This window comes from Lygodium microphyllum, chromosome 30 (genome assembly GCF_053477565.2).
Source record: "Lygodium microphyllum isolate KBCC chromosome 30, Lygodium_microphyllum_v1.1.10, whole genome shotgun sequence".
Lineage (NCBI taxonomy): Eukaryota > Viridiplantae > Streptophyta > Polypodiopsida > Schizaeales > Lygodiaceae > Lygodium > Lygodium microphyllum.
Genome location: NC_141164.1, coordinates 44,574,149 through 44,718,327, shown reverse-complemented (window position 1 = coordinate 44,718,327; position 144,179 = coordinate 44,574,149).

Here is a 144,179-nt window from a genome sequence, read left to right as displayed (position 1 = left end):
ATGTATAGTATAAGCTGCTGTTTAGCCCAAATTTGGGAGGAAAAGTGGTATCACCCGATAGCTTTTGCTAGTCAGAAATTGGGCATTTCAGAGATCAACTATACCTACATGGAGAAGTTGTGTCTTGTGATGGTCTTTGGGACTAAGAAATTCAGGCACTACATCCTCTATGAAAAGGTGGTATTCTATACGAAGGCGGAAGGACTTAGATTGCTTATGAACAAGCTGCAGCCGCCTGATCATTTAGCAAAGTGGTTAATCACTTTGCAGGAGTTTGATTATGAGATTAAGAGTAAGCCACCAAGGTTGCAGGGTATTGTGGAATGCCTTGTGGATTTCGGGGAGCCGAAAGAGACTTTGGCTGAAGGAAGTGATATTGAGGAAATTTTTAAAATTGATACAGCTTCTATTCCATCTTGGTATGCTGCTATTACGCATTATCTATCAACAGGAGAGACGGGAGCTGGTTTGTCAAAGTTTGAAAAGAGGAAAATCAAACAACAGTCATTGAAGTTTTCCTTGATCGCAGGGACACTATATCGGCAGGGTGTTGATGATATTTACCGCTGATGTGTGATGCCTGACGAGGTTCCTTTTATCTTGGAGAAGTACCATGACTCTGCATGTGGAGGGCACTTTGCAGGACGGTTGACGGCACAGAAAGTGTTAAGAGCTGGATATTGGTGGCCGTCTATCTTCCAAGATTCTTTTGAGTATGTTAAGAGATGTGATACTTGTCAATCCATTTACGCCTATTATGGCTATTCTTCCGTTTGAGAAGTGGGGCATTGATATTGTGGGTCCCATTACACCGTCGTCTACTACCCAAAAGAGGTATATTATAGTGGCCACTGATTATTTTACAAAATGGTCAGAAGTGCGGGTGACGAGGCAGGACAATGCAAAAGAGACTGCAAGTCTCCTGTTAGAGCAGATTATCTGCCGCTTTGGTCCACCAAAAGAATTAGTGTCGGGCTATGGAACCCATTTTCTGAACAAAGTGATCAAAAGCTTGATAGAGGCTTGGCAAATCAAGCACAATAAAACGAATCCTTATAATCCGCAAGCAAATGGCCAAGTTGAAAGTACTAATAAATAGCTTGTGGGTATCTTGTCTAAGATAGTCTCTGAGAAGAAACGAGACTGGGACAAGAAGCTATATGTGGCAGTATGGGCGTATAATACCACGTTCAAGTGAGCTACCGGCCATACTCCATTCAAATTGGTTCATGGGGAAGAGTGTGTGTTACCCCTTGAGATTGAATTGCCGACCATACGGTTTGCAATTAACCATGGGAGATGAGGATTCATTTTTTGAACATTTCATGACTATAGCCCACCTGGATGAGCTGAACTTGCAGAGCTTATTACACCAGGAGGTTGCTAAGCATCGGATGAAGCAGTTACATGACCTTAGAGCATCGGATGAAGCAGTTATTTTTAAGTCTGCTAATACAAAGAAAATGCATTGCAGGTCCATGCTAGGAATGATTTGAACCTGAAAAAGAGCTTAAAAGCCGGTTGATGGGTCAGTTAATCCCTTATTTGGAGCACCCATATCTGGAGCAAAGATACCATCAGGGAAAACTTATCTGGTGGAGCAAAGGATACAAAGTGATTGAGCAAGAAGACGGAATCTTTGTGTGGGAGATCAATGTCTTCTGCCATCACTGTTTACGACTGTTGACGAGTATCCCTGTTGAGTTCAATGAAGAAGGTGGGATGGAGCCGTCAGTTCATCCTCTCAACATGCTAAACTTTGATTACCATAATTACGAATAGAGGAGTTCCTGATGGCAGGCTGTGTAAACCCATTGTGGACGTATACATTATATTTTGACGGAGCGTCTAGGGGCCCTAATAAAAAAGGAAGTGTTGGAGTAGTAATCCGAGATGGCGGAGTATAAAGCCTTGATTATGGGACTGCATATTGCCAAACAAGGTGGTATTCGTCGATTGTTAGTAAAAGAGGATTCCCAGTTGATCCTGAATCAGCTAGATGGGACATACACAGTACGGAATCCCATTCTCTGTATGTATCAGCGGACTGCGATGACCCTACTTGAGGAGTTTGAGAGAGTGTCTCTTCAGCTGATTCCACGTTATTGGAATCAGTTTGCGGATTCTTTGGCAAATCTTGCTTATGAAGAAGACCTATTATTTAATTGTGGTCCTAGTTTGGATATTGTGATCAATGATGAAACAGGACCTGGTCGCTTGTGGGGAATGTTATCAGAGCATGCAATATATGGCAGACGATGGTTGATATGGGTGATGCAAAGAGTAGCCGAGACCAATCTACCGTTATTATCCTGGACCCATAGGTTAATTAGACAACATGTTATGCGTACGCCTCTTGCTATATATGTAGGAACGATGGGTCATAATCTTATGCATTTAGTTTAGGGCTACGAGCTTGTTTTTCCTCCTTGGGAGGGAACCTATTATTGTATATCTGTGCTATTCTAGGGAAGGATGTGTAGGTGCTACTTTGTTTTATTTCATTAGGCCAAGAGGGCAGATTAAGTTTTGTAGTGAAGTGCTTTATTTCATTAGGCCAAGAGGGCCCATTGTCTGTTTAGTGTAGGTGCAGTTAATGGTTTCTTGTTTTAGTTTTGTGCTAGACAGGTTCGAAGAAGAGCTTGGAAGGAGCCTTTTGTTGTGTGGAAGCTTCTCGTGGCCCTATCCAGGTGATATCTTTCCTTTATGAGTACTGTGGTTTTTATGCTATATGTGTCTGTGTACTTGTTAAGGGGGGTTCTTCGTTTCTTGTTGGGGACCGGCGTCCAAGGCATGCAGTCCCGAGGTTTAGGTTCAGTATGTTTGAGGGAGGTCTGAGTAGTCGTTGCCTCCTGTAAAGACATTGTCAAGCATTGAAAGATCTGTTTTAGACGGAAGTCCTAGTGACCCTGTTCTGCTAGCCTCCTAGACAACCATTCTAGGAGTTCTTGTTAGTTGTGAGGCCGTTAGGGAAACCTGTAGAAGGAAAATAAAGATGGTAAGGGAAATAAAACCCTGAATATCTGAAAAGACAATAAATAAATACAAAGGTGTGTAAAAAGGGATTCTAACCCCTATCAAAGAAAAGAAAATGAAAAAATTTATGAGCAGTTGATCATTGCCTTGCAAAGGCCTGGTAGGTTCCTGGGGACGAGTCAGACCTGGGACCGATGCCTTGTCTTCCTAGGGGTGGCATCTTGCTAGAAAAAAAAATTTAAGGCAGGTTGGAGCGAAAAAAAAAAGTAAGCGTTAGAAAAGGATTAAGTGTTGCCTTGCGAGGGCTTAGTAGGTTCTTGGGTACCGAGACAGGTCCTGAGGCCGATGCCTTGTTCTCCTTGGGTCACTACGCTCAGCTCCCTCCTTTTTACATGCCCAAGTATGTCAATAAAATAAAAACTCTAAAAGAAGAAATGTGCTGAAAGAAAATACTTCTTGATCAGGCTATAGGAGTCCTTGCCTAATAGGAGCTCCTAGTCGTGTTGTCCTTAGGTAGGTAGGTAGTTCAGACCACCATTTAGGGCAACCTCTTTGATAGTTCTTTTTAGTTTGGCCGTGTTGGAGCAGTTGGTTAGTGACTAGCTTCGGATCTTCTTTCAGATTATGCTAGGCCTACTCCTTGTGGATGTCATGCCTTGGTTCTCTCAGGGGGTAGGGTGAGCATTGTGCTGTTTTTAATATGTATCTATTTTGTATCAGCTTGATGCTTCCTTTGGTTGTTTTGTGCAGATCTATTGTGGGATTCGACAGGCTGAGTCGCCCTATCCCATGGTCGCCAATGAGAGCGGAATTTTGATGCCAAGAAGTGCTTAAAAATAGCTAAAAATTACGAATATCAAGGGAAAAATATTCAACGTCAAAGGCGGCAGCTTGATCTAGGACGATTTTAAGCGTCAAAGTGCTTTAAAGGCGCCTGAGCGACACTTGTTGATTTTTCATAAATTTTTAGACTGTCGTGTGGGTTGACAAGAGTTACCAGCCAATGTGGGATGTTAAGCCGGACGCCTAGGATTTTTCAGAGCTCAATTCGGAGTTCGGACGGGAAAATGACCAAGAAACCAGGCAAGATGCGAAGAGGTGGACAAAAGTTTGGCCAAATGGGCAAGTGATCCTTGGGAGCCCAAAATTAAAATGTAGCATGAAACTTTTGATGAGAGAGAGAGCAAAAAACGTGGAGGAGGGCGTGAGCAGGAAGGCGCCGATTTTCACGCTTGATGCATGAAGATGCATCATGCAACCTCAATACAGCCCCTGCAAATGATCATTGCCCCTCATTCCCCTCTGCCTGCTGGTCATATCGTCGTGCTTCCCTCCTCCAATGGCGGTCTCTATGAAGATCTCTGATTTCAGTATTTCTCTCTCCTCCCCCTCTCTCTTCTAAGGGCAGATTCATGTGGTGAAGAAGAAGAAGAAGAATGTATGACGGATGCTTGTCCAATGAAGACCGAATTGCTCCGTGGTTCAAGAGGAATGAAGATTGCTGATTGTGGACTTTCATGGACATTAATGGTTGTTGGAAATCAGTCCCGAGATATGGCAAATAAAAACCCGCAACCTGCAAAGAACGGTAATTTTATTTTTACAAAGGAAATTGATGTTTTATGCAAGATGCTTCATGAATATTTGTTCCCATGGAATGATTCTGCATTATGATGTTGTTTGCTATGAGTTTGATGGGGTTTATGCTCAGAAAATCAGAAAATCATAAGTGTTGTGATTGAAATTAATGGTGTAAAACCCGTAAAACACGCGAAATATGGGAAAATTGGGTGTTTTTGAGATATAAATGAAAAATATAACAAGACACACCAACTAAATTTGTGTTTTTGCTGCAAATGAACCTAAGGGCCACATCCCACAACTCATTTTGTATTTTTAGTTATTTAATATTACAAAAAATACAAAATAATAGAGAAAATGGGAAAAAAAAGAGAAAAATGGATTTTGAGTGCCGAAAATTAAGGAAAAATAAGAACCATGTTTGTGGATGTATGGGGGGTTTGAAGTATGAGGTTTAGCCTCAGTTTAGCCCTACCTTTATGTTCTAGTGAGTTTTTATTGCTTTTCATACAATAAAAATATGGAAATGAACCCTAAACCGGTCAATAATGCACAACCTAAACGGGTGAGGGGGTAGAGTGTATAAAATGTGTTTAAATGTTGAATGAAATGATGAAAATCTTGCTGGTTTTTATGCATACCATTTAGGTTGGTCGATAATTAAAGATTAAGAACGTAGTAGCACGAGGGTTTCTCAGTGCTAGGTTCATGCAACGCCATATACGAGCGATAGTCAAATTCATTGAAAGAATGCTTTTGCACCAGCACAAATGCTGATTTTTCTTTGTTTGAGCACATGGGCATTCACAATTTGCATGAAGCATAAAATGATAAAAGGTATAAGACAATACCTCCTGGATGCATGGCAATTGCTTTCTAGAGGAACATGACCAACGTTGAGTGAGAGACAGGATATCCCAAGCTGTAGGCTAGGCGTTGGGTCTAAGGGGAAAGTAAAGTGAGGTATGGTACATTCTTGGATACGATCAATTGGTACCTTGAGTGGAAATATTTGTGAAGTGTTATATATGTTTAGCGGCGCATCGAGGGGCCAATCCCGAAGGTGTAGGAGAGTCGTAGTGAGGTAGCGGCAGTCAGCCGTGGGAGGACCTCCTATGTTTGTACTTTGTGCCATTTGGCAATGTGTTGAGACTCCCTCTAAGGAGTGTTAATTAGGTTAGAGTTGGACTACGAGACGTGATACAAATGCAAAATGTTTAGGAGGATGATGTATGTGTCATCCACTCTCTTGGCTGTGAGGCCGTGGGGTTGTTGAGCGCATGATAGAGGTCCGGCTAGTGCATGAGCCAGTGCCAGCCCATTTTAGGTCCCATCACTTTACATCGACAATTTGAAGGTATTTTCCATACTTTGGAGTCTTTCCAACTGTTATAACCAATCTCAAATTGGTTTTACTGAAGAAAAAAGAAGTGATGAAGTTATCATCAAGGTAGAAGATCAATTGCATATTCAAGAAGATGATGTTGTCATGGATGAAAAGCATGAGGATTATGGTTTTCTTAATGAAGATGCTATTATGGACGATTTTCTTGGTTCTCTTATTGGTTTTGAGGAAGATTATGCAGCAAGGGAGTTAGATTTCATTGAAGAGGCTTTACAAGCACTTGAAATGCCACTACCTATAGTGCAAAATCCATCATTTTTGGATGTATTTTTTCAACATACCTATATTTCCAGCATGCTGAATACTATTCCAGCGAGGTCATTTCATTGTTCAATCTAAAGAAATTCAACCAGTTTTTATTGCTATAAATTTTCAAGCTTATTGCTTGTATGAGGAGTTTTTAGGACAACAAGCTTTATGACATCAACAGATAAGTTTTCAACTAGTTTTAGGATGAAAAATGAATAGTTTTCAGCAAGGTATAGATTTACAACAGCAGGTTGAAAGTCAGGAATTGCAGAAATCAGTCCATTCGTGTGGTTTTCATGAAGATTTGTATGAGTTATGTCCTATGACTCAATCTTCAACTGAGATGATTCAATGTCTTATGAATGCAGCTAAAATTGCAGTAGTTGAAGCTTTATCTGTCATTAATCGGCTTCAAGAAGATAAATCATGGCTTCAACAAGAGGGTTTTCATGTCAGGACTACAATGGATTTGAAAGTTTCTTATTATTATGAGGTCATTAAAGCTCTTGAGGAAGTTTTTTTCAAAAGGATAATGTAATTACTTATTTGCATACTCAGTTGGCTTGTTCTCATTTTCCAAATCAAGATATTATTCTTGAGGATATATATGCACAAAAAATTGATATGGTAGATGAAATAGATGGTGATGTGGAAGAATTATTTCTTCAAGAAAATGCTTCAATGCTACCAGTGTTCAAAATAGATGTGGAGAGTATCATTCAAGGGTATCATGAGTAGCCTATCAGTGCTAGAAATGCAGTTTTGGAACAGCAAACCGTTCAATCTACAAGCCAAAATATATCAAGACATCATTTAAGTAGTTTTCCTGAAGATCAGGAGCAGTCTAAATTTCAGGAGAGGTTAAGGAATGAGGAGAATAAATTAAATCAGGACTCAAGAAGATGCAACAAGCTAAAAAAAAACAAGTACAACAACGACATGAAGATCAAGAGTTTTTGAAACCTGAAAATAGACTAGAAAGTCAGTAGATACATGTTTTATCAGTTTGGATTGATGCAAAGAAATATTTTTTAGGTGGTATAGTGCAGATTGAAGCTATGGATGAGTATGATGCAGATGTAGATGCCGTTTTTAATTGTTTTCGTTTATAGGTTTTCTTGGATTACCTTGCATATTTCTTTGGAGATGTAGTTTCATGTTGGAGATTTAAGTGGTATGGTATTTTACCATATATTTCTTATGATGCAGATGCTGGAGCGTCATCGACATGTTTCCTTATCAAAGTTTCTACTCTTTCTTATTGGAGTAGTGATTTATTGATTCAGTCATGGTTCTATATTCTTGTTGTCTATGATATAGTATGGATGTCATTGTACTTGATCGATTTCCAATACTGGCATGCTTCCTTGAAATGGTTACAGTGTATTTCACTTTGCATTAAGGGATTAGTTACTATTTTCACTTTATTGACCTTTAGGGCTGGTTATGCAACTGCACCAGAGAGCTTTGAGTATCCTAGAGGGGCTCTACTTATTTGGTACTCAGAGTGGCTTGTCAAGGGGTGCAAGGCCTCTCGCGAGGTATAACTATGTTCTTTGGGTTAGTTTACATATCATTTAGTTGCATGCTTGTGGGTTCGAGTCATGACTATCCTAGTCATCCATCGGGATGTGCTAGGTGTTAGGGCTTGGATTTTGTCATCTATTTAGTACTATTTCATACCTTAGTACTTGTATGCATTTAAGTTAACGAAATTAGTATGTGTAAAGTGACTTTAGCTTTCATATGACGTTTCACCTGAAAGGCAAGTGCAGGTAAAAAACGTGAAGAAACTATATTCATGGAGATTCTGTATATCAGTAATGAGAGATTCTGTAGGCAGAGCGTGTAGATGATTGATTCTGTCTACTTGTGTCTATAGCCTGAATATTAATGCTATCTACCTCAAGTTATTTCATTAGGAATGGTCGTGATGACAGTAAACTGTGCGATATCTTTCTAGACAACAATTCTGCATTCATGAATACGATATATGTTTTATGACTAAGTACGTCTCTTGAATATTCTATGCGTATAATGGATGTAAAATTTTTCAAGAAGTTTCTTGCAGTATTAGGGTTATTTCAGGCAGATTGGTGTGTCTTGTGTTTTTGTTCTGGTCTTGAGAGGCCAAACAACAAAGCCATACACATAGATATTGTGTGCTTTATCCTCGGTTTTATGTTTGCTTTTGTTCGTGGGAGGGCTACTTTCATTTTGGTGCACAGCTGAGGAAGAAGATAATCTCAAGAACTACAACATGAGGGAAATTATATGGTGATGAAAAGTCCTTCTGAAATGGTGCACACCAATAATGCAGAGAAGAAGAATAGAAAATGCTTTCGATTGTTGAAGAAAAGTCCATGTGGGTTGTTTTGAAGAAGACCACTATGATTTTGTTGCAAGAAAACATCAGATTTATCGCTTTAAAAGAGGCAAATTGGCAAAGCATAGAATATAGCAAGGAAATAGGGACAAAGAGTGAATCTATAGCAACAACATGATTTCCCTTGCAATTATAGCTATTGGTGTTGTGACATCAAAGAAGAAGTAGAAGATGAATCTTTTGGTTGGAGAGAAAACAAAAAGAGAGAAAGTGATAGATCTCCTTCAACTACGATTTTGGCCTCCTCCTCCTCTCTACCCCTTTTACCTGGTAGTCACCCTTCTTGCCTATCCTCCTCTAGCAGCCCATTCTTTGCATTTTGTAGCATCTCCCATGATCAACCCTCTCATAAATCCAGAATCAGAATAAGGAATCAAGAAGAAGAAGATGATGATAATCATCAATAGCAACGAATGAGTCAATGCAAATTAGGGATGAATTGATGAGTCAAATTGAGGATAGGATAAGAGGAAGCGAAAGAAGAGAAAAAGAATAAGAAAATCAAATGCCCTTTCCTTACCTTCAACAATCGAACATCCACAATGATTAAATTCTTTTTAATGTTGCATTCAAGATTGGAGCCATTCACTATGGCATCTATAAGGTGCATCCAAATGAAGAAGAAACAGAGAGGATATGGAGAGTACCCTGCTGCCATGTCAAATGAACAAAGGGCACAAGACAAAGAGAGAAAGAGAGACAAAGAGAGATGGTAGTCAATATGTTTGTCATCATAATCATTGTCTTCCCCTCCACAATTAAACTTAAACTTGGCCTCTGTGTGAAAGAGGTAGAGAGCAAAATTAGAAATTAAAGAAGTATAAGAAGAAGAAGTTGCTCCAAGTCGTTTGCTTAGATTGGCTTGGAGGATATCATAATCCATTGTATATTGGAGCACCTCTACCCATGTGGTTTCAAACATGTCAAGTAAGATGATGGTGACCAATCCTACAATCCTTTCTTCAGTCATGTGGAAGAAACCTGACATCACTAGGAGTGAAAGAATTTCCATTAGAATAAATTACGAGATTCTACTAGTAGCCACAAAGGAGGGAGTGAACCACATTTATGTATGGGCATCAGATAGTGATGTAACATATTCCCTCTCTCTCTCTCTTTCACTCCTAGTGATGTCAATTAGGGAATGAAAGACAACTCCCTTTAGAATCTCACCTCCATCAATAATGGAATCCCTTTCACATCTCCTATTTGCATGTCTCTCAACAAAGGATCAGAGATGGACTTTGAAGATAGTAGCATGAAGAAGAAGAAGAAGACATGTTTTTATGAAGAAGGAGAAGAAGAAGATGACTCAGGTCTTTTTGTGAAGATGAAGAAGAAGCAGGAGGAGGACGCAAGCTTCTTGTGAAAAGGAAGAAGAAGAAGACACGACAAGAGGAAGAGGATATGTGGCATCAGTACAGGGTTTTGCTCCTAATTATACATGTTCATCTACTTCCACCCCCTTTCCCTTTGCCACGGCGGAGGAGAGAAGCTCTGTGCTAGTGCCATTTGGCCCTACGAAAGAAGAAGAAGGAGAAGCGATGATGTAAGAGCAGTATTGGTTGATGTTGACATTGAGTGTATCCACTTCCTCACATCCGGATTCAGTATGCCCTCTACATAGGGATTTTGAAAGCGAGAAGCAAACACAAGCCTTGCAAAAATTGTCCAAAGCTAAGAAAGCCTCAACCCTCCTCTACTATTTGTATCTCCCTTTATTCTTTTATGCAAGGCTTGTTCTATGCAAATTGACTTTTGATTGCATTTTCCCATCACATAATGGCTTCCTCCTACCAAAGGCCAAGTTGGCCCTCTCATGCCACCTACTTCTCCATCGTCCCATACTCTACCACCTCTAATGGCCTCATCAAAAACCTAATCCAAATCATCTACCCTTCCTATGATTATTAGAAATACCCACAATAGGTGCACCCTAGTTAATCACGTTTTTTAAAACATTTAAAACACAGAAAAAAACCTTAAAAGGACAATAAAGTCTTTTAGCAAAGGCTTGTTCCTACATTGATCATTCCTTCTCCTCATATGTTCCCTCTTCTCATTCCTTCTCCTCATATGTTCCCTCTTCTCACAACCCTTTTTATTTGTCTTCACTCACCTCCTCCGTTGGAAACCCTCTCATGTTGTACCCTCATCCCCCTTCCATTACCCCTTCGTCTTCTAATCCCATTACCCTCCTTCATTTCCACCTTTCACTTACCTTATCTCACACCACTATATGTAGGTTTAAGAAAACAAACAAATTCAAAACATAATATCTAAAAGATAAATGTTTTTCTTGGAAACATAACATTAAAATCATACCATTAAGAGGGAATGTTTCCATACTTTCTACTTTCCCCTACCAAATTTTCAAAACATTCTCATCTTAATAAAGTGCCTTTTACAAGATGGAGTCTTACTTCTTCCTCCATCCCAATGGAGGAGTTGTGCTTGTGATTCCTTGTGGAAGATTAAACCCTATCCTTTGAAGAGGATGCAAGTTTTTCAATGTAGGAGTATATTTAAGGCAGGAGTTCCCTTACTCTAGTGGTCATGGATTTGGAGTCCCTATACCCTACCATGGCTAGGCCTCATAATCGAAGTAGTTTCACTAACAAATTTGGAAGTGTTTTTTGTTAGACAGTGGTTCTTTTTTGACAAGGTTCGCGAGGACGCTTCATGTCTCAGTGTGGGAGGAAATGATGACACCAAAAGAAGTATAAAAACAAGGCACAACAATGTTTATACATACACCATATTTTCATCCTTTGTATTTAAGGGAATAATATTCACTTTGTTAAAAAAATTCACTAAAAAGAGATACCACATGAGGGGGCCACATCTACATCCATCATTAATAAATGGTATACACAAAAGTAAACGTGCATGTATTTCTAAAAGGTTACAAAGAATTAAAATGTGAAGGCTAAAGTCTTACGAATACAAATGTATAAAAAAATCAAAGAAATAATAAAATTATGAAGGGTTGTGTATCTTTTGGGGAAAAGGTGGGGTTGAGTGCATGGCTAATTATGTGCCTCTTTCTTCCAAGATTCCCACATTCTCCCTTGATGGTGCCAATCTTTCTCTTTCTTCTCTCCTCTATCTTTTCTGCAAAAAGTCCTCTTTCCCTTTGCTCCTTTTGTGCATAATGGTTGAAGCTATGGATGAAGATAACCAATTTGTTTATTATTAAGAGATAAATTTATGGTTTCTTTTCAAATTTGAGATTAATGGCAGAGCCATACGCATAGATTTTGTGTGCCTTGTCCTTGATTTTGTGTTTGTTTCTGTTCATGGGAGGGTGCATTGGAGGGTTACTTTCAAAGGTGTTAAGTAAACTAGACCTTTAAACCATACAAGACCATTATGCCACTTATAATTTGGGAATTATCCATCATCTCCTTGCTCTAATTTTTGTATAATTGTGGCTACATGCTGGTCCAATGAATACTCTTCTTAGATGTCATTTATTCTATCTTTATAGATAGTGGAGATGGTTGATAGTGAGCATGCCCATGTGCATGAGTGTGCATTAGGCACACCATTATCCTTTCCAACCATGTAAGAAATCTCAAAATCATAATTTTGAAGTGTGGCTAACCATTTTCTTTGCTTTTGAGAGAGTGTGGGATGTGATAGAAAGTATTTCAATACCCAATGATCACTTTTCACATTGAAATGGCTACCATAAAGATAATGGTGCCATTTCTTGATGGCATGGAGTATTGCTAACATTTCCTACTCATAAAGATATAGGCTTCTCTCCTTCTCATCCGGATTTTGGCTTTCATAAGTAGTTACTCCATGATCCTAAACTAAAATAACCCCAATGCCACAACCAATTGCATTAGCACATATGGTAAACTCTTTAGAAAAGTCTAAACAAATCAAAATAGGTGCTAAAATGAGTAAGATTTTTCAGTTCATTAAAGCTCTTCTTGATATAGAATCCAGAAAAAGAATACTTCTTTCTTTAATTTGTTAGTAAGAGGTACTGCCACATGTGCATAGTTCTTAATAAACCAATGGTAGAAAGAAGAGAGTCTAAGAAATCCCCTCAATGAAGCAATGTTTCTTGGATTAGGCCAATCCTTTATGCTCAAAACTTTCTTGGGATCCATTCTAATACCCTATTCACTCACAACATGGCATACATAGTGTAGGAGATTAATAGCCAAAAGGCACAAGATGTGAATCAAGCTAAAGAGATGAATGCTAATCATGCTTCATTCAAGTCTAACAATTACCAACAAATGTATAATGACATTAAGGGCCTAAAGGGCATCATTCTCTACTGAACCATGAACCTTGATACCAAGTTGGACAAGTTGTTTGAATTCTAATCTCAATACAACATGGGTCTTAATACCAAATTTGACAACGATATTGTAATATTTCCACACAATAAAAGTTAGTTGGTTAGTTTGAAAGTTAGTTAGTCAATTAATAAGTTAGTAAGATTACTAACTAAAGACTAACTAAGGTAAAAACTAACTAACATTAATTACTAATAAGTTTTATTTAATTAAAAATATTTTATTTAGAAAAATCGAGAGTCGCAAATCTGATATTTTTCTCGGATTGACAAGGACTGTAGCCACCCTTCACGTAAGCTACAACGTGATCGAGACTTATGAGCTATATTAATCACTAGTATTAATGTCCAAAAATATTAGATTTTGGACAAAACTAGTTTATTTTATATATTTTAGATATTATCCTAAAAAAGATATGGAGATTTTTAAAATTGAATGCTATTTAAAAGAAAAGGCAAGTGATGTTTTAGTTAGTTTGGAGATTTTATAAAAAGAAAAAAATAAAGAGAGGATTTGCGAAATCGTGTGCGCCACGATTACAGTCTACAGGCAATAGACAACACTTCGAACAGAGAAAAGGAGTGAATTGAGAGCTTTTTAAACAAGTGTCTTGGAGTTTAACTCCCCTTTCGGAGCCAATGGAACCATCAGATTTATGATCTGAGCATCAGATAACTGATCTTTCCAGATACTTCTGTTGGACAGAAGGGATACATAATTTCTCCTGTATGGGCGGGAGACAAATATTAACTTGAAGATAAGTTAAGAAACTTGTTTGAACTTGTTTGTTAATAGATTGGTTGCTCTGTTTTCGTGTCTATGCTATAAGTTATGTGAACGAACCACGTTCCCTAAAAGGCTTAATTAATGAATCTGACTTTAAGTGTCACACATAAATGTGGTAGGACCTAATTAGAAAACTAAAGCTATTAAGGGAAGTGGGTGGACGGAATCCCCAACGGGTCCGTCCTACGGCAGGGTGGTTGCAGAAAGCTGGGAGGCTTCTCACAAGGTTTACCGTATTTGACCCTAGGAATTGTTTGGATAGAACCTCGATTCATGTCGTTTTAGGGGACCAGAATGGGACTTTGCCCTACGGGCAGAGAGGTTAAGCAGTGCATTCCTCTCGTTTCCCATTCTCTTTGAACTAAGTGCGATATGGGTCTGCTTCGGATTGGGTATCTCTGCGTAAAGTAGGATTTCCAAAACCCGACGCTAGAATGCTATCAGGAGACCTTGATAACTAAGAACCCAAATTTCAGGTTGATCCTAGTGGGTTCGGCCATGAACGTTCCATTGCGAGGCGGATTCGGAAAACCCTAGGCGACAAAGCTCGGAGCATTCCATGGGAGTGCCGAGCAGCAACACTTAGATTCGTTTCTCGATAGACCACTAAAAGCATGCCTGGATAGCCGATGGGCGGGCACCTCACAATTGGTATCAAAGCAAAACTCCGTAATGATATGTGATTGATTAATGTATGGTTCATAGGCATATCCTAAATAGAATAACCCAAATGGTATGGCTTGATTGTTAGGCACCTTCTACACCCACAAATGCTGATGTGCAAGAGAAGAAATCCTTTCTCAAGCAAATTAAGGCACCCGAGTTTGATGGAGAAGGGATAGACATCGCAGCAGAGGCATAAATATGGATTGAGTCGATGGATGACTATTTCTTTGCTTCAAGAACTGCCTCTACCAATCAAGCAATGATAGCCAAACTTAAGTTAGTTGGTCAGGCTCGATTATGGTGGAAGCAATGGTGTAAAGATCAAGGTATTTTTGAAGCCGCTGTCACTCGGGCTCAGTGCTGAAAGATGTTGTACGTGGATGATACCTTCCGCCAACCTACCAGACTTTGAAGATGAATGAATTCTTCAAGCTCAAGCAACTGGAATTAACCCTAGAAGCTTATTACTCAAAGTTTGTAGCCCTACTAAAATATGCACTACCTATGGATATTGCGGAGCAAGTATCCAAGTTTTTCCATGTCCTAAACACTCCTCTGAACCATCATCTTGAATATTGGAATAAACTTTACTCTTGTAACTACAGTTAACCTAAGTAATATGAGTTGCATCTATTTTGAGCCTAGAACTTGCAAATGATTAGAGATACTCTGGCAAGGAATGACAGTTATAAGGTGCAATGAATTTCTCTTAAGTCATTTCTTCTCAACCAATATAGATTGGGTCTTACCAGAATGTCGAAGCTTGAAAGTATTCTTTAATATTACAAGCAAACCCAATTGTCCATGGAGCTCAGTCCCAAACTAAGAAGAGGACAATCTCAGAACGTAGTTTCCAAGATAAAGAACCACTCCAATCTACTAAAAGAATCCTAGGACACTTTGATCTAAAGAAGAAAATCCTGCCAAGGACAACCAAGAAACTTATGACCACAAGTGATAAAGCTCCGCACTGTTTCTATTGCAGGGAGTTAGGCCATTTCAAAAGGGAATGTCCAAAGCACCCTAAACACCGATGCTTTGAGTGCCACAACATTGGACATAACTACATCAATTGTCCCAATAGAACTCGAAGAGAAATTGAGTTTACAAGAAACAAAGTTGGACGAGCTCCAGTGATCCAGAATATACTAGGTGCCTAGGAAAAACCTAGAAGATATCCATGAGATGCAACTACAATAAATTTTCTATTGTAACCAAGACTCGGATATATCAAATACCATAGGTTGTTGTTTCAAAATACTGCATGCATGTGAGTGATCAGAGCAGCGCAGCGAAAGCATGGTGGGTCCATAACCCATAGGTTCCAAAGTGATACCCCCCATTTCTCTCGAGATGAGAACATCTCGATTTCTCTAAGGGGATGAGGATGTAATATTTCCACACAATAAAAGTTAGTTGGTTAGTTTGAAAGTTAGTTAGTCAATTAATAAGTTAGTAAGATTACTAACTAAAGACTAATTAAGGTAAAAAATAACATTAATTACTAATAATTTTTATTTAATTAAAAATATTTTATTTAAAAAAATTGAGAGTCGCAAATTCAATATTTTTCTCGGATTAACAAGGACCGTAGCCACCCTTCACGTAAGCTACAACGTGAACGAGACTTATGAGCTATATTAATCACTAGTATTAATGCATATAGTTTGGGATGGTCCAAAAATATTAGATTTTGGGCAAAACTAGTTTATTTAAGATATTTTAGATATTATCCTAAAAAAGATATGGAGATTTCTAGAACTGAATGTTATTTAAAAGAAAAGGCAAGTGATGTTTTAGTTAGTTTGGAGATTTTATGAAAAGAAAAAAATAAAGAGAGAATTTGCGAAATCGTGCGTGCCACGATCACAGTCTACAGGCAGTAGACAGCACTTCGAACAGAGAAAAGAAGAAGGAGTGAACTGAGAGATTTCTAAGCAAGTGTCTTGGAGTTTTACCCCCCCTTTCAGAGCCAATGGAACCATCAGATTTATGATCTGAGCATCAAATCAATGATCTTTCCAAGATCCCCCTCCATAAAGAGCTCCACTTCTTAGCCACAAGCCCACTTCTCTAATTCACTATAAATATGAGGCATGGGGAGGCACAAAAAAGCATAAGGAGACCCCGAGAGGCTGTGAGAGAGAGGTAGAGAGAAGGATACCCCTCTAGAGAGAGAGAGAGAGAGAGAGAGAGAGAGAGAGAGAGAGAGAGAGAGAGAGAGAGAGAGAGAGAGAGAGAGACAGAGAGAGAGAGAAGGAGACCCAAGAGGCTACAAGGAAGAGAGTTAGCTCAATTCCCTCTATTTGGATCCTCGACTCACCCAACTTCTCTTACACTCTCCCATCTCAAATCTATTCCACCTTCTTAGTCTCTTGAGTCTACTTGTGGATGATGGCCCCTAAGCGAAGAATGTTGCATGCGGATGGTAATCCCACAACCATAAATGAAGCTTCAGGCAAAGGCATCACTGTTAATCCAACTGCGGTTCCAGTCGCAAGTAATGTATTTTCAAATTGATAGATGCTTGCTTTGATTCTCATATGAGATACGTTAGGCCCCATACTATGATGGATAACTATAGGTCATTGGAAATTATAAATTTCATCTCACTTACTCGAAAGATGGAGTTTGTGAAGTGCATATATCAAGGGAAGATAATTGCACCCAGTTACATATGACTCATTTGTTGGTAGAGCAATTACAAGGAGAAATTAGTCAAGGGTTATGAATCGCACAGTTGTCAAAAGAACGACATTAAAAGATTGTGCATACAAGTGCTAGATTAAAACATAGTCAAGGGGTACAAATAGCATAATTACTAAAAGAATATGATATTGAGAATCATGAATAGAAAGTACTAGTTTAAAGTTTAAATACTTCAAAAGTACTTTGCCTAAGAGCCCAAATATTAAGAAGAACTAGATTCTAGCTCAATGCAAGGCCTGTTGGAGTCTAATTGCTTGAGATCATCTCACACTTATCTTATTAAGTATTTACACGTTATGCCTTTAACATGTTTGATATATGAGGATAATTTTCTAGTTGCCTCATGACTTGTCTAAGAGCTAGTACAAGAAATTAATCATCAGGGTTAAAACTAAGATGTCTCGAGATCTGTCAGATAATGATGACTTTTGCCAATCTGAATTCAGGGTTGGGTTGCCAATCAAGGTAAGTGACCTATAGAACTTACATCATGAATAGTGTTTGAACCCTTAACATATGCCCTAGCCGAAGGAAAGAAGTGTTAAGAAACATTTTTGCATAGTATTGCTCTTAGATCCCAAGGGGAAGAGCAAATATGCAATGGAAATATTATATTGTCTATTCTTGCATTGTTTGGAAAGAATAAAATAGGTTCTTTTGTTGGTTGATCGAACAATATCGAAAATGCTTTTACTTTCAACTGGTTGTTGGTTTGTTATTTAGATGATTATTCCAAGTGCTTGTGATTTATGGTAAATGCATGGCAAGGGTTTATGATGACAAGTTGCCATGGGAATAAAGGAATGTTTACTTGGAAAATGATATTAGGGCTGAATGCCTTGTTTGTGCTTGATTCTTAAAGGATTTAATTAAGGAAGGATATATTGTACGGGTGGATCACCTCCATGATCGCACCATGGATGAACCCAAAGAGGGCACTGCTCGATTCATGGGCCAAAGGTTGAGTGGTGAAAAGGCCAACCATGGGAATGATGTTTCGCTCCTAGACAGCTTGCGGGTCAATTGGAGCTCTGGACACCCCTTGCTAGGTCTAGAATGGAGTTGAAGACCTCTGTGGCCCCCAACATGTGGGTATGTTGGGAGATCCTATTCTGGATAAAGGATTGAGTTTGTGGTGCCATGAGATTTGGACCAGTTACTTTTGCAGGGCAGAAGAGATACTTCTGTTGGACAAAAGGAATACATAATTTCTCTTGTATGGGCGTGAGACAAAGATTGACTTGGAACTTGTTTAAACTTGTTTGTCAATAGATGACTTGCTCTGTTTTCGTGGTAGATGACTTGATCTGTTTTCGTGGCTATGCTATAAGACTTTAAGTGTCACACATAAATGTGGTAGGACCTAATTAGAAAACTAAAGCTATTAAGGGAAGCGGGTGGATGGAACCCATGATGGGTCCGTCCTACGAGAGGGTGGTCCCAGAAAGATGGGAGGCTTCTCACAAGGTTTATCGTCTTCGACCCTAGAAATTGTTAGGGTAGAACTTCGATTCATGGCATTTTAGGGGACCGGAATGGGACACATGCTAAAGTACATTCTCACAATAAACCTCAAGATCAAGGAAATACGTTTAACCATTTTGGTCAACCACCTACACCACCTACTCATTTTTGGTGGCATCAAGCTTATTTTGGAATGAACAGTTCAATGGGAAAACCACCAAATGCTCATGGATCTTGGAGCAATGACATGAATAGACCACCTCATATAGGAATGTATAACAATGCACAAATAGTCATACATGGATAACCACACCATTATGGCAAGGAGTACAAGGACAAGATAAATATTCTTAACTTCAAATATGACAACCCATCACCAAATTAACGTGAGGAGTGGTTTGACAAGCTAGAGATGTACTTTATATCCATTGAGCAAGTCAAAGCATGTTATGCAGCCCTTCATTTGGAGGGATATGCCCATACATGATGGTGGTATATAGCCAAAATAGGGCAAGCATTTTTGACTTGGGAAGCATTGAAAATATCCAAGATTAAAGTTTTTATCTTGCCATTGGAAAAGGAGAAATTGGGAGGGATTGGTACTCTTTACAACAAAGGGAACAATTAGTTAGAGACTTCTCCAACCAATTTCTCACTTTATCAATGTATGTAGAATGAATTACATGTCAAGATTGTGGGAGAGAAGGAAGGAGTCTCGCTTGAAGCTTTCTTGCTTGCACAATGGGGGAAGACACACAAGGGTGGAGGCTGAAAACAGTTTTCCTCTTCTTAGTTGTGTAAGCCAAAAGAACTCAAGTACAAAGAAATAGAAGAACCCTCTATATGGGTCTCAAACCAAACTCAACCAACTAAGGTGGCATACTAACTGAGCCACGAACTAGAGTAGATAAGGATAGCTATCATGTAGCTATTATTCAGGGGCGGTGTACCAACCGCATCTGCAACTGACAAGTCGGTGACATAAATACACAACGGTCACCCTGGCGTATCACGAGTGGAGCTCGATATCTCAACACTCCCCCTCGAGCTCAATCCCAATTCCTGCACACCAAGCAGGTCTCTGAACTTGCGCAGCTTCTCTGCGCCCAATGCCTTCGTGAATATGTCAGCTACCTGATCCTCTGTGCTGACATAAACTAGATCAATAAGACCTAGTAAAACCCTCTCTCGCACATAGTGATAATGCACCTCAATGTGCTTTGTTCTAGCATGATAGACTGGGTTATTTGCCAAGTGTATACTACTCATGTTGTCACAATAAATGACAACTGGCCCATCTGTAGACTGATGCATATCATAAAGTAGCTTATGCAACCAAGCTACCTCACATGCAGCCATTGCAGCACCCCTGTACTCAGCCTCTGTGCTCGACAAGGCAACTGTAGGCTGTTTCTTGCTGCTCCAAGTGACTGCAGTACTCCCAAAAGAGAACACATATCCACTGGTAGATCGTCTATCAGAAATACTACCAGCCCAATCAGCATCAGTGTATCCATGCAACTGTATCTGAACCCCAGTCTCATAAAATAGTCCATACTGCAATGTGGACTTCACATACCTGAGTATGCGTCTAGCCGCATCCAAATGTGGTTTCCTTGGAGCCTGCATAAACTGACTTACCAATCCAACAGCATAGCTCAAATCTGGCCTGGTAATAGTCATATAAATCAAACTTCCTACTATGCGTCTGTACATAGTAGGGTCTTCCAGAAGCTCACCTGCATCTGCGCTCAGCTTCACATTCTGCTCCAAAGGAACTGAAATAGGCTTACAGCCTGTCATCCCATATTTGGACAGCATGTCCAATCCATACTGCCTCTGCAAGAGCTGTATCCCACTTGGTGATCTAATCACCTCAATGCCCAAGAAATAACGCAGCTCTCCCAAATCCTTCATCTCAAACTTCTGCTTCAATAGCATTTTCACATGAAGGATATCTTCATCACTGTCACCTGTCATAATCAAATCATCAACATAAATGACAAGTAGCAAAATACCTTTATCTGTTTTTCTCACATAAAGTGAGAAATCTGCCTTGGAAATCTGAAAGCCAATAGTGACAAGATACTGTCCTATCTTGTCAGACCATGCTCTAGGTGCTTGCTTCAAGCCATACAAGGCTTTCTTCAACCTGCAAACAAACTCAGGATGAACAGCATGCACATAACCTGGTGGCTGCTCCATGTAGACCTCTTCTTGCAAATCACCATGCAAGAAGGCATTCTTTACATCCATCTGATGTAAAGACCATCCCTTTGATGCAGCCATAGCAATGACTTCTCTTACGGTTGCCATCCTTGCAACCGGACTGAATGTTTCTTCATAGTCAATGCCATATGTTTGTGCATACCCCTTGACCACTAATCTTGCCTTGTATCTGTTCACAGAACCATCTGCATTGTGCTTCACCTTATAAACCCACTTACAGCCAATTGCATTCTTACCTTTAGGCAAAGGTACCAATTCCCATGTAGCATTTGCTTCCAAGGCATCCATTTCTTCATCCATGGCTTTCTCCCATTTTTCTTTTCCCATGGCTTGCTCAAAAGAAGTGGGTTCTGGTTCCTGTATCACTTTGACCATATATGCATAGTGAATGGCTGTAAATCCATCATATTTCAGCCTATCCACAGGATACCTAACTCTGGTAGACCTGCGCAAAGTGGGTTCACTCCCAGGTGCTCTCAAAACATCCCTGGTCTTCCTTACTCCAGGTGTAACAATAGAAGGAATACCCAACTCATCATCAATGCTCTGTTCTGAGCCACTGGATTCACCATCCACATAAGAGTGACCTGCATTCACATCAAACATGGGCTGATCAACCTTCTCTTTTCCTTTTCGTGATACCTGCATACCACTATCTACATTGCTTTGAGAAGATTCTCCTGATCTCAATCTGCCTGTCCATGGCACCACTGCTAGAGGACGCTCCAGGTCCACTAATATTTTGTGACTGCTGCTGTGAATTCTGTGTAGCATTACCATTTTGTGCATCTACATCATCAATCACATTTACTGGTTTATACCAGCTACTCAACTCATCAAAAACAACATCTCTGCTCACTGTAAACTTACGAGTAGAAGGGTTATAGCATCTATACCCTTTTTGCTGCAGAGAGTAACCAATAAAGATGCACTTCTCAGCTTTTGGATCCAACTTGGATCTCAGCTCATCTGGCACATGTACATAGGCAATGCAACCAAAAATTTTCAAATGAGAAATATCTGGTTTCCTACCAGTATACCTCTCCTCTGGAGTCATTCCATGTATTGCTGCAGTGGGAGTCCTGTTCATTATGTAGACTGCTGTAGCAACTGCTTCAGCCCAATAAAAATCTGGCAGGTCTTTTTCATTGAGCATGGCACGAGACACCTCTCCAATATGTCTGTTTTTTCTTTCTGCAATTCCATTTTGCTGTGGGGTATGACTGCATGAATATTGCTGCTTTATGCCATGCTCCTGCAAGAACCTTGCAAACTCATTTGAGAGGTACTCTCCCCCTCCATCTGACCTTAGGCATTTTATCTGCAGACCTGTTTCTTTTTCAACCATAGCTTTAAGAGTTTTGAAATGCCCAAAAACTTCACTTTTCTTTTTCATAAAATACACCCAAACTTTTCTGCTATAGTCATCAATAAAACTGACAAAATAATGACAGCCTCCAAGAGATGCAGCTTTAGTAGTCCACACATCAGAGTGGATTAATTCCAATGGCTTCTGACTCTCTTGAACATGTCTAGGAAATGGTTTCCTTGCCTGTTTTCCAAACTGACAGGCTTCACATACCTTATGCATTTCTGCAACCTTGAACTTAGGCAATCCTGCAACAATATTTTGGGCCTGCATTGATTTAAGTCGCTGTACATTAACATGACCAATGCGTTTATGCCAGATATCAATATCTGCAACTACACCGGTCCCATGTGCAAACATTGCTGCACTCAATTCAGGCATGTCTGCATCCAATGTAAACATTCTGCCCTTCTTCTTTCCTTTTGCTATCAAGCGACCTTTATTTTTCATATCCTCAACAAAGCATCCATGAGGATTAAATCTGACCTGCAAGCCCTGCTCAACCATTTGACCAACAGAAACCAGATTCTTGGTGATATTCGGGACATGAAATACATCGGATAGGTATTTCTTTTTCCCATCCTGCATAGACAAGGGAATTTTTCCAATCTGCACAATAGGATGTGCAGTATCATCACCAGTCTCCACAAATCCTGGTTTTTCCATTTTCCTTGCATCCTCCATCCATTCTGCATGACCTGTCATATGGTTTGATGCACCTGAGTCAACATACCATACATCGTTGCTTTCTTCTCCACTTGTCACAGAATTGTTCATGTGCTGCACCATGAATAAATGCTCATTTCTGTCATCACCCTGTCTACTAGAAGATGCATAATTCCCTTGTTGCAGTTTTCCATTCATGATGTCATTCTGCTTTTTATAGCAGTCTTTAGCCATATGACCCATTTTACCACAGTAGTAGCATTCAACATTACTGTTTGTATTTTGGCCTCTTTGCCATCCACCATGACCTCTTTGGCTCCCCCTGCCTCTAGAGTTACCACGTCCTCCTCCGCAGGACTGGTTTTCTTGAGTTTGCTGCATATTTTGATTTCTACCACGGCCTCCAAATCGGCCTCCTCTACCTCTGCCTCTACCTCTTCTAGCATTTGAGTAGAAGACAGCTTCTTTTGAAGTTCCTCCTGAAGAAGATGCACCACCATTTCTCTGTTCCTCAGGAATTAGAAGAGCAATCAACTCCTCAAAATCAGGAAATCTTTCACGAACTGAAATGGATGTCCGAAACTGTGCATAATCCTTTCCTAGACCATTCAAGGTCACAGAAACTAAATCATCATCTTCCACTGGCGACCCAATGGAAGCAAGTGCATCTGCAATCTTCTTCACCTTCATGTGGTAGTCGTTGATGCTCATATTTTCTCTTTGCACATTATGCAACTCTTGCTTGAGCTGCATTTTCCTGGCTTGAGTATTTGTGCTGTACATTTTTGACAAAGTATCCCATGCCTCCTTTGGCGTACTTGCATCCTGAATATGCACAATCATAGAGTCTGAAATGCTGATAGACAGCCAATACATAACTTTCCTGGCTCTCTCATGCCATGCTTTGAATGCCTGCATTTGCTGTTGATTGGGAACATCAGGAAGAACTGGTTCTTCTTCATTTCCTGCAACAAATTCCCAATATCCTTTTCCCATAAGGAAATTCGTCATTCTAAACTTCCATGCCTGGAAGTTGTTCTTGTCAAGCTTTTCAGTGACAATCTGTGAGAGAGAATCAGACGCCATTACAGAACACTGCGAAAAATTCTGTCACTGCAAAAACTCAGCTTCACCCTCACAAGGGCAAATCTGCAAAACTGGCAAAAGTGGTATTTAACCACACAGTCACTTCCTAGTGACGATTTTGCATCAACAAGCAACAGGGATGATTCTGTAACTCCCAATGTCTCTGCGCACAAGCATACGATGCGATTTCTACAGTAACTTTTCACTGACCTGTAGAACAGTGGTTGCACAGCATAAAACTGGGCCTTTTTCTGAGTGCGTGCAGAGAACTTCCGCCTCCAAAACAGGCCCGAAATGGCCTCAAATAAAAAAAACAAGGTCGCCGAGAGCTAAAGCTCTCACCCGCAGCTTATACTGCCCTCTTGCTTCACCGCGAAGGGCGTCTCAACCTGAGACAATGCACTCCTGCACTTTCTGGCTGTGCTACCTGCAGAGATCTGCTCCCAAAACAGGAAATGAAAGCAACACTGCTCCTCTTACCAGACCACCGCGAGCTTGGCTTGCTTTCTTGAGCTCCTTACCACGAACAAGGCTCTGATACCATGTCAAGATTGTGGGAGAGAAGGAAGGAGTCTCGCTTGAAGCTTTCTTGCTTGCACAATGGGGGAAGACACACAAGGGTGGAGGCTGAAAATAGTTTTCCTCTTCTTAGTTGTGTAAGCCAAAAGAACTCAAGTACAAAGAAATAGAAGAACCCTCTATATGGGTCTCAAACCAAACTCAACTAACTAAGGTGGCATACTAACTGAGCCACGAACTAGAGTAGATAAGGATAGCTATCATGTAGCTATTATTCAGGGGCGGTGTACCAACCGCATCTGCAACTGACAAGTCGGTGACATAAATACACAACGGTCACCCTGGCGTATCACGAGTGGAGCTCGATATCTCAACATTACAAATGGACCAAAGTTGAATTATTATATATTTCGCCTTGATCTAGCCTTATCATCTAAAGTTGAAGTTATGAAGTCCACCTTTGTACATGAAGCTATCATTTAAAGTTGAAGCTATGAATTCTACCTTCATACATGAAGCTATCATTCAAAGTTGAAGCTATGAAGTCCACCTTTGTACATGTTGCCTTTCAATATGCAGAAATGTACATCTAGAAATATAGGAGTTTCCAACCCAAAATAGGAGGTATAAATTAGTCTAAGAAACCTAAAAGAGGTGCACAATCATTTGGATAACAAAAGATGGAGTTAGGACTATTGGAAGGCCATTAAATACCTACAGCACAATACTTGCATTTCCTACACCACATGCATCAAAATAGGGCCAGAATTTTAGACCTATTTTTGATGGAAAAGTTGAACAAAATAGGATTGATTTTAGTGCTTAAGATTCAACCAATAATGCCCAAGGAAGACATGTTACAAATGATACATTGAAGCATCAATGATATCTTGATTTATCGCAAGCAACAAGGAGGATCACTCATAGCATGTCAAAGAAGTGTTTGAGCTCTTGAGGCAATAGAGATTATTTGCAAAAGAGTCCAAATGTACTTCTATGGAGAATGAGTTAGATCATATTGTTAGTGATAAGGTATTACAATGGATCCCAGGAAATTTAAGTGCATAAGCCAACCAACACCACTTTATTGAGGAGTTTTCTTGGATTCTCATCAATTTATTAAGAACTAGGCACATGTGGTAGCACTTCTTATTGAGAGGTTAAAGAAAGAAGCATTCTTTGGGTGCTATAGCAAAGAGGAGCTTCAATGAGCTGGAAAGCTTACTCATTTTAGCACCTATTTTGGTTTGTCTAGATTTTTCTAAAGACTTTACCATGTGCTAATGCAATTGGTGGTGGCATTGGGGTTGTCTTAGTTTAGGAGAATGGTTGAAAGCTGGATGAGAAGAAGAGAAGCCCACATGTTTATGAGCAAGAAATGTTAGCAATAATCCATGCCATCAAGAAATGGCACCATTATCTTTATGATAGCCATTTCAAAGTGAAAAGTGATAATTGGGTTTTGAAATACTTTCTATCACATCCCACACTCTCTCCAAAGCAAAGAAGATGGTTGGCCAAAGTTCAAAATTATGATGTTGATATCTCTTAAATGTTGGAAGGGATAATGTTGTGACTGATGTGCTCTCATGCATGTAGGCATGCTCATTATAACCATCTCCACTATATATCAAGATTGGATAAATGACATCCAAGAAGAGTATTGGTTAGATCAACATGCAGCCATGATTATGCAGAAATCACAACAAGGAGATGATAGAGAATTCCTAACTTACAAGTGACATAATGTTCTTTTGTGGTTCAAAGGTGGAGTTTACTTGTGACACCTTTGTCTAACTTCAAGAAAAATATTCTTCAAGGAATGCATTCTTCTCTAATGGTAGGGCATTTGGGCTTTTTGAAGACATTTGATAAGGTTCATAAGAGTTTTTAATGGAAAGGACTTTGGATTGATGTGAAGGATTTTGTTTTGTAGTGCTTACAATGTCAATAGAACAATGATTCTCCTCCTTTACCAAATGGATTATTATAGCCATTTCCCATTCTTACTAACAGATGGACTGATATATCCATGGGTCTCATAATAGGACTTCCAACTACTTTCAATATTCAACTAAACATGTGGCAGAGCAATTTACAAAGGGGGTTTTAAGTTGCATGGTATGTCCATGAATATTGTTTGTGATAGGGAGTTAATGGGTAGCTTTTGGAAGAGTTTATTTAACTCTTTGGGCATAATTCTCACTCCTAGCACTACATACCATCCTCAAGTCAATGAGAATAGACAAAGAGAGTGAATAAATGATTTGAATTTTGTTTATAGACACTATTGCAATGATATGAGGTCTAGTTGGGATGATAGGATTTATCTTGTTGAATTATGCTATAATAATACTCACCTAACTAAGCATATCGTGGACTCTTTCTTGAATAGTCCTATTCATGCGCTATATGATACTAATCTAGGATGGGGTGTATAGGGTGGTCAACTAATGCTCAATATTCCTCTCATCACAAAACTACTCAAATGCATTAAAGACATTCAACTCCATTGTTAGATCATAAGCATTTCATCTTGTGCTTAGACTAGTTCTCAACTATACCAAGAAAAAGCATTGAAATGTAGCTAGCATCTCTTACTTCTACTTAATAATATAGACCCAAAATTTATGTAAGTATTCATCAATGAATGTTGCAAAGTACTTAACACCACCTAGTAATTGATGGGGCATGGGACGATAAGAATTTGAATGAATAAGAGCTAAAGGCTCACCCGAGAGCATAGAGCCAAACCTTTTATGAGAGTTACATGTCTACTTGCCGTATAAACAATGATCATAAGAGTTAAAACATGAGTAGTCAAGAGGCACTAAATACTACAAAAAAGTGAGTGTCAAGAAAACTTGAGTGTATGGAGTCAGTTATGAAGAAATGTTAAGAAAATATTCAAAAGGCCCAATGAATAATGAAGTCTTATGTGGATAATGAGAGAAGGCATGTGGAGTTCCAAGTGGGGGATTGGGTATTTTAAAAGTACTTAAGTTTCATGATGCATCACTCAAAGGAGGTCACAACAAGTTAGCCCACCTCCATACCAAGTGCTTCAAAGAGTTGGAGATCTTGCTTAAAGGCTTACTACCCTCTACTAATTGTATACATGATATCTTTTATGTTTATCAATTGAAGCCTGAAATTCAAGTGCTTGAGTTGCCACCCATTGATGAACAACATGTTGATCATTTATGAATCTGAAAAGATTATTGGTCAATGTGAGAAGGTTCTTTGAAACTATTGTCTTGTGGAATATCTCATTAAATGTTAGGCTTTACCATCAAAAGAGTCTAAGTTAGCCATGGCTTAATGCATGATCTTTACCCTTAGCATAGTCTATTACCTTACTCTTACTATTTCCATAGTCGTTAGATGCCTTAGGAAGTTAGGTACCTCATGAAGTGTAGTTATGTAGGCTATTTTCAAGTGTAACTTGAAGAGGTATTATTTGTGTCTCTCATGTTTTTGCTCATTCTTGATGTTCAAAACTTGATGTATGATGGAATTTTTTTTATCATCAATGAGATTTGATAGTTGGCACCATGTTTCTCTATATTTCTAATCTATTTCTAGCATGTTCTCTTATTTATGTATTTGATTTTCTATTATTAGTGTTGTAGGATGTATATTCTCATGCTTTAATGTCATTATTTTTGGGTTTTTCTATTAGTTTCCTAATACAATATGCTATTTGCTGCCCTGCCTAATAGTGTGCCATGTTCATGTATGAGGTATTGTAGTCCTATTATGCATTCCGCATAGGTTAGGGGCTCTAATACTTTGGCGATCTTGCCATTCTAATCCTAAACTTCTAGTTTGAAGCTTTATTAAAAATGACTTTGTTTTGTGGAAGAAAATTGAGTTTTCGCAATGTAATGTAAATGGTTTTCTATATGTATATCCTATCATTGCTTTTCTTTTGTATCTATCGTTTGAAGCACCAACAAAAGTTGCAATGTTTGATGGCAAAAATTCAAATTTCTAGTAGTGATGCATTTCCTGTAGCAAGATGATGCAATTCCATCATTCCTACCCTATATCTTTGGTTTCAAAGCCTAACTAGAAATATCTTTTTTTAGTGGTAGAAATTGAAAATTTTTGTCAAAAGTTGAAGCAAGATGGTGTATTCTAAAGATATCATTTTACATATTTGCATATATGTGAGACAATTATTCTTATCCATCAAATTTCATCCTGACTCATAGAAGAATTAAGAGAGTTATTGGCACGACAATAACAAGGAATACCACATAATGATGATTGTAACGTGCCCGCCTATCGGCTGTCCAAGCACATTTAGCGGTCCATCGAGAAACGATTCTAGGTGTCACCACCCGGTACTCCCATGGAATGTTTCAGGGTTTTTTGCCTAGGGTTTCCCGAGTCTGCCTCACAACGGAATGTCCACAGCCAAACCCACTAGGATCGACCTGAAATTTGGGTTCCTAGTAGATAAATTCTCCTGTCAGCATCCTAGCATTGGGTTTTGGACATCCTACTTTATGCAGAGATACCCAATCCAAAGCAGATCCATACCACACTTGGTTCAAAGAGAATGGGAAATGAGAGGGATGTGCCTCTCAACCTCCCTTACCGTAGGTCATAGTTCCATTCCGATCCCCTAAAACGGCATGAATTGGGTTCTAATTTAACAATACCTAAAGTCATCGTCGATAAGACCTTGTGAGAAGCCTCTCAGTTCTCTGGGACCACCCAACCGTAGGACGGACCCGTCGGGGATTCCGCCCACCCGCTTCCCTTGATAGCTTTAGTTTTCTAATTAGGTCCTATCACATTTATGTGTGACATTTAAAATTAGCTTCATTAATTAAGCCTTTTAGGGAACATGGTTTGCTCATGTAATTTACAGCATAGACACGAAAATAGAGTAAGCAAACCTTTTGACAAACAAGTTCATTAATTTATCTTCAAGTTAATCTTTGTTTCCTACCCATACGGGAGAATTATGTATCCCTTCTGTCCAACAGAAGTACCTGGTCCAATTCACATGGCACCAAAATTTCCATCCTTTATCTAGAATAGGATCTTCCAATGCCCTAGACATTGGGCTCACGGAGATCTCCAACTCCATTCTAGACAAGCAAGGGGTGTCCAAAGCTCCACCTGATCCACAAGCGGTTTAGGAGTGAGATGCCATTTCCGTGGTTGGCCTCTTCACCACTCGACTATTGGCCTGTGAATCGAGCATCACCCTCTTGGGGTAATCCGTAGTGCAATATTGGAGATGAACCATGCGTGCAAAATATCCTTCCTTAATTAATCCAATTAAGAATCAAGCATAATCAAGGCAATCAATGCTAATATCATCTTCTAGGAAAGCATTCATTTATTATCCATGGCTACTTGTCATTACTGACCCTTGCCATGCTTTTGTCATCTGATATAAGCACTTGGAATATTTATCCAAATCACAATACAACAATCGGTTGATTGTAAAAAGCATTTAGGGTGTTGTTCAATCAATCCAATAGACTAATTGTATTTTTCCCAAACAATACAAGAATGGACACGATAATAATTCCATCACATATTTGCTCTCCCCCTTGGGGTGAAAGAGCGATTCTATGCAAAACTTACTTAATACTTGCATGCACAATTCTTAATGTTATTCTTTTTACGATTATGCTATTCATAACCCCTGATTGATTGCCCTATCAACAAATAAGCCATACACAACTAGTGCAATTAACTTCCCTTGATACATGCACTTTGCAAACTCCATCTTCTGAATATGTGAGAAGAGATTTATCCCTTCCCAGGACCTATTCGCATATGTCATAGCATGGGCCTAATGTATCTCATGTGAGAATCAAAGCAAGCATCTAATAATTTAGAAAATACATTACTTACGATCGGAACTACAGTTGGATTGATAGTGATGCCTTCGCCCAAAGCTTCATTGTCGGTTGTAGGATTGCCATCCACACGTGACATTCTTCGCTTGGAGGCCATCGTCTACAAATAGACTCAAGAGATAAGGTGGAATAGATTTGAGATGGGAGAGCGTAAGAGAAAATGGCTAAGTTGAGGATTGAGATAGAGGGAACTGTGCAGCCTTTAGGGGTAACTCTTCTCTCTCTCTCTCTCTCTCTCTCTCACACACACACACACACACACACACAATCTCTTGGAGGGGTATCCTTCTCTCTACCTCTCTCTCACAGCCTCTCGGGGTCTCCTTATGCTCCCTTGTGCCTCCCCATGCCTCATATTAATAATGAATTAGAGAGGAGGGGATAAGGCTGAGAACAAGAGTGGAGGGGATCTTGGAAGACTCAGTGATCTGATGCTCAGATCATAAATCTGATGGTTGCATTGGCTCTAAAAAGGGGATAAAACATCAAGACACTTAGTTAGAAATCTCTCAGTTCACTCCTTTTCTCTGTTCTAAGTGATGCCTACTACCTGTAGACCACGATCGTGATGCACACGATTTTGCTTGTCACTTTTCTTTATTTTTTCTTTTTATAAAATCTCAAAACTAACTAAAACATCACTTGTCTTTTCTTTTAAATGACTTTCAGTTCTATCTTTTTAGGATAATATCTAAAATATACTAGTTTTTTTGTCGATAAATCTAATATTTTTGGACCATCCAAACTATACACATTAATACTAGTGACTAATATGGCTCATAAGTTTTATTCACGTTGTAACTTTTGTGAAGGGTGGCTATGGTCCTTGTCAATCCGAGAAAAATGTCGGATCATGACTCTCAATTTATTTTAAAATATATTTTTAATTAAATAAAAATTATTAGTTATTAATGATCATTATTTTTTACCTTAGTTAGTTTTTAGTTAGTAATCTTACTAACTTATTAATTGACTAACTAACTTTCAAACTAACCAACTAACTTTTATTGCATGGAAATATTACAATGATGGTGAAGTAGGTGGAATTGGCACCCTAGACGAAGAGGAATTTATAGCATATAGAGAGGAGTACTAGGGTACTAGTACCTTTGTAGGTACCTCTACTATGTTTCATTCCCCTACTACATCCATAGAATCTCCTCTAAGTTCTCTTGCCAAAAAGGATGAAGTGCCTATTTTTGAAGATCGATCAACTCCTCCCAATTGTGTGGTGGCAAGATTGCAGCATCTGGTAATTAGAAAGTACAATGTTGTTAGGAAGTAGATTAGTCACTATAAAGAAGTCTCTTGATTTTGATCCTCTACATCCATTGAAGAAGAAAAAGAAAAAATCAATGAATCCTAACCCACCATTTAACCCCAAGGTTAGAGCCTCTAAGTTCTTTGGCAAGAAGAAAGAGGACCTAGACTACCATGTCATGCAGTTCTAGACAAGGCAGATGGCTAGCAGTTTCAACAATATGTTCGGGAACGAGGTCAAGCTACAATAGTTCTGTGAGGTGCCCGCCCATTAGCTTTCCAGGCACTCTTTTAGCGGTCTATCGAGAAACGAATCTAAGCGTCGCTGCCCGGCACTCCCAGGGAATGTTTCGAGTTTTGTCGCGTAGGGTTTTCCGAATCCGCCTCACAACGGAACATTCACAACCGAACCCACTAGGATCGACCTGAAATTTGGATTCCTAGTTGTCAAGGTCTCCTGTTAGCATTCTAGCGTCGAATCTTGGACATCCTACTATACGCAGAGATACCCAATCCGAAGCAGATCCATGCCGCACTTGGTTCAAAGAGAATGGGAAACAAGAGGGATGCGCTGCTCAACCTCTTTGCCCATAGGGCATAGTCCCATTCCGGTCCCCTAAAACGGCATGAATCGGGTTCTAACCTATCAATATCTAAAGGTCGAATGACGATAAAAACTTGTGAGAAGCCTCCCAGTTCTCTGGGACCACCCTGCCATAGGACGGACCCGTCGGGGGTTCTGCCCACCCGCTTCCCTTAATAGCTTTAGTTTTCTAATTAGGTCCTACCACATTTATGTGCGACACTTAAAATCAGCTTCATTAATTAAGCCTTTTAGGGAACAAGGTTCGTTCACGTAAATTATAGCACAGACACGAAAACAGAGCAAAGCAATCTATTGACAAACAAGATCAAACAAGTTCCTTAACTTATCTTCAAGTTAATCTTTGTCTCCCGCCCATACAGGAGAAATTATGTTTCGCTTCTGTCCAACAGAAGTATCCCTTCTGCCCTGCAGAAGTAACTGGTCCAATTCACATGGCACCAAAACTCAATCCTTTATCTAGAATAGGATCTCCCAACATGCCCAGATGTTGGGGGCCACGGAGGTCTTCAACTCCATTCTTGACCTAGCAAGGGGTGTCCAGAGCTCCAACTGACCCACAAGCTGTCTAGGAGCGAAACATCATTCCCGTGGTTGGCCTTTTCACCACTCGACCTTCGGCCCATGAATTGAGCAGTGCCCTCTCGGGTTACTACGTGGTGCGACCATGGAGGTGATCCACTCGTACAATATATCCTTCCTTAATTAAATCCTTTAAGAATCAAGCACAAACAAGGCATTCAGCCTAATATCATTTTCCAAGAAAACATTACTTTATTCCCATGGCGACTTGTCATCACAGACCCTTGCCATGCATTTACCATAAATCACAAGCACTTGGAATAATCATCCAAACAACAACTAACAACCAATTGAATGTAAAAGCATTTAGGATATTGTTTGATCAACCAACAAAACCAATTGCATTCTTTCCAAAACAATGCAAGAGTAGATGAAATAATATTTCCCATTGCATAATTTGCTCTTCCCCTTGGGATCTAAGAGCAATATTATGCAAAAATGTTCTTAACACTTCCTTCCTTCGGCTAGGGTATATGTTAAGGGTTCAAACACTATTCATGATGTAAGTTCTATAGGTCACTTACCTTGATTGATAACCCAACCCTGAGTTTGGATTAGCAAAAGTCATCGTTATCCGACGGATCTCAAGATATCTTAGTTTTAACCCTTATGATTAATTTCTTGTACTAGCTCTTAGTCAAGTCATGAGGCAAATAGAAATTTATCCTCATATATCAAACATGCTATAGGCATAACATATAAATACTTGATAAGATAAGTGCGAGATGATATCAAGTAATTAGACTCCAATAGGCCTCGCATTGACCTAGAATCTAGTTTTTCTTAGTATTTGGCCTGTAAGGCAAAGTACTTTTGAAGTATCTAATCTTTAAACTAGTACTTCTCCATTCATGATTCTTAATGTCATATTCTTTTAGCAATTATGCTATCTATAACCCTTGACTATACTTTAATCTAGCATTTGTATGCCCAATCTTTTAATGTCGTTCTTTTGACGACTATGCCATTCATAACGCTTGACTAATTCTTCCTTGTAATTGCTCTACTAGCAAATAAGTCATATGTACCTAGGTGCAATTATCTTCCCTTGATATATGCACTTCACAAACTCCATCTTCCGAATAGGTGAGATGAAAATTATCCTTTCCCATTACCTATACTCGTGCAATAGTATGGAGCCTAACGAATCTCTTACGAGAATCAAAGCAAGCATCTATCAATTTGAAAATACATTACTTACAATCGGAACCGCAGTTGGATTGATACTGATGCCTTTGCCCGAAGCCTTGTTGCTAGTTGCAAGATTGTCATCCGCACGTGACATTCTTCGCTTGGAGGCCATCGTCCACAAGTAGACTCAAGAGATTAAGAAGGTGGAATAGATTCAAGATGGGAGAGCGTAAGAGAAGATAGTTAAGTCGAGGATCGAGATAGAAGGAATTGAGCTAATTCTCTTCCTTGCAGCCTCTCAAGGTGACTCCTCTCTCTCTCTCTCTCAAGCTCTCTTTCAAGCTCTTCCTCACAATCTCTTGGAGGAGTATCCTCCTCTCTACCTCTCTCTCGCAGCCTCTCGGGGTCTCCTTATGCTACTATATGCCTCTCCCATGCCTCATATTTATAGTGAATTAGAGAAGATGGCTTGTGGTTGAGAAGTAGAGCTCTTTATGGAGGGGGATCTTGGAAAGATCAGTGATCTGATGCTCAGATCATAAATCTGATGGTTCCATTGGCTCCGAAAGGGGGGTAAAAATCCAAGACACTTGGTTAGAAAGCTCTCAGTTCACTCCTTCTTCCTTTCTCTATTCGAAGTGCTGTCTACTGCCTGTAAACTGCGATCGCGGCGCGCGCGATTTCGCCAGTCACTTTTCTTTATTTTTCTTTTTATAAAATCTTCAAACTAACTAAAATATCTCTTATCTTTTCTTTTAAATGGCATCTAGTTCCATATCGTTTTTTAAGGATAATATCTAAAATATCTAAAATATACTAGCTTTGCCCAAAATCTAATGTTTTTGGACCTTCCAAACTATACACATGAACTTAGTGATTAATATAACTCATAAGTATCGTTCACGTTGTAATTTACGTGAAGGGTAGCTAGGGTCTTTGCCAATTCGAGAAAAATATCAAATTTACGACTCTTGATTTTTCTAAATAAAATATATTAAATAATAATTATCAATAATTGATGTTAGTTAGTTTTTACCTTAGTTAGTCTTTAGTTAGTAATCTTACTAACTTATTAATTGACTAACTAACTTACGAACCAACCAACTAACTTTTATTGTGCGGAGATATTACAAGTTCATACTAACCTTTAAAGGTAAGGCCATGGATTGGTATAGTACCGATGACATTCAAATTTTTAATATATTTGAAAAATTTAAGATTGCTTTCCTAAGTAGATTTAAGAAGCATAAGACACTATAGATGTCTTAAAGAAGTTGAAGCAGTTTTGATAAAGTCAATGTTGGTGCAAGACTACCCCCAAAAATTTAAGAATTTATTGAATAGGATAAGTTCATATGATAGGCCTTCCATAGATATGCAATGCTCATACTTTTAAAGGGATTGGACAAAACTATTGCTGGGGAAATTGCCAATGTTGAAGTATATGGAAATACCACTATAGATGTGTTGGTTGAAGCGGCACAAAGGGTGGAGGAAATAATTGGCAAAGCAAGTCCAAGAATAAGAGTAGTAAGGATTCCTCAGATTCTGATTCTATTGACTCAGACTTAGATGATAGTAGTGATGAGGATGATTCCCCATTATGTTCTGATTCAGATATTAGATCAAGTGACTGATATGATGACATGAGTAGATGAAGATAGAAGCGGCATAAAAATAAATCCAATAAGGATAAGGGTTCTTCTAAACATGAGAAGGGAGATGAAGATAGAAGTGGCATAAAAATAAATCCAATAAGGATAAGGGTTCTTCTAAATATGAGAAGGGAAAGGAAAAGAAAAAGAGAATAAAAGGGCTTTGAAAAAATGGTTAGAGAAGAAAATAAAGAAACAATTGTTGAAGATGGGAGTTATTAATACCTTAAGGAATGTGAAGTTATGCAATATATGTTAGAAGATGGGTGATGAGGCTAAAGAATGATGGTACAACCCAATGGCACCAAATGCAAGAGCACAACCAACATCGCCAATGGCATTGGTAAATCAAATTGCACACGATATTGCACAACAACGTGGATTTAGAGGTTTTGGTAGGAAGGATCAAGCACCTAAACAATGGGGCAATGACCAGCCAAGGTAGTGGAATAATTCTTAGTAGAGGCAGCAAGGGCCTTGCTACTTCTATGATAAACAAGGATATATATTAGGATTCAAGTGCAAGTTATGGGTATGCCATAGGGTTGAAATGGTAATGTAGATCGAGAATCAATAAGAAATGCAACTCGCAAGAGCACCCCGTGGAAAACAACCATCCACACCCATATAAGTGGTCATAGTTGAAATGCGTGCAGAGGTCATAGAGGGCTAGGTAGTAGGCTAGCAGCTACAACAAAAAATTAAAGAAGTTCTATAGATAGATGTGCCAAGTAAGGGTGTTTTAAATGTAAGTCAATATGGGCTAGAGCTACATGTTAGTTGTGATTGTCCAAACTATATAATTGTGGAAGATTGTCTAGATGAGATGATAGTCTTAGCCATAACATCTGGGACAAAGTCAAGCATAAGTTGAATTGGAATGATTAGGAGAAGGCTAGAAAATTAGCCTCTAAAGAAATTTAGAAGTTATAGAGGAAAAAGGAGTCAAAACAACTCAATTTTGCAAATATGTTATATATGAAGTGTAGGAGAGTTAACTACAATAGGCCAAAAAAAGGAGGATTTGCCATTAACATGGCTACAATTTAGTACCAAACAACAAAGTCTACATCTCTACAAACATTCCCAAGGTTCACATGAGTTATTTGCTGCATTATCTAGATCTTCATTATATCTAACTTTAGTATAGATCCTTGATTTGATTCTAGGATTCAAGGAAAATCTTTTTGCAAAGATTATGTTGAATCAAGGAAAAAATTGAAAATGGTATGCTGCAAACTATAATGACATTTTAGAGTGTCAAGCTATCATCCCCACACAATTTGAAGTGGCAGATTATAAAGGGCCAACCATATAAGTGGAATACTTGAGCATTAAATTTGATGATGTATTATTAGATGGAGGCTTAGGAGTAAAAATTATACTACCTGAAGGGCTGTATTTTGTAAACAAATTACAAAGAATTATACCAACACTATTTCAAGTCAAGATGGTTGACCAACACAGGCTTTAGCCTTTGGGGATATAGAAGAATCAATGCATTCAAGTTGTAGGGATGAAGTTTACGGTAAGCTTCATTTTTGTTTGCATGGAAGGTCTAGGAGATTCATATCACATGCTCTTAGGAAGGCCTTGGTTTAGACTATCCAAATTGAAGCATGATTTAGGTGCATATATGGTAATCATTCCCCATGTTGGTAAGGAGGTAAAGTTATCTCTACAAACAATCAAGTAGTATTGAAACCTAAATATTATCCATTGGTTGTTTAGACAATAATTGTTGCACCTAAAAATTGAAGACAATGAAGAAGAACTCTTTTTACAAGCTAATCCTACCATTGTACCGGTTTTTGAGGTTGATATGAAAAAAATTATCTAAATATAATGTGTTTGCATCAATATCACTACAAGCAGAAGGTTTACCACTGTAGACAGTAGCTTCACCGCTGCACAGACAAAAACTTCACCTAAAGGAAAATAGGGACTTGATATAGGAAAATAATGATTTGATACAATGGGATACTAAATTGGGTGGAGAAAGTAATGATTTTCCTAATGGAAGTAAAGCAGCTAATATGGAAACTTCAAAGAGAAACATAGTGCTTCATTGGAGATAGAAGAGGCTTTAGATAAGGCTGGTTAGTAAGCTATAATTGATGTAGTCCCCTTATATACTCTTAAGAAAATACTCTAAATCACTCTTCACTTTTCAAATGATTATCTTCTTTTCCCTCAAATAATCTTTATTAGAGCATTTTTCCTTCATTGCATTTTAATGTTAAATTGGCCATTTAAAAATGTGCAGGATTTTTCATATTTTAATATCACATGTAAAAACTTACCAATTATGCTTGGATTTAACAATGTGTGAATGTGATGATTCAAGAATTCACATTGCATTGATGAAATCATTACTTTTTTCATATATTAATGAACTTTTTTTGAAATCCACATTATTTTATTGAGTTGAACCTTGTAATGGGAACATTACATCTTTCTCCCCTTAGAGCAATCGAGATGTCCTCATCTCGAGAGAAACTGGGGGTGCTCTCTTATAATAGTTGCCTCATCAACCGAAGTGGCATCTTTCTCATGGTAATCCTTCCATTGTAGAAGGTGTTTTGTTAGGATTTGGTTCCTTAGAGGCTTCTCTCTTGTCTTCAAGATTTTTTGGGGATGTATCTTAATAATTCCTTGGGCAAACATAACTATTTGCTCATCCTCATCAGGTACATGGTTTAAATTAGGTACATAGGGCTTGAGTAGATTTACATAAAATACATTATGAACTTTGAGATGGGATGGTAGTTTGAGCTTGTAGGCTTGTTTTGTTGAGAGTCAAGCTCATGAACCTTGGTTCAGTTTGTTTACCTTAGCTGAATAAGGTTGGATCACACTAACTCAACTATGGTTACATATAGGTTACCTTACTTTTGCATGATGAGTGTGAGTACATTGTTGACTGTGGAAGATAATGAATTGAATAGGGAGCATGGTTGCTACCCTTATGGCCTGTCACTCACTGACTCACTCACTCACTCACTCACTCACTCACTCACTCACTCACTCACTCACTCACTCACTCACTCACTCACTCACTCACTCACTCACTCACTCACACACACACACACACACACACTCTCTCTCTCTCTATCTCTCTGGTTTTTTACATGGTATCAGAGCCCATATCAATCAATTTCATCAACCCATCTCTCCATCTCCCCCCACAGAGTTGCTGAGTGATTGGAGCACCCCCATACGCAACGACAACTGGACAAAAGCCCAATGATGGAAGAAGCCATTCCGTAAGGTATGGCAATACATAGTCCCTATTGTAATTTGGTTGAGGACATGCACAAGGACCATTCGTGCTGGTGGGGCTACCCTTGTTGGTGGGCCTATGCTCTGAATCGCTTCCACTACCATGCAACAGACTCGTTTGATTGACTGCTATTGCAAATTGAGAGGTCTTTTGCTAAGAAGCACTACAAGGATTTAGCAAGTAAGCCATTAATTCGAGGGCTTGTTGGGCATGTCATCTCAGGTCAAGTTAAGAGAGCAAGGGTGTTGTGGCGACAGGCCCATGACCATCAAAGGAGACTTGGCAATAGTTGTTGGAAGGAATGTTACCCATGGAAGCAACACTGTTGAAAGAGTGCACAAAGAAATCACCTTCTGGTTTCTTAAGGGCATGTAGTTAAAGATTGCTACAAGAAGCAGAACGATCAGAGAGAAAGAGGAAGGAAACATGGTAATTATGCCTCTTCTAGTGGTATGCAGGAGGATGATAGGTTGTTTACTATGCAACATGTGAGAGGTGATGCGTATTTTAGTAGGGCTACAAACTTTGAGTAGTAAGCTTCTAGGGTTAATTCTAGCTACTTGAGCTGAAAAAATTCATTCATCTTCAAAGTATGGTAGGTTGGCGGAAGGTATCGTTCGTGTACAGCATCTTTCAGTTGAGCCCAAGTGACAGTGGCTTCAAAAATACCTTGATCCTTGCTTCCACCCTAACCAAGCCTGGTAAACTAACTTAAGTTTTGGCTATCATTGCTTGATTGGTGGAAGCAGTTTCCAAAGTAGAGAAATAATCATCCATTGACTCAATCCATATCTTCGCCTTAGTTGTAATGTCTATTCCTTCTCCATCAAACTCGGGTGCCTTAATTTGCTTGAGAAGAAATTTCTTCTCTTGCATGTTAGCATTTATGGGTGCAGGAGGTGCCTAACAATCAAGCCATGCCACTTAGATTATTTTGTTTAAGATATACCTATGAACCATACAATAATCAATCACGCATCATTACGAAGTTTGGCTTTGATACCAACTGTGAGGTGCCTGCCCATCAGCTGTCCAGGCATGCTTTTAGCGGTCTATCAAGAAATGAATCTAAGTGTCACTGCTTGGCACTCCCATGGAATGTTTCGAGTTTTGTCGCCTAGGGTTTCCCGAATCTGCCTCGCAACGAAACTTTCACGGTCAAATCCACTAGCATCGACTTGAAATTCGGGTTCCTAGTTGTCAAGGTCTCCTCATAGCATTCTAGTGTCAGGTTTTGGACATCCTACTTTATGCAGAGATACCCAATCCGAAGCAAACCCATGCCGCCCTTGGTTCAAAGAGAATGGAAAATGAGAGGGATGCGCTATTCAACCTCTTTGCCCGTAAGGCATAGTCCCATTCCGGTCCCCTAAAACGGCATGAATCGAGGTTCTATCCTAAAAATTTCTAAGGTCGAAGATGGTAAACCTTGTGAGAAGCCTCCTAGCTTTTTGGGACCACCCTGCCATAGGACGGACCCGTCGGGGGTTCTGTCCACCCGCTTTCCTTAATAGCTTTAGTTTTCTAATTAGATCCTATCACATATATGTGTGACACTTAAACACATTTATGTGTGACACTTAAAGTCAGCTTCCTTAATTAAGCCTTTTAGGAAACAAGGTTCATTCGCATAACTTATAGCATAGACACGAAAACAGAGCAAGCAATCTATTGACAAACAAGTTCAAACAATTTCCTTAACTTATCTTCAAGTTAATCTTTGTCTCCCGCCCATACAGGAGAAATTATGTATCCCTTCTGTCCAATAGAAGTATCCCTTCTGCCTTGCAGAAGTAACTGGTCCAAATCTCATGGCACCACAAACTCAATCCTTTATCTAGAATAGGATCTCCCAACATACCCAGACATTGGGGGCCACGGAGGTCTTCAACTCCATTCTAGACCTAGCAAGGGGTGTCTAGAGCTCCAACTGACCCGCAAGTTGTCTAGGAGCGAAACATCATTCCCATGGTTGGCCTTTTCACCACTCGACCTTCGGCCCATGAATTGAGCAGTGCCCTCTTTGGGTTAATCTGCAGTGTGATCATGGAGGTGATCCACTTGTGCAAAATATCCTTCCTTAATTAAATCCTTTAAGAATCAAGCACAAACTAGGAATTTAGCCCTAATATCATTTTCCAAGAAAACATTTTTTTATTACCATGGAAACTTGTCATCACAAACCCTTGCCATGCATTTACCATAAATCACAAGCACTTGGAATAATCATCCAAACAACAACTAATAGCCAGTTGAATGTAAAATCATTTAGGATGTTGCTCGATCAATTAACACAACCAATTGCATTCTTTCCAAACAATGCAAGAATAGTCGTGATAACATTTCCATCGCATATCTACTCTCCACCCCTTGGGATCAACGAGCGATTCAATATAAAATTTACTTAACACTTGTATGCACAAATTTTTAATGTCATGATTATGCCATTCATAACCCTTGACCGATTCTTGTAATTGCTCTATCAACGAATAAGTCATATGCAACTAGGTGCAATTAGCTTTCCTTAATACATGCACTTTGCAAGCTCAATCTTTTGAATACGTGAGATAAAATTTATCCCTTTGGATGACCTATACTCATGCATCATAGTATGGGGCCTAATGTATCTCATACGAGAATCAAAACAAACATATATCAATTTGGAAATACATTACTTACGGTTGGTACCGCAATTGGATTGACGGTGATGCCTTTGTTTGAAGCTTCATTGTTGGTTATGGGATTGCCATCCGTACGTGACATTCTTCGCTTGGGGGCCATCGTCCGCAAGTAGACTCAAGAGATTAAGAAGGTGGAATAGATTCAAGATGGGAGAGTGTAGGAGAAGATGGCTAAGTTGAGAATCAAGATAGAGGGAATTGTGCAGCCTCTCGGGTAACTCTGCTCTCTCTTCTCTCTCTCTCTCTCTCTCTCTCTCTCTCTCTCTCTCTCTCTCTCTCTCTCTCTCAAGCTCTATCTCAGAATATCTTGGAGGGATATCATTCTCTCTACCTCTCTCTCACAGCCTCTCGGGGTCTCCTTATGCTTTCTTGTGCCTCCCCATGCCTCATATTTATAGTGAATTAGAGAAGAGGGCTTGTGGCTGAGAAGTGGAGCTCTTTATGGAGGGGGATCCTAAAAAGATCAGTGATCTGATGCTCAAATCATAAATTTGATGGTTCCATTGGCTTCGAAAGGGGGGTAAAACCTCAAGACACTTGCTTAGAAAGCTCTTAGTTCACTCCTTTTCTCAGTTCGAAGTGCTGTCTATTGCTTGTAGACTACGATTGCGGCGCGCACGATTTTGCAAATCCTCTCTTTATTTTTTTCTTTTTATAAAATCTCCAAACTAACTAATACATCACTTGCCTTTTCTTTTAAATAACATCCAGTTTTAGAAATCTCCATATCTTTTTTTTGGATAATATCTAAAATATACTAGTTTTGCCCAAAATCTAATATTTTTGGACCATCCAAATTATATACATTAATAATAATGATTAATATAGCTCATAAGTCTCCTTCACGTTGTAACTTACGTGAAGGGTGGCCAACGGTCCTTATCAATTCGAGAAAAATATCAGATTTACGACTCTTGGTTTTTCTAGATAAAATATTTTTAATTAAATAAAAATTATTAGTTATTAATGTTAGTTAGTTTTTACCTTAGTTAGTCTTTAGTTAGTAATATTACTAACTTATTATTTGACTAACTAACTTTCAAACTAACCAACTAACTTTTATTGTGTGGAAATATTACAATTCTAATTTATGGGGACCCTCATAGAATGCATCTCTTGGGGGATCACGCTACTATGTGTCATTCATGGATGACTATAGTAGGTACACATGGTTGTATGTGTTGAAGCACAAGAGTGGTGTCATGGATGCTTTTCAAGACTTCAAGAGACATGTGGAATTGGGTTGCTACATCTCATGCTTGAGATCTGATAGTGGTGGAGAGTATGTCTCTAAAGACTTTCATCACTTCTTGGCAAGCCATGGGATAAAGAGGAAATTGACATGCAGGTACATGCCACAACAAAATGGTGTGGCAGAAAGGAAAAACAAGGTGATCATGGAATCGACTAGAGCCATGTTGAATGAGAAGAACCTACCAAATGCATATTGGGTAGAGGCTGTAATGAATGCTGTGTATGTCATGAATCATACATCAACAACATCGATACATGAGGTGACTCCTCATGAGAGACTTTATGGGATAAAGCTTGACATTAGCCATCTTAAGATATTTGGATGTTTGGCATATGTACATGTTCCAGATGAGAAGAGGAAGAAGCTTGATCCAAAGGTAGAAAAGGCCACCTTTATTGGGCATGCACAAGATAGGAAGGCTTACAAATGCTACAATCCTGCTACTCATGAGACATGGGTCTTAAGAGATGTAGTATTTGATGAGTTGAATTCATGGCATGAGAAGAAGATCATCTTGATGAATGATGATGGTGTTTGTCAGGAGACTTATATACATGCATGTACAAATGAGAGTGTAGAAATTTCTCGGCCTTTTAAAGATGCTAATACATCAGTTAGTCTTTGGATAGGTAGATTGAGGACTTCATCATCTTTATCCAATTGACACGAGTATGTCAGTGAGGGGGAGAAATGTTGATAAAGGCAAATGAAAACTTGATGATGTTACAGGGCCACTCACTTGTGGTTATGATTCAACTAGCACTGACAACTTGGATAGTGAGTTTGGTATTTCATTAGTTATGACTCCTAGTGTGAGACATAGATACATACCACCTCATGAGAGAGGAGAGTCTCATACTGCACCTCAGTTGAGGAGATAAAAAAGAGTCAAGAAGCCTGTGGATAGGCTTACATACAGTGGCTACATAGTGAGGGACTATGCATATATGGCAAAAGTCACTAGCTTCAAGGAACCCACAAAGTTTTCTAAAGCTATTTTTGATGATCATTGGTGTAAGGCAATGGATGAGGAATATTCAGCATTGGCTGAAAATGACACTTGGAATTTGGTGAAATTGCCTAAAAGAAAAATGCCTATTGGTTACAAATAGGTATACAAGGTGAAGTGCAAATTAGATGGCACATTGGAAAGATACAAGGCAAGACTTGTGGAAAAAGGGTATGCACAACAAAATGTTCTTGATTATGAGGAGACATTCAGTCCTATTGCTAAAATGGCAATTGTGAGAATAGCGATTGCATTGGCAGCATCTAGAGGATGGATTATGTATCAGATAGATGTGAAGAATGCTTTTCTCAATGGTGATTTGGTTGAGAAAGTGTACATGGATCAGCCCGAAGGCTTTGTACATCCAAGTTTTCCTACATGTGTGTGTAGATTGAAGAAAGCATTGTATGGGTTGAAGCAAGCACCTAGCGCTTGGAATGCTAAGTTAAGTGCATGCTTACAGAAACTTGGTTTCACTATGGGCATGGATGATCATAACCTATTCACAAAGAAGACAAGGGCTGATTATGTGATATTGGTCATCTATGTGTATGACTTGATCATTAAGATGATGATGTCATGGGAATTAGAGAGATTAGGGAAATGTTACATACTGAATTTCAGGTCAAAGATCTGGGTGAACTGAAGTATTTCCTTGGGATTGATGTTGTCTCTACACCTCATGGTACTTGGTTGTTGCAAAAGCAATATGCACAAGACATGTTAACCAAGTATGCTATGTTAGATTGCAAGTCTTTAAGCACTCCATTGGAGCAAAATGTTAAGCTACTTGCACATGTTGGCATGATATTGATAATGTCGCTATGTATAGACAAATGGTGGATAGTCTAATTTACCTTACCATTACTAGACCGGACCTTAGCTATTCAGTTGGACTTTTTAGGCAATTCATGTAGAAGCCTATGCAGCCTCACTTGGATGTAGTGAGGAGGATCTTGAGATATGTGAAGGCTACATCAAATTATGGTCTACTCTATGGGCATGGTAAGCCTTTGGAGCTTATAGGATATACAGGTGCTAACTGGGCAAGAAGTGCCTATGATAGGAGAACTACTAGTGGGTATGCATTTTCTCTTGGTAGTAGTATGGTCAGCTCGAGTAGTAAGAAGAAGCCTATAGTTGCACCCTCTAGTACTGAGGCAGATTATAGAGGTGCTGCACTAGTTGCATGGGAGGTAGCATGGCTCATGAAGCTTCTTTGATGATTTGGGCATGCAGGAAGTCAGCAGGCCTATGACACTCTATTGTGACAACATGAGTAGTGTGTGACTTGCTAGCAATTGTGTCTATCATGATAAGACTAAGCACATTGAGGTACACTATCACTTTATTAGAGAAAAGTGATTGCAGGTGACATTGATTTGTTCCATGTGAGCACAGAAGACCAAGTTGTAGATATCTTTACCAAGTCATTGGGTAAAGATAAATTTGTGCATTTCAAAGAGCTACTTGGAGTGAAGTACCACACTTGATCTTGAGAGGGAGTGTTGAGAGTCAAGCTCATGAACCTTCGTTTAGTTTGTTTACCTTAGTTGAATAAGGTTGGGTCACACTAACTCAACTATGGTTACATATAGGTTACCTTACTTTTGTATGATGAGTGTGATTACACTATTTACTGTGGAAGATAATGAATTGAATAGGGAGCATGGATGCTACCCTTATGGCTATGAGAAATGTGCAATCACATCCACCACAACCTCTTTATATGGGACAAACAAGGCAAAGAAACAGACTACAAATAAAGATTTAGACTAGGTCATGTATACACGGTTTATTAAAACCACGGTTGTTGAATACCATGGTCCCTTTCCACCTATCTCAACCTACCAATACCACCTACTGTAAGCCTATAAAGGGCATTCATCCCCACACTCATTCCATCAGACATTATCAGTCAGTTGTACTTGCATTATGCTTGGATAATATTAGTTGTTTTTCTTTATCAATGCTTCTGCCTCATTATGATTTTCTATTTGCTCATCAATGATCCTCCATAGCATGCATTCTTAGTATTTTAACATGGTATTAGAGCGGGTTTTAAGTTAATGAGTCATCAAGCCACTAATTGAGTTAGTTTGAATTTCTAGCTCCCTCCACTTTTCCTTGGATCTCTCACCTACCACTATAGCTACTCACCTTTAGTGGAGGACTTGTAGCTCCCAATCAGGGCCATTGCAACTCATTTTTTCTTCCAGGAAAATCTTCTCTGACTTAGGGCACTCCTCTCTGTCACCTCAAACCACGACATTGTTGACTCCACGCTCCAGCATTGCACCATCATCTAGTCACTGCCATTTCTATGCCATATGATGTTCGTATGATCGATTTCACCTGCATACATCATGATGCTTATGAGCATCATAGGGCTTTGATAGCATGCTTCCTAAGCTTCATTTCTATCAAGAAATTTTTGGAAATGGTAAAGTATTTAGCTCACAGGAGGTGAAAAACCAAGCTGCCCCCTGAAACCCTAATGCAGACTCGATATCTATCAAGCTTCAAGCTCTTGTTTCACTTCCTTCTCTCTCCTGTGGCTCAAATCAAGTCACTGATTCTCTAATATTCTCCAGGACTTAGTCTTCAACAAGCATTTAAGTTATTTACCAGCAAGGAGAGGAGATCTTAACAAGATTCTCAAGCATTTCAAGAAACAGTATCCATTAACACTCATCTAGTGCTTTTAACACTAATGTCAGTTAACACAATCAGCTTTGCCTCTAATCAAAATTGATTTTTTTTGTGACTCTAGCATCAAATCAAGGAGGGGAAGACTTGGACTTGCACCAGATCTTGAATATTCCAACTTCAAGGGCATCATAGTCAGTAAATTGCATAGTATCTCTTGATACTAATCACCTAGTGCTTCTAAGCACTTGTGCTCAACTAAAACTGGAATTGTTTGGAGTTGATTTGCTGCCAATCTTGCAATCTCAAAATGGGCAAGGACTCATCGACATCCCAATTCAATGGTGTTGGATTCCATACATGGCAAACTAGGATCAAATTGATCCCAATGAAGAAAGGCTTGTGGTCAATCACTAGTGGTCAAGAGAAGAAACCAACGGAACCTACACTTTCAATTGTATGGGACAAAAATGATGATAAGGCTCAAGCTATTATCAAGCTCGCGAACTTGATGACAGCTACATTCATCATTCTAATGATTGTAAAACTTCTTAAGCAACATGGGATCGATTAGAAACCTTATTTGGAGCTCACTCCAAATCCTCAAAATATGGTTTACTAATTGATTTTTTTAGGCTCGACACGGAAAGTAATACCTCACTTGCAACTCATTTGAATTATATGGAAAGCTTGTTGACACAACTTGCAGGAATCAACTTGAAGATGGATGAAGACATTTGCATTGGAGTGCTTCTCAAAAGTCTTCCACCTGAGTTTGGCAATGTGTCTACCACATTAATCAACATGCCAAAGCCAAAACTTGTGGACATCAAAGCCTCTCTCTTGGAAGAGGAAAAGAAGATCAAGAACAAAGGAGAAACAAGCATCCCAAGATGAGACCAACAACTCCTCTATGTGAAAGGGAAGAAGAGAGTAGTTTGTGACTTTTGTAAGAAACCTAGGCATATTGAGAAATTCTGCTATGCTAAGAAAAAGTCTCAAAGAGCATATCTTGCTACAGTCAAAGAATAAGAAAAAGTCTCAAAGAGCATATCTTGCTACAGTCAAAGAAGATGAAGACAACATTGAAGAAAAAGGAGAAGAAGAAACCCAAGATCAAAAGGATAAGACTCACCACTCCCTCTTTTGTAACTCATTTTCTGATGATAGACTGTTGTAAAGTTCAACATGTGGATTTACCTTATTTTCCCACCATAAGCTCCTAAAACTCCTCATGTAGCCTTTGTACACTACAGCCTCTACACACTTAGTGAGGCCTTGTATCAGCCTCTAGCTTTGTATGGTCGTTTTTTTTCTTCCATGTCTACACTTAGCAAGGTTCTACTCACAACAACCTTTGTATACTCAGTGTCTTTTCTAGTTGTATTGAGGAGGGGTGTGAGAAATGTGCAATCACATCCACCACAACCTCTTTGTATAGGATAAACAAGGCAAAGAAACAGACTGAAAATAAAGCTTTAGACTAGGTCATGTATGCACGGTTTATTAAAACCACGGTTGTTGAATACCATGGTCCCTTTCTACCTATCTCCACCTACCAATACCACCTATTGTAAGCCTATAAAAGGCACTCATCCCCACATTCATTCCATCAAACATTATCAGGCAGTTGTACTTGCATTATGCTTGGATAATATTAGTTGTTCTTTTTTATCAATGCTTCTGCCTCATTATGATTGTCTATTTGCTCATCAATGATCCTCCATAGCATGCATTCTCAGTATTTTAACAATGGCCCCGTGTCTCTCTCTAGTTTTTTACATTGCTTTGGTTACTTTGTATAGTCCATATTACCTTTGATTAAGCTTTTTGTATTTTCCCAAGGATAGTGAGCTCTTTTGAGTTAGAAAAACCATATCACCTTCTTTGAATGCTTGCATGACTCTTTTAAGGTATATGTAGGATTTTTGCTAATCTTGGGAAACTTTAATATCACATTTAATGGCTTGAATCTATTGGTCCATATCTTCAAGTATAGCTTTGGATGCTTCCACCTTGAGAGTGGGGTCCAAAAAGTTGAAGATTATTTGGCTGCCCATACAAAGGTTGAAAATGGGAAATCTTAATTTTCTATTGGTGGGTGATATTGTAGGTGAGTTCCACAAGGATTAGATGCTTGATCCACCATCTCAATTCTAGGGCATAGTACTACCTTAAGAGATATTCATCAATTGTTTGGTTCACTCTCTTAGTTTGGTAATCAAAATTCTCAATGGCCTAAAATAAGCAAGCCCATAACTTTGAGGTGAACTTAGAGTCTTTGTCATTGATTATACTTTTTGGTAGTTCATAAATTGTAAATATTTCCTTGATGAATACTCAAGCAATATCAGATGATCTATAGGTGACTATTAATAATGTGCCACCAACTATTAATCGTGTGTGACTTCTATAAGCATGCATGAGTGTTGATGATATGGAAGTTGAGGGTAGAAAAAATACTTAAAACCTTTAAAAAGTTAATCAAGCACTCAAACAAAATAAGGAAAGAATGAAATTCCTTTGTAGGTGGTTGATGTTCTCTACTAGATGATGGACGATGGCTCAACTCTCGCTTCTCCTTCTCTTCCTTGGGATAGATAACATTGCTTATAATGATCTTATGCACATGTACCTTCCTCTCTTCTCTTCTCTCTCTCTCTCTCTCTCTCTCTCTCTCTCTCTCTCTCTCTCTCATCCATAGGTATGTATCTCACATTTTAACAACTCAGTCTTCTCTCCATAGGTATGTAGCTCACACTCATATGCTTCTTAGATAAATGAGGAGGATTATAACATGCATGTGCTTCCCCCCCCATAGGAACTCCCCCCCTTAATTAAAAAAAGAAAAAAGAAAATATTACGATTAGTTCAAAAAAAAATTCCCTCTCTCTCTGCTTGCCGACAGCACATCGGGGTGAGAGAGAGAGGGAGTGATGTGGTGGTGCTGGGGGGCATGCAGTCCCGCAAGTGGGAGGGGTGGCCATGCAATCCACCTCCTCCCCCCTCCTATATAAGGGGAGGCTCCTCCCCTCCCTCGTTTACAGAGAGAGTGCCCCCCTTCCCGTGCTTCGTCACCTTCGTCCTGTGACACCCTCCGTGCCTCGTCACCCTCTGCGCAGGAGTGCTGCAGCCCCTGGGGCTTCTGCCAGTACACTTCCCCCCTCCCCCATTGGAAAAAAAACCCCTTATTGGTCCACAGAGGCAGCGAGCTTCTTCCCCCCCCCCCCGTGACAGCAGGCAGCGGCACCCTCCTCTGTTCGTGAACTGTGCCCTAGACGCGTGAAGGAGAAAAAGAAGGTGAGTAAGTGGGAAGAGAGAGAAGAGGAGGAAGAGGGAGAGAAGGAGAAGGAGAGAAGAAGAAGGAGAGGGAGAGAGAAGAGAAGAAGAGGGAGAGATGGAGAAGAGGAAGAGGGGAAGGAGAGAAGAGAAGAGGAAGAGGAGAGGGAGAGAAGAAGAGAAGGAGAGAGAGAAGGGAACGAGGAGAAGGAGAGAAGAAGAAGAAGTGGAAGAAGAAGAGGTAGAAGGAGAGAAGAGAGAAGGAGAAGAGGGAAAGAAGAAGGAGAGGAAGAAAAGAGGGAGAGAAGAAGGGAAGGAGAGAGAGAGAAGGAAGGAGAAGAGGAGGAAAAGAAGAAGGAGAGGAAGAAAAGAGAGAGATAAGAAGGGAAGGAGAGAGAGAGAGAAGGAAGGAGAAGAGGAGGAAAAGAAGAAGGAAAGGAAGAAGAGAGGGAGAGAAGGAGAGAGAGAAGAGAAGAAGAGAAGGTGAGAAGGAGGAGAGAGAGAGAAGGAGAAGAAGAAGTGAAGAAGTAGAAGAGGTAGAAAGAGAGAAGAGAGAAGTAGAAAAAGAAGAAGGAGAGTAAGGAGAGAGAGAAAGAAGGAGAAGAGAAGAGGAAGAAGAGAGGGAGAGAGAGAGAAGGAGAAAGAGAGAGGAAGAGAGTTGGACAGTGAAGACGGTTCGAGGAGCCACACTCAAGCCACCCCTTCATCGGCAAACGATTCCCTTTTTGCAACCTTTCCCTCTCGAACCGGTCATCTTGAAGGTCTCTAAGGCCTGGACTATCCAAACCTCGAGTAGAAATGGCTACCAAGAAAAAAATCACGAGAAGCGTAGGTGCCAAAGTTACCGTTGGTACCGGTAATGTAGGAAAGGCTAGCGGAGCAACCAACGCAATAAACGACCCTACGAACACGAATCAAACCCAGGTTCTTTAAGCATTATAATTAATTATGTATTATTTCTCATGGAAGAGATGAAAGGGTTAGCTACGTGCATGGGAGTCATAGGATTTTTGTTTATTCTAAGCGCTAGGTTGCATGCGTGAAACGGTAGAGTATGGAATTCGCATAAGTTTATATGCATGAAATGATAGCTTTTACACACATAAAATGAAAAGTTTATCACCTTACTTCACATAAAATGATAGCTTTTTAACCAGTTCAGTGCATGAATAGTCATTTAGAATTTTCACAATCCTGATTAAAAGAAACACACGAAATGTTAGTTTCCGTTCATGAGATACACTTGCATTGTTGGACAAAAACCTAGACTTTCATATACGCAAGTCACATGTGATCCGATGCATTAGGAATAAGTACTCGTTGCCAGGAATGAAGAGAGATCAAGGTCGTTTAGGATGTACAACTATACTAAACGCATCATGTGCATGATGGATAAGGTTGATTGGAAAATTCTGCATAGAACTACACTAAGAGAAATGGAAGGAACGCATGCATCTAGACTATAACTTGAAGGCCTAAATGAAGAGTCCTGTGTTGCCAAGTGTATTAACCGAACTTGGTTAGAACTAGAAGAATAAAAGACCTTTGGTTGGGTTGCGAATGAAGGCATGTCCATTGCCTTGATTGTCCTGTTAATGCTTGGCTTAGGTTAAGATACCATAAGGTAAAACCCAAGGGAAAGGGCAAGTCAAAATAAGTTAACTTACCAAGAACATTTGCTTGCGTAATCTTGTTTGAGATTATTGGGATCTCGCCAAGTTAGGAACGATCCAGGATTGGATGCTGGAGCATTCGGGAAAAAGACCCAGGATCGGATGCTGGGAGCATTCGGAAAAGAGGAGTCACATCTTAGCAGTTGGTTGTACAAACAACCTCCGAAATGTTTGTGCTTGTACTTAGGTACATTATTTGATCTCTTTGCTCAAGGAACTAATTCAAGGAAAACACTTAATGCTTCAGGTTGAAAGCCTGGAGGGAGAGGCAGGAATAGTTACCTTTGACTGTCTGCCTGGCCCTATCCAAGGGGGTTGTTAGCCGCGCTGGGTATATGGACCCAACCCGCCGCGAGAGGTCTCTCCGTGGGTGTTGCTTGGAGCGGGAGGATGCTTGGGTACTAGGGGAGGCTCTGGCTATAAATCCCTTGCCTTCGGATCCCCCACAAGAGGCCGACATGACTCGAGATGGGATCTCAAGCCCTATGTAGTAGTCTATGGCGGAACTTGGAGCAGCAATCCTGTAGATTGCTGGGATAGCCTTCGGGCATGATATTGGATGTACTCCAGGATTATGATAAATAAAGAATAGATATTGGGAAAAAAGGAACTTGCTTGACATTGTTTTTGTGTCAGTGCCTAAGTTGCATGAAGGAACCTTGATTAATTAAGGAAGCTGCTTTTGCATGTCAAAACATAATGTGGTAGGTAATTAGATAACTAAAGCAAACTAAGGAAAGTGCAATGGACATGACCTAGGTCCGTCCTATGGAAGGGCGGTCCCAGTTAGCTAGGAACTTTTCTCAAATGATGAGATAATAAGACTACGAAGACCTAGTGTCAGTAGATGTAGAATCCCGATTTATTCTGTTTTAGGGGAAAGGAATGGGACTATGCTGTATGGCAGAGAGGTTGAGCTTTGCATCCCTCTTGTTTCCCATTCTCCATGAACCAAGTGCAACATGAATCCGCTTCGACTTTGTTGTTCCTACGCAAAGTGGTACACCTAGAGCTCGATGCTAGCTTCCTCCTAGAGATTTTACTGATAGGAAAGGAACCCTGACCTCAGGTCGATCCCAAGTGGGAACGGCCGGACACTTCCACTCAGGGTAGACTCGGGAAGACCTAGATCGCAAACCCTGTGTCATTCCTTGCGAGTGCCATGCGGAGCCTTCTAGACCCTCCTCTCGATGGGTTGCTAAGACGTATCCCACAAGCGGATGAGCAGACATGTTACAAGGATACTCCTATGCTGATAAAGATGAGAAGGGAGGCGTGTTATAATGGTTATGGCAATGGGGAGGGGGTAGGTGATGATGGAAGATGAATTGATAGGCTAAGATGGAGATGTTGATGTTGACTTAGCATAGGGATGATGGAGGTGGAGGTGATTGGGGGTGTGGTGGATAGAAGGAAGATGAAGATGAGATTGAGAGAAGTCTAAGGTAGGCGAGGTTAGCCATACTTATGGAGAGTACGATGGTGAGGGAAACAATGTAAATTTTTTGGTCTTGAGGTCAAGCCACAAAAAATGCAAAACACTGTGAATGATGGCAAAACAACAATGGAGATGATAACAATAGTGAAGATGAGGTCGGTGTCATATGATGATGATGGGGGCGGAGTGATGGTGATTGTTGATGAAGGAGATGATGGAGGATATGCCATTACTAATATTTTTCAATTGTCTAATTTTTCAAAGATTAAATATGAGGATTCCAACTTGCCTAAAAAATAAAGGAGTTATGAGATGACATTGAAGAAGGGTTAAGATGGAAAGTACTAAGACAGCATCTAATTTCTCATATTTAAACCTCTCTAAGGCTAAGACTTAGGATATTATCTACTAGGAAAAGAGGCTAACACAAGAGGCTAGGTAGATACTTACAAAGAAAAGCCATAGAGGACCTCTCAAATGGCTAGTATGCTAAAGTAATCACTCAAAATGTTGTTTCTCTTTCTACCTCCCGAATAGAAGGTACTTGATATTAGAAGAATATTTGTGTTGCGAATATTGTTTGATTAAATAACACCTAGAGTTTCTATGCATGTATTGTTAAGGTTAAATTTTTGGAAGACATATTTGTACCTTGACATGGTTGTTTTTCATTCTGATTGAGGAAAATAAGTGCTATGGATTCCATATATGTTTAAAAATCAAGAATTTTAGGCATCACACTCCTAGGGTCTTCACTAAGATTAGGCTCCATCATCCCATGCCAAAAAAATAGTCACCTAGAGTGTTAGGATTGACACCTATCAACCATAGAATGAAGCTTCCCTTCCTATGATGGCATGTGAAATTTGGGGTTCTGGTTGTGCATTAATTCGCATATCTAGTCCTTATATGGAGAAGAAATACTCCATGAGCATGATGTATGGATTTTGGATAGACCTTAAGTCTATATAAGGGGAAGACAAGCTACATAAATCTCACAAAGTTGTTCTAAATAAATATTTGGAAAAGGTTGTTTTCAATTGTCTTTGCGTATGTGTCTAAAGGTCATTCAATGAATCTTATAAAACAAAATAGTTAAGGAAGATGCTTTTATGACTCCATAGTATGATAGGACCCTTAACTAGATAACTAAATATTACATCTACATTGGGTGAAAAGTGGATGGATAGTGGTCCTCATGATGCTATCCAACAAATGGGCTAATCCAATAAGTTGGGTGGATTTCTACATGATTAGTTGGGGCTAGAATTAAACCATGATGATAATTTAAGTGCTAAGATCAAACTTGAGCTAACACTATTCTGGGAGGGTTGACTATACTATGATAGAAGGATTGATACTTAGCTTCTCCTTATTTCACATCCTCCTTGAACCAAGTGTAGTATTAGATACTCTTATATTTGATTACTTGCAAAGGGATCCTTCTTAGATGGGTATTATGTTGCTATTAGGATGATTGTAGTAATATAGGGTCCAATAGCTCGATCGTAATGGATTGCCGCCTTCACATTTTGCTATAAGATAGACTCGAAAAGTGCATGATCAGCTAAGTTCATGAATATAATATGGTTTAGATAATGCTACTTAAGAGATGTATACTAGGAACTACTAAATATTATCTCTCTAGTATTATTATATTTCCATAATGGTGTGTATGAACACACTTAGAGCCATTGTGATACATTTTTTCCTCTTCAGGAGTTTTCCCCCATTCTTGTATATATGCCTATTCACTTCAGGACATACTTAGTCTTATATTGATACCTCTTAATACACTTTTGAGTTATGCTCTCTGAGTGCTCTCTCAAGCTTCTTCTTCTTCAAGCTATGCATATGTATTTCTACAACCCTTATCCAACACAAAATTGGTATTAGATTAGGTTTTGAACTTTTAAGCAGAGTTGTCAATACCCTCTACTTGATTTCATTAGATTGTGATGAGATTTAATGAGTAGTCAATCCCAAAGCAATTATATTAGTTATATTCATTTGCTATGAAAAATCCAAACCCATGCTTGATCCCATCCAATTTGTAAAGATAGCATAGGCTCTTGAGGAAAAATAAAAAAGGATCTATTCTATTATCACAATAGGAAAATTATGCAATAAGAGGTGACTAGTCTTATGGCCACAAAAAGGGTTGGATGGCCAAGGAGGATATGAAAACCCTAACCCTGAAAAGGTGTATTTAAAGGATGAGAAAGAATAGACAAGCTATTTACATGTGGGTAAACTTGGTGTTCTTGCTTTCTTGCTTTTGTAGTGTGTGTGTGTTTGTAGAGAGAGAGAGAGAGAGAGAGAGAGAGAGAGAGAGAGAGAGAGAGAGAGAGAGAGAGAGAGAGAGAGAGAGAGAGAGAGAGAGAGAGAGTTTATTAATTGTGTGAGTGGCTAGGTGAGAGATAGCCTAAGTATTTCATAGGTCAAAGCTCCTGAAATAATAGGAATGTGTCCAATGGTCCCTAATGTTGAGCTTGTGCATCATAATAAACTTTGTTAGATTTTTTATTTGGGTTTTTTGTGGCCTCCCTTTGTACTATTAGGAGTACTACATAGGCTATTTTGTCCTTTGTATAGGAATTTTGATAGCAAACAAATTTCCATGTAAGATTTCTTCAGTCTCCTTTATACTATGCTACATAGCACAAGTTAGTTGTGTGTATATTCTGCTCTACACAATCAACTTTTGCATCAAGTATAGTCAATAGAAATGGCTCGCAACAATGATGTATTCTATATATTGGGTCTACAAGTTTGATAAAACCAACTATCCATTGTGAACTTATATGATGCATCCTGCATTAGTTGCAAAGGGGCTTTGGAGCATTACGCATGGAATTGAAAAATGTCCTAGTGGTGTTTCAAAAGTTACAAGTGCAAAAAAAACAATAGAAACATGCTCTACCTAGGATGCTACATGTTCCAATTCTATCCCAATTAATACTAGAGCATGACCATCACCTACCCTCGAAAAAATTCCTTAGGATGGCAAAGATGCAAAGGCTCATTCTTTGATTGCATTATCGATCAAATGTACCATGATCCCACCCCAATTCCACATATTCACTTCTGTAAGATGGCTAAGGATGGTTGGGATATACTTACATGTTTTTATCAAGGAAGAAATGAGACATACATGCATAAGCAGCTAGAGAGTGAATATATGGGTGGATGTGACTCCATGGACAATTTTTTGACAAAGATAAAAGATATCAAAGAAGAAATGAGGCTTACATGCGTAAGCAACTTAGAGAGTGGATATATGAATGGGGGTGACTTCATGAATAAATTTTGACAAAGATAAAATGTATGAAGGAGTAATCAATTGATGCAGATTAGATTTTGCTAGCTAGTTTACTTGCATAGACTATTCTCAATGGTCTTCCTAATTCTTATCAAAGTTTCACATCCACTCTTCATTTGATAATGAAAGGCCATCCAAATGACTTGTCATTTGATGAGATACTTTTTGTTTTTCCACAAGAAAAACAATCTCAACAAAATAGGTAAAATTTTAGATTGAGTGTAGATTAAGCTTTTGTGGCTAGTAAAAAAAGTAAAGTATGCTTCATCTCTAAAGGATGGTTTAGTGAGGGACGTTCACATACTACAACTTGTTCACATTGATGTTTTGTGCATCAATGCAAACAGCCTCTTCTTGCAACTACTTGTACTTCATGAATTCCACTAATGATTGCATGCATAAATATATGATTTGAAAGCTAAGTCCAAAGTATTTTTATGTTTCAAGTAGTTTTTTATCATGGCTGAATTTTTTTTTGGATGTGAAGCGAGCACTCTCCATTTCAATTGAGAGGAGGGTATATGTCTAAGAAAATTAGTTCATATCTAGCTAAATGTGGGATAAAACACTCTCCATTCTAATTGAGGGTGCACTCTCCATTCTGATTGAGGAGGAGAGTATATGTCTAAGAAATTTAGTATGTATTTAGCTAAATGTAAAATAGAACACCAATGTAGAGTGCCATATACACCACAAAAATGGTGTAGCTAAGTGGAAGAACAAATCTCTCATTGATTGAGATGACACAATGCATGATTAAGAGTCAAGCTTTGCCACATAGTTTTTGTCTTAAGGCTATTTTATGTGTAGCCTATGTACTTAATAGGTGTCACACTAAACCATTGTATTCTATTGCTCCATATAAGGCTTGTCATGGAAAAAAGCCATCTTTTGATCACTTGTGCATTTTTGGCTGCTTGGCATATGTATTGATACCGACAACATAAGAATTTGGATGACAAGGCTATAAAATACATTTTCGTTGGGGTAAATAATGAGAGCAAATATTACAAGTTATATCACCCACAAAGTATGTATATCTTGGTTAGTTGTGATGTTGTCTTTATGGAAGATGCATTTGTGCCTTTATTTTCATGTATGAAAGAGACAAACTTGTGCTCATAGGATATGTAGGTGAACTGCTGGGGGTAAATGTGAATGTTGCCTACATCACTATGAATTTACTTCACATACCACGACTACACACTTGTACATTGTAGTGGACATCCATCATTGTCACTTTATTCTTTTATTCTTTTAGTGATTATTGAATAAGGAAAGGCTAGTCACACGTTGTGACTATTGATGTTCCCATATATGGTTTCTCTCTCTCTTGCTCTCTTGCTCCATCCACCATAGCTCTTGCCTCCGCTTGTGTGCTTCCATTTGGACTCCATCTTCCAACTGGTATTAGAGCCAACCAATTGAGGAGCTTCTTCATTATTTGCTTCATCTTGGATTCAAAGTTTCAACTCAAGGTTTCATGGTAGCCATTGTTTCTTCCTCTTGAGGTATGCATTGAGTCTTTTCGTCTTCTGGCTTATCCTTGCTTGCTCTTGGCTTATCAAGAAGTTTTCTATTCTCTGTTTCACATAGAATAAAACAGTTCTGGTTTGGACAACAAATAGTAAATTCCATAATGCATGTTTTATGGTTCGAGGATGCTATTTTGGTGCCAAATAGTGTGATCCATACTTTTGGGATACTTATTGAATTTTTTAGAGCTTGATTAGCCTAGGTTTGTAGAGGTTTATTGCTGTCATAAGAGTTTGGACAACAACCATACAATAGTGAGCTTCATGCTTTGAATGCCTATTGTGTCTACATGATATTTTGGGTATACTAATGTCTACAGTGATGTCTAGTGTTGATATATGAGCCTAAATATGCATATGACATGCTTTGGCACTTGGACTTGAGCCACATTTAATGTACTTGAGATTTGATCAATTTCTTTGAGATTTTATGATTATTCACTTAGCATATATTGAAGACTTATGCTCTCAAAAATATTTGTGATGCATTTGGGCATCTTGGATGCTTAAATGTATATGTATTGAACTTTACTTGCTCACTTTGCATTCCAAATTTGCTTCTAGTGAGAGATGTTTGTACTTGGCAGAGCTTGGTTCTTTCAGATAGTGGAACTCTTGGTTTATGTATATGCTCTTCTGTATACTATTAGACGCAGTTACTTCTGCTTGTGGATTGATTTGATTTTATGTGATTTGGATACTAGAAACTACCCATGTGATGTAGTTTGTCAGTGATGTATATGCTTATGGGAGGTATGGCTTACTGACAATTTGAGTTCGTAACAATCTTTGGTATTGATAGTCTATGCTTAGTCACCACTAGTTGTACTCTTTGTATCTCGATTGCTACTCGGATATCCTTGGCAGTGGGAGCTTACTTTCTTGGTTATTTACCCATAGTTGGATTGACATATACTGTTGTCTTTATTTTACCATTGTTGTAATTATAATTTTTAGCATTGTCTTAGAGAGAAAAGATTGTACTTTGGCAGTCTATTGCTTGTACTTAGTGGACATCTATATTCTTTGGTCTTTCCTTTTATTTTGCCTTTGTTTTGGCTGAGTTTTGGGGGACTGATTTGCAGTCATTTATGCTTGATGGCACAAACTTTAGCTATTGTAAGATGCAGATATGGCAAGTGTATTGGTTCAAAATAAGTAGGTTAGGCCTTTGAAAACCAAGAGTGTAAAGCTCAAAGGCATTGGTCTCGATACTTTGGATGATTTGGATGAGCTATGTAAATCCACTCTCATAGTGTCATTGTCTAAAGGGTTTATTTCAATGTTGTGGCACTTGAGGATAATACTTGATAGTTATGGGAGAAGAAATGTAATCTTTATGATAAGAAAAGTCTTGCTTAATAGATGTATTGGTTAAAACAACTCATGGATCTTCACATGAAGGAAGGGACTAGTGTGTCCATGCATTTGAATAAGTTTCACTCAATTTTCATCTAATTAGCTTCACAAGGCATTGAGTTCAAGGATAATCTCCCTCGCTTGTTCTTGCTTATGACATTTCACTAGTCATGGGATACTTTTCGTATTGTCATGTGTGTTAATATGCCTAAGGATGGTTTCAAACTCCAAGATATTGAGGGTGCCTTACTCATAGAGGAGATAAACATAAAGAATGTGGATGAAATCCGTACTTCTCATGCATTGACTATTAGGGATAGACATGACGGTAAGAGCGGTAATGACTGCCATGGTAGAGACTCAAGAAAAGCTTCAAGATCCTTGGCATCTTGGGCCCCACAAGAACACAACCACATATTGCTTTAAAAAAAAAGGACCTTGAAATGCTATCATGCTTGTTGTTATATAAAATATGAATAGTTGTTGATCACAAAAAATTGAAGAGCCGAGCATTTTAGTGAAACTGCCGTCTCATATTGAACTTTTACAATCACAAACTCGTCATCATAAAGAAAGTGATGAGATGAAACTACTAGATCAGAAGGCCACAATTATATATATATACAAATAACAAGGATATAACTTATATTTTCAAATCTTTCTCCCTATAACACTCAGTGTCACAGATAGCTCTTGCAATTCACTGGCGGCATGTCCTCCTCAATTGACGTTCCTACCAATCAAATCTCCATCCAATCCACACTTCCATTATAACTCGATTATTCTGAGACATATTCATATTGAAAGGCTAAAAGAACTTGTCCACTATCTTTAGCTAACATCCAAAGAGTAACAACCCTTTGTGCAAGGACCATACTCCTGATAAATACCTTTATTTCCTTGATAGTATAACCATCTACCAGAAAATCACCTTTAGTGCACAATAGATTGCCTTCAATGACATTATGGCATTCCATGGATCATCATCATTTTAAGAAGAAACTAAATCTTGTGTCCTTCTTGCTATCACATGTGTGCTTGCTCCATCTCACAAGATGACATTTCCAACTTGTTTGAGGTAGATTCAACTTTTGTAAAAATACCTAACAATGTGCATGGGTGAGCCTCTACCTCTTGCTTATTCTAATGTATGTGGTCCCATGCCCTGTCAATCACTAGGTAGTGTGAATTACTTTGTGAATTTCATTGATGCTTATTTGGATAAGGTCTAAGCATATCCCATAAATCAGAAATCAAATGTATTGTCTACCTTTTAGCATTGGCTTGCTCTTGTTGAGAACTAGTCTAGGTATAGACTGAAATACCTAAGGTTAAATAATAGGGGTGGACATGTCTCTAAGGCATTTGAGTAGTTTTGCAAGATGAGAGGGGTATTAAGCATCAATTGACAACCCCTTACATCCTGCCCCAAAATGGTGTTATAGAGTACATGCATGATGATTCAATAGAGAGTCTGTAGTATGTAAATCATATGTGAGATTTGGTTTCTTTGCCTAGTGGAAAGGGTGCTTTGCCACGCAAGTGGATGCAGTAGTTAAAGAGTATCCATGGACATCCCAAGCCAATTTTCAAGACCTAAAACGGGCCTGACACTGGCTATAGGCACTAGCCGAGCCTCTATAACACTCACATGACAACCCCACAAGGCCTTGCGGTCAAGAGTGTCTAAGGGACACACTGCCCTAATCGCTACTAAAGATATTGCGTTTGTAATGGGCTGTAGTCTAACAATTGCCCTTCCTTACTCCTTAGAGAGAAATCCTATACATCTTGGTATAATATACCACGTAAAATAAACATAAAGGAGGCAACCTCTTCAGCTGAATGCCGTGGCCCCACTACAACTCTCCTACACCGAGAGGATTGGCCCCCCGATGCACTACTCTAACACAAATAACATAGATGTAACAAGCTCCACTCTTGTTTTAAACGATCTAGGAGATAGAAATTTCCTCGACAATCTCCCAAGAAACCCAAATGTCTAAACCTACAGCTTAGGTGCCTCACAACTCAGCACGGGTCATGTATATCAGAAACTAATTGCAATGCATCCAAGAGTTACCATGTGATATGGGCAATGCAACTGTGAATGCCATAGCACTCAAACATTCTATAAATAAGCTTTGTGTGGTGCAATAAACATGTCTTTCCATGATTTTAGTCTATACGTCATGCTTCGTTGCTAAGGGTTATCCCTGATCCTTCTCATGCAACTTAACCCCCTTTTAACTTAATTTATAAACGTCCTATATGGTATGCACAAACAAATAGACCAACATTTCATACATTTTTAGCAACTAATTAGCATCGAAACCCCTCTTTCCCCTTCTAGCACAAAAACTAAAATTTTTAATTTTTACACTATTTATCTTCATTTATTTCTTCATAAAAATATGATATTTCAAAATTATGAGTTCTCATAGATCAAGGATACTCAACATTATTTTTACATTAATTTTAATCCCAAATGACCCCAAAACACTCAACAAAAACTCTAAATTCCATTATTTTCATAAAAATTACGACTTACGAGTTTTGCGTGTTTTGTAGAAAATCATTATATCATCATATATTCTGGTTTTCTTTCATATTTTAGAGAGAATGTAACATGGAAAATCAAGAACAATCAAAAGCAAGCACTTTCTCCAATCATTTTTCATAAAACACAAGAATCGCTCATGTCACTAAATTGATTGATTATTACTCATTCTCTATTTAATAAATTTATGTCAATAAATTAATGACTCACTTTTCTTTAAGTGTTGATGATGATCTAGCATGGACATGAGACCATTTAGAGACCAGTATTCCTAGTGCATCACTTAATGGGGTGATCAGAGCACTGTGACAGGATATCTGGTACATGCAATACAAGTTATGAAGGGGGAAAGAAGTGTCTGCCAAGTGTAAGAGTGTAGACAAGAACCAAGGAGTTACACATAAATGAAGATGGATTAAGTTCTAAGAAGAGGAAGTGCATTAGCAAGAAGAGAAGCTCTTGAAAGCCTATAAAAGATGAGTCTCTCCTTGGGTGTGTGAGAGAGAAAGGAAGAATCACTTTGCAAGTTCCAAGATGAGAAGAGAAGGTGCAAGTGTTACGGAAGCTCTGCTGAAATCAAGTTCCAAGAGGAGAAGAGAAGGTGCAAGAGCTGCGAAAGCTCTGCTGAAATCAAGGTCCAAGAGGAGAGCCCTACACATATTGTGTAGGAGAGAAGGAGACTTAAGCAAGATCGAAAGATGCCAACTTCCAAGTTGTGCAAGTGTTAGCCGATTGTATACTGTTCAAGGAACCGTGATCTTGTTTCCAAGATCTACAAGTAAGAACTGGTTTATGTGTAATGGAGGAGCTTGCTCCTTCTCAATAATATAACTCCATAAGGGGGGAGACTGGCCCATCTTCCAGTCCCTAGTGTGTTGTCAATCTCTCTCTCTCTCTCTCTCTCTCTCTCTCTACATCTTTCTTTTCTCTCATCTATTCTCTCTCTGCGCTAGCATAATATTCACCATATATATTTTAAGTATATAAGAAAGTTGAGTGTGTATCTCGGATCTTATAACAGCTCACTTACACATAGAAACTCTGATTCCGAGGCTCATATCTCATAGACGAGAGGCCATTGATGCACTCTCTCATCCCGATCTATGTCCTCCATCGCTCTAGCATCATCATTTGGTCCGAATTCGTCATCACAACCCTCCCTCTTCTCTCTTGAATTGATGCATATGAACAACCCGCTAAGAGGAGAGAGGAGAGAGACAGACAAGAAAATTGGATTTTGATTTCCTCCATCATATTCCATAATATTACAATCAAAATCTTACTCTTCTTCCATAGATTAGAGATCCATCATCATCTCTCTTGATTGTGGAGGCATGAAAAGGCACAAAATCTCCCAAATTTTGGGGCACAAATTTAAAAATGCCCCCCACTTGCTCGACATGAAATTTGCATGTTTTTCAATGTTTCATTTGAGTTTTATTTCATTTATAAATTATCAAGCTCTAAACCTCTATGTTCACACTGCAAACCAAGTGGTTTCGGCCCATTTGGAGGGCCAAACTGACTTGGAATTGCAATCTGACTAGACGGCTGACTCTGTGACATCAAAATCTATAAACCTGGCCTTCGTCATGCACGTTTTGGCTCCCGGATCCAGTAGTTGCTTTATAAAGCCAAATCTTGTGGGGATTAAATGGGGGGTCAAACGACCTCTGATTGACAAACCAAGACTTGCATTGGATTTTTGACATCAAAATTCATCTAGTGAAACCCTAGTGTGGCCATTCGCCACCATTTGATTTTTCATGAAAATTTGGTCTTTGGGACTTCCCGAGAACTTCTTACTCCGAAAACGGCCTCAAATGCTTCAAGCACAGCTCAAAAGCGGCTCCTAAAATCCACCTCTCACCAATATATAGGGCCAGATTGATTGCAAAGGGTTTTAAGTAGAAGTGCAGTATTAACTTTGATGATGTCTTCTCTCTTCTGGTCAAGATGACTATCCTACACTTGGTACTAGCTTTGGTTGCTCAGTTAGATTTGGACCTTTATCAGATGGATCTAAAGATGGCTTTCTTTCATGGAGATCTGCATGATGGGTTTTATAAGTAGCAACCTAAGGGTTTTGAGGTAAAAGGCATGGAACACCTAGTGTGCAAGTTGAGAAAGAGCATTTATGGCCTTAAGTAGACACCTAGGGGATGGTACCATAAGTTTGATGCTTTCATGTGCTCATAGGGATATACATATTGTGATATGGATCTATGTCTCTACATGAAGAAGGCTCGTGATGGCAACCTTATTATCTTGGTACTTGATATGGATGATATGTTGATTACTAGGAGAGATGATGATGAGTTGGATGCCTTGAAAAGTTAGCTTGAGAAGAGCTTTGAGATGAAGGCCCATGGGACAAGCCTCACATATTCTTGGTATGCAATGTCATGCTGCTACGCGCACATCATGTAAAAAAACTCTAGAGTGCGGCTTCCTTATAGATGTAGAGATCCAATGCCACCTTAGGCATTAGTGTTAGTGTCCATGGTTCAAAAATATTAGATTTTTGGACAAGTTTTAGCCAATTTTTGATATTTTAGATATTATCTCTTGTAAAAATCCATAAAACTGTAGATAACTTCTAGATTAGGATAACATGTAAAAGAAAGCATGTAGCTTTCAGCTATTTTGAGGATTTTATGCAAAAAGAAAGATTAGCAAAATCGCACGATGTGCAATCGTTGTTTTCAGGCATTGAACAACACTTTGAAGTGGGAGATGAAGAGGGAGTGATCTGGGAGAATTCTGGCCAAGTGTACTGGTATTTTACCCTCCTTTTGGAGCCAATGGAAGCAACAGATTAGCGATCTGAGCAACATAGAGGAAGGTATTATTTTATACCCGTTTTTGTCTACAAGAGTTTTATCTTCTCATAATGCAGAAACAAATTGACAGGCTTCATCTCTGTTAGTATTCTTCTACATTTTCTATTTCTTTCAGTGAGTATTCTTCTACGTCTTCTATTCTTTGAACCCCTTCTCTTCTTGCTACTCCTCTCCTTGAATCTCCCTTCACCCTGCTGTCTCTTATCCCCATGGTAGATTTTTGACACCAAACGCACCGACACCATGTTAGGGGAAGTTTATGCTATCATTAGAGGTGAATTTCGAAAGATATTTGGGCTGATTTGGGGTTGATATCTTTAGCCATATTCAGAGAATTAGCTACAATAATGTTCTTTTAATTCATTTCTTATTTTATAGAAGACATCTTGTCAAAATATGCAAGTATTATGTGCCCCTATGGCAGGGCAATGTTTATAGATTATTCATAGATGCTTTGAGTTGAATTAAGTGGAGTTTTTTCTCTTATTTCTTGGTTGTGGTAACTTATCCTTATTAGGAACTCAATTTGAAGCTCTCTTGAAGCAATGCCCTACAAGCCTTGTGATTGACTCATAAGCTTTTGTCTCTAACAATCTACATTGAATGTAATCATGCAAAGTTGATTCATGCTATGGTATCATGTATGAATTATGGGATGCAGAGTTGTTTATGATACATGACATCATATTGTACTTGATTTTATAAATTTTGATAGCTTTTTTAGTCAAGAAAACAAGCTTAATTTGAGTTAGAACATATGAGATAATACTCTTGTGAACTTTGCTAAGAACATGTAGTTGGAAGCTCTATTAACATCTTCAATGTAATAAAAGCAATCAACCATGGAATGAAATCTAACTGAAATTGAAAATTAACTAAGCTACAACAAAGAATTAACAAATCTATTGCACCAAGACATCCTCATCATGTATTAATGGTTGGAGATTCAAGAATACATGACGGCCATGGCTGAGTGCTTCATAGGCTAGAAAGAAGCTAACTCCAAGAAAATGGTAAAGCTAAGATTATTGAATGATCAAAAGATGTCTTGCCTTTGGCCTCTAGTCCCTTTTATTCTAACCCTCTTCCAAACTTAAGGGCTGTTCACACATGTACATATAGGCTAAAGCTAAATTTACAAAGGCTGGAATTAATCCAAGGTGCAAATATTAATGTTGTATTTTTTCCTTCATGACAAACCATCCCTTCCTGAAGATGGTTTTGTCCTCAAAACCAAGAAGTAAGGGCCTATATCCAAGTCAAGAATAATAGTAATCATGCCCATTCATCTTCCAAATGATAAGAAAGCACTGTCCATGAAAAGAAGACCTTTTGCATACCAAACTGTGAGAAAACTGGCTACTGTCCAAACAGGGCTGATTCACTAAAACTGCCATAACTTTTGATATATTGGTCCAAATATGGCGTACGAGGTGTGGAAACGAAGTATACACTCCCAAGCATCACCCCATAACATCAGAATCAAATTTTGATGAAGTCAGGACAGTTTTATTGTCTGCAGAAATTTCATACAGCAAGCTGTCTCTGCACAGTCACTGCATACTGCATCATATATCATCCTGTAATAGCCAAGGAAAGTTACTGACATAAGTGGATGGTTGCCAAGAAGACTCTTCAATGGGAAAATTCTTCCACTTAATAAGATACTCAATGAGAGTACGATTTCTGAGAACTTTCTCTCTCTTTCCAATAATGCTTTCAGGTTCATATATGATCAGTCCTGCCTCATCCAATGGTGGTAACTCTTCCAATACTTGTACATCGGGCCCAACATACTTCTTCAGCTGTGAAATATGGAATACATCATGTATTCTAGTGGAGGATGGTAGCTGAAGTTTATAAGCAAGCTCTCCAATTTTGTCTAGAATCAAATATGGTCCATAAAACCTATGAGTAAGCTTGTTATTCCCACCCTTTAGTGAAGCATAATGCGTCTTGGGCACTTTGAGAAATACCCAATCTCCAACCTTGAAGTCTAAATGTCTTCTTTTCTCATCAGCATAGACCTTCATTACGTCTTGTGCTTTCCTTATGCTGTCCTTGCATTGCCTCATGAGCAACTCCATTCTTTCCAACTCTTCCTTTGCTTGTGGGTTGATGTCTTCATGAAATAAAACTGATGGAAGTTGAACTTTATACCCATAAAGAGCTTCAAACGGAGACATCCCAATGCTCATGTGATGCGTGTTATTATAGCAAAATTTAGCAAGGTGGATCCAACGATCCCATGAAGCTTGTGTGTCATGACAATAATGCCTAAGGTACACTTCCACCCAATGATTGACTCTCTCCGTTTGCCCATCAGTCTGAGGGTGATAGGCCGTGCTAGGAGTGAGGAAAGTACCCATAGAAGAGAATAGACTTTTCCAAAAGTTGCCCATAAACTTCGAATCACGGTCTGATACTATTCTCATAGGCATACCATGTAGTTTGAACACACCTTCCATAAATTGCTCGGCGACTTGTCTTGCTGAATATTGGACTTTAGTTGGAATAAAGTGGGCTAATTTGGTCAATCTATCAACTACCACATAGATACTATTCCATCCATGACTGGTAGTAGGCAATCCCGTTATGAAATCCATGGAAATATCTGTCCATTTGCCCGTAGGTATAGGTAAAGGCTGAAGTAAACCAGCTGGTAATAGAGTGGAATCCTTATTTTGCTGACACTCCAAGCATTGAGATACATACTCTTTAACATCTTTCCATAGACCTTTCCAATAAAAACTTTGATGAACTCTATCAAACGTCTTGAAAAGGCCCAAGTGACCAGCCATTGGCGATGAATGCATCTCTTGAAGCACCTTCAGCTTGAATTTACTGCTGGGAATCAAGTACACTTTACCTTTAAACCATAAGAGGCCATTATGCACTTTAAAATTTGGAAATTCAGCATCACACCCTTGCTGTAATTTCTATAAAATATGGGCAGCATGCTCATCAAGCACATATTCCTCTTGAATGTCTTCAATCCACTCCTTATAGATGGTGGACATAGTAGATAGACTGCATGCCCACATTCTTGATAACGCATCAGCCACCACATTATCCTTGCCAGCCATGTATGATATTTCAAAATCATATGATTGCAAAGTAGCCAACCATCTCTTTTGCTTGGGAGAAAGATTGGGCTGCGAGAGAAAATATCTCAAGACCCTATGATCGCTTTTGACTTTGAAGTGTGTCCCATAGAGGTAGTGGTGCCATTTCTTGATTGCATGTAAAATAGCAAGCATCTCCTGCTCATAAACATGCATCTCTCTCTCTTTGTCATCAAATTTTCTGCTCTCAAATGCAATGACACCATGCTCCTGTACCAAAACTGCTCCCAAACCTCTACCACTGGCATCTGCATAAATGGTAAAAGTTTTGGAGAAATCAGGGCAAACTAGTATGGGTGCTGAAACAAGCAATTCTTTCAGCTCATTAAAGCTCTTGTCAACGATCTCATCCCAAAAGAAGGCCTCCTTTTTCAGCCGATCGGTAAGAGGAGCTGCAATATGAGCATAGTTTTTCATAAACCGTCGGTAAAAGGATGACAAACCAAGGAACCCTCTTAATGAAGTGGCATTGGTTGGTGTAGGCCATTCTTTGACGCACTGAACCTTCTTAGGATCCACTTTGATTCCATCTTCTCCCACTATATGACCCAAGTACTCCACTTCCTTTGTCATAAAAGAGCATTTAGTGGCCTTGGCAAACAGTTTGTGTATCCTCAATATGTCAAAGACCTCTTTTACATGCTGCAAATGGTCTTCTTTATTCTTGCTATAGATCAAAATGTCATCAAAGAATACCAAAACTGTTTTAAAGAGCAATGGCTGAAGTATCTTATTCATGAGAGACTGGAATGTGGCTGGAGCATTTGATAACCCAAAAGGCATAACCATAAACTGATAAAGACCCCTCTCCGTCCTGAAGGCTGTTTTGAATTCATCCCCTTCCTTCATGCGTATTTGATGATATCCCGATCTCAAGTCAATTTTTGAAAACACCTTGGCATCCTTCAATTCATCTAAGAGATCATCTATTCTAGGTATGGGATACCTATTCTTGATAGTGACCTTGTTGAGATCGCGGTAATCAATGCACATTCGAAAGGAGCCATCTTTCTTCTTCACAAGAAGGACTGGAGAAGCAAAAGGTGATTGGCTTGCCTTAATGAGACCCATTTCCAAAAGCTCTTTGACTTGGCGTTCTACCTCTTCTCTTTCCACTTTGGAGAGGCGATATGGTGGTTTGTTGATGGGGTTTGTATTGGGTAGCAAGTGAATGGGATGATCCACTTCTCTTTTGGGAGGAAGAGAGGTAGGTGGCTGGAAAATATCATCATATTCTTTCAGCAAATTACAAAGACATGGGTCCATATTGTTGGTAGGAGAAGAGGGCTGATCCTCTTCAATCTTGGAAAGAAGAATGGTGAACATACATGCCTTTGCATTTATCTCTTTCTTAACCTTCTTGGGACTGATCATCTCCATTCTTTTCTTTTCAGCTCCATGTAGTGTTACTTGTTGTCCACACCATTTAAACTCCATTTCCATGTTGTTGAGATCCATGGTAAATCTGCCCAAAGATTTCAGCCAGTTGCAGCCAAGTATTATATCAATGGGACCCATTTCTAATGCAATTAGACTCACTGAAGTAGTGCACAATGGAGAAAAGGTGATAGGTACATTTGGACAGCATTGATTGCTCATCTCAAAATTTCCATTTGCCACTTGGATTTTGAGTGACGTAGGCATTTCATGCGTATTCAATTTCAGCCCATTGAGTGACTTAGCATTAATGAACCTATGTGTACTTCCCGTATCTATGAGTATATGAGCGGTCCTTCCCTTGATTTGACCTTTAAGGCGTAGGGTATTATCCCCTCTTGAACCACTCCATGCATCACTTGATATGGCACATAGCGATGGATGTAATCAGTCCATGAATCATCCAAATAATGACCACCCGGGTCGAAAGGAAACCCATCCATCGGATCATAGAACTCTTCATGGCCATTCTCTTCATTTTCATGCGCCTCTTCTTGAGTTGTTGTGACATCAAGCTGAGCCAAGCTTCCTTCAATAGATTCACCATCGGAATCATCCTCGATGATCATGCTAATCTTCATAGTTCTGGCCTTGCATTTGGACTTATGATCGGGTGACCATTTCTCTCCACATTTGTAGCATAGACCTTTAGCATACATATCTTTGAGCTTATCATTCGACACATGTTTGCCTTGAGTAGGGACTGAAGTTTTGGCATTTATATCAGTCCTCTTTCCATCAAATCTATTTTCAGCATTAGGTTTGAAATTACTGCTTTGTTTTGACCCAAACACAGTAGGAAAAGTGGGTATCTTGCTGTAGGTATTGCTGTAAGTATTTGATGGCTTCCCGATATGCTGAAAATCAGTTTTAGCATGCCCATAATGGCCTGATGTCCTTGAGAACTGCGTAGGCTGAAAAGAATGCCCTGTTTTTGGCTGAAAACCCTTGTATTTCTGCCCATAATGTTCAGCCAATTGAATGGCAGCTTGTAGGGATGTAGGATTCATGGCTCCAACTTCAGAAGAAAGAATAGGTTCCAAACCAAATATGTATTTATTCAACTTGGCACTATCGGAGACCCCATGAACATACATCGAGAGGTTCAAAAACTGATTTGAGTACTCTCTAACCGAGAGACCACGTTGCTCAAGAGCATACCACTTTTTCTCTAACCGCTCTTTTTCAATAGGGGAAACAAAGACTTCAATCATAGCATTTTTCAATGCATCCCAAGACAAGAAGTCATGTCCCATCCTCGCCATATATCTCCACCAAGTGTGAGCATAGCCTTCTAGATGAAGGGCTGCAAATTTTACTTTGGCATTCTCGGGCCTTGGGTAAAGAGAAAAATACATCTCTAACTTGTCAAACCACTCCTCCAACTCCGTGGGTGAAGGATTCTCTCCCTTGAAGTTTGAGATAATTATTTCTTCCTTGTACTCTCTCTCGTATTGAGGAGGTTGTCCATTAGGGTGCTGCTGCCCACTATGGTTTTGTGGCCCAAAAGAATTGCCAAAAGGTCCTTGCCTAGGATATTCATTATTTCCATGCCCTTGTGCATAAGGAGTTTGCTGTCCATAATGCATACCATGACTTTGTGGCTGGAAACAATGTCCTTGAGGATGAAAGTATGTGTTGCTCACATTGGGAGGTTGTCCATGCATCAGTGAATTGAAAGGTGGTTGCTGCCCATTATTTTGCTGATTCCAACCATGATTTGACATGGGACTTGGCCTATTGGCCTGCACTTGAGGAGAGAAATTATGTTGTGGCTGTCCAAAAGCATTTGGGGCTGAATTCACATGTCCATGTGGCTGCCCATAAAAGTTTGGGGTTGAATTAATACGGACTTGCTCATAACCACCAACATTTGCTTGAGGGTAAAATTGCTTGTAGAAAGAGTTGCACCCATGGATGTCTTCATCATGCTTTGAGTTTGTTTGCACTCTTTCTTGAAGATCCTGCCCATGTGGCTGAAAGTGACCCTTTTGTTGATGGAATTGTGGCTGAAGTGAAGTAGGATGAGCAAAATCCTTAGCTTTAGATGATTCTCCAACTTCAAATTGACCTACCACCTTAGGAGTAAGTGGTTTAGGTGGTTCTTCAGCCCTATGCGGGTGTGGGATATTAAGACCAGCTGTAGGCAACATTTTCTCACCAAGAAGTGCTACAAGCTTGTCAATACCCAACCTCATACCCTCGAAACCTGATTACATATCCTTTATGTCATTTGACAATTGCTGAAAACTGTTTGAATTCATTGAGATATGAGACGTCTCTATGGGTTGATTGGTAGGGGAGTGAGTGGAGCTTGCATCGACCTCATCGTTCTCATAATGCATTCGATAAATGGCATCTTGAGAAGTGTCATGATGTTCACCCCTTTCCTGTTGATGTTCATCCCTATCCTGCTGATATTCCCTCAATTCTTCATTGATAGTATCCAAAACAGGGTCTCTCTTCTTATTTCTAGCCATGGGTTGATTTCTGTCCTGAATTTCTGTAGTAGAAAAACTTGATTATCTTTACTTCTAGAGCTCCAAATTACAAGGTCTCTGGCTCTGTTCAAAGCTTGAAGAGCCCTCTATCCAATGATCTATCAAATGCAGAAAATGGATGAGTACAGACATTTCTGTAAGGGATTTTCTGTTGCTGTCTGAAAATTCCTGCAGGCAGTGAATACCCTGTTCTAGTCAATTAATGGCTTGTACCATCAATACCCAGCATGTACCAACTTCATAACCTTGTAGGAGAGTCTCATACGTCTGCCCATACTGAAAATGACCTCAGTAACCAGTAAAATGGCTGTCTGACTCAAAGTAGACTGCAATCTTTAATGAGGGTATGTATACATACTCTGTTCCAATCTTTCAGACTGAACCATAGTGTCTTTACCATAGGATGTATACATTTTACTGTAGCCATATGTCTTCATACATTTTCCATACCATACATTTGCCAATATCACAAGAACTCACTATCCATACTCATGCTGTAGGCTGATTTCAAATGCCTTTGAGATTTGTACCTGCACCTAAACTTGAAAATACGTGGGATCCGAGACCCGAGGGGTTTGCAAAGTTCCCTCTCGGGCCGGGTTGCGCTCCCCTTCAGGGTCCTCGTCGGTAGGGGAGGGTCACCTCACTATTGTCCTACCGACTCGCCCGGCATCCACTTTTTCCTCGTGGGCAAGTACATGGCAAGTGAATTCTAGCTCTAAAAATCAGTATGATATGCATGGAATAGGAAGGAAATACAATTGCCTTTCATTTGCCCTTTTTCATGATATGCAAGATTGAAATTGAAAAGGCTGAAATGTAAATGAGAAGTGGAGAGGTATTTACCTCAGCAGTGACTCACTGCTTACAAAGTTTTTCTCACTTACCAATTGGGTAATGATTTTCTTATGATCAAGAGGCAAAATAGGCAATCAATTTCATGTCAGGGTTAGGCAATAAAAGATTGAGTAATGAAGCTCAAGAAATTACTGATTTCAGTGAATGGAAATAGATGGGTAATGCTCATTCATTATGGAAGAGTTGGAGACATTTAGAGATGGCCATTTCAGTAAATTGAAGAGGTTTAGTAAAGACAATGACTGAAATAACCTATAGGCTTCATGTAATGCATTAGGCTATGAATGAAAGCTTCATTTAATCCTCTTATTTCTCTTCAGCAATTGGAAATGAGATCAGCAACAATTGGATGTAAAGAGAAATTAAGAGTGATTAGAGTACCTCATTTGATTGATTGGAGAAGAGCATTGTTGATGGAATGACCTTCAATCCATAATGCTTGACATAGGTGGGCTGAGCTTGATAATCCAACTTCTCTACTTGAAGTAGGTTGCAATAGGTAATAGAGAGGGCTTCAATGTGTCCAAGAGATCCCGAAATTTGAGAGGGAATGCCAAAATTTAATGGCATAAAAGCTTCAGGCTGTCCATTGAACACCTAGACCTCCATTGGCTTCAATCACTTCAATGTCGGTCCAATGTTGATGGATTCTTGAGGGGGAATGGTTAAGGAAGCTTCAGAGATGCTTTGCCCACAAAAGCCCCATGAATTGCTTTAAAAATTTCAGGAATCTTTAATGCTGTCCCAAACTGTTACACAGAGTTTGCAATCTCCATATCCAAGCTCCAACAAAGCTTCAAGCTTCAAGATCAGTCAATGTTGGTACTAGGATGTATGTAGAGGCTTCAGGGAGTATAATAGAACAAAAACCCTTTGATCTTGATGAAGAAATCTGAGAAATTTGAGTGCTGTCCAGAACTGTCATAAAACTCCATAACCAAGGTTTTGAAGAAGAGGGAAAACTCCAAACTGATAAGGATCTTGAAGAAATTGGTGAGATATCTCTTGTCCAAGGTTGGAAGATCAATAACAATGCTCAAGAGGAAGACCAATAGCCTGAATTTCTCACGTAGTATAGGAGTATGTACTGGCGGCGCAAACAGCGTGAGTACATACTCACGTCCTGGAAATCAGCAATGATACTAAGTAGCTACATAAGCTACTCCTCTTGAAGCTCTTGAGGCAGGGAAAGAGCTCATACAACCCATTCTCATGATAGAAGTGAGAAGGAGAAGATCTGATGTGGTCTTGGCCATGGATTCTTGTGGAAAGCTTGAAGAAATGAGGAAAGGGAAGAAGAAACCCTTCCTTCTCAAAAGTAACCACAGTTAAAATGTCCTGTAACCATTTGTTTGTACACTTACCCCAAATTTTGGCTCAATCTTGATCACGTCCTGCTATTTTGGCTGGAGCCTTCCATTTCTTCCATTGGTAATGCCAAGAATCACCATCTTCATCCTTGTTTGTAGTAGACCTTCACATATAACTCCGGTTTGAAATCTTCATGTCCTGTCAAGTCCTGTCACTCAAATTCCTAACTATGGTTTGCTCTCTCTAGCCTAGGAAACTGAATCTAGTACTTGAAAATGACTTCTGCAAGGATCTAAGCTACAGCTCTGATACCAATGTAATGAAAGCAATCAACCATGGAATGAAATCTAACTGAAATTGAAAATTAACTAAGCTACAACAAAGAATTAACAAATCTATTGCACCAAGACATCCTCATCATGTATTAATGGTTGGAGATTCAAGAATACATGACGGCCATGGCTGAGTGCTTCATAGGCTAGAAAGAAGCTAACTCCAAGAAAATGGTAAAGCCAAGATTATTGAATGATCAAAAGATGTCTTGCCTTTGGCCTCTAGTCCCTTTTATTCTAACCCTCTTCCAAACTTAAGGGCTGTTCACACATGTACATATAGGCTAAAGCTAAATTTACAAAGGATGGAATTAATCCAAGGTGCAAATATTAATGTTGTATTTTTTCCTTCATGACATTCAAGAACTTGGCTTGAAATCTTCAACCCTTCTCTTATCTCTACCATCTCTAGATTTTGAGCTCTTGAACCTCCATTCATTCTTCTCTCTCAAACCCTTGTGATTGACTATGAAGTACCTCTTGAACCTTTAAACATTCACTATAATCTACTGAAGATACATCTCTATCTATCTTGTCCAGTTTTCTTGCCAAACACCTATGGTGACTTTCAACCCTATGCATTACGACATTGGTGAACACGATGTGAAAGGTCAATGTAAGAGAACTCCAAGATGGGGGATTCTTCAGGAGATACTCTGCAAAAATTTGGTGTGCATACTGCAGTGTACTCAGCAAAAACAAGATGAAGTGAAGTTTGATTCCATAGCTATCAAGGCCCTGGAGGAAGTTGGGCGAGAATTAAAACAATTTAATGGTCAAAATGTCTCTATTTTCATTCTCTTGTATGTTGAAAAAATGCTCTTCTTTGGTGTACCGCAACATGCATGGAGTCGCTATTTTTCCAGACTAGCCAAGCATGGTCTTCAAGAAAGGATCCATGGTCTTTTTGAGTGAGATGCGGACTGGGCTGTATTCAAAAAATCCCTACGTGAATAATTCTTCTTAGAAGAATCTAGTCTAATGAAGAAGAAAGTTTCACTAATTGGGTTGAGAAACCCAACAAAGGTTTAGCTGTAACAGCTTTATACCATGAGTTTGAAAGTAAATTTGGACAACTTGATGCTGAAGACCAACAAAGTATGGAAGGTCAAAAGATTGAATTATTCCTTAAGGTAGATCCCATTCTTCAAGAGGAGCTTGTTGATCGCCTAGAAGATGCTACCTCCGAATCAGGAGTCAAGATTGCATGGATAGATGTTACTGATGTAGTTAACATGATTGCTTAAAGAGTGTGGATGCGACTAATCAACCAACTCTTTCTTCTTCCACACAGTTTGAGCTTGTTGATTGCCTAGAAGATGCTACCTCCAAATCAGGAGTCAAAACTGCATGGATAGATGTTACTGATGCAGTTAACATGATTACTCAAAATCCCCTATTCCTTTGACTAATCAACCAACTCTTTCTTCTTCTGTTCCTTCTTAAAATGATGTCATGGATGAATTCATTAAAAGCACACATGACCTTCATCTGAATCTTACAGAAATTAGTTCCAAGGTGGAGAAGCTAGATGTCAAAGTTGAAGAACGAGGACAATCAACTCAAAGACCCATGAGAGAAGGCTATAAGAGGTGTTGTATTTGGTGTGACAGCCAACAGCATGACAAGAGGGAGTGTTCTACCTTCCGTGAGACTGAAGCACAAAAGCTTGTCTTTTGGAAAGATGAAAAAATTCATGTAGTTTAAACTGGTCTTCCACTAGAGCCAAATTTTGCAATGGTGGAATGAAGAAAAGATTAGAAGATTTAGCTGTAAAGAATGCCTAATCAACAATTGATGCAGCTACCTATGGACTACAAATTGAGCCAACTAAATCAAATTTGAAAGCATGTAAAACTAGTGTGCAATCTAAAGTATGGATGCAGGCATTAGATCAAATGGAACGCGAAAAAGTAGCCAAATATGATTTGACTAATGCCACTCAGTGCATTCGAGGAATAACTAGTTGGAAAGAATTGGTAGATTCTTTTTCTACCTTTGCACATTTGACTGATGTCAATCATAAAGAAGTCTTGATTGAAGAAAAGAGAAGAAGAGAAGATGAACTAGGGCCTTCCTCTTCTAGCCCTCCAAAATGGGGTAACTAGAAGGATGATTGAACAACCAAATCTTGCTGAAAATATAACCCTAGATCAAGAGATGGAAGATGTGCCACAAACAAAGAAGATCGAAGGAAAGAAGAAAGGCAAGCATCCAAGCTACAAATTGTAGTCTGACATAGAATCTCCAACAGATCTCAAATGATTTCTAGAAGAACAAATTCTAGGAAATAAAATTGAGTTCACCTTAGGTGAAATTCTTGGAATTGTCTAACGTGAATTTCATGATGTAATTATTAATGTAATCAAAAGAAAAAGACAATATGTTGGTGATGATGTTGAAGAAACAGTTTGTGCTTTTTTGCAAGCTCTTTGAGTCTTTGTGCAGGATGAAGAGAAGATGACTGCACAAGGAATTCAACTTGAAGCAGTTAAAGAGTTAATTGCAGCAATTGAAGATGAAGATAAAGAAAGCATGGGTGCAAAAATTAAAGAAGTGAATGCTAAAAATGTAATGGTTAGCTGGTCCAAGCCAGTTGGGTAGCCCACCTCTAAAAAAGAAGGTCGTCTACAGCACATGCATGATGAGGAAAAAGCCTGATTCATTCCAAGCAGTCACTACTCCTGTATACATTGGGAAAGAGCAACAACAAAAAAATCGTCAAAATTGGAGAAAAAGAAACACCACTCTTAGACCATGGTTCTGAGATAAACGTCATGGCAAGGAGTCTCTGTAAAAGTGGCGGATGGCCCATAGATGTTGATCCAGGTTGGTGAATGAGAGATGCAAACAACTCTTCTAGAGAGTTATATGCTGCATGTCCTAATGTGCAAGTAACTATTGAAGACATAAAATACAAATTTCACTTTTTTGTTCAAGACTCTTGTAGTTACCCTATCATTCTTGGGCAACCTTACATTTCACTTTTTTGTTCAAGACTCTTGTAGTTACCCTATCATTCTTGGGCAATCTTACATTTTTGAAACCTGCTTGGAAACAAAAGCTCTTGATGATGGTTCTTCCTATGCTTAAATTTGAAGCAAGGATAATGAACTAGCTGTCCAATTTCTTACTGTATATGTTAACCATCATTGAAACAGAGATCGACTGCGTGATTATCCTGTGCCTCCTAATGCCCAAGAATTCAAGGGTTTTCATGCTGTACTGCTGTAAAAGGAGGCTATGGCAGTGCATCATGTAAAAAATTGAACCTCCTAATGCTTTAGAAACTATGTCTCTAGCAAATCTATATGTATGTACAACCAATAGTATGGGTTGTTATAAGTCTCTTCCAGCCATGTCTAAAGTTGAAAGAAAATATTTATGTCATGTAAAAAGGGTGCTGAAAACTTATGACATGATGGCTAATAATGAATATATTTTGGGCTTTTTTTTTTGGACTGATTACTATTGACACATTGTTTGAAATATATGCAATTGCTCATACAAAAAACAGGCTGAAAACCAGTCCATAAAAGCATGTACATTGGATTTTTATCAAACAATTCAAGAATTTGTTGAGTAGGAAGACATTAGTTTACTCAACAAGGTTGAAGCACAAGTGGAGACAAAATACAAGACGGTGGATAAGAAAGTCAAGCATGTGGCAGTCCCACTACCTCTTGAAAGTGAAGGGCTGGCTGATAGGGTAGCAAATCAGCCAAGTCTTCGTGATCCTTCCAACATTGGTTATAAGTTCACATCTGAAAGTATAAAAGAGCCCAAAATAGGTGAAAATTATTTCCTTTCACCGACTAAAAAATACTCTTTTATGCAAATGCTAATGAAATATGGAAAAGTTTTTGCATTTCAGCCAAGTGAAATAGATTGTGTAGATCCAAATGTTATGGCTCCTTTGGTCATTTTTACGATCCCACATGTGCCTTGGAACCTCAAGCCCATTCCTGTTCCAAGGGTGCATTTGCCCAAATTATTAGAACTTCTAAATGAGAAGATCAGAATGAAGAATTTAGAACCTTCTTCAGCACCTTACTCAAATCGATGGTTTACCATGCCCAAGAAAAATGGATCCTTATGATTCATTCAAGATCTATAGCCTATTAATCGTGTCACAATCCGAAATGTTGGTTCGGGTCCAATAGTTGACGAGTTTGTTGAAGCTTTTGCAAGTAGAGCAATTTATTCTATAGGCGACCTATATTCAAGATATGACCAATTTCAGCTTTCATTAGAAAGTCGAGACATTGCCACAATGAAGATACGTCTTGGTTGGATTGGTCCGCATGTGCACTCTACCACAAGGTGCAACAAACTCCGTAGCCCATATGATGAATGCCATGCACAAAGTCTTAAGGGACCTTATTCCACAATTTACTCTTCCATTTCTTGATGATGTACCACAAGGTGCAACAAACTCCGTAGCCCATATGATGAATGCCATGCACAAAGTCTTAAGGGACTTTATTCCACAATTTACTTTTCCATTTCTTGATGATGTACCACAAGGTGCAACAAACTCTGTAGCCCATATGATGAATGCCATGCACAAAGTCTTAAGGGACTTTATTTCACAATTTACTCTTCCATTTCTTGATGGTTGGATTGGTCTGCATGTACACTCTACCACAAGGTGCAACAAACTCCATAGCCCATATGATGAATGCCATGCACAAAGTCTTAAGGGACTTTATTCCACAATTTACTCTTCCATTTCTTGATTATGTACCTATCAAGGGATGTGAAGTCAATGAAAAGAATGAGGATCTTGATGAAGATGGTTGCAGGACATTTGTAGTTAACCATATTCATGATTGTGATAGGATTTTGACAAGGCTAGAAGAGGTACATCTTACCCTTTCTGGAGCTAGTCGATTTTTGGAGTAGAAGAAGTCCTAGTGGTCGACATCTGTGTGGCCCCTACGGACATAAACCTTCACCAATCAAGATAGATGCCATCAATAGAATGCAAGAAAAATGCACAAATATTTCAGAGTTGAGAAGATTTCTTGGCACATGTGTCTTCTATCTCATATGGATACCACATTTTGCTCATGTAACAAAAAATCTCTATCAATTATTAAGAAAAGTCCAAAGATTCTCTCGGGGAAAAGAGCATACTCTCATTTTATGCAAACTAAAGAAGTTGTTAATTTCAGTCCCCCAGTCTCAAAAGGGCTGATTATTCACATGGTCAACCCGTCATCCTTACTGTGGATACAAGTTCCATTGGGATAGGATGGGCTGTTGGCCAAGAAGACGTTGAAGGTAACATGTATGCAATTTGTTTTGGAGCAAAGGTTCTCAATGAATGTCAAAGAAGGTATGCACAAGTAAAAAAGGAATTGTGGGGAGTTGTAACAGCATTAAAGTGTGATCGTGAATACTTTATAGGTGCTTCCGTAGTGGTAGAAATTGATTGTCTTCCACTCTCGGGCATGATTGCCAACTTCTCTACACCCGACATTGCTATGCTAAGATGAATTGCGTATATTAAATCTCTCAACCCCAAATTAAAGCATATTGCAGGAAAGGCAAATCCAGTTGTTGAGATGCTGTCATGTGCAAGATATGATAATGAAGAAGAGCTGATGGAAGAAGATGAAGTTGAAGAATCTATACTTGCTGAATTTTATTCAATGGCTACTGAAAGTACATTTTCAGTTGCTACATATACAAACCCAAAGATGAATCTTGTAGGTGCAGCTGATCTTTTTAATGGTATAGCATTAAGTATAGTAAGAACATGAAAATGTACTACTGTAAATTAGCATACAATGACAAAGATTAAATATTTATCTATGGAAGAAGGGTGGTCAACTAGAAGCCATCATACTCATTGTATTGCTCAAGTTCTAGTTAATTTCCTTGAAGAAGATTATGAAGAAGATTCACTGAAGATCAGCCAATATTTGAGCACAATGAAGAAGAAAGAGACTTAAACTGATGAAGAGTTCAAGCATATTAAGAGGAAAGCTTATGGCTTCTTTCTTAAAAATGAGCATATATAGAAGTGTAACGTGTCCACCTGTTTGCTTGCAGGACATGTCTTAGCAGCCCATCAGGAAGAGGGTCTAGAAAGCTCCGCCCGGCACTCCCATGGAGTGTTACGAGGTTTGTGATCTAAGTCTTTCCGCGTTTGCCACGTAGCGAAAGTATTCCGACCGTTCGCACTTAGGACCGACCTAAATCAGGGGTTCCTCTAGTGGTCAAATTCCTAGAGAGTGACTAGCATCGAACCCCAGGAGAACTACTTTACGCAAAAAAGTCAGGGTCAAAGTGGATTCATGCTGCACTTGGTTTAAGGAGAATGGGAAATGAGAGGGATGCAAAGCTCGACCTCTGTACCCATAAGGCATAGTCCCATTCTGTTCCCCTAAAACAACATAAATCGGGGTTCTAGTATCCTAGACTCTAGTTCAACGTTCCTTGCTGTTCATTTCCTTCGCGAAAAATTCCCTACTATCGATTTCATTTGAGAAAAGTTCTCGGCCCACCGGGACCACCCATCCGTAGGATGGACCCATGGCCACATCCACCGCACTTTCCTCAGGGTTGCTTTAGTTGTCTAATTACCTACCACATTTAGTTGGACACGCATAAAACAGCTTCCTTTATTAGCCAATTAGTCACTGATTCCTTCACGTAATCTTAGCACTTGACATAGAAAAACAATGTCAAACAAGTTCCTTTGCATCAATTGATCTTATTTATCTTTGGAATTGATGGGACCTTAAATGGGCCGGCACTAGCTATGGCACTAGCTAGGACCTCATGCTCATAACAAACAAATACACCCTCACGGCCTCATGGACCAGGAGCGTCTCTCTGCTACTAAAGGACAAACTACCCTAAAGCCTAATCTATGCATTTATAGTTTTGTAGTTTTGTAGTCCAACGTTTCCCTTTCTATAAACTCCATAGAGGGAGAACCCATACACATTGGCAATAGATACCACGATAATCACATCCATGGGAGGCAACCTCTCGGTAGAAACACCACGGCCCCACTGCAGCTATCCTACATCGCAGGGATTGGCCCCTTGATGCGCTGCTCAACATATAAAACAAACGAAAAAACTCCACTCTTTCATTTCAAACGTATCCAGGAGATACCATGTTTCCTCACCAAATAATTCCCTAAGAATCGAACGTCTATTCTACGGCTTAGGATGCCTCTCCACACTCAAACGTGGGTCATTGTCATTGAAAACACGTGCTATGCTTCCAGGTTTTTATTTGACACCATGGTCGTCATGCACATGCAAAACATCATTTTTCCAATCAGCCACATGTGGTGCACAACCAGGCTTTATAATGCATTTACTAACCCGTTGCGACGATGTAAGGATAGTACCGAGACGACACTCGTGCTGCTATCCTCTTAATTAACATACCACGACCTCTATGACATGATGTGTATCAGAAAATCAGCAACAATCAGCACGTAAATCACACCATTCAAACATCCCAACCCCCTACGTTTAGGTATTGCTTTCGTTGTATAGGTGTAGAGGTTCATTTTGTCATGTTTTAATGTATAAAAAGCAATAAATCACAAACTTTGACAAAGAGATAGGGAAAACTGAGGCCAAACCTCATGCTTTGCCACTACCATGCATCCACAAACAATCATTATATTTTCTTATTTTTCCAAGACGTATTTCTATTTTTCCCTTCATTTTTTCCGTTTTCTTGATTTATTTGGCAATAAAATATACTATTTTCTAAATTTCCTTGTTCCAATCACTTCATCATACTAATATTCAATTTATATTCAAAATTTTCCCCATGGAAACATATTTCACCCACCCGAAACGGAAAAACTACCATTTTACCGCTAAAAAACGGCATTTTGCGTTTACGGGAATTAAAAAGAGCATGTAAATCATTGCAAAATCAGAATTTTCTTATACACAGAAATTATTCATAATGAAAACAACACTCAAACAAATTTTCATCCAATAAGAACATAATTATAATCATAAACTATAAAAAATCCTTCATTTTTCTTCATAAAAATTGTCATACCGTGTTTTTACGTAACCCGAGATGCCTTGGATGCATTCATAACCAGCAGATGGAGCCCCCATTTCTCTCAATCCAATGTCGCTCATCAATCTTCAGCATCTCCATCAATCTCCATCACCATTTCCTTCATTCTCCCTCCCGGATTCCTTCTTCAAGAGAGTACACATGAACAACCCATAGAGAAGAGAGAGAGGGAGGAGAGAGAAAAACTAGAATATGTTCTCTTCATTCAGTCCATCATTCCTCACGCGAAGACCGGTGATATCATCAGCCACGAGGGAGAAGTTGGCCCCCAATGTCAGTTGCATGAGGTACATTCAGCCTGACAATCATGATGAGAGAGAATGCAGCGCATTTTTTGGTTGTTTGCAGACGCCATATCCTCCATGCTTCCTCACGAAAAATGCATGAAATTTTAGGGGGGGGGTTAAAAGGTCCCAAAGGGCACCCCCCCTTTGGTCCAAAGTTTGGCCACCTCTTCATATCTTGCCCATTTTTTGGCCTCTTCTGCGTCCGGACTCCGATTCGAGCTCTGAAAAATCCTACGTGTCCGGCTTGGCATCCCGCACTGACTGGCAACTCCGGACATCCCGTATGTCAGTCATAAAAATTATCAAAATTCCATAAGTGTCGCTTGGGTAGTTTTTAAAAGCTGTCTTTCACTTGGTGCTTAAAATCGTCCTAGCTTCAATCGCCGTCTTCGATGTTAAATATTTTTCCCCTAAATTCTGGATTCTTTGGCAAATTTTAGGCACATCCCGAGCTCAACACTCCACTCTCATTGGCAACCACGGGATAGGGCGACTCAGCCCTCGCTGAATCCCACAACAAATTTGCACAAAACAACCAAAGGAAGCATCAAGCTGATACAAAATAGATGCATATTAAAACACAACACAATGCTCACCCTATCCCCTGACAAAACCAAGGTATGAAATCCACAAGGAGTAGGCCTAGTGCATAATCTGATAGAAGTTCCGAAGCTAGTCACTAACCGACTGCTCCAACACGGCCAAACTAAAAAGAACTATCAAAGAGGTTGCCGTAAGTGGTGGTCTGAACTTCCTACCTAACTAAGGATAACACAACCAGGAGCTCCTACTAGGCGAGGACTCCTATAGCCTGATCAAAAAGTATTTTCTTTTAGCACATTTCTTCTTTTAGATTTTTATTCTTCCATACTCGGGCATGTAAAAAGGAGGGAGCTGAGCGTAGTGACCCAAGGAGAACAGGGCATCGGCCTTAGGTCCTGTCTCGGTATCCAAGAACCTACCAAGCCCTCACAAGGCGACACTTAATCCTTTTCTAACGCTCACTTTTATTTTCGCTCCAACCTTCCTTACTTTCTTGTTTTCCAGCAAGACGCCACCCCTAGGAAGACAAGGCATCGGCCCCGAGTCTGACTCATCCCCAGGAACCTACCAGGCCTTCGCAAGGCGATGCACAACTGCTTATAAATTTTCCTTTTTTTTCTTTTCTATTTTTAGAGGGGTTAGAACCCCTTTTTACACACCTTTGTATATATTTATTTCCTTTTGAGATATTCAGGGTTTCTTTTCCTCTCTATCATCATCTTTTTTCCTCCGGCCGGCTTCTCTAACTGCCTCACAACTAACAAGAACTCCTAGAATGGCTACCTAGCAGGCTAGCAGAACAGGGTCACTAGGACCACTTTCTGAAACAGGTCTTTCGATGCCTGACAATGTCTTTACAGGAGGCAACGACTACTCAGCCCTCCTTCAGACATACCTAACCTAAACCTGGGACTTCATGCCTTGGACGCCGGTCCCCAACAAGAAAAGAAAATTCCCTACAAGTACACAGACACATATAGCATAAAAACCCCGTACCCGTAAAGGAGAGATATCACCTGGATAGGGCCACGAGAAGCTTCCGCGCAACAAAGGCTCCTTCCAAGCTCTTCTTCAAACCTGTCTAGCACAGAACTAAAACAAGAAACCATTAATCGCACCTGTACTAAACAGACGACTGGCCCTCTTGGCCAATGAAATAAAGCATTTAAAACCTCGCAAAACTGGCCCTCTTGGCCTAACGAAATAAAACAAAATAGCACCTATACCTCCCTCCCCCAAATAGTACACATATACAATAATATGCTCCTTTCCAAGGAGGAAAAATAGGGCTCACAGCCCTAAACCAAATGCATAAGATTATGACCCATCCCTCCTGCATATATAGCAAGAGGCGTACGTGTGGATGAGAAGAACAGATTCTAGTCTTTCTCTCTTCTCCCTCTCTCTCTTGTCTATGGGCTGTTCATGTGTACTCTCTTGAAGAAGGAAACCGGGTGGAAGAATGAAGGAAATGGTGATGGAGATTGATGAAGATTGATGGAGATGCTAAAGATTAAAGTGCAGCATTGGATTGAGAGAAATGGAGGCTCTGTCTGCTGATTATGAAGTCATTAAAGGTGTCTTGGGTTACGTAAAAACACAGTATGATCATTTTTATGAAGAAAATAAAGGATTTTTTATAGTTTATGATGATAATTATGTTCTTATTAGATGAAAATTTGTGTGTGCTATCTGCATTATGAGTAATTGCTATTTATAAAAAAATGTTGGTTCTTCAATGATTTACATGCTTTATTTAATTCTCAAAACCTCGAAATGCGGGTTTTAATTGGTAAAATGCTAGTTTTTCCGTTTCGGGTGGACAAAATGTGTTCCCATGGGGGAAATATGGAAGATAAATTGAATGTTAGTATACTAAAGTGATTGAAATAAGAAAAACCAAAAAATAGTATATTTTATTGCCAAATAAATCAAGAAAATGAGAAAAATAAGTGGAAAAATAGAAAACCATCTTGGAAAAATAAAGAAAAATATGATGATTGTTTGTGGATGTATGGTAGTGGCAAAGCATAAGGTTTGGCCTCAGTTTGCCCTATCTCCTTGTCAAAGTTTGTGATTTATCATTTTTTATACATCAAAACATGACAAAATGAACCTCTATACCTATGCAACGAAAGCAATACCTAAACGTAGGGGGTTGGGATGTTTGCATGGTGTGATTTGCGTGCTGATTATTGCTGATTTTTTTATGCATATCATGTCATAGAGTTCGGGGTATGTTAATTAAGAGGATAGTAGCATGAGTGTTGTCTCGGTGCTATTCTTACATCGCCGCAACGGGTTAGTAAATGCATTAAAAAGCCTGGTTGTGCACAAGCACGTTGTTGATTTAAAAATTATGTTTGAGCACTTTAGAATCATTCACTTTGCATGTGCATGGTGATCATGGTATCGGAATATAAACCCGGATACATAGCACCTGTTTTCAATGACAATGTCCCACGTTTGAGTGTGGAAAGGCATCCTAAGCCATAGGATAGATGGTCGGACCGTCAAGCCGAAATAGAAAAAGCAAAACGTGCTGAGAGGGCTAGACGGCGGTTGGAGATTGTAAGTCGCTATTCTCCTCAGAGGAGTAGCCCGGTATGCATAAAAGGCAGTGGTCTTAGTAACCCAACTACACATAGTCCTTTAGGTGCAGGAGGAAGTGTAAGTTCTTCCTCTCTTCCACCAAGTCAACCCACTTCAAGTGGGGGTGTGATCCCATTAGTCCAAACTCCTATTGCCAGTTCGATTGTCGTCATGGCACAACCCATTGCAATTCCTACAGGGACGCCGGATCTACCAGCTTTAGGAGTGCCTTTGCCCATTTTTAATGGGTTAGCCGAAGAAGATGCAGAGTTTCACATTTGTGAATTCCAAAGATTAATGTTTAATTACCTCATCCAAGATGAGGGACATCTATGATGTCCTTTAGCATGACATTAAAAGGAAGGGCTGAAGTATGGTATCATAGCATAGAGACTAGAACCATCACTACAATCGACCAATTTTATATAGCTTTCCGAGGAGAATATGCCCTTGAAAGAGGTGGCCAATACTGGTTGCGTGTTTTGAATGTAACACGCCAAGACCCCCATGAGAATGTGAAAGCCTATGCTAATAAGCTTAAGGAAGTGTTTTGTAAGTTACAAACTTACATTCCTATTCTGCCAGCTGCCCAATTGCAATACTTCTTGCATGGATTGGACTTCAATATTTAGGTACAATTGAGTAGTGTGGCTTTGGCTGATATAGACACCGCTATCACGCGGGCAGAAGGAGTAGAGTCACGATTACAAACGACCTACTCCTCTCAAATAAATCTTAATGCAGGTCTAGTACCTAGAGGCAATTTACGATTGACAAATGGAAGACAAGGGATGTCTATGAATAACCCTAATGGGAGAGGAAGCATGGTTCAAAATGTACCTTTGCTGCCAGCTCCTTCCAATGTGACTATGCCTATGGCTAGTCAGTTGGCTCCACCAAATGTTGGAGGCCAAGTTGCGAACCCTAATGTTGTTCCTGTGAGTCAACAATCAATGGCTAATCAAATTGTTAGGCCAATGGAATGATGGATAGACGATATGAGTCGAGTGCATCTAATGTCCTTGGCGAAGTTAAGGATATGATGAAGCACTACACTGACATGATTTTTGAACAATATCGGCAATAGCTATTGACGTCAATTTCTTGAAGAAGCAGCAGAATCTGATAGGAAGTCGGCGCCCTGAAGAGGGTGGTCCCTCAAGATTCAGTTGTAAGTGGTGTGGCGGACAACATTTCCCTAGAAACTGTCCAAATGTTAAATGTGATATTTGTAGGAAGTTGGGCCATTTAGCCGCTACCTATTGGAGTAAGATTAGTTCCCTCCAACAAAGGAGTAAACATCCAGGTCCAGTTAATCACAGAGCGCTAGGTAGTAACCTCCAGCAAAATGATGGACGAAGACAAATATTGCAAAGGGGAAAGATCACTATAGAAGAGCTACCACAAGGCAATGGAGTTAGCCTTATAGAGGTTGTACGCGTCAATGGCACTGAAACCTCTAACCTAAGAGCCGTGACAAGAGGCCAAAAGGCTAAAGAGGGTGATAAAGATAATGCAAAACCGGTTGAGGGAAAGCCTAAGCAAGGGGATAAGGGGATGCAAGTCCTGAATCCTGGAGTGGAAGGTGGACCTCTAAGGCCGGTTGACAAAAAAGTCGATCCTAAGAAGGATGAGGAAGTGCCAAGAAAGAAGGCAAGAGCTAAAAAAGAAGTATCAAAGCCGGTCCCGAGACCAAAAGAGAATGGTGTGGCGAGAAAAGAGAGCTTTGGCTACCTATCATGATTTTGATTTAGCAAGTTCTCTTTGCGAAGTCAAACCAGATGTAAACCTCTTACAGTTGATTAAATTATCTCCAGGAGTATGCAAGGAATTCAAGAAAATCCTGCGTATTGGGTATATTGTAGAACCTTTGGGCATAGCACGAGTAGGGGAAGATTGGTTTGATCATGCTGAAAAGAATTGCCCTAGGGTTCCAACATACGTGGATGGGATATTAGTAGAGCATGCTATTGTAGACACTGGATCCTCCGTCAATATCATGAGTTCAGAGTTAATGGAGAGGTTGGGTCTAGGCATCCAAAAAGATAGTTCCACCCTTCTTAGAATGGCTGATGATAGCCTAAGGCAACCAGAAGGTTGCATTACTAAAGTCCATGTTACAATTGCAAGTGTAGAATGCTTCTTGGACTTTAGGGTGATAAGATTTGCAGGATGTTCTAGCTATCGAGTCTTGCTAGGTAGGCCTTGGATCTTACGAATAGACTGTCAAGTTGATATACCCATCAGTCGAGTGGTTCTCGATAGAGGTGCTAATCGAGTAATAGTCGATGCTTACCTTGAATCTCCTTAGAGTGAGAGAGCCCCTTTATCCTCTACTGAATTAGAAACAATAGATGATCCATCTGGTAGTGAGACATCATCCAGTGATGAATCCAAAGAGGGGTCCACTACAGAGGATATTTATCAAATAACTTTAAACGAGCCGATAGAGCCTCAAGATAGGATAAGAGACACAGATGTGATTGAGTTGGACCTTAGTGCGCTGAATGATTCGTGGCCAATTAAATTAGGTTCCATGCTCACTTCAGCAGAAAGGGAGGACTATGTGTCCTTGATTTAAGAATTCTGCAATATCTTTGCTTGGAGTTATGACAAGCTGAGAGGTATTCCTCCCAGCCTGGGTCTTCATACTATTCCTGTAAAAGAAGGCAGTCATCCTGTGCGTCAAAAAGTAAGGCGTATGCCTTTTGAATTGAGGGACGGGCTGTTTGAGGAGTTACAGAAGTTAAGGAAAGCTCGTTTAATCTTCCCTGTACAACACACAGAATGGTGTTCACCAGTTGTCATCAGGAAGAAGAAAAACAACCAGATCTGACTATGTGTAGATTTTAGAGAGGTGAATAAGCAGACGGTTAAGGATTACCACCCGTTGCCATTTATTGACCAAATTTTGGATCAATTAGTGGGTAGGGAAATATATTCGCTTATGGATTGCTTTGCGGGATACAACCAGATGGCAATTGCAGAAGAGGACAAGTTAAAAATAACTTTCATTACTGTCTTTGGTACTTTTGCATACCATGTGATGGCCTTTGGTTTGTGCAATGCACCTGGATCATGGCAACGAATAGCAAACAAGACCTTTGGTGACATCTCCCTAGATGAGTTGAAAGTATTTATTGATGACCTGGGGGCAGCCACTGTAAGGGAAAGGATGTTGATTATTTTAAGAAAGTGCTTTGAGCGTTGCAGACAATTTTTTATCGCTCTTAATTCACGGAAGTGTGTCTTTGGAGTGCCTTATGGGCTATTACTAGGCCATGTGGTCAGTTCAGTAGGAATCACAACTGACCTTGAAAAGATCAAGGTTATAGTCGCTATGAGTCCACCACGCACTCCGAAAGAGGTACATAGCTTTCTGTCAATAGGGTACTATCGGATGTTTATAAATGCCTTGGCAGAAAGGACATTGCCATTAACGAACTTATTATCCTTTAGCTGTCTATTTGTATGGAGCGACCCTTGTAAGGTAGCTTTCGAGGATGTGAAACAGGAGCTAGTAAAAGCACCAGTTTTAAAAGTACCCAAAAGAGGCAAGGTATTTTACATATTTTCAGTAGCCACCATGCATAGTATTAGCTACTGTTTAGCCCAAATCTGGGAGGAAAAGTGGTATCATCCGATAGCTTTTGCTAGTTGAAAATTGGGCATATCAGAAGTTAACTACACCTACATGGAGAAGTTGTGCCTTGCGATGGTCTTTGCAACAAAAAAATTCAGGCACTACATCCTCTATGAGAAGGTAGTTTTCTATACGAAGGCGGAAGGGCTTAGATTGCTTATGAACAAGCTACAACCGCCTGATCGTCTGGCAAAGTGGTTAATCACTTTACAGGAGTTCAATTATGAGATTAAGAGTAAGCCACCAAGGTTGCAGGGTATTGTGGAATGCCTTGTGGATTTCAGGGAGCCAAAAGAGACTTTAGCTGAAGGAAGTGATATTGAAGAAATGTTTAAAATTGATACAGCTTCTATCCCATCTTGGTATGCTACTATCACGCATTATCTATCAACAAAAGAGACTGGAGTTGGTTTACCAAAATCAGAAAAGAGGAAAATCAAACAATAGGCTTTGAAGTTTTCTTTGATCGCAAGAACACTATATCGACAGGGTGTTGATGATATCTACCGCCGATGTGTGATGCCTGACGAGGTTCCTTTCATCTTGGAAGAGTGCCATGACTCTGCATGTGGAGGGTACTTTGCTGGACGGTTGATGCGGCACAAAAAACTTTAAGAGCTGGATATTGGTGGCCGTCCATCTTCCAAGATTCCTTTGAGTATGTTAAGAGATGTGATACTTGTCAAAGACATGATAGCAGAGAGAATAGGAAATGCCCACTTATGCCTATTATGGCTATCCTTCCATTTGAGAAGTGGGGCATTGATTTTGTGGGTCCTATCACCTCGTCGTCTACTATCCAGAAGAAGTACATTATAGTAGCAACTGATTATTTTACAAAATGGTCAGAAGCGCGGGTAACGAGGCAGGGCAATGCAAAAGAGACTGCAAGTTTCTTTTAGAGCAGATTATCTGCCGTTTTGGTCCACCGAAGGAACTAGTGTCGGACCATGGAACCCACTTTTTGAATAAAGTGATCAAAAGCCTGACTGAAGCTTGGCAAATCAAGCACAATAAAACGATCCCTTATAATCCACAAGCCAACGGGCAAGTTGAAAGTACTAATAAGCAACTTGTGGGTATCTTGTCTAAAATAGTCTCTGAGAAGAAACGAGACTAGGACATGAAGTTTTATGTAGCAGTATGGGCATACAATACAACGTTCAAGCGAGCTACCAGCCATACTCCATTTAAATTAGTTTATGGGGAAGAGTGTGTGTTACCCCTCAAAATTGAGTTGCCAACCATACGGTTTGCAATTAATCACTCTTTGGGAGATGAGGATGTAGTCTTTGAACGTTTCACGACCATAGCCCCCCTGGATGAACTGAAATTGTAGAGCTTATTACACCAGAAGATAGCCAAACGAAGCATGAAGCAGTTGCACGACCTTAAAGCAAAGAATTATACCTTTAAAAAAGGGCAATTAGTTCTGTATTACGATGCACGTAGGGAGTTTTTTCCAAGGAAGCTAGAACCTAGATGGGATGGGACCTACAAGATTGTTAGGATAGGAAAAAATAGGTCTACGGCTCTACTAGCTGATCTGCAGGGAGTAGAATTTAAAAATAAGGTTAATCTTAATCAGATTAAACTTGATTATTTCTAAGTATGCTAATACGAAAAAATCCATTGCAGGTCCATGCTGGGGCTGATTTGAGACCTGCAAAAGAGCTTAAAGCTAGTTGATGGGGCAGTTAATTCCTTATTTGGAGCACCCATATCTAGAGCAGAGATACCATCAGGGGAAACTTATCTGGTGGAGCAAAGGATACAAAGTGATTGAGAAAGAAGACGGAACCTTTGTGTGGGAGATCAAAGTCTTCTGCCATCACTGCTTACGAATGTTGACAAGTATCCTTGTTGAGTTCAATGAAGAAGGTGGGATGGAGCCGTCAGTTCATCCTCTAAACATGCTAAATTTTGACTGTCATAATTACAAATAGAGGAGTTCGCAATGGAAGGCTGTGTAAACCCATTATGGACGTACACATTATATTTTGACGGAGCATCCAGGGGCCCTAATAAAAAAAGGGAGTGTTGGAGTAGTAATCTGAGATCCCCGACGTAGAGTTACGATGAAGTTAGCTGCTTATCTCGGGGTAGGATTCACTAACAATATGGCAGAGTATAAAGCCTTGATTATGGGACTGTATATTGCCAAGCAAGGCGGTATTCGGCGGTTGTTAGTAAAAGGGGATTCCTAGTTGATCTTGAATTAGCTAGATGGGACATACACAGTGTGGAATCCCATCCTTTGTATGTATCATCGAGCTGCTATGACCCTACTTGAGGAGTTTGAGAGAGTGTCTTTTTAGCTGATTCCATGTTACTGGAATCAGTTTGTGGATTCATTGGAAAATCTTGCTTATCAAGAAGACCTTTTCTTCAATTGTGGTCCTAGTTTGGACATTGCTATCAATAATGAGACATGACCCGGTCGCTTGTGGGGAATGTTATCAGAGCATGCAATATATGGTAGGTGATGGTTGATATGGGTGATGCAAAGAGTAGCCGAGACCGATCTACCATTGTTATCTTGGACCTATAGGTTGATTAGAAAACTTGTTATGCACACGTCTCTTGCTATATATGTAGGAGGGATGGGTCATAACCTTATGCATTTAGTTTAGGGTTGTGAGCCCTGTTTTTCCTCCTCAGAAAGGAGCATATTATTGTATATCTGTACTATTTCGGGGAGGGATGTGTAGGTGCTATTCTGTTTGATTTCGTTAGGCCAAGAGGGCCAATTTTGCTTGTTATTTCATTAGGCCAAGAGGGCCGATCAGTTTGGTAGAGAATTATTTTATTTCATTAGGCCAAGAGGGCCAGTTGTTGTTTAGTACAGGTGCGGTTAATGGGTTTTTGTTTTAGTTATGTGCTAGACAACTTCGTAGAAGAGCTTGGAAGGAGCCTTTGTTGCACGGAAGCTTCTCGTGGCCCTATCCAGGTGATATCTCTCCTTTACGAGTAATGTGTTTTTTATGCTAGATGTGTCTGTGTACTTGTAGGAGATTTTTCTTTCTTGTTGGGAACCGGCAACCAAGGCATGAAGTCCCAGGTTTAGGTTAGGTTTGTCTAAGGGAGGTTTGAGTAGTCATTACCTCCTCTAAAGACATTGCCAGGCATTGAAAGACCTATTTTAGAAAGTAGTCATGGTGACCTTGTTCTGCTAGCCTACTAGGCAACCGTTCTAGGAGTTCTTGTTAGTTGTGAGGTAGTTAGAGAAGCCTGCCAAAGGAAAAAATGATTATGATAGAGAGGAAGAAACCCTGAATATCTCAAAGAAATAAATATATACAAAGATGTGTAAAAAGGGGTTCTAACCCCTCTACAAATAGAAAAGAAAAGAAAGGAAAATTTATAAGCAGTTGATCATCGCCTTGTGAAAGCCTGGTAGGTTCCTGGGGACAAGTCAGACTTGGGGCCAATGCCTTGTCTTCTTAGGGGTGGCGTCTTGCTGGAAAAGAAGGAAGTAAGGAAGGTTGGAGCGAAAATAAAAGTGTGCGTCAGAAAAGGATTAAGTGCCGCCTTGCGAGGACTTGGTAGGTTCTTGGGTATCAAGACAAGACTTGAGGCCGATGCCCTGTTCTCCTTGGGTCACTATGCTCAGCTCCCTCCTTTTTACATGCCCGAGTATGGAAAAATAAAAACCTAAAAGAAGAAATATGCTAAAAGAAAATACTTCTTGATCAGGCTATAGGAGTCCTCGCCTAGTAGGAGATCTTGGTTGTGTTTTCCTTAGTTAGGTAGGTAGTTCAGACCACCACTTAGGGCGACCTCTTTGATAGTTCTTTTTAGTTTGGCCGTGTTGGAGCAGTCAGTTAGTGACTAGCTTCAGACCTTCTATCAGATTATGCTAGGCCTACTCCTTGTGGATGTCATGCCTTGGTTTTGTCAGGGCGTAGGGTGAGCATTGTGCTGTGTTTTAATATGTATCTCTTTTGTATCAGCTTGATGCTTCCTTTGGTTGTTTTTGTGCAGATCTGTTGTTGGATTCGACGGGCTGAGTCACCCTATCCCATGGTCGGCAATGAGAGCGGAGTTTTGAGCCGGGGATGTGCCTAAAATTTGCCAAAAAATCTAGGATTTAGGGAAAAAATATTCAACATCGAAGGCAACGGTTGCAGCTAGGACGATTTTAAGCACCAAGTGAAAGACGGCTTTTAAAAGGCGCCCGAGCGACACTTGTGGATTTTTGATAATTTTTCTAACTGCCGTGCAGGATGTCAGAAGTTGCTACTCAATGCAGGATGTCAAGCCTGATGCCTAGGATTTTTTAGAGCTCAAATTGGAGCCAGGATGACAAAGTGGCCACAAAATGGGCAAGATATGAAGAGGTGGACCAAACCTTGGCCAAAAGGGGGGTGCCCTTTGGAATTTTAACACCCCTCCCCCCCCCCCCCCCCCCAAACTTTATGATCAAAAGGCATAAGAAAAAAAATGTGATTTCATGGCGTGATGGTGTGAAGCAATAGGGCAACCGAAAATTGTGCTCCCTCATCATGATCATGATTATCAGGCTGAAAGCAACCCTTCTGACCCCCGACATTGGGGCTAATCTTCTCCCTATGGGCTGATGCTATCGCCACCCTTCGCGCGTGGAATGGATGTGTGGATGAGGAGAACAGATTCTAGTCTTTCTCTGTCCTCCCTCTCTCTCTTCTCTATGGGTTGTTCATGTGTACTCTCTTGAAGAAGGAAACCGGGTGGAAGAATGAAGGAAATGGTGATGGAGATTGATGAAGATTGATGGAGATGCTGAAGATTGATGGAGATGCTGATGATTGAAGTGCAGCATTGGATTGAGATCAATGGAGGCTCCGTCTGCTGATTATGAAGTCATTAAAGGCGTCTCGGGTTACGTAAAAACATGGTATGACCATTTTTATGAAGAAAATGAAGGATTTTTTATAGTTTATGATGATAATTATGTTCTTATTGGATGAAAATTTGTGTGTGCTATTTGCATTATGAGTAATTGCTGTTTATAAAAAAATCTTGGTTTTTCAATGATTTACATGTTTTTTTAATTCCTGAAATCCCGAAATGTGGGTTTTAAGTGGCAAAATACTAGTTTTTCCGTTTTGGGTGGGCAAAATGTGTTTCCATGGGGGGAATATGGAAGATAAATTGAATGTTAGTATGCTGAAGTAATTGGAATAAGAAAAACCAGAAAATAGTATATTTTATTGCCAAATAAATCAAGAAAATGAGAAAAATAAGTGGAAAATAGAAAAACGTCTTGGAAAAATAAAGAAAAATATGATGATTGTTTGTGGATGTATGGTAGTGACAAAGCATGAGGTTTGGCCTCAGTTTTCCCTATCTCCTTGTCAAAGTTTGTGATTTATCACTTTTTATACATCAAAACATGACAAAATGAACCTCTACACCTATGCAACGAAAGCAATACCTAAACGTAGGGGGTTGGAATGTTTGAATGGTGTGATTTGCGTGTTTATTATTGCTAATTTTCTAATGCATATCATGTCATAGAGTTCGGGGTATGTTAATTAAGAGGATAGTAGCATGAGTGTTGTCTCGGTGCTATCCTTACATCGCCGCAATGGGTTAGTAAATGCATTAAAAAGCCTGGTTGTGCACAAGCACATTGCTAATTTAAAAATTATGTTTGAGCACTTTAGAATCATTAACTTTGCATGTGCATGGTGATCATGGTATCAAAATATAAAACCTAGATGCATAGCACGTGTTTTCAATGACAATGTCCCACGTTTGAGTGTGGAAAGGCATCCTGAGCCGTAGGATAGACGGTCGTTTCTTGGGGAATTATTTGGTGAGGAAACATGGTATATCTCCTGGAGACATTTAAAATAAAGAGTGGAGTTTGTTCGTGTGTTTTATATGTTGAGCAGCGCATCAAGGGGCTAATCCCTGCGATGTAGGAGAGCTGCAATGAGGCTGCGGTGTTTCTACCGAGAGGTTGCCTCCCATGGATGTGATTATCGTGGCATTTATGGCCAATGTGTATGGGTTCTCCCTCTGTGGAGTTTATAGAAAGGGAAACGTTGGATTACAAGACTATAAAACTATAGACACATAGATTAGGCTTTAGGAAAGTTTGTCCTTTAGCAGTAGATAGACGCTCCTAGCCGCGAGGCCGTGAGGGTGTGTTTGTCAGTTATGAGTATGAGGTCCGACTAGTGCCATAGCCAGTGCCAACCCATTTTAGGTCCCATCAGAGGTTTCAGCGCCAGTGACGCGTACAGCCTCGATAAGGCTAGCTCCATTGCCTTGTGGCAACTCTTCTATAGTGGTCTTTCCCCTTTGCAATATTTGTCTTGGTCCATTATTTTGCTGGAGGTAACTAACTTGCGCTCTATGATTAACCGGACCTGGCTATTTATAGGTAGCGGCTAAGTGGCCCGACTTCCCACAAATATCACATTTAACATTTGGACAGTTTCTAGGGAAATGTTGTCCCCCACACCACTTACAGCTGAATTTTGAGGGACCACCCTCTTCAGGGCGTCGACTCCCTATCAGATTCTGCTGCTTCTTCAGGAAATTGACGTCAACAGCTATTTGCCAATATTGTTCAGAAATCATGTCAGTGTAATGCTTCATCATATCCTTAACTTCGCCAAGGACATTAGAGGCACTCGACTCATAGCCTTGATCATCTATCAGTCGTTCCATTGGCCTAACAATTTGATTGGGCATTGGTTGTTGACTCACAAGAACCACATTAGGGTTCAAAGCTTGGCCTCCAACATTTGGTGGAGACAACTAACTAGCCATAGGCATAGTCACACTGGGAGGAGCTAGCAGCAAAGGTACATTTTAAACCATACTTTCTCTCCCATTAGGGTTATTCATAGGCATCCCTTGACTACCATTTGTCAATGGTAAATTTCCTCCAGGTACTAGACCCGCATTAAGATTTATTCGATAGGAGTAGGCCGTTTGTAATCGTGACTCTACTCCTTCTACCCGCGTGATGGCGGTGTCTATATCAGCAAGCCACACTCCTCAATTGTACCTGAATATTGAAATCCAATCCATGCAAGAAGTATTGCAACTGGGCAGCCGACGGAATAGGGATGTAAGTTTGTAACTTACGAAACACTTCCTTCAGCTTCTTGGTATAGGCTTTCACATTCTCATGGGGGTCTTGGCGTGTTACATTCAAAAGACGCAACCAGTATTGGCCACCTCTTTCAGGGGCATATTCTCCTCAGAAAGCTGCATAAAATTGATCGATTGTAGTGATGGTTCAAGTCTCTATGTTATGATACCATACTATAGCCCTTCCTTTTAATGTCATATTAAAGAACATCATAAGATGTCCCTCATCTTGGATGCTGTAATTAAACATTAGTCTTTGGAACTCACAAATGTGAAACTCCGTGTCTTCCTCGGCTAACCCATTAAAAATGGGCAAAGGAACTCCTAAAGCTGGCAGATCCGGCGTCCCTGTAGGAATTGCAATGGGTTGTGCCATGACGACAATCGGATTGACAATAGGAGTTTGGACTGATGCGATCACACCCCCACTTGAAGTGGGTTGACTTTGTGAAAGAGATGAAGAACTTGCACTTCCTCTTGCACCTAAAGGACTATGTGCAGCAGTTGGGTTACTAAGACCACTGCCTCTTATGCGTATGGGGCTACTCCTTTGAGGAGAATAGCGACTTACAATCTCCAACCACTGTCTAGCCCGCTTAGCACATTCTGCTTTTTGTATTTCAACTTGACGGTCCTTGTCAAAGGACATAAACCAACTTTTTGGTCCCTAAGAACCCTAGATTCGAGAACCACCACTTGTTGGTAGCTCTCGGCAGCCAGACACACCATTGATGGAACCTAAAATGGGCCGGCACTGGCTATGGCACTAGCCGGACCTCATGCTCATAACAAGCAAACACACCCTCGTGGCCTCACAGACCAGGAGCGTCAATCTACTCTGCTAAAGGACAAAACTGCCCTAAAGCCTAATCTATGCGTTTATAGTTTTGTAGTTTTGTAGTCCAACGTTTCCCTTTCTATAAACTCCACAAAGGGAGAACCCATACACATTGGCAATAGATACCACGATAATCACATCCATGGAAGGCAACCTCTCGGTAGAAACATCGCGGCCCCACTGCAGCTCTCCTACATCGCAGGGATTGGCCCCATGATGTGCTGCTCAACATATTTAACAAACAAACAAACTCCACTCTTTCATTTCAAATGTCTACAGGAGAAACCATGTTTCCTCACCAAATAATTCCCCAAGAACCGAACGTCTATCCTACGGCTTAGGATGCCTCTCCACACTCAAAGGTGGGTCATTGTCATTGAAAACACGTGCTATGAATCCAGGTTTTTATTCCGATACCATGGTCGTCATGCACATGCAAAAGTGAATGATCCTAAAGTGCTCAAACATCATTTTTCCAATCAGCCACATGTGGTGCAAAACCAAGCTTTATAATGCATTTACTAACCCGTTGCAGCGATGTAAGGATAGCACCGAGACGACACTCGTGCTACTATCCTCTTAAGTAACATACCACGACCTCTATGGTATGATGTGCATCAGAAAATCAGCAACAATCAGCACGCAAATCACACCATTCAAACATCCCAACCCCCTACGTTTAGGATTGCTTTCGTTGCATAGGTATAGAGGTTCATTCTATCATGTTTTAATGTATAAAAAGCAATAAATCACAAACTTTGACAAAGAGATAGGGAAAAATGAGGCCAAACCTCATGCTTTGCCACTACCATGCATCCACAAACAATCATTATATTTTTCCTTATTTTTCCAAGACGTATTTCTATTTTTCCCTTCATTTTCCCCATTTTCTTGATTTATTTGGCAATAAAATATGCTATTTTCTGATTTTCCTTGTTCCAATCACTTTATCATACTAACATTCAATTTATCTTCCATTTTCCCCCCATGGGAACATATTTCACCCACCCGAAACGGAAAAACTACCATTTTAACGCTAAAAAACCACATTTCGGGTTTACGAGAATTAAATAGAGCATGTACATCACTGCAAAATCAGAATTTTCTGATACACAACAATTACTCATAATGTAAACAACACTCAAACAAATTTTCATCCAATAAGAACATAATTATCATCATAAACTATAAAAAATCCTTCATTTTTCTTTATAAAAATGGTCATACCGTGTTTTTACGTAACCCGAGATGCCTTGAATGCATTCATAACCAGTAGACGGAGCCCCCATTGCTCTCAATCCAATTCTTCTCATCAATCTTCAACATCTCCATCAATCTCCATCACCATTTCCTTCATTCTCCCTCCCGGATTCCTTCTTCAAGAGAGTACACATGAACAGCCCATAGAGAAGAGAGAGAGGGAGGAGAGAGAAAGACTAGAATCTGTTCTCTTCATTCAGTCCATCATTCCTTGCACAAAGATTGGCGATATCATCATCCAAGAGGGAGAAGTTGGCCCCCAATGTCAGTTGCATGAGGTACATTCAGCCTCTGACAATCATGATGAGAGAGAATGAAGCGCATTTTTCGGCCATTTGCCAACACCATATCCTCCACACTTCCTCACAAAAAATGCATGAAATTTTAGTGGGGGGGTTAAAAGGTCCCAAAGGGCACCCCCCCTTTGGTCCAAAGTTTGGCCACCTCTTCATATCTTGCCCATTTTCTGGCCTCTTCCGCGTCCGGACTTTGATTCGAGCTCTGAAAAATCCTGCGCATCTGGCTTGGCATCCCGCACTGATTGGCAACTCCAAACATCCCACATGTCAGTCGAAAAAATTATCAAAAATCCACAAGTGTCACTCGGGCGTCTTTTAAAAGCCGTATTTCACTTGGTGCTTAAAATCGTCCTAGCTGCAACCGCCGCCTTCGATGCTAAATATTTTCCTCCTAAATTTTGGATTTTTTGGCAAATTTTAGGCACATCCCGGGCTCAAAACTCCGCTCTCAAGAATACATCCATGTAATCCAGCCCATAGGCTAATCCATAATCTGCCCGAAGGCAATCCATAATCCGCCCGAAGGCGCCCAAAGGCTATCCAACAATCCACAAGGATTGCTAATCCAAGTTTCCACCCATAGACTAGTATGCGGGCCTTGAGATCCAATCTCGAGTCGCATTGGCCTCTTGTGCAAGGCCTGGAAGGCAAGGGATTTACGGCCAGAGCCCCCCCTAGCACCCAAGCGTCCTCCTACTCCAAGTAGCGCCTAACGGAGAGACCTCTCGCGGCGGGTTCGGTCCAGGTTCCTGGTGCGGCTAACAACCCCCTTGGTTAGGGTCAGGCAAACAGTTGAGGATAACTGATGCTGCCTCTCCCTTCAGGCCTTCAACCTGAAGCATTAATTATCTTTCCATCTTTAGTTCCTTGAGCAAACAATGCAAACAATGCTCCTAAACTGTCACAAACACAATCAATCCAGTGGTCGTTTATTTTGCCAACTACTAAGGAGTGAATCTATCTCTCCGAATGCATCCAGCATTCGATCCAGGATCAATTGCAACTTGGCAAGATTCCCAAGGGTTTGTTTGTTTACCCTTTTTGTCCTTGGGTTAGGGTCATACCCTGTCAACCCAAATTAACCAACACCTTAGGTTTCTTTAAGTTAAGACAATGAATCCTAGCGACCATGTCGCTCTAACTTGATTGATCCTTTGCTTACAAGGCAAATACATAACTTCCCTTAACTTGGCAAATCATCCCAAGAAAGGTGATGTAACAGCATGTCTACTCATCATCCTGCAAGTTAAACTTGCGCGCTAGAACTTGCCAACCTCATTCCAAGGAATGGCAAATCTTTCTTGTGATTAAACCACAAAGCCATGCGACGTTGCAACTTGTTGCACAAGTGTCACACCTAACTCATGGGATTATTTCACCCATGGAACGTGGTTTCCTGGTCAATGAATTTTGTTTAGACAAGATGCAGGGTTTATGGCATCTTCTTACCCAACCCAACCCTAATTGTACTAGGCCAACGTTCAGTCCTAGGGTTTCCAAACTCAATCCGAGTTTTTAACATTAAGTCGGTCAATCCTTAGGGTAGAAACCCTAGATCGTTGTTTGCATGGGCGTCCAATTGACCAAACATTCCGTGAATGTGGGTAGGACCTTTAGGATTGAGGGTTTCGACTTGGCGTCCAAGTACGATACTAGGCTGCATTTCTAATGTGCCAAGCCCTAGCTAGTACTTGAGGTGTTTATCGTATCGACTAGTTATGCCCATACGAATCCCTAACGGTTATAATATTACAAGTGATTTAACTAAATTGATCTACTTGTCTTGCGACAAGGACGATCCTTTCCTAGAGATGCTAAACTTGTTCTAAAGGTGTAAATAGCTCCAAGACGTCACAATACATCTAAACATGCGATTCATTACTTCTACGCACCAAAAAGTTTGCAATAACCCTATCTTTTCTTGCTAAAGTCATTATGCATGATAATTTGGAGAATAACTTACATAGGACCTACTAGGATTTACATCAAGGAATTATGCCTGTAACCTTTCCTAAATGCAACTCTTGATGGATGAATTTTTCGCATGACGAATATGTAACATGCAACCCTTTCCTAGGTACAATATCGTTAATGAAGTTCATGCAAGACAAATATGTACCATGCAACCTTAATCCATTCTACAAGCGTCCTTGGATGCAACTGTCCATGGTTTCATTTCCATGCCATGCAACAGACGATTAACAATTTTCTCATGCGAGTCATAACAAGGAAGTTATTAACTAAATGCAAAATACACTTGTTCTTTCACGGCCAATCAAGGATGCACTTAACAATTTCAACCTTTAACTCTATGCGCTTAGGCTTGTTACTTTTGAAGTGCATGAAAAAGCAACATGCAGCTAAGCTCCTAAGACAGACATGTAATTTACATTCATAACATTGGAAATGTAAATATCCCAATTGCATGTCATGCATTAATTCTAGTAAATCGTTTGAGTAGGCAATTTTCCCCAAATGCATTTTAACTAGGGTAGGTGAATTAGAAACATGCATAAGTGCTTCCTTTCCATGAAGGTTATTGTGCTTAATGCATAGGCTATACGTGGAATTAAAATCGTAAAACCTCGGCTTGAGGGCTCATGGGGATGTCCACGTGTATGTTTGGGGAAGAACCTCCTGCGGGTGCGCCTTGCATCTTCTTGGGAGCCATTGTAGACGTAGTGTGTTTGGACTCTGGGTTTGCCTTCATTCTTACGTGATCTGCGAATTTTCTCTCTTGCATGGGATCAGGCCTTTGGAAGCTTGGATCTTGGACCCTGGGGATGAGCTGTATGCACAGGGCCTAAGGAGCTAGGATTTTTTTCCTCTCGGGGACAATCTGTGTGCACAAGGCTTAAGGCCTTGCCTTTAGAAGCTTCTAAAGAGCTTCTGTCTCCCAGTAAATGTGGGGGGAAAGGGTTAATGATTGGGAGGGAAAAGGTCAATGATTGGGAGGGAAAGATTGACGACGAAAGGGGAGATTGATGGCGATATGGCGGCGGTGGTATGGCAGTGGTGCGGCGGACTGGGCGTGGCAAGGTGGCGATTTTTCAGAGGCAGGCAGTAGTCCCAAGTAGCACAGTGGCAGGTGGATAGGCGACCGCCAGCAGCATGTCCTTTACGTCCTCTCTCTCTGATCGTCCTCCTTTTTCTCTCCCTTCTCTAAGGGGTGTTTTTATAGTGCTAAGGGGGGGGGGGGGGGGGGGGGGAAGAGACTCCACACACGTGGAGCCCTCATGCTTCTCCCTTCTCCCCATGCACTCCACCTCCGCACATCCCTCTCCCACTCCCTCTCCTCCAGCCATGCATCGGTTGGGGGAAGGGATAATTAATAAAAGAATTTTCCTAATTTATACCCACTATCCAATTTACCCTTTTTTCCATAAGGGTGTTCTCACGCGGCTTTGCGGTTTTGAACCCTGGCCTCGATTGAACCTCGCGGATGGGGATTTTTATTGTGCGCGCGGGGTAACCACTTGGCCACCGTCATTAGTTGACGCGGGAAGTGATTTTGCATAGTTTTTTTTCGCGGCGTGCGGTAATCAAAGCTCCTTAATATTTCGAGCAAAAATATTACATTCTCTCTCCCTTGGAGGAATCGAGATGTCCTCATCTTGAGAAGAACTAGGGGTATTGTTGGTTGAGAGTACTTTCATCCATCCAAGTGGCATCCTCCTTGGGATAATCTTTCCACTGGACGAGACATTCTCTCAAGGTTCTGGATCTCAATTGTCTTTCCCTAACATCTAAGATCCTGTCAGGCCGTAGCTCAAGGACTCCTTGGCTAGGCATTACAACTTGTTGATCATCAAGTATGTGACTAGGATTAGGTACATACTTCTTTAGTAGGCTGATATGAAATACATTATGAACCTTTAGGTTCTCAGGGAGTTGCAGTTTATAAGCATTGGGTCCTAGGCACTTAAGGATATTGTAGGGTCCACAATACCTTGGACTTAGCTTCTTGCATTCACCTAAGGATAGGGAACTCTTCTTTGGGCATACGCGAATGAAGACCATGTCTCCTTCAGCGAAAGTTCTATCTTGATGTTTCAAATATGCGTATGCCTTCTGTCTATCCTTGGCGGCTTGGATGTCTTGTCTTATTGACTTCATTTGGTCATCCATATCTTCCAGCATCTGCCTTGAAGCTTCAACTCTTAGGGTTGGATCTGAGAAGTTTAAAGGACTTCGACAGTCGTGCCCATAAAATGCTTGAAAAGGGTTCATCTGAATGCTTTGTTGATAAGAAGAATTGTAGACAAACTCAACCAGTGGCAAGTATTGAATCCACCTTTTTGGTTCACGACAGCAGTGTGCCCTTAGCATATCCTCAATGACTTGATTGACTCGCTCCGTTTGACCATCAGTTTGGGGATGGTAAGCTATACTAAAACATAGTTGAGTCCCAATGGCTTTGAAGATAGCTCTCCAGAAGTGTGATGTGAAAAGAGAATCACGATCACTAATGATTCTTCTGGGTAACCCATGCTGTTTGAATATCTCCTTGATGAACAACCTTGCAATGTTAGAGGCTTTATAGTTTGTCTTAACATGAATAAGATGTGCAATCTTGGTGAGCATATCCACCACAACCATAATGGAGTTGTATCCTCCCTGAACTTGGGGTAGGCCAACAACAAAGTCCATACTGATGAATTCCCATTTCATTTGGGGAATGTCAAGTGGTTGCAACTTTCCTGGCATTTTGACATGTTCGGCCCTAATACGTTGATAAGACAAACACTTAGTGACATATTTGAGAGCGTCACCTTTAAGCCTCTCCCAATAGTAGCTCTTTCTGACTGCATTGAGGGTCTTGGCGTAGCCAAGATGTCCTCAAAAAGGGGAATCATGAGCTTCCCAAAGTATCTTTTTCTTGAGTGACTGGCTTGCTGGTATACATAATCTCGTTCTATAGTAGACAAGTCCACTATTGATAGAGAATTCTTGATACTTAGCCTGTAGCTTCGGGTCTCGATCCTTGATAGGGATCTCCCTTAGCATCTTTTGATAGGTTGGATCATGGCATGCTTCTTCTCTAGCTAGCTCAAGTATTGGGTTGTTTGGCATGGATACTTTTATGGCTAGAGATCTAGCTGTTGATGGATTTTGCAAGATTAGAGAATTAAGGAATACCTTCCAACTAAGTGCATCGGCAACTACATTCTCCTTTCCAGGCGGGTATTTGATTTCAAAATCATACTCCTCCAGCACTTCAATCCACCAACATTGCCTCATGTTGAGCTCGTTCTGGGTAAAGATCCATTTGAGACTTTTATGATCCGTCACTAGGGTAAACTTGTTACCTAGCAAGTAATGTCTCCAAAGCTTGAGAGCATGGATGACAGTTAACAGATCTAGATCATGGGTAGCATAATTCTTCTCATGGCTCTTTAGTTTCCTTGAAGAGTGTGCTACAGGATGACCTTCTTGTATAAGCACACATCCTAAGGCAAGTGTGCTAGCATCAATTACTACTTTGAACTCCTTAATGAGGTCTCGAAGTTTCAGGATAGATGCTGATACCAAACTTTGCTTTAGTCTGTCAAAGCTAGACTGTTCAGCAGGTGACCATACAATCGATGTTTTCTTCTTCAATAGATTTATCAGAGGCGCTGCAATCAAAGCATAGTTTTTGATAAAGACCATGTACCATCCTGTCAATCCAAGAAAACTATGTATATCTTTGACAATTGTTGGTATTGGCCATTCCAAACCATCTCCGGTCCACTGAGATTCCTTCCACTGATACGATGAATCCTAGATATTCAATCAAACGTTTGAAGTATGCACACTTCTTCATCTTGGCATAAAGCTTGTGTGCCCTCATCGTCTCAAGGACAATGCAAAGCTGGGGTTCATGATCTTCTTCCTGTTTGGAGTAGACTAAGGTATCGTCGAAGAAGATGAGTACAAAGTCGTTAAGATATGGCCTAAAGATATCCTACATTAACCTGTTGAAGGTGGCAGGTGTCTTTGTCAGTCCGAATGACATGAATAGGAACTCAAAGTGTCCATATCTTGTGTTGAATTCTGTCTTTGGGATATCTTCTTCCTTGATCCTTATCTGATAGTATCCAGTTCTGAGATCAATCTTGGAGAAGATCTTTGCACCTTGAAGACAGTCAAGAAGTTCATCTATTCTTGGAATAGGGTACTTGTTCTTAATGGTTGATTGATTCAACCTTCTATAATCAATACACAGCCAAAGTGTTCCATCTTTCTTTTTCTGGAATAACATTGGAGCTCCCCATGGTGAACTGCTAGGACGGATGTAGCCCTGATCTAAGAGTTGTTTGAGTTGCTCCTTCAACTCAATTGCTTCTGGGATGGACATTCTATAAGGCCTCTTTGCAATTGGCACAGCTTCTGGCACTAGCTTGATCTCATGATCAACTCCCCTTTGAGGTGGAAGTTCTGTCAGCTCTTCGGGACATACGTCTGCGTACTCCTTTAGCTATGAAGGTTCTTCACTAGAGTCCTGATTCTGTTTTAGCTTATTAAGCTTAATCAAGTAGACAGGTAGTCCCTTTCTAACTCCCTTTATTATACGAGATGCTTTGGCCAATTGAATTTTTGGTTTTCCAGTCTCTCCTTGAGTTGTAACCAATTCCCCTCTAGAATCTTGAAAGGAAACTTGGCCCTTTCCACAATGAATGTGGACATCATTAGGTTTAAGCCAATCCATTCCGAGAAAACTCTCATGGATACCTAGGTTCATGACCCTGAATTTGACCGAAGTTGACTTTCCTCCCAAAAAGAATTCCACCTTTAGTAATTTGCCTGGTATAAGTGACCTCATGACCATTTGCCAATTCCACAAGCAAGGTAGGTGATTCTATTGTGGCTATTCCTAATCTTCTTACATAAGCTGGTGAGATAAAGGAATGCGTACTGCCACAATCAATCAAGGTTTTGAAGCCTTTACCTTGATAATCTGATGGTGTCTGAATCACCGAAAACTGGCGATTCGGGCCTTTCTTGTGAAGGGCGGCATGGATTGTTGCCCTCTCAAAGTCTGCTTCCATGGTCGGGTCTTCTTCTTCGTACATTTCCCTATTGGCAACACAGACGGTTCTTCCTCTGCCTCGGGTTGCGGCTCCTTGGCCACGGGCAGCTCCTTGGAATGGTCCTTGACAATGTTCTCTGCCAAGTTTGGGACATTGCCTTTTGAAATGACCGGGCTCGTTGCAATGCAAGCAACGGAGGTTGCGGCCATTACCTTGGATAGGAACAAAGTTATTGACATTATTGGACCTTGCTTTCTTCCTCTGTCCCTAGTTTTGACCTTGGACTCTCTTTGCTTGGGACCTATACACTCCTTTGTTCTGATCATTATAAGACCAAGTCTTGTTATTTCTTGGCCTGCTCTACACCTCCTAAATTATGGGCGCAACTCGAATGAGTCTGTCCTGAAGGTCTGTTGGGCGCATTGATTCGAGGTAGGTGTTTACAAGTGGGTTTAATCCGGCACAAAACTTCGACACCTGTTGTGTCATATCTACTTGTAAAGAGAGACGAACTTTGAGTAGTATGCGTCAAGGGTCAGTCCAAGCTGTTTCAGCTCATAAAACTCATCCATCTTCTGCGTGCGGTATGTAGGTGGTAAGTATCTTCCTTGCACAGCTTTTTTCAGCTTTTCCCAGGTAACGGACCCTTCCGAGATCCCTTGGTCTCTGCACCATTGCTTCCACCAAAGTCTGGCTTTGCTGGTGAGCTTCAGCTTGGCGAGCATTGCTTGGTTGGTGGGTGTAGTACCGGTCGTTTCAAAGTAATCTTCCATGGACTCGATCCAAATCTCAGCATCAGCTTGGACAATACTTCCTTTGCCGTCAAATTCTAGCGGCTTGATCTGCTTGAGAAGAAACTTCTTCTCTTGAATCACGGCCATACTTGGTATAGGGGTCAGACTAGGAATCTGTATCTAGGGTTGTGCCTGAGCATTGAGATTCTTAACATTAACAACTCGCTAAACGTTTCTTACATTACATTTTATGCCCAACTCATCTTTCAGCCAAGAAACCTAATCACTTAAATTTTTATCAATAGTCATAGACAAGACAATTGTTGATAAAAAGAAGTCTTATTTCATTCATGTGGGCATAGCCCTTTCGGAGTACAATATTTCTTGGGATGGTAGAGTAAGTTGATACATTAATTTAGGGAGAATAAGGTTGTGTTACATTCAGCTATGGAAACTGGATAATAATATGGATTTGGGTCATGGATCTTTAGGAATTGATAAGTCATTGGAAGATTAGGGTATCCTTTCCTTTGGTACCCATTCTTCTCGTAGCGTCCCAACACCTTGATCCTGTCGGCAGGGATTATGCGGATCACTTCCTCATACACATATGTGTTCAGCTTGACCTTCCGACCTTCGACATGTAAAGTTGTATTTACGTGAGCCTCAACAAAGATGAACAACTTCACGATCTTTAGGTCCTCCAACCACTTGATTCTCTTTAGGTTGGTTCAAAGGTACGCAAATTGGTGGGCAGCTATGTAATAGATTCCTGAATCACCCATCCATCTTCGTTCCACGTATAGAGGCGATGGATTGTAAATGCAGTCTAGGATGTTCATCATATCGATCCTTCGTCGATAATCCGAGGCATGCATCGCGGTCATAAACATGACCTAGAACACCATGAATCTGTTCCATGCTTCATGACTCTGTAAGTCAACATTGATAAGTAAGAAGACAATCTTATCATCAACATTTGCTCTACTTTTCCTTATTAAGTTTTCTTGAAAAACATTAGTTCCTCATTGGTTCGCTCTTATACCAACTGTAACGTGTCCACCTGTTTGCTTGTAGGACACATCTTAGCAGGCCATCGGGAAGAGGGTCTAGAAAGCTCCGCCCAGCACTCCCATGGAATGTTACGCGGTTTGCGATCTAGGTCTTTCCGTGTCTGCCACGTAGTGGAAGTATTCCAGCCGTTTCCACTTAGGACCGACCTGAATCAGGGGTTCCTCTAGTGGTCAAATTCCTAGAGAGTGACTAGCATCGAACCCCAGGTGAACTACTTTACGCAGAAACGTCAGGGTCAAAGCAGATTCATGCTACACTTGGTTCAAGGAGAATGGGAAACGAGAGGGATGCAAAGCTCGACCTCTCTGCCCATAAGGCACAATCCCATTCCGTTCCCCTAAAATAGCATAAATCGGGGTTTTAGTATCCTAGACTCTAGGTCAACGTTCCTTGCTGTTCATTTCCTTCGCGAAAATTTCCCTGCTATTGATTTCGTTTGAGAAAAGTTTCCGGCCAACCGGGACCACCCATTCGTAGGATGGACCCATGGCCACATCCACTGCACTTTCCTCAGGGTTGCTTTAGTTGTCTAATTACCTACCACATTTAGTTGGACACGCATAAAATAGCTTCCTTAATTAGCCAATTAGTCACCGGTTCCTTCACGTAATCTTAGCACTTGACATAGAAAAACAGTGTCAAACAAGTTCCTTTACATCAATTGATCTTATTTATCTTTGGAATACATCCATATAATCCAGCCCATAGGCTAATCCATAATCCGCCCGAAGACAATCCATAATCCGCGGGAAGGCTATCTAGCAATCCACAAGGATTACTAATCCAAGATTCCGCCCGTAGACTAGTATGTGGGTCTCGAGATCCAATCCCGAGTCGCATTGGCCTCTTGTGCAAAGCCCGCAAGGCAAGGGATTTACGACCAAAGCTCCCCCTGGCACCCAAGCATCCTCTTGCTCCAAGTAGCGCCCAATGGAGAGACCTCTCGCAGTGGGTTCGGTCCACATTCCCCGGCGCAGCTAACAACCCCCTTGGTTAGGGTCAGGCAGACAGTCGGGGGTAATTGATGCTGCCTCTCCCTTCAGGCCTTCAACCTGAAGCATTAATTATCTTTCCATCTTTAGTTCCTTGAGCAAACAATGCAAACATTGCTCCTAAACTATTACAAACACAATCAATCCAGTGGTCGTTTATTTGGCCAACTACTAAGGAGTGAATCCTTCTCTTCGAATGCATCGAGGCTTCAATCTGGGATCAATTGTGACTTGGAAAGATCCCCAAGGGTTTGTTTGTTTACCCTTTTGTCCTTGGGTTAGGGTCATACCCTATCAACCCAAATTAACCAACACCTTAGGTTTCTTTAAGTTAAGACAGTGAATCCTAGCGACCATGTCGCTCTAACTTGATTGATCCTTTGCTTACCAGGCAAATACATACCTTCCCTTAACTTGGCAAATCAGCCCAAGAAAGGTGATGTAACAGGATGTCTACTCATCCTCCTGCAAGTTAAACTTGCGCTAGAACTTGCCAACCTCATTCCAAGGAATGGCAAATCTCTCTTGTGATTAAACCACAAGTTATGCGACGTTGCAACTTGTTGCACAAGTGTCACACCTAACTCATGGAATCATTTCACCCATTGAATGGGATTTCCTGGTCAAGGAATTTTGTTTAGACAAGATGCAAGGTTTATGGCGTCTTCTTACCCAACCCAACCCTAATTGTACTAGGCCGACAACGTTTGGTCCTAGGGTTTCCAAACTCAATCTGAGTTTTTAACATTAAGTCGGTCGATCCTTAGGGTAGAAACCCTAGATCATTGTTTGCATGGGTGTCCAATTGACCCAAACATTCCGTGAATGTGGGCAGGACCTTTGGGATTGAGGGTTTCGACTTGCCGTCCAAGTACGATACTAGGCTGCATTTCTAAGGTGCCAAGCCCTAGCTAGTACTTGAGGTGTTTATCGTATCGACTAGTTATGCCCATATGAATCCCTAATGGTTATAATATTACAATTGATTTAACTAAATTGATCTACTTGTCTTGCGATAAGGACGATCCTTTCCTAGAGATGGTAAAATTGTTTTAAAGGTGTAAATAGCTCCAAGACATCACAATACATGTAAACATGTGATTCATTACTTCTACGCACCAAAAGGTTTGCAATAACCCTATCTTTTCTTGCTAAAGTCATTACGCATGATGACCTACTAGGATTTACATCAAGGAATTATGCCTACAACCTTTTGTCTAAGCTTTTGAATTTCATGCTTTGATAAGCCATGCAACCTTTCCTAAATGCAACTCTTGATGGATGAATTTTTCGCATGATGAATATGTAACATGCAACCCTTTCCTAGGTACAATATCATTAATGAAGTTCATGCAAGACAAATGTGTACCATGCAACCTTAATCCATTCTACAAGTGTCCTTGGATGCAACATGCAGTGTCCATGGTTTCATCTCCATGCCATGCAGCAGACGATTAACAATTTTCTCATGCGAGTCATCACAAGGAAGTTATTAACTAAATGCAAAATACACTTGTTCTTTCACGGCCAATCAAGGATGCACTTAACAATTTCAACCTTTAACTCTATGCGCTCGAAAAATCAACATGCAGCTAAGCTCCTAAGATGGACAGGTAATTTACATTCATAACATTGGAAATGTAAATATCCCAATTGCATGTCGTGCATTAATTCTAGTAAATCGTTTGAGTAGGCAATTTTCCCCAAATGCATTTTAACTAGGGTAGATGAATTAGAAACATGCATAAGTGCTTCCTTTCCATGAAAGTTATCGTGCTAAACGCATTTCTTTACGCTTCTTGGGAGCCATCGTAGACGTAGTGTGTTTGGACTCCGGGTTTGCCTTCGCCCTTATGCGGTCTATGAATTTTCTCTCCTGCACAGGATCAGGCCTTTGGAAGCTTGGATCTTGAACCCCAGGGATGAGTTGTATGCACAGGGCCTAAGGAGTTGGGATTTTTTATCTCTCGGGGACAATCCGTGTGCACAAGGCTTAAGGCCTTGCCTTTAGAAGCTTCTAAAGAGCTTCTGTCTCCCAGTAAACGTGGGGGGAAAGGGTCAATGATTGGGAGGGAAATATTGACGACGAAAGGGGAGATTGATGGCGATATGGCGGCGGTGGTCTGGCAGTGGCACAGCGGACTGGGCATGGTAGGGCGGCTATTTTTCATAGGCAGGCGGTGGTCCCAAGCAGCACGGCAACAGGTAGATAGGCAATGGCCAGCAGCATGTCCTTTATGTCCTCTCTCTCTGATCGTCCTCCTTTTTCTCTCCCTTCGCTAAGGGGTGTTTTTATAGTGCTAAGAGGGGGGGGAGAGACTCCACACATGTGGAGCCCTCATGCTTCTTCTCTCTCCCCATGCACTCCACCTCTGCACATCCTCTCCCACTCCCTCTCCTCGAGCCATGCATTGGCTGGGGGAAGGGATAATTAATAATTTTTTTTCCTAATTTATACCCACTATCGAATTTTCCCTTTTTCACATAAGGGTGTTCTCACACGGCTTTGCGGTTTTGAACCCCGGCCTTGATTGAACCTCGCAGATGGGGATTTTTATCGTGCATGCATGGTAACCACTTGGCCACTGTCATTAGTCGATGCAGGAGATGATTTTGCATGGTTTTTTTTCGCGACGTGTGGTGATCAAAGCTCCTTAATATTTCAAGGGAAAATATTACAGGAAGCATGGAAAGAAGAAGAAAGGAGCGCATGTCTGAGTTTTAGGTAATAAAATGTTACAACTATAGGTAATGAAGGAATTTCATGAAAGCTTGTGGGTTGGCCATAGAGGTATATGGGAACCTTTATTAAAGTCAAAGAAAAATATTGGTGGTGGCAGAACATGTATCGATTGTTGAAACCTGTTGTGTGTGTCAGATGTATTCTATGGTCAAGCATTGAGATGGGTTACAACTGACTTATCCCTTATCTATACATTATAGATGGGTTATTGATCTTGTAACCATGCATATAGGGATATGGAATATGTGGTATTTAGTGCTTGCAAGAGAATATCTAACCAATCAAGTTGAAGATAAAGATTTAACAACCAAGACCACTCAAGCTATTTGTCACTTTTTGCTTGAAGAAGTATTTTGCAGATATGGCTGTGTTGGGAAGGTAACCACGGATAGAGGAGAATTGGATGCTGATGAGGCATGCAACTTCTTTGCTCAATTGGGTATCAAGTTGGCTTTGACATCAGCCTATAATCCTGAAGGCAATGGAAAGAGTGAGAGAGGACATCAACCTATTCTCAAAGCTCTAGTAAAGTCTTGTAGAGGAAATTTCAAAGAATGGCCTAAAATGCTACTTTTTGCATTATGGGTTGACCGGACTACTCACAGTACAGTGACTGGCTATATGCCAGCTGAACTTATGCATGGACAACAACCAATTATGCCAATTGAAGAATCTATTCTCACATGGAGTCTTCTACCTTAGGAGGAAGCGCATATAGCAGCTAGAAAGAAGGCTTGAAGATGTTCAAGTAGCTATTAAGAAGTTAAAAATAACAAGACTAAAAAACAAAAGAAGATTTGATAGGCAGCATCAACTTCGGCCAAGAGCTATCCAAGAAAATGACTGGGTGCTTGTCTATGGCAGTAGCCTAGATAATCAATACAATGCTTCTAGGAAGATAGTAAAGCGTTGGTTTGGCCCGTATGTGGTAAAGGTCGTTCATGACAATGCCACATATTCATTGGATGAATTAGATGGGACAAGCATGAAGATACCCATAGCTAGAAAAAGAATCAAGTTCTTCAAATGAAGAGAAAGTTCAACATATGAGTTAGAAGACTTGGATATAATTCAAGAGCATGAAGACATAGAGGAAGAAGAAGAGGCAGAAGATGAAGACATTACCATGGCAGAAGATACTTCTTCTGACACTACAGATCCGTAAGACTTTGGCACGTGCCAGAGGATGTGCATGTTAGGAGGGGGTGGATGTCATGCCACTATGCACACATCGTGTGAAAAAATCTAGAGTGTGGCTTCCTTATAGATCTAAAGAGCCAATGCCACTTTAGGCATTAATGTTAGTGTCCATGGTTCAAAAATATTAGATTTTTGGACAAGTTTTAGCCAATTTTTTATATTTTAGATATTATCTCTTGTAAAAATCCATAAAATTGTAGACAACTTCTAGATTAGGATAACATGTAAAAGAAAGCATGTAGCTTTCAACTATTTTGAGAGGATTTTATGTAAAAAGAAAGATTAGTGAAATTGTGCGACACATGATCACTGTTTTCAAGCAGTGAACAACACTCTAAAGTGGAAGATGAAGAGGGAGTGATCTGGTAGAATTCTGGCACATGTGCTGATATTTTACCCCCCTTTCAGAGCCAATGGAAGCATCAGATTGGCATTCTAAGCACCATAGAGGAAGGCATTATTTTTTACGCGTTTTTTTCTACAAGAGTTTTATCTTCTCATAATGCAGAAATAAACTAACAGGCTTCATCTCTGATAGTATTCTTCTACATTTTCTATTTCTTTCTATGAGTATTCTTCTATGTCTTCTATTTCTTTGAACCCCTTCTCTTCCATCTACTCCTCTCCCTGAATCTCCCTTCACCCTATTGTCTCTTACCCCGTGGTAGACTTTTGATACCAAACGCACTGACACCGTGCTAGGGGAAGTTTATGCTATCATCAAAGGTGAATTCCATAATATCTTTGGGCTAATATGTTTAGCCATATTCAGAGAATTAGCTACAATAATGTTCTTTTAATTCATTTCTTACTCTATAGAAGACATATTGTCAAAATATGCAAGTATTATGTGCCCCTATGGTAGGGCAATGTTTGTAGATTATTCATAGATGCTTTGAGTTGAATTAAGTGGAGTTTTTTCTCTTATTTCTTGGCTGTGGTAACTTATTCTTATTAGGAACTCAATTTGAAGCTCTCTTGAAGCAAGTCTCTTTGCCCTACAAGCCTTGTAATTGACTCATAAGCTTTTGTCCCTAACAATCTACATTGAATGTAATCATGCAAAGTTGATTCATGCTATGGTATCATGTATGAATTATGGGATGCAGAGTTGTTTATGATACATGACAGCATATTGTACTTGATTTTATAAATTTTTATTGCTCTTTCAGTCAAGAAAACAAGCTTAATTTGAGTTAGATCTTATGAGATAATACTCTTGTGATTTTTGCTAAGAACTTGCAGTTGGAAGCTCTATTAACATCTTCAAGAACTTAGCTTGAAACCTTCAACCCTTTTCTTATCTCTACCATCTCCGGAGTCTAAGCTCTTGAACCCCTGTACATTCTTCTCTCTCAAACCCCTGTGATTGACTGTGAAGTACCTCTTGAACCTTTAAACATTCACTATAATCTACTTATCTCTTGAAGACACATCTCTATCTATCTTGTCTAGTTTTCTTGCCAAACCCCTCTGGTGACCTTCAACCCTACGCACTATGATAACATTTTAGGAAAATTGTCCCTAATCAGATGAGCAAAAGGTTGAGAGCGAGGTCAAGATTCCTTATGCATCTATAGTGGGTAGTTTGATGTATGCTATGATAGCCACTTGTTAAGACATAGCATTTGCGACTACACCTAACTAGTGACATTGGGATGTCATGAAGGGTATCATGAGGTACCTGAAAGACATTGTAGATATAAGCATTTTCTATGATGGTCAAAATACTAGAGTCATGGGTTACACTGACTCTGACTATACAAGACATGTATATAGTAGGAAGTCCACCTTTGGGTATATATTAGCTTTTGTTGGGGGGACTGTTTCTTGGATATCTAGAGTGCAGAAATGCATGGCCTTATCTACTATTGAGGTAGAGTATGTTATAGCCACTAAGGCTTGCAAGGAGGCCCTATGGTTAGATCATCTGGTGATAAACCTTGGTATTACTGTTACTTCTACATTGCATTCGAATTTAATGAGTGCTATTCAGTTGGCCAAAAATCTAGTCTTCCATACAAAGACAAAGCACATTGAGGTGCACTATCACTTCATTAGGGAGATAGTAGAGGAAAGTCTATTGATCTTAGCAAGGTATCGATTGATGAGAATCTTGCAGATCTACTCAGTAAAAGTCTCTTAGTGCAATGTTTTGCCTTCCTTAGGAAGATGATGGGTATAGAATGAGATGATGTCAATTCCTCATCCTATTGTATTTTATGTACATTTGTCCTTTATCACTTTTTCTTATCCCCTCCTCACTAGAGGCACATTTTCCTTTAAGTGGAAGGTTTTTGGGGATAAAGGCCCCTGTGCTTACACCAATCTATATTTACTTCACACACCATGACTGCACACTTATACACTATAGGTAGCAGGTGTCATACCCATCAACCTTGCCTATCTATCCACATCCCTACTTGTTTATAAAATGGACTACACCCGAATTGTCAATGGGGAGGGACCCAAAGGGGATCGAGATACAAAGTCATACCCTTAAGTGAATAGTTGTGAGTGTGGGATGCTTTTCTATTATGCTACCCAATAATGATGTCCTTTACCTCATAGTCTATGTACTTTTTTCTTTAGAATTTTTCACACTATCAATTTTATAGTGTTGTTATTTAGGTATACCAACAAGCCTTAAAGTGCTAGGTTGATTAATAACATCCCTCTTTAACACTTGACCCTTGCAAACCAATGCTGATAGAATAGTGGTATATCATTGACCACCTATACTTTTAAGTGGGGGAGTCTAAATAGACCAAATAGGATCCCCTCTATCTGCTAGTTAGAACAAGCTATTCTATTAACTATTATGGCAAGATGTAATAGTTAGCACATCAATAACGAATATGTTCCTTATAGAGGGGGGACCAAGGGGGGGACTTATGATGCTTCATAATACAAATGAAAGGAACGCCTCTAATAATATGCTTTTAGATTCTAACCATCTTAGACTAGAATCTTCAAAAAAATGGCACTCTAAGCATTGGATTACTACTTTTATAGTAGAAGAATTAGCTATTGTACGACCTTTAAAGATGGCCTATTTATTATATAAACAACAATGTGTAACATTTGATATTATATACGTATGCATTCAAGCATTCAACCACCTTATTAAGAATGGTTTGGCATCGCACACTGGCCCAAGTTGCGTGACTACTAGGGGGCAAAAGGCAGCTATTTTGAAAATCTCACAATTCTCGGCTGGGTCCTTGTAATGGATTTTAATTCAAAATGATATGAGGAGCCCCCCCTCTGATTTCTCTGCTATGTTCTCATAATAAAGGCATGCACCAAAGTATTTATAATACCAATCTATGAAAAAGGGAGGGTCGAATGAATAATCCTAACACTAGAAAGGGACTCTTTGAATTTAAGGGGCCTCTTGATATAGCCAAGGGTAGACAGCAAAAGAAGAAAATGAGTCGACCTCTAGAGAGGGAAAAATCTCCACAAGTTAAGGAAGAGCCACCCACACGTATTAGTGATAATTCACTTTATTTGGCTAGCAATATAGACCTACCAGACGATTATTCAACAAATATTCTATTTTCTAATAATCAAAGTGATGAACCTGAGTCGCTCTTCAGTGGGGTTGGGACCTTATTACTATAGTACCCTTGAGGGTACGCCTACAGTGCTCTCGCAAAGTGAAATTGAAGAGGTTAACAACATGCCACAAGAGGACTATCTTGCCCCATGACATGGAGAGTTTGAATATTATACGTTCCCGTCCTATAGGGTACCACGAAAAAGAGGAGCCTCCCCTTCAGCAATTTATCAAGGAAGTCCAACGATTATGGCTAGGACCTACATTAGCTGGGTTACCCACATGGCTTAAACATTGGTGGGACAATAGACATTTGAACATGGTCCGAGGGAAGCTTCAAAAAACATTCAAGGCCTGCCATATGTATTAATGGGCCTTAGGGAGAACTCATTAGAACTCTCAGCAAGTGAGTTGTTCTCCACTAACGTAGCTGCGTTTGTTTTTCTCTTCCTCCTAATAAGCTTTGTTATATACCTTTGGTCTGAGCACGCAAAAAGAGAAAATGAAGTGATATAAGAAGATAGCCGATACAACTTTGACGGTGGCCACGTGGTTCATTTGGTCCCAAAGAAGAGTTATATGAAGATGCAAGCCCTCCTTCCTAACAATGTCTAGAACCATGCCAAAAATTGTAAAACTTCTTTCACAAAATTGTATACAATTAGCACATTATTGCCAAATTTTTATATTAATTTTATGTAGATGTGGTCATAGTTATTGTCTTCGAAAGACGGTCCAACAATCTAGTAAGAGGGAAAATAAGGATGTTACATTGAGCATGATGCTCTAGGATTTGTAGTGGAGAACAAGGCGCTATTGCTAATCTTCGTAGAGATTATAAGTTGCAAGGCAAGTTAGAGGTGGAGAGAGAGATTAGAGCTCTTCTAGGGACGGTTACTAGTGCATTTAGGAGTTGATACAGGTGTTTAAAAAATGATCTCGAGAGGACATAAAAAGTATGGATGCAAGAACTCTCAATGCAAGTTCTATCCATCAAGTAGAATTAAGGAAATTACAATAGTTATCATGAGTAAATGTATATTTGTTGTAAACATTACATTGAGGAGATATATTCCGTACATGGATAGGTGACATGCCTCCATTTGGGACACTCAAAAATGTCATTTGTACTTGTATAAAACACCTATAGCCTACTAGTTATAAAAAATCTTTTGATATATGACACTCCATGGTGATTTATAAAGAACAAAGAGACTAGCAGGCTAACTCAAGGAAGAGTCTGACCTTAAATGATTAGGGGGGGAAAGAATAAAATGGAGGGGATTTTGAAAGGAAAAAGAAAAATAAAGAAAATTGGAAAAAAATGGTTAGAACTGTGATTTTAGAGGGCATCTTCTTGGCCTGAAGAAAAGGAGGGGGAGAATCGAATAAAAGGGGGTGGTGCAGAAGTAGAGAAGAAGCCCTATCTTGCCACCTTCAAGGAAATGGTCATGCTCAAGGATGGGACGCTATCTATCAAATAAGCTAACATGAGAGAGAGAGAGAGAGAGAGAGAGAGAGAGAGAGAGAGAGAGAGAGAGAGAGAGAGAGAGAGAGAGAGAGAGAGAGAGAGAGAGAGAGAGAGAGAGAGAGAGAGAGAGAGTGTGTGTGTGTGTGTGTGTGTGTGTCTGTGTGTGCGTGATGTTTTTTCCAGCCCTATGACGACGACGGAGATTTGAAAGAGAAAAAAAAATACTGAGAGATTGAAATGTCTGGACGTCCTGTAGACTCACTTGGAGGTTCTCTTCATAGCAATGCCTTCAATTCATCCATCCATGATTGTAAGCCATTGCTCATAAAAAAATACCAATTGTAATCTCTAAGGTTGATACAAGCAATGCACCCTTTAGAAACATCTTCTTAGCATGAGGGAAAGGAGAGAGAGAGAGAGATGAAAGCAAGAGAGAGATAGAGGGCACCTTTAGAAAATGGATGTTTTGCTCCAAGGAATGCAAATTAAATCTTGTAAAGCCTAGGAAAAACCTACATACAATTCAAGACATGGATTTGATCTCAATTATGGCTCTTCTCCTCCATCGCCATGATTTTTCTCTAATCATCAATCTAGAGCTTCAATGTACTTGGGTCAATTGAGATTGCATGCATGTAGAAAATTTTTCCAACTTCAAATCGCTCTACTTCGCATGTAGTTTGGTGGATAGATTATCAAGATATCAAATTAGTCTCCTCCCCCTTCATTTGTCACCATATTTGATGGGAAGAAGCCATAGCCATTAAGCTTTTAATTAAAGCTTAAGCTAAGCTCATAGAAAGACCATTCCTATTGCAACAAAGCAATTGTCAAGTTGGTAGTTCTCGAAAATAGGGATCAAATACCTCACTCCCTAGTTGGACTGGGGGATGCACTTCCAAGGATGAGATTACGACTTTCCAAGTAAGCACTTGTTCTGTTTAATAAAAATAAGTAGTGTGATGTTATAATTTTCTTGGTTTAGAATTTTTATATAATGCCGTAAAGCTTTTTTTTCCACTTTGAAAGGTTTTTAGGATTTATTTATGACTTATTTTTTTAAAGAATTCAAGAATTCCTAAAATGCTTAAAAATGGCTCTAAAACTATATATAATTTTTTTTAAAAAAATTATTTGTGATGGTACAAAAATACTAGCTTTTTGGACAAGTTTAGCCTATTTTTGATATTTTGGATATTATTTCTTGTAGATATCCTAAAAAGCTATAGAAAACTTCTAGAATAGGGTGATGTGCAAAAATCAAGTGACTTTTTAAGCCAGTTTTGGGAGGTTTCATAAAGAAAAGAAGGATTGGCGAAATCGCATGTATCACAACAATCGCAGTAGTTGATAGGCAACAAACAACACTCTAAACTAGGAGGAGAAGGAGTGATCTAGGAGTGCGCAAGGGTTTTACCCCCCTTTTGGAGCTAACGGAGCCATCAGATTTGCGGTCTAAGCAACAAAGAAGAAGCTATTGTTTTTTATGCACGTTTTTGGTCTAGAAGGGAGCTCCAAGAGATCTAATGCTTGGAGATTTCTTCTGAATAGTGCCAGATAAGAAATTTCAGGTTCTATCAATACATAGTGCTTTGATTCATTGAGCTTTGTTGTCTTTAGTGTGTTTACCTCTTGTCTATTCTTTTTCTTCTCTTCTATCTCCTATTCTCTACTTCCTTCTATCCCTAATCCTCGGTGGATACGACATTTCGAAAAAAACCCCTCTGACATTGGTAAACTTGATGTGAAAGGTCATTAGAAGGAAAGACAAAATGGGAGAACCTTCGAGCACAATTTTCAGTGATGTTTTGCAGTAGTTAGTGTAGAATATGGATATGCTAATGCAGGTACAACAACAACAACAGGTGATGTAGGCTTTTGGTCAAACAGAAACTGTTGTGATGAATGCTCTCTACAAGCAGTGAGATGAAGTTGTTCAATTGGCAGGAATGTATCTGCATATATACATACCTATGCTCAAAAGATGGAATTCTTTGGGGTGGCTCAACTTGCATGGAGCTAATGTACGGGTTACTATACATGAATTAAAAGCTCAAATTACTGGATTGTACATACCTCTATTTTGGACACTCGAAAATGTCATTTGTACTTGTATAAAACACCTACAACCTACCAATTGTAAGTAAAAAATCTTTTGATATGTGACAGTCCATGGTGATTTATAAAGAACAAAGAGACTAGTAGACTGACTCAAGGAAGAGTTTGATCTTAAATGATTAGGGGGAAAAAGAATAAAATGGAGGGGATTTTGAAAGGAAAAAGAAAAATAAAGAAAATTGGGAAAAAACAGTTAGAACCATTGTCGGAGGGGTTTTTGTCGAAAGGTCGAATCCACCGGGGATCAGAAGTAGAAGGAAGTAGAGTGTAACGTGTCCACGTGTTTCCTTTCTTGGCAGTCCATTGGGAAGAGAGTCCAAAAAGCTCCGTCTGGCACTCCCGTGGAATGTTACGCAGTTTGCGATCTAGGACTTCTCCTGTCTGCCACGTAGCAGAAGTATTTCGGCCATTCCCACTTAGGACCGACCTGAATCAGCGTTTCCCCTAATGGTCACTTTCTTGAATGGCAACTAGCGTCGAACCCCAAACGAACTACTTTATGTAGAAACGCCAGGGACAAAGCGGATTCATGCTGCACTTGGTCTAATTACCTATCACATTTAGTTGGACATGCATCAAGCAGCTTCATTAATTAGCCAGTTAGACACTGTTTCCTTCACGTAATCTTAGCACTTGACATAGAAAAGCAGTGTCAAACAAGTTCCTTTACAACATGCTATCTTATTTATCTTTGGAATAAATCCATAAAGTCCAGCCCGCAGGCTAATCCATAATCCGCCCGAAGGCTATCCATAATCCGCCCGAAGGCTATCCAGCAATCCACAGGGATTACTAATCCAAGATTCTGCCTGTAGACTAGTATGCATGCCTCGAGATCCAATCCCGAGTCACATTGGCCCCTTGTGCAGGGCCCGAAAGGCAAGGGATTTACAGCTAGAGCCCCCCTGGCACCCAAGTGTCCTCCTCCTCCAAGTAGTGCCCAACAGAGATACCTCACGCAACAGGTTTGGTCCATGTTCCCGGCGCAGCTAACAACCCCCTTGGTTAGGGTCAGGCAGATAGTCGGGAGTAACTGAAGCTGCCTCTCCCTTCAAGCCTTCAACCTGAAGCATTAAATATCTTTCCATCCTTTAGTTCCTTGAGCAAACAATGCAAACAGTGCTTCTAAACTGTTACAAGCACAATCAATTCCAGTGGTCGTTTATTTGGCCGACTACTAAGGAGTCAATCCTTCTCTCCGAATGCATCCAACACTCGATTCGGGATCAATTACGACTTGGCAAGATCCCCAAGGGTTTGTTTGTTCACCCTTTTGTCCTTGGGTTAGGGCCATACCTTGTTAACCCAACTTAACCAATACCTTAGGTTTTATTAACAGTAAATCCTGGCAACCATGTCACTCCAAATTATTGATTGATCCTTTGTTCCCAAGAAAATACCTAACTCTCTTAACTTGGCAACTTTTCCCAAGAAGGTAATATAATAGGATGACTACTCATCCTAGCAAGTTAAACTTGTGCAAGAACCTGTCAACCTCATTCCAAGGAATGGCAACTCTCTTGTGATCAAACCACAAGACCATGCGACATTGCAACTTGTTGCACAAGTGTCGCATCTATTCCATGGGATCATTTCACCCATTGAACGGCATTTTCTGGTCATGGAATTATGATTAGACAAGAAGCAGGGTTTAGGGTGTCTTCTTACCCAACCCATTCCTAATTGCACTAGGCCGACAACATTCAGTCCTAGGGATTCCAACTCAATCCGAGTTTCATCATTTGAATGAGTGATCCTTAGGGTAGAAACCCTAGATCGTTTCTTGCAAGTGAGTCCAGTTGTCCCTACATTCCGTGAATGCGGGTAGGTCCTTTGGGTATGAGGGTTTCGACTTGGCAACAAGTGTGAAACTAGGTCGAGTCCTTAACGTGCTAAATCCTAGTTAGCACTTGGGGTATTTATCATATCGATTGAACCATCCTATGCGAATCCTTTGTGGGTTAGGTGATTTAGATAATTCGTTCTACTTATCTTGGGACAAGGACAAACCATTCTTAGAGATGTTAACTTGATCTAAAGGAGAAAGCTAGTTGTAACATCTCACAATTCATGTAAACACGCGATTCATTGTTCCTACATATCGCTAAAATTTGCAATAATCCAAACTTTCCTTGTAAGAATCAAATCGCATGATAAATTGCAGAATAACTTCCATTGAACCTACTAGGACTTACATTCAAGCATCATGCCCACAATTCTTTTTCTAAGCTTTTAAGATTTCATGCTTTTAATGAACCATGCAGCCTTCCCCTAAATACACTCTTGATGAATGAAATTTTTTGTATGACGAATGTGCTACATGCAATCCTTTCCTAACTACAACATAGTGAAATTCATGCCAAAAAAAAAAAGAGTTAACCTATTCCAATTTACAATCACATGCCACACACAAATTCATAGAATCATTTCCACGCTCTTCTATTTCCTATGCGGTTAATGACTTTCCCTAATGAATCATTACAAAGAAGATTTGTCTAAAAATGCGACATGCAATTAATCTCTCCATTCCTAGTCAAAGGTGCACTTTAATAATTTCAACCTTATAATGATAGACAATAGTTGTTCTAGGCTCATCACTTTGAAATGCACAAAAGGCAACTTACTGATAGGGTCCTAAAATGCATAGACAACTTTTTTTTTGCATTCATTCCATTGAAAATACCAATGACCAATTTCATATCATGAGCTAATTCTAGTAAATGTTCAAGTAGCCAATTTATTTCCAATTGCATTTAGCTAGGTGGATTTGACATGCATAGGTGCATCCTAGTCCACGAAATTATCGTGCATAATGCAATACTTCTACGTGAAATCAAAATAGAAAAAAAAACTTGGACTTGTGGGCTTGGGGAAATATCCACGTGAAAACTAGGAGATGAACCTCCTGCAGGCATGCCTTGTGACTTTTTAGGGGCCATCGTAGGCATGATTTTGGCTTTCGGGTTGCCTTCGTGGTCTACGAATTTACTCGCCTTGGTATGTAGCCTCAAGATCTTGCCCTTCTCCCTCGTACGCAGGAGATACCTTCATGGAACTTCAGATCTTTAAAAGGCCGGGCCTGTGAGACTTGGGCCCATGGGATTTGGGTGTATGGGATTTGGAGCTTTGCGAGGGGTTTTGTGGAAAGGCTCTTACGAATGGTGCTTGCAGGAAAGGAGGCTTTATGAGCTTCTTTAGGGAAAATCGAGGTGGCTAGGAATGGGATTACGGATGGCTTGTGGGCTTTGAAGCCTATTTGCGAAAAAGGCCTCTTGCGAATGAAGCTGCGGGAAATGAGCCTATGGAAAATGGGCTTTAAGGTGGCTTGTGTGAAAGGGGCTTATAGAAACCCCCTTAGAAGCTTCTGGTTGTGGAGACTGATCCACGTGGAAGAGAGAGGGGGTTATAAGGAAACGACATGAAAGAGGGATGATGGCGGCGGCTATCAGCACTGCAGGCGGCCGCGTTTGGCTTCACGGCAACGACGTCTCCAGCACGACATCCTCCTAGTCTCACAGCACAACAGCATGACGTCGTCTTCCCAGTCCTCCTCTTTCTTCACGACTTCAGCACAGCCTCCCTGCTTCCGCCCTCTTACCCCCCCCCCCCCCCCCCCCCCTTCCACTAAGGGGGGTTTTTATAGGCCAAGGGGGGAGAGGGAACCTCCCCCATGTGGGCTGTGCATGCAACCCACGACTCCTTCATGTAACCCACCTCTCTCACCTAGCCCATCCCCTTCCCTTAGCCATGCATCGACTGGGGAAAAATTACCAAAGCAATTTGCAATTAATTACACATTATCCACTTAACCCCCTCCTAAGAGGGTGTTTACTCGCGGTTTGTGGATCTGAACCCCTGGGCTCGCTCTGCCAATGTGGAGGTCTCGATTTCTTGCGTGCGGGTTACAGATTACACTGCGGGAAATTCCAATAGGGAAGATAACCTTTGCAGGAGATTCATGCAGTGTGCATGAAGTTAATATTCACGAGCGGGAATATTACATTCTCTCCCCCTTGGAGGAATCGAGATGTCCTCATCTCGAGAAGAACTAGGGGTATTCTTGGTTGAGAGTGCTTTCATCCATCCAAGTGGCATCCTCCTCGGGATAATCTTTCCACTTGATGAGGCATTCTCTCAAGGTTCTAGATCTTAGTTGTCTCTCCCTAACATCTAAGATCCTATCAGCCCGTAGCTCAAGGACTCCTTGGCTAGGCATTGCAACTTGTTGGTCATCAAGTACATGGCTAGGATTAGGTACATACTTCTTCAGTAGGCTAATAAGAAATACATTATGAACCCTTAGGTTCTCAGGGAGTTGTAGTCTATAAGCATTGGGTCCTAGGCACTTGAGGATCTTGTATGATCCACAATACCTTGGACTCAGCTTCTTGCAATCTCCTAAGGATAGGGAACTCTTCTTTGGGCGTACGCGAATGAAGACCATGTCTCCTTCCTTGAAGGTTCTATCTTGATGTTTCAAATCTGCGTATGCTTTCTGTCTATCCTTGGCGGCTTGGATGTCCTGTCTAATTGACTTCATTTGGTCATCCATCTCTTCCAGCATCTACCTTGGAGCTGCAACCCTCAAGGTTGGATCTGAGAAGTTTAAAGGACTTCGACATTCATGCCCATACAATGCTTGGAAAGGGGTCATTTGAATACTTTGTTGGTAAGAAGCATTGTAGGCAAACTCTGTAAAATATTACATGGCGCAGCGAACAAAATCTGAGAAAGAGATAGAGAGTGCACAACAGATAAGAGGAGAATCAGTAAATTCTTTAACTTGAAACAACTGATACTAAGATGGCTCTGTCCACCCGTGTGCTTCCACTCTGTGAAGCTTAGATGGTGATCTAGACAGAAGATAGGTAAAGAGCTTAAGGCTAGGTGGAACAACAACTCTGACTGGGTGAAAGATGAGTGAGTGATGGCTACGAAGGGGTTTAGCTTTTATAGCTTGCGAAGGTCGTTAGGTCGGCTTGCTGACCGACCTACCATATGAGCCTCCACTAGTCGGCCAGGGAATATTCCACGGAATATTCCCTTTACCATCGGGCCGGGGGCGCTGCCCCCAAACCCCCGCCAGGGGGGTCGCTGGCCCCCCTGGGACCCCCCAGCCAGGGGCCACTTCCGTGGCCCCCGAACCCCACAATAGGGGCCCCTTTTAACTCCCTTACTCCGCAACTCGATGCAATGCGCCTCGAGTTGCTACCAACTTAACCACTCCATCTAACCCAAAGATTAGACTCACAACAGTCACATTTTTGCCATCCAATCACATAAACCTCATCTGATATACAAGTCATGACTCAACCAATGTCTGGGCTCACATTTGGCTTCTCCTCATAATGGGGGCCTTACAACTTTGAGCACCATGGATCATTGGTAGCACCTAATGAGGGTGGGGCATTGATCATATCTAACAAACTCAACCAGTGGCAAGTATTGAATCCACCTTTTTGGTTCACGACAGCAGTGTGCCCTTAGCATATCCTCGATGACTTGATTGACTCGCTCTGTTTGACCATCAGTTTGGGGATGGTAGGCTATACTAAAACAGAGTTGAGTCCCAATGGCTTCAAAGATAGCTCTCCAGAAGTGTGATGTGAAGAGAGAATCACGATCACTAATGATTCTTCTGGGCAACCCATGTAGCTTGATTGATAAACAACCTTGCAATGTCTAAGGCTTTATAGTTTGTCTTAACAAGAATAAGGTGTGCAACCTTAGTAAGCATATCAACCACAACCATAATGGAGTTGTATCCTCCCTGAACTTGGGGTAGGCCAACAACAAAGTCCATACTGATGAATTCCCATTTCATTTGGGGAATGTCAAGTGGTTGCAACTTTCCTGGCATTTTGACATGTTCGGCCTTAATACGTTGACAAAACAAACACTCAGTGACATATTTGAGAACATCACCTTTAAGCCTCTCCCAATAGTAGCTCTTTCTAACTACATTGAGGGTCTTGGCATAGTTAGGATGTCCTGAGAAAGGGGAATCATGAGCTTCCCACAATATCTTCTGCTTGAGTGACTGGCTTGCCGGTATACATAATCTCGTTCTGTAGTAGACAAGTCCACTACTGATAGAGAATTCATGATACTTAGCCTGTAGCTTTTGGTCCTGATCTTTGATAGGGATCTCCCTTAGCATCTTTTGATAGGTTGGATCATGGCATGCTTCTTCTCTAGCTAGCTCAAGTATTGGGTTGTTTGGCATGGATACCTTTGTGGCTATAGATCTAGCTGTTGATGGATTTTGCAAGATTAAAGAATTAAAGAATGCCTTGCGACTGAGTGCATCAGCAACTACATTCTCCTTTCCAGGCCGGTATTTGATTTCAAAATCATACTCCTCCAGCACTTCAATCCACCGACGTTTCCTCATGTTGAGCTCATTCTGGGTAAAGATCCACTTGAGACTTTTATGATCCGTCACTAGAGTAAACTTGTTACCCAACAGGTAGTGTCTCCAAAGCTTTAGAGCATGGATGACAACTAACAGTTCTAGATCATGGGTAGCATAATTCTTCTCATGGCTCTTTAGTTTTCTTGAAGAGTAAGCTATAGGATGACCTTCTTGCATAAGCACACATCCTAAGGTAAGCGTGCTAGCATCAGTTACTACTTCGAACTCCTTACTGAGGTCAGGAAGTTTCAGGATAGGTACTGATACCAAACTTTTCTTTAATCTATCAAATCTAGATTGTTTGGCAGTTGACCATGCAATCGATGTTTGCTTCTTCAGTAAATCCGTCAGAGGTGCTGCAACCAAAGCATAGTTTTTTATAAAGACCCTATACCATCTTGTCAATCCAAGAAAACTGTGTATTTCTTTGATAGTTGTTAGTATTGGCCATTCCAAAACATCTCTGATCCACTGAGATTCCTTTCACTGATACGATGAATTCTAGATATTCAATCTGACATTTGAAGAATGCACACTTCTTCATCTTAGCTAAAGCTTGTGCGCTCTCATTGTCTCAAGGACAATGCAAAGCTCGGGTTCATGATCTTCTTCCTGTTTGGAATAGACTAAGGTGTCATCAAAGAAGACGAGTATGAAGTCATTAAGATATGGCCTAAAGATATCCTGCATTAACCTATTGAAGTTGGCAGGGGCATTCATAAGCCCGAATGACATGACTAGGAATTCAAAAGTGTCCATATCTTGTGTTGAAGGCCGTCTTTGGAATATATTATTCCTTGATCCTTATCTGATAGTACCCAGACCTGAGATCACTCTTGGAGAATATCTTCGCACCTTGAAGACGGTCAAGAAGTTTGTCTATTCTAGGAATAGGATACTTGTTCTTAACGGTTGATTGATTCAACCCTTTGTAACCAATACACAATCGAAGCATTCCATCTTTCTTCTTCTGGAACAGCACTAGAGCTCCCATGGTGAACTACTAGCACTGGAGCTCCTCATAGTGAACTGCTAGGACGGATGTAGCCTTGATCTAACAGCTGCTTGAGTTACTCCTTTAGCTCAATTGCTTCCAGGATGGACATTCTATAAGGCCTCTTTGCAATTGGCGCAGCTCTCCTGGCACTAGCTTGATCTCATGATCCACTTCTCTTTGAGGCGGGAGTTCTGTCAGCTCTTCAGGAAATACGTCCCCGTACTCCTTTAGCCATGAGGGTTTTTCACTAGACTCCTACTTCTGATCTAGCTTATTAAGCTTAATCAAGTAGACAGGCAGTCCCTTTCTAACTCCCTATATAATCCGAGATGCTTTAGCCAATTGAATTTTCGGCTTTCCAGCCTCTCTTTGAGTTGTGACCAATTCCCCTTCAGAGTTTCGAAAGGAAACTTGGCCCTTTCCACAATGAATATGGGCATCCTTAGGTTTAAGCCAATCCATTCCGAGTAAACACTCATGGATACCTAGGTTCATGACCCTAAATTTGACCGAAGTCAACTTTCCTCCAAGAAAGAATTCCACCTTAGCAGTTTGCCTGGTACAAGTGACCTCACGACCATTTGCTGATTCCACAAGCAAGGTAGGTGCTTCTATTGTGGCTATTCCTAATCTTCCTGCACAAGCTAGTGAGATAAAGGAATGTGTACTGCCACAATCAATCAAGGTTTTGAAACCTTTACCTTGATAGTCCAATGGTGTCTGAATCACCGAAAACTAGTGATTCGCGTCTTTCTTGTGAAGGGTGGCATGGACTGTTGCCCTCTCAAACTTTGCTTCCATGGTCGGGTCTTCTTCTTCCCTGTTGGCAACACAGGCGGTTCTTCCTCTGCCTCAGGTGATGGCTCCTTGGCCACATCTAGTTCCTTGGAAAGGACCTTGACGTTGTCCTCTGCCAAGTTTGGGACATTGCCTTTTGAAATGACCGGGCTTGTTGCAGTGGAAACAACGGAGATTGTGGCCATTACTTTGGGTAGGGACAAAGTTATTGACATTATTGGTCCTTGCTTTCTTTCTTTGTCCCCAGTTTTGAAATTGAACTCTCTTCGCTTGGGGCCTATATGCTCCTCTGTTTTGATCATTATAAGACCAAGTCTTGTTACTTCTTGGCCTAGCTTGCACCTCCTGAATTATGGGCGCAGCTCGAATGAGTGCATCCTGTAGATCTATTGGCCACATAGATTCGAGGCGGGTATTCACAGGTGGGATTAAACCGGCACAAAACTTTGACACTTGTTGTGTCATATCCATTTGTGTGCATACTTTAGAAGTGAGACGAATTTTGAGTAGTATGCATCAAGAGTCATATCCAACTGTTTCAGCTCATAGAACTCATTCATTTTCTGCGTGCAATACGCAAGTGGTAAGTATCTTCCTTGCACAGCTTTTTTCATCTTTTTCGAGGAAACGGATCCTTCCGAGATTCCTTGATCTCTGCACCATTGCTTCCACCAAAGCTTGGCTTCACCAGTGAGCTTCAGCTTGGCAAGCATTGCCTGGTTGGCGGGTGCAGTACCGGCCGCTTCAAAGTAATCTTCCATGGACTCTATCCAAATCTCAGCATCAACTTGGACAGTCCTTCCTTTCTTGTCAAATTGTGGCAGCTTGATCTGCTTGAGAAGAAACTTCTTCTCCTGGATCACGGCCATACTTGATGTAGGGGATGGACTGGGAACCTGTACCTGGGGTTGTGCCTAGATAGAGGATTCTTAACATTACAACTCGCTAATTGTTATGATTATATTTCATACCCACTTCAGCTTTTAGCCAAGAAACCTAGCCACTTAACTTTTTATCAATTCTCATAGACAAGACAAACATTGATAAAAAGAAGTCTTATTTCATTTATATGGGCATAGCCCTTTCGGAGTACAATATTTCCTGGGATGATAGAGCAACTGGTACATTAGTTCGGGGAAAATAATGTTGTGTTACATTTAGCCACGGAAATTAGATAATAGTATGGTTTCGGGTCATGGATCTTCAGGAATCGATAAGTCATCGGAAGATTAGGGTATCCTTTCCTTTGGTACCCATTCTTCTCGTAGCGTCCCAATACCTTGATCCTATCGGCGGGGATTATGCGGGTCACTTCCTCGTATACATATGAGTTTAGCTCGACCCTCTGACCTTCGACATGTAAAGTTGTGTTTACGTGAGCCTCAACAAAAATGAACAGCTTCACGATCTTCAGGTCCTCCAACCACTTGATTCTCTTTAGGTTGGTTCGAAGGTATGCAAACTGGTGGGCAGCTATGTAGTAGATTCCTGAGTCACCCATCCATCTTCGTTCCACATACAAAGGAGATGGATTATAAATACGGTCTAGGATGTTCATCATATCGATCCTTCGTCAATAATCTGAGGAATGCATCGCGGTCATAAACATGACTTGGAACACTAAGAATCTGTTCCATGCTTCACAATTCTACAAGACAGCATCGAAAGTAAGGAAATGTTCTTAACAGCAACATTTTCTTTACTTCTTCTTATTAAGATTTCTTATAAAGACAGATCATTTGTTGGTCGGCTCTGATACCAACTGTAACATGTCCACCTATTTCCTTTTAGGACACGTCTTGGTAGTCCATCGGGAAGAGAGTCTAGAAATATCCGTCCAGCACTCCCATGGAATGCTACGGGGTTTGCGATCTAGGGCTTCCCGTGTCTACCATGTAGCGGAAGTATTTTGGCCGTTCCCACTTAGGACCCGACTTGAATCAGGGTTTCCCCTAATAGTCACTTTCTTGAACGGCAACTAGCATCGAACCTCAAATGAATTACTTTACGTAGAAACGCCAGGGACGAAGCAGATTCATGCTGCACTTGGTTCAAGGAGAATGGGAAATGAGAGGGATGCAAGGCTCAACCTCTCTGCCCATAAGGCATAGTCCCATTCCGTTCCCCTAAAACAGCATAAATTGGGATTTTAGAATCCTAAACTCTAGGTCAGCGCCGTTGCTATTCATTTCCTTTGAGAAGAGCTTCTTGTTGTCCATTACGATTGAGAAAAGTTCCCAACCAACTGAGACCACCCATCCGTTGGACAGACCCATGGCCACATCCACCGCACTTTCCTCAAGGTTGCTTTAGTTGTCTAATTACCTACCACATTTAGTTGGACATGCATCAAGCAGCTCCATTAATTAGCCAGTTAGACACTGGTTCCTTCACGTAATCTTAGCACTTGACATAGAAAAGCAGTGTCAAACAAGTTCATTTAAAACTAGTTATCTTTTTTATCTTTGGAATACATCCATAAAGTCCAGCCTGCAGGCTAATCCATAAACCACCTGAAGGCTATCCATAATCCACCCGAAGGCTATCCAGCAATCCACAGGGATTACTAATCCAAGATTCTGCCCATAGGCTAGTATGCGGGCCTCGAGATCCAATCTCGAGTCAGTTTGGCCCCTTGTGCAGGGCCTGGAAGGTGGGGGATTTATGGCCAGAGCCCCCTTGGCACCCAAGCGTCCTCTTGCTCCAAGCCCAACGAAGAGACCTCACGCGGCGGGTTTGGTCCACTTTCCCAGTGCGGCTAACAACCCCCTTGGTTAGGGTTAGGCAGATAGTTGGGGGTAACTGAAGCTGCCTCTCCCTTCAGGGTGTCAACCTGAAGCATTAAATATCTTTACATCCTTTAGTTCCTTGAGCAAACAATGCAAACAGTGCTTCTAAACTGTTACAAGCACAATCAATTCTAGTGGTCGTTTATTTGGCCAACTGCTAAGGAGTCAATCCTTCTCTCCGAATGCATCCAACACTCGATCCGGGATCAATTGCGACTTGGCAAGATCCCCAAGGTTTTGTTTGTTCACCCTTTTGTCCTTGGGTTAGGGCCATACCCTGTTAACCCAACTTAACCAATACCTTAGGTTTTATTAACAGTAAATCCTGGCGACCATGTCGCTCCAAATTATTGATTGATCCTTTGTTCCCAAGCAAATACCTAACTCTCTTAACTTGGCAACTTTTCCCAGTAAGGTAATATAACAAGATGACTACTCATCCTCTAGCAAGTTAAACTTGGGCAAGAACCTGCCAACCTCATTCCAAGGAATGGCAACTCTCTTATGATCAAACCACAAGACCATGTGACGTTGCAACTTGTTGCACAAGTGTCGCATCTATTCCATGGGATCATTTCACCCATCGAATGGCGTTTTCTGGTCACAGAATTATGATTAGACAAAAATTAGGGTTTAGGGTGTCTTCTTACCCAATCCATTCCTAATTGCACTAGGCCAGTCCTAGGGAATCCAACTCAATCCGAGTTTCATCATTTGAATGAGTGATCCTTAGGGTAGAAACCCTAGATCGTTTCTTGCAAGTGCGTCCAATTGTCCCTACATTCCGTGAATGTGGGTACTTGGCAACAAGTGTGAAACTAGGTCGAGTCCTTAACGTGCTAAACCCTAGTTAGCACTTGGGGTATTTATCGTATCGATTGAACCATCCTATGCGAATCCTTTGCGGGTTAGGTGATTTAGATAATTCGTTCTACTTATCTTGCGACAAGGACGAACCATTCCTAGAGATGTTAACTTCATCTAAAGAAGAAAGGCTAGTTGTAACATCTCACAATTCATGTAAACACGCGATTCATTGTTCCTACGTATCGCTAAAATTTGAAATAACCCTAACTTTCCTTGTAAGAATCAAATCGCATGATAAATTGCAGAATAACTTCCATTGAACCTACTAGGACTTACATTCAAGCATCATACCCACAATTCTTTTTCTAAGCTTTTAAGATTTCATGCTTTTAATGAACCATGCAGCCTTCCCCTAAATACACTCTTAATGAATGAAATTTTTCGTATGACGAATGTGCTACATGCAATCCTTTCCTAACTACAACATAGTGAAATTCATGCAAAAAAAAAAAAAGAGTTAACCTATTCCAATTTACAATCACATGCCACACGCAAGTTCATAGAATCATTTCCACGCTCTTCTATTTCCTACGCGGTTAATGACTTTCCCAGATGAATCATTACAAAGAAGATTTGTCTAAAAATGTGGCATGCGATTGATCTTTCCGTGCCTAGTCAAAGGTGCACTTTAATAGTTTCAGCCTTATAATGATAGGCAACAGTCGTTCTAGGCTCGTCACTTTGAAATGCACAAAAGGCAACTTACTGAAAGGGTCCTAAAATGCATAGACAACCTTTTTTTTTTTCATTCATTCCATTGAAAATACCAATGACCAATTTCATATCATGGGCTAATTCTAGTAAATGTTCAAGTAGCCAATTTATTTCCAATTGCATTTAGCTAGGTGGATTTGACATGCATAGGTGCATCCTAGTCCATGAAATTATCGTGCATAATGTAATACTTCTACATGAAATCAAAATAGAAAAAAAAACCTAGACTTGTGGGCTCGGAGACATATCCACGTGAATACTAGGAGATGAACCTCTTGCAGGCGCGCCTTGTGACCTTTCAAGGGCCATCGTAGGCGTGATTTCGACTTCCGGGTTGCCTTCGCGGTCTACGAATTTACTCGCCTTGGTGTGCAACCTCAAGATCTTGCCCTTCTCCCTCGTACGCAGGAGATACCTTCACGGAACTTCCGATCTTTAAAAGGCCGGGCCTGTGAGACTTGGGCCCATGGGATTTGGGTGTATGGGATTCGGAGCTTTGCGAGGGGTTTTGCGGAAAGGCTCTTACGAATGATGTTTGCGGGAAAGGAGGCTTTATGAGCTTCTTTAGGGAAAACCAGGGTGGCTAGGAATGGGCTTACGGATGGCTTGTGGGCTTTGAAGCCTATTTGCGAAAAAGGCCTCTTGTGAAGCTACGGGAAATAAGCCTATGGGAAATGGGCTTTAAGGTGGCTTGTGTGTGAAAGGGGCTTATAGAAGCCCCCTTAGAAGCTTCTTCTAAGAAGCTTCTGGCTATGGACTGATCCATGTGGAAGAGGGAGGGGATAATAAGGAAATGATGTGGAAGAGGGATGATGGCGGCGGCTGTCAGCAGTGCAGGCGGCGTCATTTAGCTTCACGGCGGAGACGTCTCCAGCAAGGCGTCCTCCCAATCTCGCAGCACGGCAGCACGACGTCGTCTTCCCAGTCCTCCTCTTTCTTCATGACTTCAGCATGGCCTCCCTGCTTCCTCCTTCTTACCCCCCCTCCACTAAGGGGGGTTTATATAGGCCAAGGGGGAAGAGGGGACCTCCCCCACTTGGGCTGTGCATGCAGCCCACGACTCCCTCATGTAACCCACCTCTCCCACCTAGCCCATCCCCTTTCCTTAGCCATGCATCAGTTGGGGAAAAAGTAGCAAAACAATTTGCAATTAATTGCACATTATCCACTTAACCCCCTCCCAAGAGAGTGTTTACCCGCGGTTTGTGAATTTGAACCCTCGGGCTTGCTTTGCCAATGCGGAGGTCTCGATTTCTCACGTGTGGGTTACAGATTACATTGCCGGAAATTCCAATACGGAAGATAACCTTTGCATGAGATTCACGCGGTGTGCGGGAAGTCAATATTCACAAGCGGGAATATTACATAGAGATAGAAGATGGAAGAGAAGATAGAGAATACACGTGGTAAACACTACAAAGACAAAGCACAATGAATTGAATCAATATGTATTGAAAGAACTTGGAATCTTTGCACTACTTAGAAGCAATCTCCAAGCATTAGATCTCCTAGAGTTTCTTCGTAGAATAAAATGTGCATGAAAATTATAGCTCTTTCTTTGCTGCTCGAAACCCAAATCTGATGGGTCCGTTGGCTCCGAAAGGGGAGTAAAACTTCAGGACACCTGTTTACGGATCTCCTAGATCACTTTTTCTTCTTCTTTCAGTTCAATCTATAGTTTTCAGCTTGTTTACAGCGATTGCGACGCGCGTGATTTTGTTAATCTGTCCTTCTTAAGAAAGTCCCATAATTGACTGCAAAAGCAACTAGCTTTTTGCATGCCATCGTAATCTAGAAGATTTTTCTAACTTTTTTGGATTTTTACAATAAATAATATCAAAAATAGGCTAAAATGATTTAAAAACCTAGTATTTTCGGATAATCCATGCAACTCACACTAGTACTAATGGCTCAAATCACATTGACTCTCTAGATCAATAAAGAAGTCGAATGATGATGCATTCCATACTTTTTCACACTGTGTCCTCATAACTTCACGACATCCACCCCCTCTGAACCTGCACATCCTCCGATATGTGCCAAAATCCTAGTTGTCACCAGATTCTGAGTCCTCCTCATCCTCTGCAACCATATCCTTTGCTTCTTCATCTTCCATATCTTCCTGGCTAGCCCCTGTATCATAACCACTATTTTCTTCCAATTCTGGCAACTCATAGGCAGTAGATTCCCACCTTTTGAATAATTTGATTCTTTTCCTTGCTACTAGAAGTTTGATGGATGTCCCATCCAGCTCATTTAATGCATAAGTAGCATTATCAAACACCTGTCTTACCACATAGGGTCCAAACCATCTTTTGGAAACTTTACGCATGGCACTATGCTAGTTGTCTAAACTGCTATCATAAACCAATACCCTATCCCCATCTTGTATGGTTCTTGGTCTCAGTCTATGTCTTTTGTCAAACCATTTCTTATTTTGTATCCTTGCCGCCCTTAACTTTGCAATTGCTGCCTCTATGTCTTTTGACTTTCTTTCCAACTATCTAATGCGTAAGGCCAACAACTCCTCTCGATTCAACTCCTCCTCCCAAGGTAACACACTCCATGTGACTGTCATATCTTCTATCGGCATGATAGGATTTTGACCATACATCAATTCTATAGGCATATATCCTGTAACAGCACTATGAGTTGTTCTGTCGGCCCACAAAGCATAAGGGAGCAATTGTGGCCACTCTTTTACCTTCTCTCCACATGCTTTTGCCAATGCCTTCACAATAGGTAGATGACCTCTTTCACTTTTTCCATTTCCTTCAAGGTTATAGATTGAAGTTAAAGCAAGCTTTATCCCCAACCGTGCAAAGAAATCATGAGCTTCATCTGCATCCAACTCACCCCTATCTGCTGTAAATTTTCCCACACAACCATACCGACAAAAGATTTCTTCTAATAGAAAAGTACACACAGCATTTGTTGTCTTAGTACGTAAAGCTTTTCCTTCCACTTGATTAGTCAAGTCTTCATGAGCAAGCACAAGATACCTCATTTGCCAAAGACCTGTAGGCATTGTGACCAAATCCACCACACACTTAAAAATGAAGAGACAATGGATATGTGGGTTGCAATCCATCCCAATGTCTCACAGATGAATACATTTGACATGTCGTACATGTTTCCACAAAGTGAGCAACATCCTTATACATAACTTGCCACCAATATCTTTCTTTGATCTTTGTAAAAGTACCCCAAACACCTCTATGACCAGCCCACAAGCTTTCATGAAATTCATGCATTACTTTTACTTGTGAAGCTCTGTCACCCAAAACTCGCCATTGCATACCTTGTTTCTTTTTAGCATGTTTCCATAAGTATCCATCTTTTAAAAAAAACCCATACGCTTTCCTCTTGATTTTCTTAAACTCCTCATCTGACCATTCATCTCTCTTTGTTAATGTATTGAGGTATTGACCAATTCTCAGCTACTCTCCTGCATGTTTGTCTTCCAGAAACACTTCTATACAAGATAAAAAACATCTAAAGTGTCTCCTTTTTGTTGTCCAAGCTTCTGTTAATGCTGTAGCAACACGTTGCATTGCTAAATTCACTTTTGCAACATCATTTTCAGCCATAAGAAAGTCATCGTCTTCCTCCTCATCCATCACCCCATCTTCATTCTCATAACATGCTCAAGATAACATGTCTACCAGTGGGTTATCTCTTCCTACAATATGCTGAAATTCAGGTTTCAAAGATTTGATGTATGAAATCCACCAGAGCATAGCAATGTCCAGAGTAGCACAACTAGTAATCATACCCAATACCGGCAAACAATCGATCTCAATGACTACATGAGCACCTATAAAATACTCTTTATCACATTTAAGGGTTGTCACAATTTCCCATAATTCTCTTTTAACTGTGGATATCTTCTCTATCGTTCAATCAATACTTTAGCACCAAAGAAAATTGCATATCTTTTCCCTTCCTCATCATCTTGCCCAATTGCCCATCCAATCCTGATTGGGCTTGTATAAACAGTAATAATGATAGTCTTTCCATGTGAATAGTCAACCTTTCTCAATGTAAGAGAAGATTTTAAGAGTTGCTTCAATTTCTTCATTGCTTTCTGATGCTTCCTTTCCTAATGAAATTTTTTACATTTCCTTAGAAGCTGATAAAGAGCATTGGCTACATGTGCAAAGTGAGGAATCCATATCAAATAGAACACACATACACACAAGAATCTATGCACCTTTGATACATTTGTGCATACATCTTACATTCTATCAATCCCATCTATCTTTGTTGGTGATGGGCTTCGCCCATAAGGCCCACACATATGCCCAACAATCAAAACCTCTTCAACTCCAAAGACAGACTTTTGTCTAGAAAGAGTTAAATGCACCTCTTCTAGACATGTCAAAATCCTCTCACAATCCACAATATGGTCTGCAACAAACTATCTATATCCATGTGCATCCATCTCTTTATTCTTTTCATCCACTGCACACCCTTTGATTGGGACATCATCCAAGAAGGGCATAGTCAATTGTGGTATAAAATCCATGAGTACCCTATCATAGCATTTATCATGTGTGCCACTGAGTTTGTTGCTCTCTGTGGGAGATTACACATCCATACTAACCCCAAGGGAGTCTTCATGGTTTTGATATCCCTACTTTCAATTGCAAGCTGAAACTGATTATAACCCGAGTAAAGATCACCCAAATAATAGATCCCTCTGCCTCTACAAAACCTCTACAAATTCATCAACCACAGGACATGCACCCACATTTCTTTTGGTCACTTTATTGACTGGTTGCATGTCTTGAATAAATCTCAAAGCCCCATTCTTTTTGGGCACAGTAAACCAATGATTTGAGTACAGGGCTGAAGAAGGCTCCAAGATCTTCATGTGAATCTTTTCATTTAGCAAATCCATCAGCTTTGGCAAGTAAGCTTTAGGCACTGGAATAGGCCTCAAGTTCCATGGTACATGTGGCACCGTAAATATGACCATAGGAGAGACAACATTTGGATCCACACAATCTATTTCACTTGGCTAAAATGCATGCCCTTCCATGTCTAGCCAACATCCGCATAAAACAATCTCTCTTAGCAGGCAAAAGAAACCCTTCTGCACTATCTTTCAATTCCTGTAATGTTTCAGATGTAAATTGATGACTTATATCATTAGGATCCCATAAGCTTGGTTGCCTTGACACTTTTTCATAGATACCCTCACTCTCTAATGGAAGTGGCAAAAACAATTGGTTTCACCTTTTTGTCAACTATCTTATACTTTGTCTCCACAAGTGCTTCAGCCCATTGTAATCCATCCTGTTGAGCAAACAATGCTATAACGTCATACATGTCCAAAGAACATACTGACAACACTCTGTTTACAGCCTCATTTTCTGCATGTATAGTTGCCGAAATTTCAGCCATAGTGTCATTAATATTCAGCCCATAAAACATGCCTGAAATGCCTTCATTTTCAACTAACCGTCCCAATACTCTTAGTTCCTTAGTAGCCCATTTCATAGATATGCGTTCAGCCCTACACATAGCTTCCATAGGCTTAAACCAATATGAACCGTTTGTTGTAAACTGAGAATTACCAATAGTAAATACATGCTTCATTTCATCAAGAGGCAAGTACACCCTCTGAACAGTACTACTGTAGCCCTGCATTACAACAGTGCTTAATGAAAATCCAAGTCTTTGAATTCCCTTGCATTTGGAACCAAAGGAGACTCTCGAATCATATCTCGATTTCTAGGATGATTAACATAAATAGTAAGAAATTGGACTGCTTTTCTCCCATCCTTGCTTCTGACTATTGCATAAGAAAAACCATCATCAAGCACCTTTGTTTCCATATGCACACCTGTAATATAGGGCTATCCCAAAATCACTACATATGAGGAATTATCTTGCACAAAGAAGTGTTGATCTTCCTGTACATCACCAATATTCACTTTTACATTAGGAGATGCAGCATAGAGCTCCCCTGAAGAATTATTTGCAGCCCTCATTCACCAACCATGATCATTGTCTATAGGCCATGCACCATTTTCATACAATCCACGGTCAATGACATTCATCTCAGACCCATGGTCAAGTAAAGCAACACAAGGAGTTTCACGCTCCCCTATTTTCACTACCGTTTCAGTGGTAGCTCTAGCCCAATGATTTCTTGTGTAGTGACTTCGAGTAATAAATCCTAGAGTCTCTTCTCCATATTGTTGCATTTGCCTTACTCCACCATGCATATTTACAAGACAATGCATTTTCAGCCACTTTCTTCTCTTTTCCACATGTTGTCCACTGATTAGTAGCATCATGCATAGACAATTCTGTACTTACTTCATGCTCATATTCAGCCCGAATACCCAATAAACTAGTTTCCTCTTCAAATTGTAGCAATGCACTAGTTGTATCACCAAGAAACTGACGCTTCCTTTTAATTATGTCAATGATCTCATCATGAAATTCTCACTTGGCAATGCCAAGCACCTCTCCCAAGGTAAATTCCACTCGACTATTTAAGATTCGTTCTTCAAGAACCTTCTTAAGATCTGTGGCTACCTCAATGTCAGATTGCAACTTATATCGTGGCTGCTTTCCCTTCTTTTTGCCCTCTTCTTTGTTATCCTGTTTTTGCTCCTGATAGACCTCTTCCATAATATGCTCGGGAGGTGGCTGATTTGTAGCTTTAGACTGATCTACACTTCTTGTCATTCTTTTAGATGTGCCTGCAATATCTTCATCTCTTTTTCGTTTTTCTTCCACAAGTACATCCGTGTTTTAAACCTTTGCTAAATATGCATACACTGAATATGCATCTACCGGTGATTCCCAACTAGTTATGCCACGAATGTCTTGCCCTGCATGAGACATTTCACTATCAGTGATCTTTCTCTTTTCCGCTGCATGTAAAGCATGTGTCCATATTTCAGCCAACCATCACTTGGCCATGCATTTTATCCAACTGTAGACCAAAAGTAGAAGCATGTACCACCACATAAGCATTTCGAACAGCCAAGTCTTTCAACAACTTCTGCATACCTCCCTTTCCAAAATTCAAAGCAAGAGGCAATCCCGTTTCTTATGCATGGATCTTTCCATCTTTCCAAAAGATAAGCTGTCATGCCAAGGCCTCCTGATAGGCAGCACAATCCTTTCTCTCGTGCTGCAAACTGTCACACCACATACATCTTTTTCCAAGCTTAGGGGCTGCTGCCCAATCCCTTTTCCTCTTGTCCTTTTTCATCCAATTTTGCAACCTTTAATTGAAGATCCCGCATGCCTTTGACCAATTCATCTAAGACATCTTTCCTAACAGAGGGAACAATATTAGATACAGCCATAGGGTTAGCCATAGAAGTAGGTGGCTTACTGGATACATCAACTGTCTTGCCCGTAATAGTGGGCAAGCTAGAGACATGCAATCCTTCTCTTCTTCTATGCTTCTTCACAAATGCAGTAACAGCTTCCTTAACATGTCTCCACTCTATTTTCAAACCTGTCTCTGTAGTATAATCCTCCAGAAAATCATCAAGCTTCTCTTGAAGCTCAGGATCAAATGCTTGTAGAAACAATTTAATTTTCTGACTTGCAAGAGCTTGTTGTTCTGCAAGATTCAACTGCTCAAATCGACTTTCAAATTCTCTTAACATTTCCGTAGCCACAAGACCCTTATTGGGTTGTAAAACCCACTCTTGAAAAGTCTTGCATGTAATCAAACTAATGTCCTCAATGTAAAATTCTTCCTTGAGTGTCTTCTTGAAGGCTACCCAGTCAGCATCCTGCAAGTATAATTCAATAATCCGTGCTTTCAGTTCATGAACAGTAACACATACAAAATACCGGCTCCGTGCAGATTGAGCTACCCCAAATAATTCCATCTTCTGAGCATAGGTATGTACATATGTAGATACATTCCTGCCATGGAATAACTTCACCTCATGCTCAACTACTTGCAAAGCATTCATCACAACACTTTCTGTTTGAGCTGAAGCTTGCATCACCTGTCGTTGTTGTTGTACCTGCATAAGCATATTCATATTTTGCACCAACTATTGCAAAACATCACTGGAGATTGTATTCGAAGATTCTCCTATCTTGTCTTTACTTCTTCTGACAACCTTGCACGTCGGGTTCACCAATGCCGGAGGGGTTTTTGTCGAAAGGTCGAATCCACCGGGGATCAGAAGTAGAAGGAAGTAGAGATAGAAGATGTAAGAGAAGATAGAGAATACACAAGTGGTAAACACTACAAAGAAAAAGCACAATGAATTGAATCAATATGTATTGAAAGAACTTGGAATCTTCACACTACTCAAAAGCAATCTCAAGACATTAGATCTCCTAGAGCTTCTTCGTAGAATAAAATGTGCATCCAAATTATAGCTCTTTCTTTACTTCTCGGAACCCAAATCTAATGGCTCCGTTGACTCTGAAAGGGGGGTAAAACCCTAGGACACCTCATCACGGATCTCCCAGATCACTCCTTCTTCTTCTTTTAGTTCAATCTACAATGTTTAGCCTGTTTACAGTGATTGCGACGCGTGCAATTTCGTTAATCTGTCCCTCTTAAGAAAATCCCATAATTGACTAAAAAAGCAACTAGATTTTGCATGCCATCCTAATCTAGAAGCTTTTTCTAACTTTTTCATATTTTTACAATAAATAATATAAAAAATAGGCTAAAATTATCCAAAAATCTAGTATTTTCGGATAATCCATGCAATTCACACTAATACTAATAGCTCAGATCACATTAACTCTCTAGATCAATAAAGAAGTCGGATGATGATGCATTCTATACTTTTTCACATTCTGTCCTCATAACATCACGACATCGTGATTTTAGAGGGCCTCTTCTTGGCTTGAAGAAATGGTCATGCTCAAGGATGGGACACCATCTATCAAATAAGCTAGCACGAGAGAGAGAGAGAGAGAGAGAGAGAGAGAGAGAGAGAGAGAGAGAGAGAGAGAGAGAGAGAGAGAGAGAGAGAGAGAGAGGGAGGGAGGGAGGGAGGGAGGGAGGGAGGGAGGGAGGGAGGGAGGGAGGGAGGGAGAGAGAGAGAGAGATTTTTTTTTTCTGGCCTTATGACAATGGTAGAGATTTGAAAGAGAAGAAAGAAAACAATACTGAGAGATTGAAATGTCCGAACGTCTTGTAGACTCGCTTGGAGGTTCTCTTCAGGGCAACATCTTAGATTCATCCATCCAAGATCGTAAGCCATTTTTCATCAGACAATACAGATTGTAATCTCTAAGGTTGCTGCAAGCAATGCGCCCTTAGAAACCTCTTCTTAGCATGAAGAAAAGGAGAGAGAGAGAGATGAAAGCAAGAGAGAGATAGAGGGTGCCTTTAGAAAACTAACGTTTTGCTCCAAGAAATGCAAATTCAAATCTCATAAATCCTGGACAAAACCTACATACAATTCTAGACATGGATTTGATCTCAATTATGGTTCTTATCCTCCATCGCCATGATCTTTCTCTAATCATCAATCTAGAGCCTCTAATCATCGATTTAGAGCTTCAATGTACTTGGGTCAACTGAGATTGCAGGCATGTAGAAGAATTTTCCAACTTCGAATTGCTCTACTTTGCACATAGTTTATGGACAGATTATCAAGATATCAAATTAGTCTCCTCCCTCTTCATTTGTCGCCATGTTTGATGGAAAGAAGCCATAGCCATTAAGCTTTTAATTAAAGCTTAATCTTTAAGCTCATAGAAAGACCATTCCTATCGCAACAAAGCAATTGACAAGTGGATAGTTCTCGAAAATAGGAATCAAAGTGAAGAGCTTTGTTAGGGATGACTGGGTGGACCTCACTCCCTAGCCGGACTGTGGGATGTGCTTCCGAGGACGAGATTATGACCTGCGTGTTTCCAAGTAAGTGCTTGTCTCGTTTTATAAAAATGAGTAGTATGATGTTATAATATCCTTGGTTTAGAATTTTTATCTAATGCCTTAAAGGCTATTTTTCCACTTTGAATGGTTGTTAGTATTTATTATAATTGATTTTATTTTTAAATTTTAAAAAATGGTTAAAATGGCTCTAAAACTACATATATAAAATTTGATTGGTGATTATTGATTTGATATAATATTTTTCTTATGAATTTATTATTATTTATTATTTTTTTGAAATTTTTTAATAAGTTTTAAAGAAGATTTAATGTGCTTTAGAATTCAAAAATGATTATTTTGATTGAAAATTATAGTCTTTATTAATAGAAAAATATATTTTATATTTAAAAAATTTATGTTATCTCATGGAAAAGCTAAGAGTATAATTTTTGATGTTTTAGAAAACATTTTTAAAGTTTAGAGAAAGAAACATAACTTAATGTTATTTTTTTAAGAGAAATATTCATATAAAATATGGTGTTTCTAATTTTATGCAGACTAAGAGTTTACGCATTATGTTGATTTATGTCATATGAGTATGAGGGGGGGTGTAAGAGTATTCTCAATTGTTGTTAAGGTTGGTAATTTATTATGATTTATCAAATAATAATTAATAGAGAATAATTACAATAATAAAAAATCATCAACAACACCCAAATTTGCAGTTTGTTAACACAATGGCACGAGAGAAAGCTTCAACATCTATGTTGAAACCTTACATTTTATTTATATAAATATTGCCTAAGTGCTTGAGAAAATAAAAAGTGGAGGGTCATTAGTAGCTAAAAAATGGGGGAAACCATAACTACCCTAGTTTAGTATTCTAGTGCCCAATCTAGAGATCTACCTGTGAAGTGATTATTGAAAAGAGAAACAAGAGAATTGAGTAGATTTGCTTAGTTTGTAGGCATTGAATAATATTAGTTAGACTACTATGATAAAATAGTATCATAAATACTTCAAAAGTTAGATAGAGCTATTGAAATTAATGACACTCATCACTTATCTAGTGTAACAACTCTTAGGAGTTGGCTTGGCAACCCGATTAAAAGTGGCTTAGTTTGGCTGGTCATTTTTTGGTAGGAAGTTAATCAGTGATTACAAAGTCTCTTTCTTAAGAGACTATTTTCTGAATTTGCCGCGAGATTACAAAAGGCAAGTGTTAGATTGGGCAAGAGACACAGAATTAGTAGAGGGTGGCAAGTATTTTGGTCCACATTTAATGGTAGATGTTAAATAATTATCCTCTTGGAGTTGGGGGTATAGTGAATGTACACAAACCATTGTTTTCTTAGTGACATATTTTGGGCTAATAGACGGAATTGAAATAAATACGATTAATATGTCATACCACTTTGATTGGTATTATCACACAGCTTATCGAATGTTTAGAAGAACTAAGTGGAATGATGTATTGCCTTGGATTTGTCTTCTAGAGGCTTGAAATTTTCTTTTGACACAAAAGATGCGAGAGAGGTAGCTGAAATTTTAGGTCTAATTCCTAAGCATAAGGAGAAACTATCATATGGAGAAGAAGTTCTAGAATTGCCAATTATTGAGCATATATGCAACCACAAAAACCATGATGCTATAGCTTTATGGGAAAACATATAAGTCACAATAAATTTGCAGAGAATGATATTAGTGGGTACTAAATTAGTGGTGGATGAGTTTTGAGGAGAGACAGAGACAACAAACTGAAGCTCGAGACCAATGTGCAAGGGAACGAGCCGCTCGATAGGAGGGTTTGGCTGCTAGAGAGGCTGAAAAAGGTGAATGCTTTGCTGAATTTGGGAATAGACATTGCGTCAAGCTCAAACGTGGAGCTACTTGGTCCTAACGTACCATTTGATAGAACCCCATCACAAGCAAGTGAAGAAGATTAATATCAATGGAACTAGATAGTTTTAAGTACTAGTAGTTTAGCTAGAGAGAGGAGTAGACAAAGTAGCAAAAGTATAAAAAGTGAAGCTAATGCTACAATAGGAAGTATCAAACCATCCATTGATTGGAACTTAGAGTCGGATTTTGGATTTTGTCAATTATTTAGAGAGTCAATGGAGGCTTCGTGGATAGAGCGAGTAGTGGATTTTGGATTACGATTCTTATTTAGGATTCCTCGTCAAGGAGATTCATTTCAAAATGTACCTGATCTAGGATTGAGGTCCCTATTCAAGGAGTCTAAGG